At 51.2% G+C, this 112,448-nt stretch overlaps 2 protein-coding genes across 4 annotated transcripts; one reads left to right on the top strand and one right to left on the bottom strand.

The window, feature by feature from the left end:
• Positions 1–782: 782 nt before the first annotated feature.
• NDE1 (nudE neurodevelopment protein 1) lies at positions 783–24,933 on the top strand. Of its 3 annotated transcripts, none has more exons than XM_037507554.2 (9): positions 783–814; positions 7,218–7,343; positions 8,395–8,548; positions 13,175–13,323; positions 18,204–18,340; positions 19,601–19,780; positions 20,781–20,872; positions 22,097–22,248; positions 23,047–24,933. In XM_037507554.2, exons 2-9 carry the CDS (start codon positions 7,261–7,263, stop codon positions 23,138–23,140), a joined length of 1,041 nt encoding a protein of 346 aa, XP_037363451.1. In that variant the 5' UTR covers positions 783–814; positions 7,218–7,260; the 3' UTR covers positions 23,141–24,933. The 3 variants fall into 3 exon arrangements, with proteins under 3 accessions (XP_037363451.1, XP_037363453.1, XP_037363452.1); XM_037507556.2 differs by having other exon boundaries at positions 22,922–23,089; XM_037507555.2 differs by lacking the exon at positions 23,047–24,933 and adding an exon at positions 22,659–22,915.
• Positions 24,934–25,548: 615 nt separating this feature from the next.
• MYH11 (myosin heavy chain 11) lies at positions 25,549–111,974 on the bottom strand. Its single transcript, XM_037507553.2, has 41 exons — positions 111,828–111,974; positions 100,361–100,713; positions 92,879–93,035; positions 82,204–82,231; positions 72,608–72,710; positions 69,110–69,202; positions 66,806–66,869; positions 65,625–65,723; positions 62,590–62,733; positions 59,185–59,280; positions 57,912–58,030; positions 56,965–57,117; positions 55,898–56,071; positions 54,854–55,027; positions 54,307–54,421; positions 53,324–53,517; positions 51,871–51,992; positions 51,689–51,758; positions 51,362–51,522; positions 49,391–49,499; positions 47,547–47,678; positions 47,248–47,454; positions 46,227–46,364; positions 45,044–45,167; positions 44,617–44,788; positions 43,399–43,611; positions 42,257–42,401; positions 39,773–39,979; positions 38,410–38,514; positions 38,172–38,324; positions 37,727–37,975; positions 36,043–36,255; positions 35,577–35,789; positions 35,247–35,408; positions 34,740–34,868; positions 34,438–34,526; positions 33,915–34,038; positions 33,158–33,366; positions 32,306–32,414; positions 32,026–32,198; positions 25,549–26,275 (listed from the first exon to the last, which is right to left on the bottom strand). Exons 2-41 carry the CDS (start codon positions 100,694–100,696, stop codon positions 26,143–26,145), a joined length of 5,910 nt encoding a protein of 1,969 aa, XP_037363450.1. The 5' UTR covers positions 100,697–100,713; positions 111,828–111,974; the 3' UTR covers positions 25,549–26,142.
• Between the last annotated feature and the right edge of the window lie 474 nt (positions 111,975–112,448).

Genomic DNA, 112,448 nt, shown 5'->3' with positions numbered 1-112,448 from the left:
CATTGCCTTTGCACAATGCAATGAGGTAGAATCCAATCGTGAACACGATTTATAGATGAGGCAACTATGTCACAGAGGATGGAATTAACTTGCCCACGATCACATAGCTGGGATTTACTGCCAGATCCGGCCCAAATTCCTGTACACTAAATTATGCTGCCTTTGAAGAAGAAAATAATGCCGTTAAGATTTTATTGTTGGAGGAAGTGGACTGTAAAAGGGCACGGGGAATTACTTAGCCTGGATAGGCCTAGATCTTTCACCTTTCCGCAGTTTTAATGTCCTCCTTTTAAAGATGAAAAACACTGAGCCTCCCTGGTGGCGCAAGAGGTTAAACACAGCACTCAGAAGCAATCCGCAGCCTCTGCAGCACGAGTTCGAGCCCTGGCCAGCCAGGGAGCTACCCACATGGCGCGGCAGACCTCTCCTAACTCGCCCGCTGCTCCCCTCAGCAATGGGAAAAGCTCAACAACGGAAAAATGCAATTGGTGTCAAGGAAAGCCCGTCCCCTGGGTGACCGAGGAGCAGCCTGCAGCCGCCCGGAGCCTGACGGGTCCTCCCCAGCGAGGGAGCCGCCCGGCCGCCCTCCCGCCCACAGCCGCCGCGTGGCCGCCGCGCCCGGGCCTGGGAAAAAGTTTCCAAACCGCGCCGCTGGGCGCTGATTGGCCGAGGCGGACGCGGACCCTTCGCGCGGCGGCCAATGGGCAGCGCCGGCCGGCGCGCGGGGCGGGGCGGGGGCGGGGCCGAGCCGGGTCGCACCGCCCCGCCGCCGCCGCCGCCGCCCGTCCTCGCCGCGCGCCCGGCCGCCCGCCCGGTAAGTGAGGAGCCGCCGCCGGCCGGGGCGCGTCCCTGTCCCGGGCCGGCGCCCGCCGCGCTCCCCGCACCCGCGTCTCGCCCTCGCCGGCGCGCGCCTCCCGCCGCCCGGGCTCTCCGCGGGGCTCGAAAGTCCCGCCTGCCTGGAGCCGGGGCCGGCTGCGCCGCCCGCGCCCGCGCCAACTTCGCTTCCCTCGCGCGCCGGCGCCCCGCGCCCGCCTCAGCCTCAGCTCCCGGCCGCTCGGCCCCGCCACCCCCGCCGCCCCCGGCTCCCTCGGGCCCCCTCCCCCTGCTGCCCCCCAGCTCTCGGGCCCCCTCCCTCCGGCTGCCCCTGAGCTCTCCCTCGGGCCCCTCCCCCGGGTGCCCCCCAGCTCTCGGGCCCCTCCCTCAGGCTGCCCCCGGCTGCCCCCCAGCTCTCGGGACCCCTCCCTCAGGCTGCCCCCGGCTGCCCCCCAGCTCTCGGGCCCCCTCCCTCTGGCTGCCCCCCAGCTCTCGGGCCCCTCCCTCAGGCTGCCCCCGGCTGCCCCCCAGCTCTCGGGCCCCCTCCCTCTGGCTGCCCCCCAGCTCTCGGGCCCCCTCCCTCAGGCTGCCCCCGGCTGCCCCCAGCTCTCGGGCCCCCTCCCTCTGGCTGCCCCCCAGCTCTCGGGCCCCTCCCTCAGGCTGCCCCCCAGCTCTCGGGCCCCTCCCTCAGGCTGCCCCCGGCTGCCCCCCAGCTCTCGGGCCCCCCCCCTCAGGCTGCCCCCGGCTGCCCCCCAGCTCTCGGGCCCCTCCCTCTGGCTGCCCCCCAGCTCTCGGGCCCCCTCCCTCAGGCTGCCCCCAGCTCTCGGGTCCCCTCCCTCAGGCTGCCCCCCAGCTCTCGGGCCCCCCCTCAGGCTGCCCCCGCCTGCCCCCCAGCTCTCGGGCCCCCTCCCTCTGGCTGCCCCCCCAGCTCTCGGGCCCCTCCCTCAGGCTGCCCCCCAGCTCTCGGGCCCCCTCCCTCAGGCTGCCCCCAGCTCTCGGGCCCCCTCCCTCAGGCTGCCCCCCAGCTCTCGGGCCCCCCACTCAGGCTGCCCCCGCCTGCCCCCCAGCTCTCGGGCCCCCTCCCTCTGGCTGCCCCCCAGCTCTCGGGCCCCCTCCCTCAGGCTGCCCCCGGCTGCCCCCAGCTCTCGGGCCCCCTCCCTCAGGCTGCCCCGGCTGCCCCCCAGCTCTCGGGCCCCCTCCCTCCAGCTGCCCCCCAGCTCTCGGGCCCCTCCCTCAGGCTGCCCCCGGCTGCCCCCCCAGCTCTCGGGTCCCCTCCCTCAGCCTGCCCCCGAACTCTCTCTCGGGCCCCCTCCCCCGGGTGCCCCCCAGCTCTCCCTCGGGCCCCCTCCCTCCGGCTGCCCCCCAGCTCTCTCGGGCCCCCTTCCTCAGGCTGCCCCCCAGCTCTCCCTCACCTTCTCGCCGGCTTCCCGGCCTCGTCTCCACCCCCGGTGCAGGCCCCCTTCAGAACCCCCTCCCTCCTCTCGGGAATGGGTTTGCCTCCTTCCCCCTCCGGAATGGGTTTGCCTCCTTCCCCCTCCGCTTCCCTGGGCGCTCTGCTGCAGGAGGGCTCGGGTTTCCCCTGACAGCACTTGGGGGAGGCAGGGGATCCAGGAGGAAAACGCTTATTCTGCAGTTTGAATGCGGTAGCTGGGCTCCCCTGCCTCTGGGGGTCATGGGAAACCCCGCCACCACCTGGGCACCACTTTTGGGGGAGCTGCATTGTCTTCTCCAGGCATCTCAGGTGCCCCCCTGAGGACCTGAGCTTCCCGAGTTCTTTGTCCCGGGTTGGTGAGGTCGGGCCTCCCCACTTCCAGCCAGGGCCTCCTTTTAAGTTCCTTTAGAAAGAAGTGGTCTTTGCAGTACGCGCTTGGTAGAGATTGGTCATTCCTATACTAATTTCGCCAGTGTATTCTAGGATCGGATGGCATTTTAGGACATGGGTAGGGTGCTTTGAAGAGTAATTGGCCGCCACCCACATGGTATTTAACCAGTTGGGATCTTCAGCCTATTCCTCTTAGTGTGTCTTTGCGTAGGGTTAGCTGAGCTGTGCCCCTTGAAGTCTCAAGAGCCTCTAATTGGTCTACTTTATCCCACGTTGTGTAATAAGCCAAGTATAACTCTTGGCTATTCTGTCGGAATGTTATTTTTGTTTCCAAAGTCTGTTCTTTTGCCTTAGAACACAGGAGCACAGAGAGATTACCGTCCTCCCGCACAAGATAACTTCTTAAGTGAATTTGCCTGATTGTAGAGTTTGTGTCTGCAGCTGGAACTATGCACCGACTGCTGTGTAGGTGCTTTTTGTCTGCTCCCAGAGGTGCTTGGCACGCAGCACCTACTTAGAGAAATGCTTGAAAAGGGAGTCAGCAGGGGAAACCACAGTTGGAAATATTCTTTCCTTGGTGATGTCTCAGTTCACTCGAATAAAATTATCCTGGGATAATAACTATTCTGTCTGTCCGAGTTTAAGCTTCTAAAATATCAAAAACAACATATGCTTACTGGTGAAAAGTAATTTTACAGTAGTGAGTTCTCATTTCACTGCTGCTTTTCATCATCCTGGTACATCCTTTCAGAGCCTTTCCTGTTCTTGTATGCAGAAGAGATCCATTTTCAACGCCATCCTTTCGTAACCTATCACGAACTTTCTTCCTTATTAGTACATGTAATTCTTCTAAACTGCTGCCCAGTTTTCCCATCAGTTCTTTGTTGACAGTTCAGTTTTTCAGGTTTTCCGCGTCGGTAAATGAGTCTACACCTTGAGCATGTGTCTTTGTATATCTAAGTGTTTGTATTGGTAGGTCATGCCAGACTTTGAAAGCATAGACTGAAGCCAGACTTGCTGAGTCTTGACTGATTTTGCCCCACTGATGTCACTTCTGCAAAATGCAAAGCCTGCGTCATAACACAGGCGCTGCCAGGGCACGTGCTGGCACTTGACCTCTTTCCCTTTCCCTTCAGCTTTTCCCTGGGTTTGGTTGCCAGGATTGGGGGTGGGTAGAAAAGGGCAGAGAGTTGATTCCTGATGGCTTGTTAGGGTGCCTTGCCCAGGACCACCTGTGCCTCTCTGCATTCAGAGGAAAGCATTGAGAGATTGCTTTTTTTTTTCTCCTAGAGTTTTGAAATCAGGTGGGTGGGTATCTCAAGTCTCTTTGTAGACTTCCTGGTAAGTTTAATTATGGGAAACACACATTTTGGTGGAAGGACTAGATCTTGCCAAGCCACTGGATCCCAGCCTGTCCTTGCTTACAGCACATACATTTGAAATGCCCATTAGCTTTGGCAGCACAGCAGCTGGGCACCATGTGTGGAGGCTGCAGGTTAGGAGACCAAATGCCTGTAGCACAGATGAAGCACATGTATGCAGTATCCGTTTTCAAGATAGTGGGTATATGGCTGTGTGACCCATGATCAGGCCTTCCCACTTACCCTTGACAGTGCCTTTGAAAAGACACTGGGTCCAGTAACAGTCCATCTGCCTGCCCGCAGTCTGTTTGCAACCCCAGGGAGTCTTTCAGTTTGAAGTCAGAGACCTTGCACTTGGGCTTGGGCTCTGCTGCTCACTTGCGCTGTGAGATGGCCAAGGCACCCCATGTTTCTGCTCCAAAGAAAGGGGGCCATTGCCTTGCCTGTCTCCCCTTCACAATTGAATGACTTAAAGAGGATACCACTGTTTGAAAAGAGGGTTTCCCTTTACCTGCAGGGGATGCATTGTTCCAAGAGCCCTGCGCCTCTCCTACCCCTTTATGACTGAAACTGTTGGTATCACCCAACTCTGATAGACTGATACATACCTATGATAATTTACAAGTTATGTACAGCAAGAGATTAACAACAGTAACTAATAATAAAATGGCGGTATAATATAATGAAAATAGTGTAGATGATAATTTAAAAGTTAGGTACAGAAGAGATTAACAACAATGATAATGCAATGGAAGAAACAATGATACACTGTAACGAGAGTTGTGACTGTCAGAATATCTTACTGTATGTAATATTTTTGTCCGCAGTCAACCAGGGGTAACTGGAACCAAGGGACAGTCAACCAGGGGTAACTGGAACCAAGGGTCGGGGGAACTAGGGAACGATTCTTAAATGCCCAGCACATAACAGACAGAAGGTGGTGACAAAATCCAGTAAGTAATGCTGGAAGAAGGGGCCCTTCACAAGTCATCTGCTTTCTGTGGCAGAAAATAATGCAGATTAGAACTTTCTGGGACATTTCCAAATGGCAAAGGAAAAAAAAAATTACATTTATTATTGCTGTTTCATGACAAATCAAGGTTTAGTTGTTCCTCTTCCCTCTTAGCCTCTAGTATGTTTTCTCTCTTTCCTAACCGTTGTTTTTAAAATGCTGGGGTTTGGGCTGAAATACCAAGCCTGTGGTTTTTGCCCTTTAGTTGAAATTCAGAAGTCAAAGGCAGTGCAGACCCTGACATCCAAACTAGGTCCTTTTGATCCACACAGTTGTAATTAGAGCCTCTCCTGCGATACATGTGCCTCCTAAAACATCTCAAATTCATTTCTTTCCTGAGGATTTTTAAGCTTTAGTGGCTGCAATAACAATGTTTGAAGAAGCCTTTCCTCTAAAACCTATCTGTCCTGAGAGTGCTGGATGAAGGTGATTAAACTCCAGAAACTGTGTCAGGTGCTGCTTACTGTGTAAGCTTGTTGGTGTGGGTGTGGGTGTTGTTAGTTTCCAGCCTGATCTCCTCTCATGCAATCCTGCCCTTGATGAGGTGCCACTTGGGTGCTGGGGGAGAAAGGTTTTCCCCATCCTGATAAGCGTCTTAGGGATTTACAGGTGTAAACTATAAACGGGTCTTCAGAGGATCTCTTCTATCTCTTCTTTTTTTTTTTTTTTTTTTAATAATCTGGTCTTTTGCCACTATCTTCTATCTCTTCTTAACCTCACGACCCTGTCCTGCTGGTGATCAGTCTCACGCTTCCCCATCTTCATCCCACAGCATTTATTGAGAGTGTTCTATGCCACACACTGATCTAGGCAATGGAGCTTAAAAAAAAAAAAAAGAAAGACATGGAAGGTCTCTAACGCTTAACAGCTGACATTCCAGTGGAAGGAGATAAAAACAAAACTCATGTAGTGTTGAAATGCGACAAAGCAGTGGTTTATATGATAGCAATGGGCTGCAGGGGTAGTAGGTGAGGTGTCCAGTAAGGTGTCTGCGGAGGCCATTTCAGCTGAGAGATGAATTGTGAGAAGGATGCCTCCTGGGCAGAGAGCTGAGGAAAAAGCATTCCCGGTAAAGGACACAGCAAGCACAAAGACCCTGAGGCAGGGCGCGTGCTTTGTGTGTTCGGGAAACTGAAAAGGCAGTGTGGTGGAGCATTAGCTAGTGGAGTGAGGAGTAGGGAGGGACCAATGACCCTGAACCTTGTACTTGACCTTTTTCTAACCAGCAGGAGTTAGTCTACATTCATCATTTCAGTTCTTGCTTTTTCACCCTGTTGTGTGCAGACTTCCTCCCATGCTCTGCGATCGAGACTGCCCTCAATAAGATCACCAGTGCCTCCATGGCCTTATGTACTCGTTACAGTTTGCATGGACTCTGGGCTCTTACGCTATAGGCAATGGTTTGGTGATCTAGCCCCTCCATGTTCATCTGTCCAGCTTCCCTCCCCTTCAACTTGCAACCCAGGCCTACCTGACTCCCTCTCGCTCCTCCCGCAAGCCTGACTGTGTCCCTTCTGTTCAGTACCTTCTTTCTCCGCCATTCATCTTCCTATCCTTTTGTATCTTCTCCTGCAGCTCATGCACCACCTCTTCCAGGAAGCCTTCCTTGACTCTTCGGTTGAGTTTGCAAGTCCTTACATCCCTTATGCACTAGTTGAAATGGTTATTATCTTGACTGTGATAGTGGCTTTTCAGCCAAATCCAGACACAATACAGCTCAGCCACATGTTCCATTCCATGGGTCAATGTCCACGCTTAGTATATTGGGCCACAGATATTTATGTTTTTGATGTATACATATGTCAAAAAAAACATCAAATTGTATAAATAAATGTGATTTATTGTGTGTCAGTATCCTGAGCACATTTCATAGCTGCGTGCCCCATATAGTTTGATGATAATTTACAGGTAAATCTCTCCCTTACCATACTGTCAAGCCCTTGAAGGGAAACAGGGATCTTGGAGACACTTGGCTTGGATTCCTAGGTCCTATAGTAGTTGCTCAGTAATCTTTTGTGGCCCAATATACTAAGCCTTGACACTGACCCATGGAATGGAACATGCGGTGAGCTGTATTGTATCTGAATTTAGCTTCAGTTTTTTGGCAATGCTTTGTCATTTAATCCAAAGTAAAGTTTGGCCGTTTTTCTCCCAGTAAAGATCAGCTATTTTGACAGATGTGGGTAATGATTTAACACCTTCTCTCTAGACACCATGCCACAACAAGAGTGATCTCTTGCCCCGTCTTCACAATGGAGGACTCAGGAAAGACTTTCAGCTCTGAGGAGGAAGAAGCTAACTACTGGAAAGATCTGGCTATGACCTACAAGCAGAGGTCAGTTCCCCCAAGTTCACCTGTTGTTTCTCCTGAACTGATGGCTCAGGTGTCCAGTGAGGGCCCATGATGTGACCAGCACCGGGAAGGGCTTGTCATAAACTTTCAGGTCAGACCAGAGCTGCACACTATTAGCACCCCACTTTACAAGTGGGGAAGTGGAGCCTCCAAAAAGGCAGATAACTTGCCCAAGGTCACACAGCTAGAATTTGAACTCCAAAGTGCTGAGCAACCTGCTGTGTTACTTCCCATTTTACTTTTTGGCTGGGTCTTATCAGTTCCCAGATGCCATATGGAAGAACTTCTCCCTATGCCTTGCAAAATATGTTGGTGTGGATTTTTTTAAATTTGAAGCCAGTGAGTATGAGTATGGTGTGTATGTGTATGTGTGTGCACATATGTGCTCAGCATTGTTTATTTCTCATGGACCCTTCATGCGGAGGCCTGATTCCAGTCCCTCCAATGTTGATGTTCTTAAAGATCAATTCAGACTTGTGTTCGAGTCCCTTGAATTTTGCAGATTGAGAAACCAGATTTGGATATTTGGGATGGGCTGGATTGTAGTGGTGTGATAAGTATTTACCGCCTGTCTAATTCCTTGTTATAAATAAGTCTGCAGCAGATACTATAAATCCACAGTATTTACTATGTACTGGTATCAAAAGATACGTGTTGAATGAATGAGTCAAGAGTGACTTGGTGAGGAAACGGCTTCGGAGATCAGGGCCAAGTTCTGTTTCTCACTCGTGTGACCTTTAGAGACAAATCACTCATCTTGTCTAAACCTTATCTTATCTGCAAGATGAGGATAATGATTGTTTCTGCCATAAAAGACAGTTGACGGGCCTCCCCTGGTGCCTCAGCGGTTGAGCGCTGGGCTGCCCGCAGCCTCTGCAGCGCCGGTTCATTCCCCAGCTGCCGGCAAGGGTCCCACCAAAAAAAAAAAAAAAAAAAAAAAGGGCAGTTGACTAGAGAGCCAGCCAAGTGTAACACTCTGTGACACGTAAGCGCTTAATAGGCCACGATCTGACATCTGGGACTTCTGCTGTAGGGCGGAGAATACACAAGAGGAACTCCGAGAATTCCAGGAGGGGAGTCGAGAATATGAAGCAGAATTGGAGACGCAGCTGCAACAAATTGAAACCAGGAATAGGGACCTCCTGTCCGAAAATAACCGCCTTCGCATGGAGCTGGAAACCATCAAGGTGAGGGGGCCGGGAAACGCACTTGGGTAAAGACAGGTTTCCAGCATGGTGTGTGTGACTGAATAGGGTCCCTGAACCCCGTTGCAACGTGGGTGGGTATGGAGGCCTCCTGACACCAACAGTTTCAGGCACCAGCCCGGTGTCGACAGCATCAGATTCTACCCAAGACCACCCTCCTTTTTAGACGAGCCCAGGTTGTGAGAGGCTCCCAATACTTCCACAGACTCAGGTGCCCGTCACAAGCCTGGATTGTTACCTGTGCTTCTGACGCCTGGCTGTAGGTCAGCGGATTGACTTGCTAGAGCGGCTCACAGGACTCAGGAAAACCTGAGTCTCCTCATGACAACACCAGCTGTATGTAACTTGGGACCAGTCAGGTAGAAGAGATGCCTGGGGTGAGGAGTGGACCAGGCATGGGGCCTCCATGCCCCCAGACGTGCCATTCTCCCCAAATCTCCACAGGCTCAGCAATCTGGAAGCTCCTGCCCTCTTGGGTTTTCGCAGAGGCTTCATTACTCTGGCATGATTGAATAAATCATTGGCTACTGGTGATGGGGCTTGCACTCCAGCCCCTCCTGTCTCCTCAGAGATCAGGGGTTGGGACTGGAAGTTCAAATCTCTCGCCACATGGTTGGTTCCCCTGGCAGCCGCCCCAGGTGCTTCCCAAAATGCCACCTCATTTATGTCACCTTTACTACTCAACCTTGGGAAATTCTAAGGGCGGGGGACTTGTGGGTGGATACCAGATAGACTTGAGAAATACATTTTGGTGCTACAAATGACCAAACGCGTATTTCTTATAAACCACAGAGTCGCAGTGACTGGGAAAGGAGCCTGCAGAGTGAGGGGCTGTTGCCCTGGCCACTCCCCCCACCCCAGGCTGTGGGGTCGATGTGGGAGTTGAGCCCTTGGTGCCCCAGGTGGGGGAAGCTCTGGGAGAAGCAAGTTTCATAGGTGTCTCCTAGCTGCTCTTGGCCTTCTAGAATAATCCCACCAGGGGTCTTCAGAGCATGGAGTATGACTACGATTGTGGTCAGTACAGGGTTGGATCCGGAGCTGCACAGTGGGACTGGTGTGTGGCTTCCAGGCCACAGGTGACTGCTGACATTTAAATATATTAAAAAATTTTCAAATGTTGTTTCTCAGTCATAATGGCCACCTTTCAAGGGCCCAGGGGCCTCTTGGGTGTGGTTATGGACCTGTTTCCATAGTTTGTGGATTGATTCCATAATTACAGAAAGTTCTTTTGGATGTTGCTGATCTAAGGCAGGCCTGGGCACTGTTGACCTTGGAGATCAGATGCTCTTTTGGGGGCTGGCCTGGGCACTGGAGGACATTGGACAGTGTCCCTGGTCCCTACGCACTAGACGCCAGTAGTGGCCCCTCCTTCAAGTTGTGACAGGGCCAATCTCTGGGGAAGCTCTGCTTTCCAGGGCAGACACGGCTTCTGTACATTGTATAGGGCTCATCAGAGGTGACCAAGTAAACCAGTGGCCTCACTGCCAGGCAGGTCGCCTGGCCAGCTTCATACACCTCAGACAGGCCGCACCCACCCCACCCTGATATTCTGCTCTCAGTCAGGGCCAGGCCCCGTCACGTCTGTGTGCCTGTGTGTATTTGTTTTTCTTTTAAATCTCCCATGTACGTTTGATGACCTGCTGGGAGAAAGAGCTGAGGCCCAGCAGTGTGTGCTCGGGGCTGGGGGAGACGGGTGGTAGAAGGAGACATGCTGGGAAGCTTCGAGGATGAGACCAGCTGAATGCTGTAGAGCTGTTAGGGGAGGGTGCCTGGCTCCTGAAGCACTGACCTGAGAAAGAAAGATGTGGGGTGAGACAGGCTCATCAGGAGTGGGACTGTACCTGAGCTCGTGTGCCAAGGTGAAGCATATCTTGTTTGTGTGTGTACAGGGGTTGATGAGAAGGACACAGACACAGGCAAGAGTGAGCATTAAGTGGACTTTGGGAATCCTGTCTTTGCTTATACGTGGAGAAAAGCGAGGCCCAAGTAGATGGAGGGAAGGGAGTGGCAGAGGGCTGGTGCCAACGGCCTTGGAAGCTGAGGGGTGGCGCCAAAGCTTTTATGTTGCAGGCCAGCACGCCCAGGCTCGCTGCCTTCTGAGTGTGGTCTTGAGTGTTTTAGCAGAAAGTTTTCAAGTGCATAGCAAGGTTGAAAGAATCTTCTGGTGAAGTCCTGTCTATCCACCAGGAGGCTCTACCCATCTGCTGTGCTTGCTTTTTGTTAGATATTTGTCCGTCTGTCAGTCTGCCTTTCTGCTGCATTCAAAGTCAATCACAGACACCTGTACACTTGCCTGTGCATGCTCAGTGTGCTCAGCGCTCACCAGAGTCGGGGCTTTTGCTGTGCCTTTTGAAGGAAAATACAGCTCTTCAGTGTTTTTCAAATGTTCAACATCAACCTTCAAAGTCGTGAATCGGTAAAAATCTGCATTTCTGCCTTCTCTGGAGAAGTAGGAGAGGTGGCCACACAGGCCGTCGTCCACACCAGCAAAAGCCGAGTAGTGGCTGCTGACCTAGAACCAGCTTTTTGCGGGTCATCCCGGTCCCCAAGGTGTCCCCTCCCCGGTATCTCTGACACTGGGGGACATGTCACTGGCTGCTTTTCCCCACCCCTGCCCCACCCCACTCAGCTGCCAACAGGTGCCTCAGCACCACTGCAGTCCTTAAGTCAAGGGGAACTCAGGATGGAAAGGGGGTGCAGGAGGATGAGTGTGGGGGAGAGGAGGCGGCCTCGGGGGTGCTGAATGGACATGGTGCAACTGCCAAGTAGCTCAGGGACGGCACCCCTGAGCCCACGGAAGACCCCTTGGTTACAGCCGCTTGACGGAGGTACAGGGCTTAGAGCGCCACGCAGGGGCAGAAGAGACTTGGGGTAAGGAAAACCCTCATGTTTGTCGGCCTCCTGGAGAAATGCCTTAGTTGGGCCCTTCTTGACAACAGGCGCATTCATCACAAGTTGAACAGAAAGGCCTGTGGGCCCCACACAGAGCGCCTATTGTGGCTTCCCCCGGCTGACAGCTCATTATAACGAGCCCCGCACGCAACGTCACGTCCCAGCAGCAGCTTTCAAGTCTGCGTGTGTGGAGGTGATCGTTTGAACCTTCACACCCGGGAAGAACCTGTTGCCACATCCTCTGGGAACCCATGTTTGAATGTCAGTTAATGACCCAGGACCTGTGCCCTCCTGTTTCATGTGGAGACGCACCCTAGTGAGGGGGGTGGGACAGGAGAGCCCTGCCCGCCCCACGGCCTGGGGGCGCAAGGGCTGCCCCTGCTCACCCCTGGAAGCAGGGCCTCCGGGACCCAGCAGCCCCGCCCCAACCCACCCCTACCGTGCTCACCCCGACGGCCTGTGGCTTCCGGGGTGGCTGTCCTTTTCGGCGCCCGCCAACGCACATGATGTCATCTCCCTGGTGCAACCAGACTGTTTCTAGCAACGCTTTTGTTTACTCCACTGAGTAAAGGAGGGGAATGTGCCTTTTTTTTTTTTTTTTTAAACTTTCTAGTTACATTCAGACCTTTCCTGTGGGAAGTGTTTTTTTTTTTTCACAAGTGTAGGATCCAGGAAGGGTGTTTGCTGGAGGAACAGAATTTGAAAGAGGAACTAGAGCAACATTGTGTGCACACGTGTGTGTGTGAGTGTGTATGTGCGCGTGTGGCCTCTGAGCAAGTGATGAGGACTGCGGGTGTGTGGAGTGTGAGTGCAGTTGGGCTGGACGGCTTCTCGGTCTGGCGTTGCGTTAGGAGCATCGGCCCGGTTGGCCTGGATTCATCTTGACTCAGTGGACTCTGCTGAGCTCTGGGAGTGGCCACCGGGGCGGCTGCTGCAGTTGGGCCACAGCGGGTGTCAGGAGCCTGCTTTGCCTTTGGTCTTTGCCTTTGGGAAGCAGAGCCAGATCACGCCAAGCTTTCTTTTTGCAATTAATAACAGGCTTCTTTTTTTCTCCGTTTCTTTGTTCCCTCCTTCCTTCCTTTCCCCAGAGGTCCAGAAGTCCCCCCTAAGTGCCCCCCACTGCAGGGTTGCTTCCTGGGCCACAGACTCAGAACTGTTGTCATCTTGGTACATGAGGCCCTGCTCCTGGGAGTCAGATGCCACTAGCGTCTGATTCCCTATGTTCTCGTCCTCCAGGGACGGCACCTGACCTGGGCCCAGGTTGCTCTGTTGGATGAGGCTTGGGGAGGTTTCCATAGCTTTCTGGGGCTGTGCATACCTTGAGTGAAATGACTTCTTTGCAGGTGGTTGGGGGCTTCTTGAACATCCAGAGGCTGCTGGTTGGGGAGAGGACAGGATGCAGGAGGCGCTCAGCTCAGACCAATTTGAGGCACATCTGTGAGAGCTGGTCCTGTGGACTGAGCTCAGGCCTGGTCGTGGCTGTGGGGAGGAGCCCTGCAGCCTCCCCAGTGGGTGAGATGGGAGACCCTCTAGTTAGGGAGAGAGAACTTCTCTGATGATGAGGGTGCAGGCGGGGCGTGGGGCGGCAAGAATGGTCACGGCAACAGGAGGCCTTGGAGCCAGGAAGGACCTGAGTGTTTAAGGAGCTGGAGTGGAGGCAAGACTCAGTGCTGACCACGAGTCGTCAGTCCTTCACTCATGGATTTTGTCTTCCAGGAGAAGTTTGAGACGCAGCATTCGGAAGGCTACCGACAGATCTCCGCCCTGGAGGACGACCTTGCCCAGACAAAAGCCATTAAAGACCAGCTGCAGAAGTACATCCGAGAGCTGGAGCAAGCCAATGATGACCTGGAACGAGCCAAGCGGTAAGCTGGGAAGGAGGAGGTGGGTCTTGGAGCCTCTGGTCTCCGCTCTTTGCCCCCAGCAGCTGGGGACCAGCCCTCTGTTGAGTGTGGAGAACTCAGCAGCGAGCACCCAGGCCAGGGTCCTGGTGGAGACTGCTGGTTCAGAGGAAGGAAGTGCCACTTGTTCGCAGCTGTGAGCAAAAGTCAGGATGCTGGGGGCGGGTGATAGAGGTGTTCATCCCGTCCTTGGTGGGGTATGTCATGGCAAGACTGCCCAGAGGAAATGCCTTGGGCTAAGATGGAGGGATGTGTCGACACGATCCAGAAGAGTGAGAGCGTCTGGGCAGAGGACAGGAAGTCCTGTGTCCAGCCAGCGGTATTTCCTGACCAGGTGTTCCGTGCTTATTGTATAGTTTCCCTGAGCCAGACCTGTGCTTTAAAGAAAACCCTTACAAATTTTTTTGGATATAAATTACACACAGTGACCTGCTTAGGGCTTACGTGTGCGGCTCCTTGCCTTGCCTCCTCCCCACCCCTCTTCTTTGCATTACCAGATAGTCACAGTTTAGTTAATGTTGTCCATTTAGAGCAAACGCAACCCACCTCGCAACCTCACAGTTTCCTTTATCCTTGAACTTGATGTTACCCTTGTCATAGCCCTTACGTCTTCGGCGGCTGCGGATTGTCACAATACATTGTTTGAGTTTTTGCTTTAAAAGGCCAAGTATATTTAGAGAAATCAAGAGGGTGAAAAGATAGCCTTTGGTATTTTCCATTCCTGATGCTCTTCTTTCCTTCCTGAAGATCCGACTTTGCCTCCACTATCATTTCCCTTCAGCTTGAAGAACGTCCGTTAAGATTTCTTGGCGTTGCACGTCTGCTGCTGTTGAATTCTTCTAGTTTTGGTTTATTTGAAAATGTTTTTATTTTGCCTTCATTCCTTTTTAAGTGAATTTTGATTTAGTAAGCACTGGTGTATAAGTTGCAGGAGTACAATATTGTAATTCAACCTCCGTCTACACTGCAGCACCATCACTACCAAACAAAAGTCTCCTTTTCCCTCCATTGCCACACACCGGACTCCCTTTGCCCATTTCACCAGCTCCCTTCCCCTCCGTAACCACCAGATGATTTCTCTAGTTTTTGTTTTGTTTGTTCATTCGTTTAGTTTTTTTACATTACAGTATGGAGGAAATCCTGCAGTCAGTCTCTTGCTCTCTCTCTCTCTCTCTCTCTCTCTCTCTCTCTCTCTCTCTCTCTCTCTCTCTCTTTCTCTCTCTTTTCTTTCTTTCTCTCCCTCCTTCTCCCCCCAACTTAGGTCAGCACCCTCAAGGTCATTCACATTGCCCCAGATGACAAGCGTTCATCTTTCTTTATGACTGAGTACATGCCATTGTACTCATGCACCACGTCTTTGCCTGCCTTCTTGGCATCCTCCCTGGATGGCGAGTTCTGTCTTGACAGGTCTTCCATTTGCCTTCAGCTCTGAAGCGGTTGCCCCTTGTCTCCTCGGGTCAGGCGGTAGTGCTCTGTGGACTAGTCACTCTCCGGTATGGTCTGTTGTCTTTCTTCATGTTGCTCCTTGGCCGTTGATTTGCACACCTGGATTTTGTATTTATGCACCTGGATAGGGGTTTGCTGGGCTTCGTTCATCTGTATATTTGTCTTTTGCCAAATTTAACTTTGGTCATTATTTGCTCAAACATCTTTCCTCTCCTGTTCTCTCCCAGGTTACCAGTGACATACATTAGTCCTTGTGATAGGTCATGCAGGTCCCTGAGGCACTGTTTTTTTTTTTTTTTCCCTGTTGTTGCCTCAAATTGGATAATTTCTATTGATAGTTTCAAGCTCAGTGACCCCCGCCACCCCCCTTTCTCCAGTCTGCTAAGTCAGTTCCAATGTTTTATTCTAGATGTCATATTTTGCTGTATTAAAAAAAAAAAAAAAAACAATTTCTCCTTTGGAGATTTTTTTTTTTCCCCACATCCTGACCATAGGTAAAGTAGTTATTTTAAAAAGCCCTTTTCTGCTGATTCCATTTTCTGGGCTGTCTCAGGTTGATTTTGCCTTTTCTCTTGAGTTTGGGTCACTTCTTCCTTGCTCTGCAAGTGTCTAATAATTTTGGATTGTATTCTGGAAAGTGTGAATGATGTCACATTGTTGCTTTTGTTTGTTTACTAAGCTGAACTCACTCTAAACTGTCTCTTGATGGGCAGTAGCTGAAGATGACTCCATTCATTTCGTCTTCATTGGGCTGCATCAAGTCTCTCACGCACACACATGGTTTAGGGGTCAGCTAGAGAGGTGGGGAGGGGTTATATCAGAATCTGGGACTCTCCTGTGGTAGTGAATTTCTATCACTGGAGCTGTAATAAAAAGCTTATAGAGATGCAAAATTCACTCCATACTGCTCCCTTCATCCAAGTGTTGGCTCCCTTCTAGTTTTTGCCAGACCTTCAGGTAATTGTCTTTTATGTTTTACCCAGAGCTTATAGGAGTTTTGGTCTGATGCAAGCTGCTTTAAGCATGGCCAGAAGTGGACTCTCCTTTCTTGTCATTTTGTAAGAGCTCTTTGTAATATTTTTGCTACAGTCTTTGTCTTTTGTCCTGTGTTGAAAATAGCTTTTAAAGAATGCCTGTTGTCTATTGACTTTGTGGTATTATTTTTCTTACAAACATTTTTCATTTTTAGGTCATCAGCTATGTCTCCTTCCGTACCTTCTAGGGCTCCATACTTCTTTAGGGAAATGACCATCCTTTGATGGCAGAGATTTTCATACATTTTTTTTGCAAGTTTGAAGATTTATTTATTTATGCATACAAGAACTGGGATACAGGCCAGAGGTGTGGCAGGGGTAGGAGGATTCACCAGAGACAGAGTGGGGAACAGAACAGGCAGACTGACTGAAATACACTGCTGAAGGGAGCAGTGGGCAAGTCAGGAGAGGTCTGCCACGCCATGTGGGTAGCTCCCTGGCCTGGGGATCAAACACATGCTGCAGTGGCTGCAAATATCTTCATAGGTTGTGTCTTAACCCCTTGTGCTACCAGCGAGGTCCTGCAAGTTATTTTTTTATTGCTTCATTGTCTTACACATAATGCATTTAATCTACCTGGAATTAATTTTTGTATCTAGTATGAAGTATGGCTTCCAATTTGACTTTCATTGGGTCAGTATAACCCATTGATGTCAGCACTATTTATTAAGCACTCCATCTTTTCTAATAGTGAAATGAGCTAAACTCTGTCATATGTTAACCATTCTTATGTCATGGGATATAATTCTAGATTCTTTGTTTGGTGCAGCGAAATACTATACCAGTACCATAATAACTTGATTACTGTGGCTTTATAGTATGTTCTGATTTCTGGCTGGCCACTGACTTGTCAATATATCATTGATCTGTGCAAGTCACATGGCCCAGCCCTGTTAAGGGTGGGAGATGGAGTCTGCAGCAAGGCTGTGGATGCCGGGAGGGAGAAGACTTGTACTGCAAAGAAGTAGTACATTCATGTAGTTCAAAAATAATATACAAAGGGGTAGGGCTTCTTATGTAAATCAAGCAAGTAGAAATTTATGTAAAGCCCTTCTTTCCCCCCCCCCCACAAAAGTGCATTCTGTACACACCATTGTACTTTCACTTTTTCACGTAACAATAGATCTTGGATATCTCCCTGTGTGAATACACAGAGCATCCTTTGTTCTTTTTCCCCCAATGCAAATATGGTGTGGTTAGTATTGTATGAAGCTGTAATTATTTATCTAATCTCCTCTGGATGTATTTGTTGCATCTCCATTCTTTTGCAGTGCTAAGCATGGCTGTGATGGATGTGAGAGCATTGCTCACATAGATGTATATTTACAGAACAAATTCCCAGAAGCCAGGTCAAAGGATCTATGCATATGTGATGTTGATAGTTCTTGCTCCATTGTTCTTTGCGTAGAAACATTTCCAACAAATATGTAAGTCACTGTTTTCCAGATGACTTCAAAGTTCCCAAACTTTGGATTTCTGCCTGTGAGTAGGTGCATTTCTGAGTTATGAGTAACTTTGAGTTTTTTAATATAATGGATTTAATAAACGAGTGCATTGGTCCTCGTTTGCTGGGGAAAGACTGGAGTTGCCCAAGGGCACTTAGCTGGTCTCTCAGGGAGAGCCAGGTGCTGACTCTTGGGTTGCACCCCAAACCTGCTAACCACTGAGAAATGCAGTTAGCAGCTGCTCAAGGTCTTCTTGAGACATATGCACAGTCAGGAATGAAAACTGCTGACACTTACCTGTTGTGTGTTTGGGTATTACTCCCTCCTCCTCCCCGCACCCGCTTCTGCCTTTTGAAGGTCCTTTTACTGCTACCTTGCTCTACACATGAGTAAACTTGGCAAGCTCCCTTCTCTGTGCCTGAGTTAAACAGATTTCTTTATTACAGCACTTCTCAGTGCCTTCCAGGGAGATGTCTCCACTGTTCCCAAGAAGTAGTGGCTTAACAGGGCACTGGGGCTGAGACTTAGCATGCTGAACTTTGAAAAGTGCTTATGATAACTGAGCGATTAAAGGTGTGGTCTCTTCTACCTGCTTAAAATGCATGCTACTGCACTATGTGTGCATTTAGTTGGATAGCCTAGGAGTCTCCTGGAGAACAAGGTGCGTGCAGCTCTTGGCAGTAGACATGGTCTAATAAGACTCACTGCCAAGTGCCCTGTGGGCACCATCTCCTTTAATCCTTAGGATGGCCTCATGTTCCTCCTGAGCTGAGAAAGTCCCAGTCTACAGGTGGAGCACTGGGTCTTGGCAGGTTAAGGGGCTGCTCAGGCCCATGTGGGGCTCATGCCCTGTGTTCCCCCACTTCCTCTCCCAGGTCTTTGGGCACCAGGCTGACAGCTCTGCTTGCCTCTTACCCAGGGCCACAATCATGTCTTTGGAAGACTTCGAGCAGCGCTTGAATCAAGCCATTGAGAGAAACGCCTTCTTGGAGAGTGAGCTGGACGAGAAGGAGAACCTCCTAGAATCGGTTCAGCGGCTGAAGGATGAAGCCAGAGGTCAGGAGGCCTTGCTGTGTTCTGTGTGTCCCACCAGCACCGTCCTCTCTCCCACTGGGAACGTCCTGTCCCGCAGCTGGCCCAGCACTTCCTCTGCTGGAGATCTGCACAGGGACTGTGTGTTAAGAGGGCGGGGTCCACACCCAGCAGGCCCCGGCCCTCGTCCCTGCCCTGGGTGGAAAATGATCACATCGAGCCTGTCAAACCCCTTGTGCCTGTTTTAACCCCAAGCCAGCTTTTTGCTCAGAAAGAACACAAGCATTTCGTAGAGAGGAAATCGCTGTTGATGGAATTGCTAGTGAGCCCGTGATAGTGGTGAATTAGTGCTCTGAGAAATACCTTTTTAACTTGTGTTTTTACACTCCAGCTACACCCCAGAATTATCAGACTTCACAGATAAAACACTTTCTAAAATGGTGACATACTATTGTATGTTTCAGGTATACAGTGTAATGATTCGATAACTGTTATAGCAAAGGGATCACCCCAGTCTCTAGTTAACATCCATCCCCCACTTAGCTGCACCTTTTTTTTCTTCTGATGAGAACTTTTAGGATCTTTCTTAGCAACAGGAGATTGATTTTTTTTTTTTAGGTCCCAATTAATTGTGTATAAAATGAATTGGTTTCTGAGGTGTAGCCAGCAGAAATGGGATTAAAAAGAAAGAAACTTTTGTTTCTGATTGTGCATCAGTATTGGAGTGGTTACATGAATCTCATGGACTCATGGAATTTGAAACTTTCCTTAAGGTGAACAAGTATAGATGTGCGTTGTGTCAGTCACAGGAAAGTGGTTAAACCCACCATTGAAGCAGGAGATCAGTCCCAGTAGACGTGTTTCCACTTGTGCTTAATGACAATTAGGTACGTGCTTGGTGAAGCGAGACAGACACAAACTGCACACATGAGAGTGGGTACATGTGAGGAAGGGCATTTGGGGTGTCAGGAGAGTCTGTTTTCACTCAGGATTCTGCCCATCTGCTGTGTGGGCATATTTTTTTAAACAAAAGTGTGACTGTGTCACTTATGATAGTTTAAACATTTCCTGGAACTTTTTGCTTATTACTGAAAAGAGGAATAGGGTCCTTTTTCTGGCCTTCCAGACAGTCCAGTGGGCAGGTCCCACGGGTTCCCCTTCCTTCAGGGTTTATGTGGAACTTTCAGCTGGTAGTGCTTCCCCCACCCACGTCTGTGTTAGCCCCCACTGCACCCCCACCCCATTACTCAAAGCAGGCCTTCACGTGAACCCTTGCCTGGCCAGACTTGCGGCAGGAGCTGGCTGTGCAGCAGAAGCAGGACAAGCCCAGGACCCCCAAGCCCGGCCCAGCGGAGGCTGAAAGGATAGACACGGCTGTGCAGGCCACGGGCTCCGTGCCGTCCACTCCCACGGCTCATCGAGGCCCCGGCTCCAGCGTCAGCACACCGGCCACCTTCAGGCGAGGTGAGGGGAGCGGGGATCGGGGAGATTTGCTTCGCGTCACAGCAGGACGCAAAACAGGGTGCTGATGGGGCAGGGCAGCTCTTCCTCCCTGGATATGGGCTAAGGGACCAGGCGTGGGTGGCAGTGCTGTGAGGATATCCTGACGTTCGGCAAGCGCCGGTCTCGTCCATCAGCGGGGCAGGTACCTGCCTGCCTTGTGTCTTGGGCCTGTGGTCAGAATAGAGTTTTCGTTTCTACACGGCTTGGTTAGACACCTGGTAGCACACACCTCGGATTCAGCAGGTCTGGGCAGGACCAAGGTCCCTCGTCTAACAAGGGCCCAGGCGATCCTGGAGTCACCGGGAGGAACGAGGCTCGGCGAGAGCCGCTCAGCTTCGCCCGCTCAGACACTGCTCTTGTAGACTAATCTGCGATTCCTAGCATCTCCAGAAATTATTTTGATTTTTTTTTAAAGATTTATTTATTTATGCATACAAGAGCTGGGGTACAAGCCAGAGATGTGGGGGGGGGGGTGTTGAGAGGACTCACCAGACACAGAGCAGGGAACAGAACAGGCAGACTGACTGAAACACAGTGCTGAGGGGAGCAGCGGGCGACACAGGAGAGGTCTGCGGTGCCATGTGGGTTGCTCCCAGGCTGGCTGGGGAACAAACTCATGCTGCAGAGGTTGCAGATTGCTTCATAGTGCGGTGCTTAACCCCTTGCGCCAACAGGGAGGCCCTGTTTTGATTTTTAAACAAAATGTTTAAACCAAATTGTTTTGCTTTTTTTTAAAAAGAACAACCTGTCAAGAAAAATAATGCAGTAGTAAGCCCGCAAAAAGTGGGTCATCAGATGGACTCTTGTGTTGTACAGCAACTGTTGAATGACATAGGGCAGCTTCTAGAAGCAAAGGGAAGCTGTCAGGTGCTCCCACCCACCCCTGTCCTGCCTTCAGTGATGTTAGTGCACTCCTTTGGCTGTGGGCCAGTGTCACATGTGCTTCCCTTTGCACACTCAGGTCTGGAGGACTCTGCGGGCGGGACCCCCCTCACCCCTGCAGCACGGATATCGGCCCTCAACATCGTGGGAGACCTCCTGCGAAAAGTCGGGGTAAGGCGGCGCCTCCCTGGGGCTTCCTGCCATCCTTCAGAGGCTGAGGGTGTGGACCGCACCAGTACCTTCCCCCAAGCTGGGACTTGTGGGGTTCTCGGTGTGGCTTTGAAGGGTCCTCAGGATTGTCAGGAGGCCCAGTGATTAATAGACACCCCAATCTCTGAGCCCAAGTCATTCCAGTGATCCCTGGGCATATCCTTTCCTGGTCGATTTTCCTTTGCTTTTTGGGGATTTCGATGTTGTCTTTGGTCTTGAGAGACATTTGAAAATTGCCTTCTCTTTTAATCCTCAGGGAGTTCAAGAGCGAAATCTTGAACTCCTAGGGCAAAGAACTTGACCATACAGGCTTTACATTAATTACAGGGAAGCGTTCTTGCCTGCTTAAGAAATAACATAGGTATTCTTTGTAACTCGTTGCTTTCATTTTTTAAATTGATGCTGGGAACACATAATTTAAATCCTGCCAGCCTGCCACTGCCTGGATCCAGACATTCAGAGCTGCGACGTCACAGAAACTCACTTCTGATTTTTTTTTTAAAAGATTTATTTATTTATGCGTACAAGAGCTGGGGTGCAGGCCAGTGATGCAGGGGTAAAGGGGGTGAGAGGATTCACCAGAGACAGTGGGGAGCAGAACAGGCAGATCTACTGAAATACAGTGCTGAGGGGAGCAGCAGGCAAGACAGGAGAGGTCTGCTGTGCCCTGTGGGTAGCTCCCTGGTCAGGATCGAACTAGTGCTGCAGTGGCTGCATCTTAACCCCTTGTGCCACCAGGGAGGCCCCACCTCCCATTTCTTATGTTTTGGCTTTAGGCTTTGGGTTGTCTGGTTTTCTGTGAAGTGAACAGAGTCTGTTTTAAAGGTCAGCACGGTCAGAGGAGAGAGAAGCCTGGGGTTCTGCAGTGCCCTTGGGCTTCTGCAGGGACGGGTGACCTCAAGGCAAAGTCACTGTCCCAGCCCCACAGCCCGCACCCTTGCTTGAGCATGAGCGAAAGATTCCAAAAGTGCATGTGACATCCAGACCTGGGTAATACTCAGGGGGGCTCTAAATTCCTCAGGCCCACAGCTCTCAGACTTGGACATGCACCGGACTCCTCTGGGCCCCCTTAGAATTCTGACGCCTGGCAGTCTGGGAACCACTGCTTCTGATCGCTGAGTAGCGGCGCCTGTGAGCGCAGACATCTTGTCTTCACTTGAGAGATGAAAGCCTCTTTCTCTCCAGGCGCTGGAGTCCAAACTCGCATCTTGCCGCAACTTCGTCTACGATCAGTCCCCAAACCGAACGAGTGGCCCGGCCTCCGGGCGAGGGGGCAAGAGCAGAGATGGTGGCGACCGGCGGTCAGGCAGCACCAGTGTGCCTCTGGGCGACAAAGGGTCAGTATCTTTTGCTCTTCCACCTGGGCCTCGAGAAAACCCATCGTTACCTGCTGGATAGGTGGGAGCCTCGAGCCCCCACCAGCAGCTGTTGCTTAAAAGTTGGGGGATTGTCCGCAAACCTCCTCCACCCCCCACCCGTGGTCCCGAGTCAGGCAGGTGGCGGCTTCTGTTGTGAGCACGTGGCCAAGGAGACGGTCATTTTTATTTGATTGTCCAGCCCGGCTCCTGGTCGTGCTGTGAGGATATCCTGTCTGAACACTGCTCTGCTTCCCTTGGAAGAGGGGGAAAAAAATTGGCCACCTTCAGGAAACTGGCTCTAAATTCCAGCCAGACTAGATTCCTCCAACCCACCACCGAATGAAAAACACAGACCTGGCCTCTCACAGCCCCGATTATTTTCTTGCCAGAGGAACCTCAGGGCGGCTCCCAGATGCAGGAATTTTCTGAGAAGTGCCGCCATCTCGCTGGTCCCCAAGCTGCATAAACTCAGTGGGTCTGTGGATCAGGCAGACAGAGGATGGGAAGCGAAGAATCATTTTCTGTGGCCTGCACATAACTTCTGGACCTTTGGAAGTGGATATTTCTCGAGGGTCTTCTGAGGCTGGGCTGTGTGTGTGGCCTGGGCGGGTGGGGGTGCTAGAAAGCCAGTGTCATTTTCTTCGTTTCACAGGAGAGAAAATTGAGACCCAGCTCCCGACCCCTGATTCCACTCCTGTGACTTTGTGGGCCCCGAGGCGAGGCTAGCCGTGTGTCCCAGCTGTAATGTCCGCTTAACTTGGTTTGCTCTGTCTGAAGGTTGGGGAGACGCCTGGAATTTGGGAAGCCGCCTTCAAATCCTTCTTCGCCTTCGCTGCCGTCAGCTCAGGGTGTAGTCAGGATGTTGCTTTAGGAAATCGCCGAAGCCTCGGCGTCTGTGTGGGACTCGCTGCCTTTCTTCCTTTCTTGAAGCTAGGGTTTGGCGGTTGGGATTTTTTTTTTCTTTTTTTTTAAGTTAGTTTGAGAATTATGAGCAAGCAGACACCCTTGCCGGTGACCGAGGCCCCTTCCTGTCCCCGCCATGGTTGTCCCTGTGAAATGTCTCCCTATCCCAGGCTTCCTTATTGGTGTGTTGCAAATAAATTGGGACAAGCTGGCCCCCTGGCAGGGCTGTAAGGTGGATGCCGAGGCCGCGCCATTATTTTGAACTCACCCATGGGACTTGAATGTTGTTCTGAATTCGGGAGATGCCTCAGAAGTGGCTTGTGAGCCTAACCCCACCCCCATTCAGCTGGAGGTGCCTTCCAGAACAAAACCTTCCGGTGCCCTGTTGCCCAGCTGTGATGGAGCAAAGAATAGGATGGGCAAGTGCCTTCTTTTTCTACTATGGTGTAGTCAGCCTGTGAGATTTTATCTGCCTCACTCAGGCCTTTAAAGCTGCTTCAGGGTAAATGTCATGTGGACCAAGGTGTGGGAAAATCTGTGTCCTTAGATCAATCCCACTTTAAGCTGTCCTGACACCCCCCCTCCTCACCTGGACGACCTCTAGTTCATGACTCGAGGTAATGGGGGTGGCATGGCCTTGGTGTTGCCACCCCCAAGAACAGGACTTCACTTAAAGCCATAGTGAAATCATTGGGGTGCCCTTCAAATCAGATAAAAGCACCGGGTTGGAAGCTTCCTTGTCAAAGAAGAGACGGATCCAGGACCCAGGGCTCCCAGTGCCCCCAGCTGTGGCTCACTTCTGGAGTAGAGCACCTGCTGAGTCAGGAGCAGGCCTGCCGCCCCCCTCGGGCCACTGAGCTACTTTTCTGAAAAAACAGCAAAAATACCCTTGAGATGAAAACAGAACTTCTCAGAGGCAACTGAGAGATTCGGCAAAGTCAAACTTCAGGATCCAGGTCTTTGCCTAGAAACATCCTAACCTGTATCCATAAAAGATGTACTTTTATTTTTTTAAAAGAATAATAAAATCAGGAGAAACGAACGTCTAGCTTGTCTGTCGATGGTCAATAACTGCTTTAACGTGGGTTGATGTTTCTGTATTTGCTCCTGTGAGAACCTTTTTTGTTTCCTAACTAAGTAACTGAATTTGAAGAAAACCTGCGTCCAAAAAATTCGCATCCAAGTCAGCTTCCTAGGGCTGTGTCTGGGAGGCCTGTGTTGTCACTCAGGTGAGTCTGCAAAGTTTCCCTGTTTCCTCTCCAACCTCTTTTTTTTTTTTAAAGATTTATTTATTTTTATACAAGAATTGGGGTACAGACCAGAGATGCGGGGGGTGAGAGGATTCACCAGAGACAGAGCAGGTAACAGAACAGGCAAATGGACTGAAGTACACTGCTGAGGGGAGCAGCGGGTGAGACAGGAGAGGTCTAGGTCTGTCCCGCCATATGGGTTTCTCCCTGGCCGGCCGGGTGTCGAACTCATGCTGCAGTGGCTACGGATTGCTTCATAGGTTGCGTCTTAACCCCTGCGCCACCAGGGAGGCCCCCTCTCAAACCTCTTTTGCCCCGTGGGGTCACTGTGGTCAGTTTGTGTTGACTAAACCTCTGCGTGGAATTGCTGTCCACTCACGCAGGAGAGGAAAGGGCCTCTCTGGGCAGCCCTCATGCTAAGGATGGGCTTTACGCACACGTGACAGAGACCCGGGAGCCCACAGCGCTGGAAATACTTGCTCTCTGGTCTTTACAGGAAATGATTGGTGCCCCCCGCCGGGCAGAGTCTTGTGTTTTTTTATTATTATTATTTATTTTTTAATTTTTTTAGACTTTTTTTTTTTTTTTCCCCAAAAGATTTATTTATTTATTTATACAAGCACTGGGTACAGTCAGAAGCGCAGGAGGGTGAGAGAATTCACCAGAGCGGGGAAGCAGAGCAGGCAGAAGGACCGAAGTACACTGCTGAGGGGAGCAGCGGGCGGCAGGAGAGGTCTGCGCGCCATGCGGGACCCTCCTCCAGTGGCCGGGGAGCAGCCGGGGATCGAACCGGCGCCACAGAGGCTGCGGGCAGCTTCGCAACCCAGCGCTCAACAGCTGTGCCACCGGGGAGGCCCCAGAGTCTTGTGTTTTAACCTAGATGGTCATGGGGGATTTGTTGCTGCGTTAGATCCACTTTGATCTTGACTGGTGAGGGTGTGTGTACCCCTGGAGCCTGTGGCTGCCCAGGCACACACACTGAGCACCTCTGCGCTCTCCCAGCTGTGGGGTCCCCCCTCCTTTGGCTTCGGTCTCTCTGCTGGTGATAGAGAGGCCCTGACGGTGTGGGTCACTGTGGGGATTATAGAACGCCCCGTCCTTTCGCTCTGGGAAAACCACTCAACAGAGACTCCGACCACGTTCTAGTGATTTATAGCCTTTTATTGTGACGGTGTCCTCAGGTCCGTGGGGTCGGGGTGTATATAAGAGTGTAATGTTCCTGCTCTGTCCACCGGAGCAGCGTCTCCTTTGAATTCATGTGACTACAGAAGGCACTCGGTCGGTGAACTGTGTGTCGGAGGTGTGGGAACCAGGAGGGAGAATACCCACACCGGGGCCTGCTCGGGGAGCTGGGAGGGCTTGCAGGTCAAGCAATGGCTTGGGAGTGGGGGGCAGAGGCACCCGCTTGGGTGGCTTTCTCCCCATTTCATGTAAACTAAGTTGCCAGTGATTGGTTACCATGGATATAGTTTCTTAATGACTCAATCTCAGCACAACTCACTGGGGGCGAGGGGGGGCCTCCTGGTGGGTTTTCTCACTTGGGTACAGCCTTCACAACGCCAATGGACGCCCCGAACACAGGGCGGGATTCTCTGTGCTCATTGTGAGGGGTTTCTGTGATGCCTAGAATTTGAACATGGATTCAGACAGGGCTGAGGAGAGTCCATTGGCCTGGTTTGGTTCCACGTTTTCCTGCCACGGTCATGCCGTGGCAAGTGGTTTATTCACTGGCTTTGGTGCCATTGAAGTCTGCGTCGCGAGCATCCATCTCCTCCTCAGACCCATCCGCGTTTTCAATCACTCTGCGTCCCCCAGACCTTCTAGAGGGAACAAGAGAGCTCTCGTTTCCGCGCCTGTGGGTTTGAAGAAAGCTCGGGTTACTTGAGAAAAGGGAGCGTTGTCGAGGTTGGAAGAGCGGTTAGAAGGGGCAAAAACCAGACAGACAAGATGCAGGTATTAGGCTGAAGTCCACCCATCCTGCCGACTTCAGGTAAGTGCGTTCAGTCAGCACATGGCGCAAGGGGGGTTTCAAGCAAGATTATCTGCTTTAAGGAAGGTCCAGCTTGGTCGTGTCCGAGCCCCACCAGGTTCTGACTGGTCAGCTGTGGTCTTTTGTGTAGAAAAGACGGCAAATAGCGGTGGGGGACAGGGGACAGGCGCCCTGGCTTTCTTAGCGTCCTGCGGGCAGGTTTGAAGGAAAATACGCTGCACCGCCTTAGGAGGAACAAAGAGGGGGGCTTTAAGTTTCCAATTAGAGAAAACAGAGCAGTGAAGACGGAACTGCTGAGGGGAAGAGGTGGCTGAGGAGGCCAGAGGGGCGACCACAGCAGGGATTTGGCTTTTGCTCACAGGGGCCGTTGTCGTGGGAACATTTAAGTGCTCAATGGCTATCAGGAAAGCTAAGTGAGGAGTAGCCCTCTGTGTGTCTTTGCTGTAGGACACCCCTTTCTTGTCCGTATGGCCCCTAGCACCTCTCTGTCATGCCAGGTGCCCTGAGTTACCTCTGAGGCCTGCCCTGATTGCCTAAGTGAGCTTGGAACAGGAGGGTGGGAGGGGCAGGAGCAGGAAAAGGCAGACCCGCCGCACGTAACCCCCACTGTTTGGAAGGAAAGTCTGTGACCCCAACACAGAATCATGTTGGCTTCAGCCTTAGGACCTTGTGTGACCTGAATCAGAGGACAGTTCTCCACTCATTTAAAATGTCAAAGAAGACAGCAGACTTGGTACCAGAAACCACCTGCTCACCACACACAGGCCAGGCGCTCTTCCTCTAGGCACTGAGTCTTCAGTCAAAAGGAACAATCAGACAGGTAAGACCACAGGCGTAAGCAAGGCCCAGAGGTTCCTGATCACTGACAAGGGGAATCCCAGCTTGAGCCTTTGGGATCTCGGAGGGGGACAGGCCTGGGCTAGATGGCATTTCCCAAGGTGCAGTGATCGGGAATAAATACTTAAAGTTGCAGCCACTCCCAGCTAAGGCCCAAGGCCAGCTTCAGAGGGAAGGTCTAGGCCCCCAGCTCCCTTAGGAGAACTCCATCACTGTCTCTCTAGAAGTGACCTGGGCAAGTCTTTTTCTTTACTAGTGCAAGAAATTGGGTCAGAGGAGTGTGCCGCACTGCCCACCCTCTCTGCAGCAATCCTGGGGGTCTGGCCTGGGCTGGAACAGCCCCTACACCCCAGTGCTCCAGTCTGCTTTCCGCACAAGGGTGTGTTTGCTAACTGGAACAAGGTAGCTGAGAAATGTGCACCCTTGATCTAAGAAGCAAATTGTGCTTAGAAGGAAAATGAAGAATTACTGCTTAAATACCCACCCCAAGAGCCTGTCTGATCAGCTTAGGTGGCAAAGGTTGACACCGGCTGTATCTGTTACAGGAAGTAAGCAACCCCTCCAAGCCCGTCTTAAGGGTGTGACCCTGGAGAATTTGGACTGTTCTGGACTCAGCTTAGCCCAGGCACTTCTGACCCAACAGGAGTCTGCACGGGAGAATAGCACCTGCTGCCTCAAGAGGAGGCCCAGGAACTCGGGCCCCACGCTCCAGCCATCCCTTGTGTTCCACTTGTCCTAAGGTGCCAGCGAGCTGGCAGGAGTGCTGCTTGAATGCTGTGTCCTAGAGGCCTAAAGCTCCTGCCAAGACCTCATCCAGCTTTAAGTATTTGGGTAGCGACAGCAAAGCCGAGATCCCCCAAAAGAGAAGATGGCCCCAAGCCAGGGTTTCCTCGGCCCTCTCTGGAAGGACAAGTGTTAGACCAGCCCCAGCTGCCTAACTTCACGGAAGGAAAAGGTTAGTGTCCCAGGGAAGTCAGGGCCTTGTAACTGTCTGTGAAGGGCCTGTGCACTTCGATCTTGGGTGTCCAGTCCCCGGTCATGGGTATGTGCCCAGGAGGCCTCTGGACGAGGCTCTACAGTGGCCAGCGTCCAGCCTTGTGCATGAGAGTGCAGGCAGCAGCTGGGTCTGGCTAAGTGTCACAGCCCCAATACTCGTAAGGCGTGGGGTGAGAGCTCCTGTGTTCTGCAGGCACGCTTGTGAAAGCTGCTCAGCGGGGCACAGGGCTGGAAGGCAGTTACCGTGACCCTGTACTGTGTCAATTCCAACCTGTGACCCCAAGCAGACGGAAAGAAGCTGTTCTCCAGAACACACCCAGCCGGGTGGGGGAGGACAGCACAGCCAGGCTTCCAAATGGTGACGGACGCCCTCTCTGTCGGGTAAGAATGACCCAAGCACCATACACAGCCTCCAGCCTCGTCCGCACGCAGGGGCGAGGGTGCGCTCACTGCCATGTCCCGTGCCCAAGCGGCAGTGGGGGGTTAAAAAGTATCGGGAGAGGAGGGGCCTTGTGTCAGCTTTCCCTCAGGTGAAGGGCAGTTTGGACCTAAGCTCCCCCAGCCTTCTGGTTTTGCAGGAATCTCAAGGAAATTGGCAAGGGCCAAGAAGGGGCAAAGGAGGGCAGGGAGAGCGCGCTGGGCAGAAAGGAAATGGAAGCCAAGTGCCACACACGTGCGCGGAGGTGAGGGCAGGATACCTGGCAAGTCATTGCGGAGCTTCCTGGGGGAGGGGGCCTCTGAAACAGAGAGAGAGGCCCTGGCGGTTACCTTCGGCTCCCAGACCACCCTCGGGTGCCTTCCCAGCCGCGAAGGCACTTGCTTTGGCTCACTTAAAGGCACTTTGAAGTCACACTTGGCTTCTGAAGCGGAGAGCTCTGGGAGAGACTGGCACACTAACGTCGTGTTTTGCAGTTGGAAAGCAAAAGTTCTGCCCTTGGAACTACCTTTTTTTTTTTTTTTTTTTTAAATGACTGCAGTCTGTGCCTCCCTCCATACAGACCTGTTCTGGATGGTGCTCAGGACAGAACCTGAGACATGCCTGGCAGAGGCTGCAACAGCATCTCCTGTGGCCAGTGCCCCTTGGCTTTCACCACCTCTCCTGCCTCTAGCAGGTTGGTCAGTGGGCACCTTTGGCAGCCCAGGTTGGAGATGACTGGCCCGTGGTGGGCGCTGGCCAGGCTCGGGGGTGTCGGGAAGTATCTAGTTGATAAAACTGTGAAACCTGCTTTGCGATTCCTTACTCAAGGGGCCTCCCTCAGAGCCCCAGAGCTCTGTGTTAGTGGCATGTGCCCCTGTCCCACATTGTGCTTATGCTCTTGGGAGGCTTATGTTCATCCTGGCTTGAAAACCTTGGAACGTCAGTGGTGGGGGGGTAGAACCCACAGGGATATTCAACGCTCCCTATAAAGATCCTTGGGTGCTTAGCAAGGGGTGAGAGATGCAGAGTGGTGGACAGCTCCCGCCACCCATCTGGAGGCCCAGCCCCGGAGGAGTAGCCACGCCCAGACACCTGCAGAGCATATTCTGAGGACCAAATGGTGAGAGCAGAGCTCGTCCAGGACAGCCCCCCCCCCCACCAGAAGCTGCTCCTGCTGTACCTGAGAGGTGAGGGCTGGTTTCCATTCCACCAGCCACTCACAGCCCTTCCCCTTGTACCATCTGGGGGCTCCTTCCTGAGGCCCAGACCCTGAGCCAGCTTCCCTCTTCTCATCGGGGTTCAGCCTTTGCCCTTATCTCATGTAGGGGTTCTCAGAAGTCTGGAGTTCATATGGCAGGTGATTCTAGATGGCTCCTGGGCACACCCCGCCTTGCACCGAGAAAGGTATTCCCTTTAACTCTAACAATGTTGTTTCATGTCAGAGTCTACTTGCTGCCAGCATCTTTTTCACTCCCGACGCAGACCTTTGGGTCATGTGGCCACAAAAGCCAGACTCATTGCCCCCTTCACTGTATGTTTAATTATGTTGTGACCAGTCAATGCAGGCGGTGCTAGTTTAACAGTATAGGGGTCACGTCTTTTATTTGCAAGTGTGTGTGTGGTTAACACAGGCAGTTTCGGAGAAAATACCAAGTCAGAAGCACAGGTGGTTAGAGGCTGGAGGCGGTGGAGAACCATCATCTCCGACCTGACCACTGACGGTTCAGCTCGTGCCCGGCACTATCCCAGACACTGGGGATAGTGCGACTTGCTGACCAAGGGTGAAAAACAAGTGAAATATGCAGCAGGTTGTGTGATGGCATTAGGGCAAAGAAAGCAGAACTGTAGGGGTGAGGTAGAAAATATTAGCGAGGACAACAGAGATGAGGAAACTTCTGCAGGAGAGGAAGGAGGGGTCAGCTGTGCTGAGGTCAGCCAGTGCAAAGGCCCTGAGGCAGCGTGAAAAGTGGAGGTAATTTAGAATTCAGTCGACAGAGATCACGTAGGTCTTGTGGACCCATCTGTTTTACTGTAAAGGCATCATGTAGGTTCCCCGTGGAAGCATTGGAGGGTTACGAGCAAAGGAGGAATGTGATTCGACCTCATTTAAGCAGGATCCCTGGTCCTTGGTGTTGAGAACAGACTGTCAGAGGGCTAGTGTGAAGCAGGCCCGGGAAGAGTCTGCGAAAAAGTTACTGGATAGGAGGAGAGAGTGGCCCAGGGTGGCAGGCGGTGGCTGGGTTCTGATATGTGGTGTTTTTAAGGGGACACTGACCAGATTTCCTGCCAGATGGGACACAGGGAGAGAGGAAAATAAAGTAAGACCACAAGTTTGTGGCCTGTGTTAACAGCGACTTGATCATTTCCGTGGCTGTGCGGGGAAGTAATGAGAAGAGCTGGCGTGGAGGAGAGGGGGCTCGGGCAGGGCACAAGGTGGGCACGTTAGGCCTGGAGCAGGGATGTCAGCTGACAGGAGTCACAAATGAGGGAGCTGCTGGCCTCAGTGGGAACTTTGAAGCCCCGAGCTTTTGAGATCACCCAGCACTGAACAGAGATGGAAGGAGAGCCAAGATGGAGCTGGGGCAGGCCAGGGGCTCTGAGGTGAGCTGCCAGCAGAGGAGGTGGAGAAAGGACCCCAGGGGAGGGTGGTGTCCAGGAAGGCCCTCGAAGGACATTGAGGAGGAGACCCCGCTGTTGCAGGCAGGTCACGTGCGGGCTGACTGCTGGGTTGGTGTCTGGGGGGCTGCAAGGACAGCGCAGCTGCTGGGAAAACCCCGCCGAGGAGGGGGGTGGGGGCGCTCTGTCAGAGGACTGGCTGCTGTTGGCCCCAGACAGCGTGGAAGTTGGCAGCGGGGCGGGGGGGCTTGTTCACATTTCACGGTCATCTCCATTTCTTGGTTAAGTCAGAAGGGCGGGAGGCAGGAAATGGGAGGCTACTTGACCTCCCGTGCAGACCGGCCCATGATGGAGGGGCCAAACGGCCGTGCTGGCGAGGAGCCCCGAGTTGAGACGGGAGATGGAGAGAGGCCAGAAAGGAGGGGGCGGGACTTTGCAGCTGTCCCTCACGTGGGCCTGTGGGGTCTCGGGAGCTGGGGTCAGCCTCTTCCTGCTGGCCCTCCCTGCAGGAGGCCGGGATGGGGGTAGCGAGGCCTAGAAGGCTGGGCCTTTGCTGGGGGTGCCTGTCTGAGCCGAGCCCTGCTGAAGGCCTCTGGGCTGTGCTGGATGCACAAGGAGATACGGGGGTGCCCCAGGAATGCACCAGGACTGGGGGGCAGTGCGTCCTCCTCACGACTCCCGGTGGCAGGCCTGAGTCTCCTCTCCCCGCCTGCGGGCTGCACCCCTGGGCAGGGGCCGGCTCCTACCTGAGCTTGCTCTTGAGGGCGTTCACCTCCCGGCCCATGGCCTCGTTGCTCTCCGTGGCCTCATCCAGCTCCCGCTGCAGCTTCCGACGGTTGGCATTGATGCGCTGGGACTCCTCCTCTGCCTCCTCCAGCTGCCTCTTGAGCTGCTTGACTCGCACGTTCCCCTTCTCTGCCTGTGGGGGGGCCCCGGTCAGAGGCGGTGGAGCCGGGTGCGTCCCCGGAGCCCCTCTCCCCGTCCACTGCGGCTGGGGGGCCCGGGGCCAGGCGCCCGGGGCCGTACCTGCTCCTTGTACTGCTCGGCCATCTTGCGCTCGTCCTCCACCTGCAGCAGCACCTCCTTCAGCTTCTTGTCCTTCTGCTTCAGCGCCTTGGCGGCCGCCTGCTTCTCCCTGCGTGCAGTGGGGGCGCGGGGACGGCGTCAGGTGGTGTATGAGCCAGACCAGCATCTCGCCCACCCATGGGGGGCCCCACTTCCTGAGCCCCCAATTCGGCCTCACCCCAAGAACTGGTCAAAGGCCCCAATGTTATGTGGTTACTAAAAGGAACGAAGCGCCAGCACGCGGGATGGCGGGTGAGCCCTGGAGCCTTCGTGGTGGAGGAGCCCAGCAGGCCGCGTGCTGTCTGGCTCCACACATGGGAAATGCCCAGGGCAGGCAGGAGACAGGCAGTAGGTAATGGGGGGGCTAGAGCGATGGCTGAAGGGGACGGTACCCAGGTGGGGAATGTCCCGAGGCTGACTGAGGGTGAACCTGTCTGAATATACTAAACACCATGGACCCGGCCTTCAGTGGTGGGCGTGTGGAATGTGAATTGTCAACAGAGCTGCTCCCAGAAAGGGTCAGACCCTGCAGTTTCATGGGGCAGATGTGCTGGGGGGGGCCCTCAGCCCAGGCGCACCTCTGTGAGCGGCCCCCACGCACGCCCGTGCTGAGGGTGCTGACAGTCTGGGCATCTGCAGACTGAGGAAAGCAGCCCGTGCTCCGGGTGGGAGGAGCCACGCTACGTGTGCACTGACAGCAGGGGGCTGGCTCTCCCGCGTCTCCACCCAGCGGGTTTCGCATCCAGGACGGACCCCCCTCGTGCCCCCTCCCACCGCAGCAGACGAGCAGCAATGGGCCCGGCCCCGCTGTACCTGGCCTCCTGCTCCACCTGTTCCTCCAGCTGTGCGATCTTGGCCTCCAGCGAGGCGATGGTGGACTTGAACTTGGACTTGACCGCACCCTCCATCTCCTGCAGCTTGCTCCGCAGCTCCTTGTTCTGGCGCTCCAGCTGCTGCCGGGCGCTCTCGTTCTTCTGGGCCGCGCTGCGCTCCGTGGCCAGCTCGTTGTTGAGCTGTTCGGCCTGGGGACGGTGAAGGTGGCAAGGTGGGTGGGGCTCCTCCCCCTCCGGTCTCCAGCCTCTGCATCCCTGGAGCCCTTCTCCCTGGTCCACCAGCTCTTTCCTGCTCATCCCTTAAGGCTCAGCTGCAGAGGCAGCGGCCCCATACCACCGGGCTCCCTGCCCTGGCTCCTGTCTGGCCACACTAGATGGTGAGCGGCTTTCAGCCACGCACCTGTCATGGGCTGGTGCTCAGTGACCTCACCGAGGACCCACTATGGTTAGGCCAGGGCTTGGGCTGCGCAGGTGGGGAGAAAGGCCCCCGCTCCAGGCCTGGAGGCAGCCAGACCACCAGGTGAGGTGCTGCAGGCTGGCATGACACCGGCAGGGCGCTGGCGTGTCCAGAAGGGGAGTAGAAGTGTGGAGTGAACGCCCTAGGTCCCCAAAGCTGGGGTTTCCCTGCTCTCCACCCCCAGCCCAGGCCTGGTACACAGGAGCCTGCAGTGTGGGGCTCTGACCCTGTTATAGGGGGACCCCGGGCTCAAGCTGCTCTGGTGCAACCCCTGCCCCACCTGCTGTGTGGCTTTCCGGACACGGTCGCTCATGGCCTCCATGTTGCCTTGTTCCTCCTCTAGTTCCTCCTCCAGCTGTGCAATCCGGGCCTCCAGGCGCCGCTTCTCGTCCTGAAGCGTATTCCTGAGGGAAACACAGCCATGTCCCCCTCCACAGAGAGGCAGTGCCCCGCGACAGCCCTCATTTTATCACTGAGGCAAGGTAGGCCCAGAGAGGCTTGGAGACTTGTCAACAAGTCACACGACTAGGACCTGCGGAGCCAGGGCTCACATCCAGTGGACGCTGGCAAAGCCAGGTCTGGGATGGGGCCAGCTCTCCTCCCTGCTGTTCCAGGCTGCCCCTGCCCCCACCAGATGGGGAGGTGAAAACCCTGAGGCCCCTGTGGCCCCCGTCATGGGCTCCCTCCCGTCACGGGCTCTCTGCAGGTCTATTGTGTTCAGCATTGAAAGGGTGCAGGAGACTCTGAGGAGCTGCCTCCCCAGTTCTGAGTCAGGACCCCTTGCTCCCCACGCGGAGTCATACCTTCCTGACACACTGCTGGCCAGCTCCTCGGCCAGCTCCTCCTTCTCCAGATCTGCCTGTTTGCGAGCCCTCTCAGCCGCAGCCAGGTCCTGCAGGGTGGGAAGGAGAGAGCTGTGGTCTGTCCTGCCGGGGAACCACCTGCTCCTGTCACCCTGCATTCCTGGTCTCGACAGCTACCCTTGAAAGTGGCCGCACCTCCCCGAGCTCCGGGCAGGCTCTGCAGATACGGAAGGGGAAAAGCCTGTGCCTTTCATCCTCTCGGGGAGCGGGGTCCCCACCGTGTGGCAGCGAGAAGACTTTACCTCCTGTAGCTGCATGAGTTCAGCTTCCAGGCTCTTGGCTTTCTTCTCGTTCTCTTTGGCTGTGGCAAAGATGTCGTCTCTGGAGGCACGGGCGTCTTCCAGCTCCCTCTGGAAGTCCTTCATCTGAGCCTGCAGGGGGAGGGGTCGACAGGTGAGACTAAGAGGTCCTTCCTTACTCACCCAGGCTGGCGGCCCGAACTCCCCGTCCACGCCAACCCCTAGAATCTTCCACGTTTAACCACAGAGAAGTCCCCCTGGCCGTGGCACTGCCCTCAGCCACAGGGGGCTGCTTGGGGACCTTGTTCTGGATGTGCCCTGGATAACCCTGTAAGAAACGGCTCCTGGTATGACCTGAGGCTGTGCCCAGTACAGTGCCCTTCCCAGGGTAGGCTAAATGGTGATAGAACAGCAGCTGGGCAGCGAGCCAAGGCAGATGAGCTGCCTCGACTTCCCAGAAGGGAGATGCCACCTCCCTTCTCTTCCTGTGCCTGCACGCGGGTCACCCACCTGCAGTTTGCGAAGCTGCTTGATGGCCTCCTCCCTGCCCTTGATGGCCGAGTCGGCCTGCAGCTCCAGGTCCTTCAGGTCCCCTTCCAGCTTCTTCTTGGCCGCGGCTGCCAGGGCACGTTGCTTCCGCTCATCTTCCAGTTCCGTCTCATACTCATGAAGCTGAGCCAGGAAGAAAGCAGTGCTGCAAGTGGGCCAGCCCTAGGAGGTCCAGCCCTGGGAGGCGCCCAGCAGAGCCCCAGCTCCCGGGCGAGACCGTCTCCAGGCAGCCGGGGTGGGGCGGCGGGAGAGAGAAGCGGCCACCCACCTCCCGGGCCCCTGTGCGATTACCTGCCTCTGCAGCTGCCGCCGCTTCTCCTCATTCTGCTCATCCCGGGCCTGCAGCTCCCTCTCGAACTGGCCCTTGAGGGCCTGCATGTTGACCTCCAGCCGCAGCTTGGCATCCTCCGTGGCCTGCAGCTCGTCCTCCAACTCCTCCAGCTGCGTCTTCATCTCCTCCATCTGGGTCTCCAGGGCCCGTTTGGACTTCTCCAGCTCATGGACCTTTCACGTGAGGGTGGACTTCATGAGTACGGTGGGGCAGCCCGTGATGGCAGCAGCTGCGAGGACTCTTCCCCACCCGCATGTGCACCGGGGGGCCTCCCTTGGAACCGTGGACTCAGACTCCAGCCCCAGCCAGGCCCCATCTCTGCACCAGTCTCTGACTCCTGGTCGTTGCTGAGCAGGACAGAGGCACAGCCAGCCCCACACGCTGACACACAAGCGGGGGAGCAGCAGGACCCCAAGAGTGACTCACATTCTTGCCCACGTCATCCTTGGAGCTGACCAAGTCCTCCATCTCGGCTTTGAGCATTTTGTTGGTCCTCTCGAGTTCCTCTTTGGCTTCCAAGGCCTCCTCCAGGGCCCGCGCCAGGGACAAGGCCTTGGTTTCCTTCTCCCTGGCTTCTGCCTCGGCCCTGTCCCGCTCATCCGCGTATTTGGCAGAGATGTTCTTCTCCTCGGCTAACAGCTACAGCGCAGCAGAAAGAGCCAGGAGTCACTTCCAGGCACACTCAAGGGGCAACGAGATTTAACTGCAGATCATGGGGTCGGAGCCTTGTCTCCCACTGAATTTATCCAGGTGCGGGCGAGGTACGGTCCTGCTAACGACAGGCTGGGCCGTCTAGCTGCGTGGTCACACTGACGTTCGCACGACAAGCTCGCCTCATGACAGGTCTCAACATACCCCCGCCATTAAGTGATTTGGATCCTATGGGAATAATTGAGATGGTCTTGGGGGCCCCTATTTCTAGATCAGCCTTGGGCAGCACCAGCCTCTGCTGAATCTCGGTGCTTTGAAACCACGAGCGCCGTCGGTGTTGGTTAGAACTTGCTGCCACCAAGGGCAAGGCGACGTTCAGCCCTTCAGGGCCAGTGATCCCTCTTTTCTTGGCCACAAGTAGGGCACAACTTGTACCCATAGCAGGGGAGATGAGTGTGCGGACTGGCGTGGAAAGATCGGGGTCTGTCCTCACACTTCCCACTCTGCTGGGAGGAGCAGCTCAGAGAGCTCTGTGCTCGTCAGCCTCGTCCTGGGGGAGGTGAGCGGTGCGGGACAGCGTGCATTTTAACATCCAAAAATCAAACTTTCAGTACTCAGCAAAGACAGGGGAACACCAAAGTGACCCTCCGAGGCCTTCCCCCAGATCATGAAACAGCACATTAGACAGGCTGGTGGGGTGGGGGTGGGGGGTCAGTGCAGGGAGCCCCCACTGTTTTTTGTAAAACCTGAGTCACTTGCAAACCAAATCATCCTTTCTAACTCTGATTAACATATTAAAATTAGGTATTTATGGGCTTGGGTCATACAGATAGGGGTGTTTGTCAGATCTCGCCTTGTGCACACTTAAGATCTGTGCATTTCACTGTACGTGAAAGAAGCAAAGTTATTTATTAAGGGAATCTAGTTAATATGCAACACGGAGGCATTGAGGGGGAAATGTACAGATATCTGCTTTGAAATGCATCCAAAAGATTAGATACAGATGCCACACACCCATATAAGAAAATCTGAGCTGAAGTGGGAAATATTCACACTCAAATCCAGGGGACAGGTTTACAGGTGTCCACTGCACAGAGTTTTCAACTTTGTGGGGTCTGTACAGTTCTTAGTGAAACATTTGGGGAAACACTATGTACAGAGTAGAAACCTGGAGACTTCGGCAGGCTCTCAGATACCCACTGAGTGACGAGAAGATGCACATAAATCTCGTGCCTCTGGGGAGCTAGACCCTAAGCCGCTGCTGTGCCTGCTGGTGGCCCTCGTGGTGGGGATGCCCAGAGCAGTTCCGAGGTGAAGGCTCTGCCACCCTCCCCACGCTGACCTCGGAGCCCCGTATGTCCTGGTCAGGCGGAGCCAGCTGGCCCTCCGCTGCGTCCAGCCCCACCCAGCAGCACCGGCACCCATGTCCCGGACAGAGTGGCCGGCCTGCCCCCTGTACCTGATCAAACTTCTTCTGCTTCTTTTCCAGGTTGGACACCAGCTGCCGCTGGTTGTCCAAATCAACGACCAGGTCGTCCAGCTCCTGCTGAAGCCTGTTCTTGGTCTTTTCCAGTTTGTCGTAAGCAGCCGCCTTCTCTTCGTACTGCTGGGTGAGGCCTTCAATTTCCTTCTGGAACCTCTTCTTGCCCTCTTCCAGGGATTCCACGGTTATGGCAAAGTCCTGCAGCTTCTTCTTAGCATCAGAGAGCTGAAATGGCAGCATCCGGGGTGGGGTGAGAGGGGGGCCGAGACGGACCCCTGTCCCTGTGCCCGCACACTGAGAGGTGACGACCACCTTCTCCTGACTCAGAGGCCAGGCGGGCAGGGGCAGCTGAGCACAGTGGTGCCCACGCTCTGCCGCAGGCGAGCCTCCGAGCCTGACCTGGGCTGTGACGGGCACACACCTGGATGTTCAGCGTTGAGATGTGCCGCTCCAGGTTCTGCTTGGCCTCCGTCTCCTCATCCAGCTGCTCCTGCAGGCTGTTCCGCTCATCCTCCAGCTGCCGCAGCTTGGTGGACACATTGAGCTTCTGCCGGGTTTCCTCTTGAAGCAGCTCCTACGGAAAGGGCACACGGAGGTCCAGGGACCCACCCTGGAAGGACGCAGCCCAGGTCCCCTGGCTGATGGGGCATGATTCCCACCTGAGTGTCCTGGAGCTGGGACCCGAGGGATGCCACATCCTTGGCCAGCTTGATGGCCTTCCCCTCCGCCTCGTTCAGCATCCCTGTGACGCTCTCCACTTCATTCTGAGGGTGCCGAGAGCCCGTGGTTAGTCAGAACCTCTAGAACAGGCTCCTCAAAGGAAGGTGAGCCCTCGGGACTCATGTGGTTGCCCTTGGGGTGTGCACAGGCCGGGGTTCCCACCACTAGGATTCCGGGGCCCTGCCAAGGTTGGCAGAGCTGGAACAGTAGGCCTGAGAGCCCAGACCCTGCGATGCTCTGGCCGCAAATGCTCCTAAAGGAGGGAGAAGCAGCCGCAGATGGCGCCGCCACTCCCAAGGGGCTCTGTCCTCACCCCCACTCTGTGCCCTTTCACCAACCCTCATGGCCCAAACCAAAGACACTGAAGGGGAGCAGCCCTCTGCTGCTTCCCGTGCCTTTTCCTCCAGCCCTGGTATCTGAGCAGGCCCTGTCGTTCCATCCTCTCCCCATTTACAGTGAGGCTGCAGATGACCATGATCTGGTCCTCCAGAACATTGCTTGTGTCAGGATACCAAATCCCTGCTCTCGACTGCATGTGGGAAAATCCTATTTAATGCTCCCCCCACCCCTTACCCCAGACTGGACCCGTATCTCAGATGCCAGGCCAAATGTCTAATTCAAGCTAAGACCAAAGATAAACAGACATGATGTATCAGCCAAAAATCCATCACTCGCTCCCACCACTCAGAGTAAAGACATACATGTGACAGGGGCTCCAAGGCCCGGTGACACCTGGCTACAACCACCTCTTCTATGTTCTAGGTCGCCTGCCAACTCAGCATTCTAGTCTCCCTGGCCTGACGTGAGCTCTTAGAATTTCCATCTACCACTGGGCCTTTGCACATGCTTTTCTCTGCCTGGTAGACTTACTATCTGATGGTACATGCGTTTTAGGGAGCCTTTCCTGACTCCCCCTGCCAGGCCAAGCCCCTCTTGTGATTTGCACTTGTTGCATCATGTGCCACCCCTCCTTAGACTTGTTTCACGTCCGCCTATGTGAGTCTTCATGCCTCTCCCTCCACTAGTCTGGAGTCAGTTGGGGCAGGGGCGTGTGTCTCCTTCCTGGCTGTGGTGTCCCAGGCTTAAGCACAGTGCCTGGCAGGCAACGAGTACTCCATAAATGCTTGAACGAGTGGATGAAGATTTTTAAAGATGCGTTTCAATGGGGCAACCATCTGCTCTCCAGGAAAGTAACTGGAGGAAACCAATGGGCTTTGCAGCAGAGAGACGTCGCTTAGCTGGAAAGTGCTTCTTCCTGTGCAGAGGGGGTCCCCAGGGGGAGTGGGTCTTCCCGTGCCTCACCTGCAGCTTGTGCACCTTGTCATTGAGCTCAGCCCGGACCCGCTCCCCGTCGCTGCACTTGGACTGCAGCTCCTGTAGCTGCACCTCCAACTTCTTCTTCTTGTGCTCCACCTCCTGCTTGGCCTGGTTCAGCGCCCGCAGCTCGCCCGCCAGGTCTGCATTCTCCTTCTCCAGTGTCTGCTTGTTCTTGTCTAGGTTTGCCTTGGCCTGGCCAAAGAAGCACAGGGGAGGGGAGCACGCTCTAAGGTGGGTACGTGGACCCTGTCCTTGCCTCTCCCCCCCTCAGGTCCAGTGACCTGCACTTGACGCCTCAGGGGAGGGACCCCCAGGATGGGAAGTACCATCATGCTAAGACTTTTCTTGTTGTAGAAAGGCACCCAGGAGCTGCATGCAACCTGCCATCATGTCCCCCAGACACTATTTTGTACTTTTAAAAACAATGAGCTGCCAACATTTTAATAAAGAAATCTCTCCATCTGGACTCCCAGCTTCTCTTTTTTAAAATCTAGTGTTCTGTACAACGACTGTGGGGTAGTTTAAGGATGCAGATGTCATCAGAGTGGTGACTTGCACTGTGTATACCTCAACAGTTAGGGCTTTCCATTAAAAAAAAAAAACAAACTAAAAACCTGGAAGCGGGATTCTTGCCCTCCTCCATGGCAATGTTCAGCCGACTCTCTTGGAGCAGCTGGCCTGTGGATGGGGCAGCACACTCCCCTTGGCGCCACCCCTACCGCTCCCTGTTGCCTGCACGTTTATCATCAGGCATCCACTGCTATTACTGTGATAGTGAAAGTTATTTTATGTAATCAGCACCGATAGGCATGTGCATTTCCCTAGGGAAAAAATAAAGCAGAAGCAGGAGAGAGGACAGGCCTTCTCCCAGGGCTGCAGGGAGGAGGGGAGAGAAATGCTTGGATCCCAAGAGCAAACAACTCAGCTTCCACAGCCCCTGGGCAGCCGCAGCCACCTTCCCTCTGCTCCAGGCAGGATGGGGAGCTGTCTGGACCTTGGACAGAGACAAGGTGCCTTGAGTGGTGATGGGGGCGGGTTGATAAGCAAGGCGGGGTGGGTGGCTGAGGGAACCTGAGGTCCACTAAAATATTATCCCAGACAAAGGCCCCAGGACTGTGGCAAGACTACAGTTGTGTGAGGGCAGCCCAGGTAGGAATACTGTCCCAAGTTCCAAACAAGCTCACAGAACCCAAAACAAAATGCAGACAATTCTCTTTCAATGCACTTGGGTGAGTGGGCAGAAGTGCATGAAACAGATGTGTCCGCCTGGGTCTTGAACAGCCGAATCCTTCCAAAAGGTGGATAGAGAATAAGGAGCTACTCTTTCTGGGCCCCCACTTCCAGCCAGAAAGTTAAAAGAAACACACACCATTGCTCGGAGGGCCAGTTACTTCAGGTGGGAAGAGCCCATCTGGGTTCGAATTACATAAAATTAAAAAATAACTTCTGGGCACAGAAAAGGAAAGATAACAGAAAGGGGAAATTTATGACAAAGGGCTGTGATGACAGGCGCAATCTTATTTGCCCCAAATAGGAAAGAATGGACAAAATGTTGAACGTTAGTGTTTAGATCCCTCTTGACAAGGGACGGTCGTGAACAGGTGCCGTATTACTCAGAGGATGGGTCTCAGGGTGGCACGGTGCTGCAAGGAGTGGTCCTAGCCCCACTGGATCCAGGGTGGGGTGGGGGCTGGAGATGTGCTTTGAGCAAGGGCCACAGGTGAATGAAAGGAGTTAGTGTTTGCAAATCGCTGGGACAGCATCTGGTCCTGGCCAGTGCTGTGTGTGAGGGACCACTGGCGTTCCTCCTAGTACAGGAAATTGTGAGATGCTTGGTCCAAATGGCAGTGAAGCAGCTCACAGAAAAATGCTCGGGCAACCACTTCATGGAAGGATATTCACCTCGACCCGTGATGGAAACACACGCCAACTCTTAACAAGTCAGGTAGGCAATGCCACGCCCACTCCCTCCAGCTTGGGGGACGCCTAGCAAGGGTGGGGCAGTGGGGTTGCTGAGGAAAATCATCCAACAGAAGAATTAGATGGCATCATTCTCAAACTCTGCTAGAGAAATAAAACCTTCACAGTCTTCCTCCAGTCTGCAGAGAAATTTAGATGGATAGACTGACCCGGACTTAAGTTACTGCTGAGCTGTTGCTCACCTGCTGGGGGCAGCTCCTGTCACCCCCACCCTGTGGGGCCCAAAGCCACACAGCTGAGGTCCATAGTGTGGTTCTGGCCCTGACCAGCCATGGGGCTGGGTGAGGTCTTAATGGCTGGGCCCGCTCTCCCTTCACGTGTGAGATGGGCCCACCGGGTGATCGCAAGGATTGAGTGACGTAATGCGCCCGAAGCACTTATTACTAGAAATTCCGTTACCTTGCTATTTGTCCCAGCACAGACCCTGAGGAGTCACATGGGCCTGCTGGCGGAAGGCTCTTATGTCATCACCACCATGTCACCACTCACCCTCTTGAACTGCTCAAGCTGCTCCGTGAGCTCCTCCACCGCCTGCGTGTGCTTCTGCCGCATCTCCTGGACCTGGGCCTCGTGGGACCGCGTCTCCTCGTCCAGGGCCTTCTTTAGCACCGTCACCTCCTGCTCCCGCTTGGCCCTGCACAGGAGGAAGACGGCGGAGGTGAGCCAGGCTTTCCCCTCGCACAGCGCTGTCCAAGGAGTGAGAGGTCTCTGAGCTGAGGTCTCCATTGCCACCCTCCCTGGCTGCGTGACCGGGTGTGTCACCTCCCCTCTCTGAACCTGACATTTCCTCCACTGCAGAACGAGGAGGTTTCCTGCCCAGATCATCTCAGAGCTGGCAGAGAGATGCAAAATTATATTGTTCCCCAGATAGTCATATTAGCTCTTATTTATTATTTATGCCAGGCCCTGGCCTGAGTTCTTCATAAACATCCTCTCAGATAAGAGTGACCCCAAGTGGCAGGAACATTATCATTTCCATCTTCCAGCTGGAGAAAATACGGCAAAGGGAGGGTAAGCAGCTTGCCCGGGCCGACAGAGCCAGGATCTGAACCCAGTCTGATTTCCAGTCCAGGCTTTTAAAGACCTTGCTGGCCTTTCCTGTCCTTTTGGCCAGATGGGAAGACACAATGTTTTGCTGGCTTCCAGATAAGAGATGAAACGCAAAAGCCAAGGCGTGAGAAATCGCTCTCAATGTCTGACACAGAATACACTCAAAATTTGTTTGTTGAATGACTAAACAACCTAGTTTTACTAAAGTCAGCATTCATTATCTAGCACTATCAAATGCGTGTTTTTGTTGTGAGTTTTTGTTGTTTATAATAATAAAATATTATTTTATCTTCCACAAAACTTATACACGCCCTTGGAAATTAAAGCTTAGAGATTTACTCAATTTACTTCCACACATATGAAAAGACAGGAAGGAAATAAATACATTCACCATGGGGGCAAAGGGGGATGGTTTTGGTGTCTACTTTCGTTTAGTTTTCAAGTTATCCTCTGACCGAGTGTGTCCTGCTTTGGGATCCAAAACAAGATGGTTAAAAAGGTCCACATTTAGGTCAAAACAAACTGTCGGAATCCTGAGTCAGGATCCCGTGGGGTTCCCCGGTGACCCTCCCTCTCCCTACCTGAGCTCCTGCTGGGCGGCCGTGCTGTCCAGCGTGTCCTCCAGCTCTGTCTTCAGTGCCTCCAGCTCCTCCCCCAGGTCCCGCTTCTGCTTCTCCGCCTTGTTTCTTGCTGCCCGTTCTGAGTCCAGGTCCTCTTGGAGGTCTGAGATGTGACCCTCCAGCTCCCGGATCTTCTTCAGGGCATTGTTCTTCTGGGCAATCTCATCATCCAGCCTGTCAGGCACAGATCACCAGAATCAGGGCCCTGGGGTCCCTGGCCCCCTGCTGGCTCGTACCGTGGCCAAAAATGCTTTTCTGGAACCAGCCACTCATTGCAGAGAACAAAATGTGTCCTGCCTGGTCCTAAGACACAGCCAACCTCTCCCTGCTGTGGGAGCTGCTGGGAGATTTACAAGCAGGGGCAGTGCAAGGCAAATGCCGGGTTAGTGAGCAGGCAGAGGTGGGGTCTCGAGCAGGCTCACACCCTAGAGCTAGGTTTTCAGTTGGTCACTGAGCGCCATCAGGCAGCATGGACTGGAAGAGAAGGAACTGGCAGGGGACCCATCAGGAAGCCACAGGGCTTGGGTCCCAGCTTAGCTGGGTGACAGTCCCGGGCTCCACCACTACCCCAGGCTCAGCCTCGTCCTCGGGACATGGAGGCAGCACAGCACTCCAGCCAGGAATCCGCAGAGACCGGAAAGAGCTTGGCACGCAGCGAGCAGGTGAGTGGGCATTGGTTGCTCTGCTGCAATAGCCCCAGGAGGCAGTTAGTGCGAGCCCAGCTACGAGCCGAGCTGGGACAGGCCAGGAAGGGGAAAGGGCATGTTTTCAAGGATGGCAGGACGTGAGGGCTGCAGCCTGCTGAGAGTGGGCAAAGCTAAGGAGGAGACTGGCATTCACAGAAAGAGGGAGCAGAGGAGAGGCTGGGGGCGGGGAGCCGACAGCCGTGGTGTGGGCTGTGCGAGGTACGGTGGAATGGACCACATTGGCATGGGCGACTAGACACCTAGAACAGAAGTGTGGATGTGCAAGCACTGGGCACCCTAAAGGCAGACATGTAGGGAGAAGGGTGACACAAAGTGGGTGAGCTGGGAGGGAAGGGGAGAAAATCAAATACATGGTTCTGGGGTGCCAGCGGGTGCTACCAGCCTAGGGCCACCCGGACCAAGGTTGCCACTGCAGGTGGGCAGAGGCCCACAGGGCACGTGGACACACAGGCCATGCCGCCAGCCGCGCTACCTGGCCAGGGCCGCCTGCAGCTCCTCCTCCTTCTTGGCCAGCTGCATCTTGAGCTCGGCGATCTGCGCCTGCAGGTCAGCAATCTGCTCGTGGTAGTCACTGGCCTCTCCCTCCAGCTTCCGCTTCAGCTTTTCCAGCTCCTGCCGGCTCTTCTCCTCTTTCTTCAGCCGCACTGCAACAGAGCCAGGCCCTCAGGAGGGCATCCTCCAGAGACGCCCGCCTGGCACTTCCCGCAGGAAATTCACACCCACGCACATGTCCCCCGTAATCATCACAGTCACGCCACTGTCCGTCCAGTGTGTCTTGACGAGGGTGACTCGGGGAGCCTACCTCTCTTGAAATAATCTGCCATCTTCAAGTTCCCTTTCTGATTTTCCTGCTTTGAAAACATCCACCCGCAACCTCTCTGCAAGGATGGCCAATTTACCTTCCAGTTCTGAGATCATGGACTCGTGCTTGTTCTTCAGCTTGGTAAGATTCTTGGCCTTTTCTTCTTCTTCTGCAAGATTCGTCGTTAAGTCACTAATCCTCTCTTCAAGGAGTTTTCGTTCCTTTGGGGGAAAGAGAAATACTGTGTTTCTGTTCTCCAGGATCTGTGTTTTACTTTTAGTAATGTTCAGATAAATAGGTAAAAGAAAAACCCACATTTTAACCAAATACAAGCTGGAGTTTTAAATGATAAAGTGAAATTCCCTAACAGTAATTTCCAATAATCAAAAAAACCCCAATAATATCCTCTTCTCATGTCATGTCACTCTGCCCCTCATGCTTCCATGTCCCAGTCAATGAGGTCTCCTCCTGCTTCCTACCACATTCTGGCTCATCCCTGCCCCAGGGACTTTGCACAAACCAGGCCATCTGCCTGGGATGTTTACTCCCTTCTTCCTTTAGCTGCTCATCACACTTTAGATGTTCACCTAAATGTCACCTCCTCCAGGAAGCCTTCCTGGAATACCCTACCTTCACCCCGAGTGCTCTGCTCTTATTATATGGTAAGAACCTCCTTCAGAACTCTGATCATGATGGGAATTAATGGTTGCCTATAAGACTGTCTATTTGCTGTCTCACTTGCGTATAAGCTCTCCAAGGACAAGGTCCTCCTTTTCCAGGCATGCCCTGTACCCACCAGAGGGCCTGCTGATCTTTAGCTCAAAGAACTAAAGGGAGCCCATCTTCAGTGGGGCTGGTTAGTGGTTACTAAGTAGGGTATCCTATTTGTCCAAGGGGATATGGGGACTGTTCTAGTTTGGGTGCTACAAGTCCCACACCCCTGAGAGCCCTCAGTCTCAGGCAAGCCAGGACTCCTCTGAGTAACTAGAAATGGCCCATGGGAATATGGGAGAGGACCCCAAATCTGGGCACATGAGCTGCCTTTACCAACTTGGCCCCACTGGTCGTGGTGTTTCTGAGACTTGCTCTGTGGCTGCCTGGGGCTGGGGGGACCACTCGGGACCCAGTCCACAGCATCCCACATCCAGACCACGGTCACGGGTGACCTTGTCACTGCTCGAGGCAACCTTGGCTTGGCTTTCAATACCTTGTTCTTCGCTTTCAAAAGTCAAGCATCTGGTGAGCTTGTCATTTTGACACAGATGCTCAGACCCACTCACTTTTGACAGCTTATTGTTCTGATCATCCATAACCAGCATCTCATCCTCCAGTTTCTTGATCTTGGCCTCTGCTGTGACCTTCTCAAGTTGTAGCTTCTGCCTTGCAGCCTCCTCCTCCTCCAGCTGTTCTTCCAGGTCCTTTGTGGGAGAGGGAAGAGAATCACCATCTTGTTTAAAACAAAGTCACTTTCACAGAGCTCTGGGGACTAGCTGCAGTGAAGACACCCCATGCTCTGTGGTGTCCTCTTAATGGAAATGAAGCCTCAGTCTCCTCATCTGTAAAATAGGGACAGTTGATATCTTGGTGGGTTTTGAATGTGTTCACAAATTATTTGGTACTCTTCCTCACAAGAGGTGGAGCTTAATTCCTCCCCTGGGGGAGGGGTCTGGACTTAGTGACTTGATGTAACAAATAAAAATAAGAGGAAGTGATGGGTGTAACATCAGCGATTGGACTATAAAAGGCCTGTGGCTTCCTCCCCCATTCTCTCCCTTGACTCACTTCCTCTGGAGTAGTCAGCACCACATGGAAATGAGCTGAGTGAGGTTTCCTGCCTGCAGCCAGGTGAGCAGGCCCTGTGGGTCCTCCACCCCCAGTCGAGCCTTTAGACGACCACAATCCCCTCACCCCTGCCTGACATCCTGATGTCAACCTTCTGAGACCTTGAGCCAGACCACCCCCCAACCAAGCCACTCAAAGTTCCTCATGGTGTGACATAAATGGTTATTATTTCCAGCTTCTAAGCTGGGGGCTGTTTTGTTCTGCAGCAATAGCTGACTCATACAGGTACCTACAGAGGGGTTGCTCTTAGGAGGAGAGGTGAGAGCTCACAACAGGCAGGGCAGAGCAGGCTCTGGAATCCCAGCTGTAGTGATGGGACCTTGGGCAGAAAGCTGTCCTCTCTAGGTCTTAGTCTATTTATTCAGTGAGGATCATATCATCAAAGGCATCTCCCAGGCCTGAAGGGAGGTGAAGTGCCCTGGTAGCCACCAAGTGCGGTCTCAGTGCTACAGGCCTTACCAACATCTGCTGGGCCATCTTCTTCCTTTCAGCCTGCAGTTGCTGGCCCCGATCTTCTTCCTCCTCCAGGCGGGCCTCCATCTCATGCAGGATCTCCTCCAGCTCCTGCTTCTTGGCTGCCAGCCGGACCCTCATCTCCTCAGCCTCTGCGTACAGCTCTGTCTCCGCCTGCAGCTGCTCCTGCAGCTGGTTCTTCTCCTCAGACAGCTACATGCAGGGGTGGGGAGGTGGCCAGTGAGGCTCACAGGGCCATAGAGCCCACCCTCCCTTGCTGCCCGGTCACGCTCCTGGCCGGGTACCTGCGTGTGCTTCTGTTCTAGCTCCTTGAGCTCCGTTTCTGCCTTCTGCTGCCTCTCCTTGATCTTCTGCAGCTCGTCCTCCTTGGCTTGCATCTCCTCCTCCTGCCGTGTCACCTGCAGCAGGGGCTTCACCTGCAAACACATCATCAGCCTGTCACTTGTTTTCATAGCACAAGGGATCCACTCAAGATAAATGAAATCAGTGGTTCTCAGTTGGAGACAATTGGACCCAAAGCCACACCCTCCAAGGGGACATTTGGTGATTCTGGAGACCGTCTCTGCTGTCACACTGGGGTGAGGGATGCCACCAGCATCTAGTGACCAGGGATGCCATTGAACATTCTAGAATGCACTGGAAAGCCCCCACAACATGGAATTATCCATCCCAAATACCAATAGCGCAAAGGTTGAGAAACCCTAAACTAGGGCAACTGAAAAAGCTGCAAAGTGTCTCCCCACCCCTTCCTACAGATTGTGCTGGAAAATGGATGTTTCCTTCCAAGGAGCAAATGTGGGGCATCCTCTACATCCAGGGTCATTATTAGGAGAGGTGAGTGGTTGCAGGGGCTGTGGAGGGCGGGCGTGGCTATGAAAGGGTCACACGGGTGATGCTGGTGGTAAATGGAATGTTCCAGAGCTGTGTTAAGGTCACAGCTGGAATCCACGGGCTAAGGACGGGGGAGCTTGACCTCCAGGCCTCTTGTCCAGTCTTTTTTTTTTTTTTGCTGATCAACTCATTTTTTATTTTTTCTTCCAGTCTTTTTCCCTAAACATTTAAAATATACACTCAAGCTCACGCTGCCCAGTTTGACATGTGACTTCTAGTATTTAAAACTGGAAAATAATGATGCTCTTACATCATTTCTACAACTTTATTTTTCCTTTTTATGTGTGTGTGTTTCTTCTTTTTATATTACAACTTTATTTTTAGGTTGCCACCATTCTCAGTAGTTGGAAAATACTCTGTAGATGAATGAGCCCTCACTGATGAATGACCTGCCAGCAGTGGGCAGTGGAATTTTGCCATTGTAAATAAGGCCCCAATTTTTTTTTAATGTCAGAGGGCTTTGTAGACAGTTTTTCAGGGGTGTGGTCGGTGGGGATGCCCATTGCCAAAAGCACCGGCCTTCTCCCCCTTCCCAGGCTGGCTCGTGACTCTTGTGTCTGATGCCCGTTGTGCAGACCCTGTCTTTTCCTCTCGTGCGCCTCACGCATTCGCTCCTATGACTCTTGCCTGCACCCCCACTCAACATCCACAAGACCAGAGCCTGCAGCCCGCTCATGGCTGGTCCCCCATGCTCACACCTGCTCAGTAGTTGGGTCCTGTCCCTTTACACACTCAGGGCGCCTAAGGGAAGCGTGTCGTCGACCGGCCCGTCACAGCTGGCAATGCTGCCTCATTTTCCTTGTTTCTGACGACTTTCTTAGGGCAGGTTTTATGTATAGCCAGAGAAACAAACCCTCTATCTACACAACCACCTGGCAGGATCTCCAAAAAATGGTGCTGGGTGAAAAAAACCAAGGCCGGAGGTGTCGTATGGCCTAACTCCACGGATACATCACTCCCAAAATGACACGGTTCTAGAAAAGGAGAGGTGAGTGGTTGCAGGGGCTGTGGAGGGCGGGCGTGGCTATGAAAGGGTCACACGGGTGATGCTGGTGGTAAATGGAATGTTCCAGAGCTGTGTTAAGGTCACAGCTGGAATCCACGGGCTAAGGACGGGGGAGCTTGACCTCCAGGCCTCTCGTATGCCTGCCAACAAGCATCTCCAGTCCCATCTCCGGGGCTGCTGGAGTGGGGAGGCGGGACAGGCCTGGGCCACGGACAAGCCCAGGGTGCTCACCTTGGTGAACAGCCGCCACCACTGCCAGTTGCGCAGCTTCAGGTAAGCGGCGCAGTTTCTCTGGATCACCTTCATGGCTGTCAGCTGCTGCTGCCTCTTGGCAAAGGCCCTGGAGAAAGGGAAGGGGGTTACTGCACAAGCCTCCCCATCAGCCTCATCACAGCCTCCTGCCCTGTAGGATCCTGAAAGCCAGACTTCTGCCTGTTCTTTCCAGCTCAACCCCTCAGGAGGCTCCAAGCATCAGCCTCGCATCTCACCTGGGCACAGACCACTGAGGTCACCTGCAACCCATAGCCTTTCCTGGGGGACACCAAAGACCCTGGGCTCACAAAATGCCCTGGGCTTGGGGCTGCGGGTTGAACGATATCTAGGAGCTCAATCTGTAGGACACCGATCCTAGGTGGGCCCTGCACACACCCAGCTGTGCCACATCTGCACCAAAGCAGAGAGTCTGACAAACCCGTTCTTCCCTGGGGGCAGATGAAGAAACTCAAGCTGTCACTAAACGAGCACACCTCCTCCCTAAAGGCTAGTGAGTGTGCTCAGCTGCCATCTTGGGCATGGTGAACAGCATAGCCTCAGCCAGTCTAGAGGTGGGAGGGTGGCATCAGAGAAGTTAGGAAACTTAAGTTAGGCCAGTTGCTGGACCTAGAGCCTCCCACCTGGCAGTGACTCAGTGTGGTGCAATCAGGCCTTGCAGACAAGAGAGCGGTCCTATCTCATGATAAACACATTCACCAGACAGAGAGCTAGTGTTGGCCCTTAAAAATGTGCCTTCCGGGCCTCCCTGGTGGCGCAGCGGTTAAGCGCTGGGTTGTGAAGCTGCCCGCAGCCTTTGCAGCACCGGTTCGATCCCCGGCCGCCGGGAGAGGGTCCCACATGGCGCGCAGACCTCTCCTGCCGCCCACTGCTCCCCTCAGCAGTGTACTTCGTCACTCTGCCTGCTCTGCTCTCTGCTCTGGTGAATTCTCTCACCCTCCCATGCCTCTGACTGTACCCAGTGCTTGTATAAATAAATAATCTTTTAAAAAAAAAAAAAAGCGCCACTCCCCCTGTCCCCGAATGGTTGAGAATCCATATATAATCTTTGATTCCCCCAACGCTTAACAACAGTCTTCCCTTGGTATCTGGGGGTTGGTTTTAGGACCAACCACCACCATCCCTCCACCCTGCTGCAGATAACAAAATCCATAGATGTCCAAGCCCTTCTAGCCAGCCCTGCAGTCTGTGGGTTCTGCATCCACAGATTCAACCAAGGTTGGTTTTATACATGAATGCAGAACCCAAGAATAGTCAACAGTCTGCATAAAGGTGAGTGCGAACAGGTCAAGGTCAACCGGTGGTGTTCACAGATGAACTGTATCCACACAAGTCCCCACTGTCCTCTTTCGGGATGTGGTTTTCATGGAGAAACCTGACCCCCTGCCCAGCCCGAAGTTTCCCAGGGCATCAGATCCTCCAACACCCTAGCTTTTGAATCCTATTTGAACATGAGGATATAGTCACAGTCAAATACTCTTTCCTCGGATGCTTTCTTTTAGTCTAACTTCCGAAATGATAACCAGACCCTGCTCTCATCCCCTTCCGTGCAGCGCTGTGCTGGCTCCTCATGAGCAAGCCTCACAGCCAGGTATGGTCATGCTCATCTTCCAGCGGAGAGGCTGGAGGCTCAGAGAAGTACAGTGACTTGCCCAAGGCTCATCAGCAAGTAAGTGGGAGAGCCAGGAGGAGAACCCAGGTCTAAAGCTTTAGGGCCTGCAGTCTTCACCTCTTTCCTGGCCCTAGGTAACCGCAGTTATCTAAAGTAGTAGCATTTCTGCCCCTGCAAGAAAAGCTGCCATCTAGTCAGCATCGCATCTCAGAGTAGCTGGCCTCTTAGCCTCGGGGAGTCAGGACACATGGCCAGAAAGCCCCCCAAGAGTTTGCATTTCTAGTCTGTGCTTGTGGGGAAGCAAGAATGTGGGTCTTTACTTTCTGGCCAGGTAGCCACGACACATGGCCTGGAAAGCCATGATGACATCAGTGATTTTCAAGTCTCGCTCCTCTTCCAGGTGGGCCAGGACCCCGGTTCGGAAGAAGATTTTGCTCTGCCCAATCCTGTACAAGTTGGGGTCAAGCTCGAGGGCTTTGATCTGCAGAAGGAAGGAAGATGAGAGTCCCCGTTTTCCGCTGTGCCACTTGGCTGGGGAGGGTCGAGGGGTGGTGTGTTTCAGTTGGGCCCCAGCTGCAGCAGCTCCTGGCAGAAGGCCCAGAGGCTGGGGGGGCTGCAGCTTGATGTCTCGGGAGGGGCTGGCTCACCATGAGAATGCAGGCTTGCTTCCCATCCATGAAGCCTTTGGGGATGGCATTCGCGGCCAGGATCTCATAGCTGGAGACACAGGCAAGGAAGGAGTAATCCACTGAGCGCCTCTCCAGCTTCTGTCCTCCACCCAGCCTTGCTCACCCACTGCCCCACCTGTAACTGCCCCCACCAGGCTCACCGTTGGCGGAACTCCTGGAAGACGATCCTGTTGGGGAAGCCCTGACGGCAGATGCGGATGCCTTCTAACACCCCGTTGCACCGCAGCTGCTCCAGCACCAGGAAGGCATCGAGCTTGCCGGACTGCAAAGGTAGAATGGGCAGCAGACCATGGGGACCGGGACATGGAAGCAGTGGGTCCTGACTCTCAGGCCTGGGTGACCCACCTCGCCAGGCCACTGGGGATTTACAGAGGCACCAAGTAAGGTTTCAGGTGCCATCTCTCTTCTACTTGGTGGCACTAGCATCACCTGGCTTGAAACTGGGGCTTCTGCCTTATCACCTCCCTCTCTCTCATTTTCTGTCCATCACCAGCCTCTATTTCTGAGGCTCCCAACCCACGACTTCTCTCCTCTGCCATCACCACTGCCATGCACTCACCATTGCCTTCTGCCCAGGGAGCTACCAGCCTCCCACTGGGTCATCCCACCCCTGTCCTGGCACTCCCCCAATTGGTTTCTAAAATAATAAATCTGATTGTGACCTACCCCTGCCTTTTAAAGCAGTGGATCCTCTAGAAAAACAGACAAGTTCTGGCCCACCCACAAGGAGCACCATGATCTAACCCCTAGCTCACACCATCACATGTCAACATGAAGCAAACAGCCTCTTTTTTTCTTACCTGGATCCAACATTTCCCATTGCCACACTCTGGTCGGTCCTTCTGCCTTGAATGCCCTCCCCACCCTACCTTCTGCTTCACCAAACTGATGTCTACTTATTCCTTTTTCTTTGTCTTGTTTTGATGCCTACTTAATGTTTCTAACAAGACTTCTCTGAGTCCTCAGGCTGGAGTGGAAGGTCGAGCTCTTCAGCGTTCCCATAATTTACCATATTACAACCTGGTTACTAGCTTGAGTGTCTACAGGAGCCTTTCCACTGGCCCTCTCACAAGTCCAGCGCTGCTGACATCTCAGGCTGGGTGATTCCCTGCTGTCCTGGCCACTGTGGGGTGGTTAGCACCTCCCTGCTCTCCATGCACTGGGTGCCAGCAGCAGACCCTCCAAAAACATCTCAAGATGTAGCCAAAGCTCCCTTGGAGGTCACAATGGCTGAGCACCTCTGCACTAGTTTGTGAGAAACCTGCAGGCAAGGACTACAATTTATTCAGATTTGTAGCCCCAGCATCTGGCCCAGCAGAGCTCCGTAAATACTGACTGGTCTTAGGAACAGAGTAACTTGATACCTTGGGCAGCAACTCCCTCCCTCCCTTGCCTTCTTGTGCCTCCAGGGTGGGGAACGGGCACCACGTTCAGATAACCCTCCTTCCAGGTCAGACTGAGTCCTCGGGGTGGGTGGGGGATCAAGCTTTCCTCCTGCCCCGCTGCCCTGGTCTGCCTTCCCCTCCCCAGCAGCCCCCTTAAGCTCTACCCAGAGGGGACACTGATGACCCAAGCTGCCGGGCAGGCCCTCACCCTCTTCTCGTGGTTGGGGATGATGCAGCGCACGAAGTTGGGCGTGGTGTTGCGCAGCGTGGTCATCAGCTTCCCCAGCTGCTCCTTGTACAGCTGGCCCACCGTGCGGAACATGCCCTTCTTGGTCTTGGAGGCGCTGGGCAGCGAGCTCTCTGTCATCTTGGCCATCTGGTCCAGCCCCACGATGCGGTCCACTAGGGGCACATGCAAAGCAGGCTCAGCCTCTGCCCACACCCCCACAATAGGCAAGAGGGCCAGGGTGGTGTCATGGGTCCCCAGTATCACTTGGGTAGGCACTGTCCCCCCTTCTTTTTCTTGGCCAGGCAATGACGTCCCTCCAGGTAAGGATCAGCGGTGGGGCCACTTTCCAGTGTTATCTATTTGGGACATGCCCAAGCTCCTGAGTGACAAAAAGGACCAACTGTCTCTGGGGGGTCGCAGAGACTGGGCAGTACATTCTGTTCTTGCCACTCCCTTGGCCCAGCACCATTTTGTGCCTCAATTTCTCCTTCTACAAAATGGGTATAATAATAGCTTCTGCCTCCAAGGGCAAGAATAAGCAAATAAGTCTTGTTAAGTGAAGTGCTTACCTCCCTGCCTGTCTTCAGCCCTTCACTGGCCAACAAATATTGTTGAGAAGCTAGCAGAGGTAAGACAGAGGTAAGGCTTCGGACTCTAGATGTAGAGGGTGGGTAAGAGGGGGAGCTCTAATTCACCATGCCTTGCTGCTACTCCCTGTCAATACCTGAGCCCTGACTCAGGAGCATCTCCCTGGGGACCAGATGGAGGTGGAGGGACCCGGAGGTCACCCCTCCAGAAGTGGCTGAATGTGTCACTAAGATATCGCCAGCACCTGCGAGCACTGTCCTCTGGGTAACACCCACAGCCAGCACCCCCACCCCAGAGTAGACGTGGGAATCAGCAGCAGCTGGAAGGAGGTGGAAGACTCTGGGTGCTCAGTCCTGTGGCTGGGGGGTGCTTACCGTCCTTCCACAGGTCAGCCACAAACTTATCCGAGGAGGCGTTGAGGAGGGACGTCACGTTGTCGTTCAGCGGGTCCATGTTCTTGGTCAGCCAGGCACTGGCGTTGTAGTCCACCTGCCAAGGGCCACCCCATCAGTCAGACGCTTCTGCTCCACTCACTGACCAAGGGCAGGGCCCGAGTCCTCCCGTTTCCCTCCAGATCTTCTGAGGTCGCAGAGGAAATGACGTAGTGGTCGCCATGATGGGGACCCACAGACACCACCAGAGAGGAAGGATCGGGTTGTGAAGGGCGCTGCACACAGTATGGCATCAGCAGCCATTGCTGGGGAGCCCTGACTCTGTTCCCTGCCTGGTCACCACAGTCAGGATAAGTTAGAGAGGCTGATGCAGGCAAGGCTTTGCCCTACACAGATGCTTCTGCACATCACAGACAGGACAAGCTGGGGGTACAGCAGGTGGGTTCTGCCATTCCCGAGTTGCTCCTACTCTGAGCATCCCGCCCACGTCCCCCAAGACAGAGGGGGCCCTGGGGATGGCGGCTGGTACCTTCCCGGCATAGTGGATAATAGAGAACTCGGTTTTGTCCTTGAGCTGCTTGGGCTTCTGAAATTTGGGGTGGTTGCCTTGCTCCGAGCACAGCTTCTCCACGAAAGACTTGTCCGTGGCTTTGGGGAACCAGCACTCCTCGTCCAGCAGGGCCAGCACACCTGGGGGGTTGTTCTGTGGGAGACAAGTGGGGCCTGGTCACAGCCGGGGGCACCCGAGTCTGAAGCTGGCCGGGAGAAGCTGGCCACACAAACACATGCAGAGGCAGCCCTCGCCCTAGTACTGTGCCTGCCTACATAGAAAGATGGGTTCATGCCCTCCGCTCTCCCTGCAGAACTAGCCTTCAGTTACCCGAAGTCCAGGGGCCCGGCCTTGGGAATGCAGGGCGGCCATCCACAGACCGTATCTTGGCTGCTGCCCCCTAGTGGGCAACACACAACATCACAAAGATGTCACGTTAGGAAAGGAATTCCTCGTTTTACATTTAAATTCAACTCAGGGTTCCTCTTAGGAAAGTGCTTCCCTGTGGCTGAGACAGTGTAAACCAAGCTGTCAGGAGCACTGCCAAATGTGCGCTCGCTCTGCGGGAATGGTCTTCCCTTTTTTGGCTTGAATGAGAGAAGTGTTTCTTGATTGCTCCGTCCACAACAGGCCTCCCGAAATCATTCTCCACAGGGGCCTTTTCCAGAATTTTAGTTGCTTTGTCTGTCTAGTTTCATTACCTGCTCCTCCAGGCAGGGACTATGTCCGTCTTGCTCACGGTTGCAACCCTAGCCCCTAAGAGGGCCCAGCACGCAGTAGGTACTCACTCAAAAGTGATTGCTTGTGCACCTACTATGTGTGTGGTTCTAGGAGTTTGGGATCCGTCAGTGAGCATAACAAGGATTCCCACCTTTGGGAATGAGTGGCTGAGAGAGAAGGAAAGGGAAGGAATGAAGAAGAAAGGAGAAGGAGGAGGGAGGGAACAGAGAAAGGAGGGCGTGCCGGGTCCACGTGGCGGCTGCGGAGGCCACGCACGCACACGAGTGAGACGTGGACTCTCACCGGCCGCTCGATCAGCTCGATGCAGGGCTGCAGGTCCAGCCCGAAGTCAATGAAGTTCCACTCAATGCCCTCGCGCTGGTACTCCTCCTGCTCCAGGATGAACATGGTGTGGTTGAAGAGCTGCTGCAGCTTCTCGTTGGTGTAGTTGATGCACAGCTGCTCGAAGGAGTTCACCTGCGCACAGGAAGGGCGGCCAGTAAGAGCGCGGTCGGGGCCCAGAGAAGGAGCTCTTTGGCCTGATGCCTTTTTTTCCAGCCTGTTCTTCCATCTCAGCACCCACAGAGGACAGAGGCTCCAACAAGGCCCCCCCCCCAGAGTCCACAGGGTCAGCCATTCTCATGCCGCATGACCAAAAATACATTTTTAAAGGTTACTAATCTCCTTCACCTGCACAATGGTTTAGAGAGAGAATTGTCACGTAAGGTAATTGAGCATCTCCATTTGACAGATGTGGAAACTGAGGCTCAGAATGGGAGTAATTCCACAGGAGATGTTTTGGAACGCCTGCCCATCGCAACACCTGCCCTGCCACTGAGAACTGCCCTCTGACTCTTGGGGCAGGAGCCAGGGGCCATGTCTATGCTTCATGAAGTACTGAAGGCCCTGAGAGCAGGGCTGGGTTTGAGGCGAGCACACAGCCCAGCTCAGGTGAGTGAAGGCCCATGGGATGCAACTCCAGGAGTTTGGTTGGAACTGATGAAAACAGCTAGACCTAGTTGGAACTTCCAGGGTTGCTGAGAAGCAATCTAGGGCTGCGGCCATCTTGCCACCATGAGGGGGTGAGCCCACTTGAGAGAGAAGCCATTGTGGAGGAAGGTTGAGGACAGAGAGGGCAGATCAGATCCCGCCTGTTGGATCCACCTGTACCCCTGGTGTCTCAGTTCCACAAGCCAAGACATTCGCTATTGGATTTCTGTCTCTTACACCCTTTAGGATCTAACCTTAACTAGATGGCCCCTACCCCTAGTAGCCATCTGCTTGCCTTTCTCCCAAATAAAGATTTCTCCGAAGGGAGGCTTGACTCCAGAGAACCAAAACCAGGGCTGTTGTGATCTGCCAGGCTGTACCTCAAAGATCTCAAATCCAGCAATGTCCAGGATCCCCAGGAATGAAGCTCCTTGCCGGTGGGTCTTATCCAGGGCTTTGTTCACACGGCCAAGAATCCATCGGAAAAGGCGCTCGTAAGTGGCCTTGGCCAGAGCCTCTATGGCGAAGTCGGCCTGCAGTGGGCGCAAGGGGGCGAGGTTATTTCCAAGGGCTATGTTTTCGCAGGAGACTGGCCGTTGGTTCAGATTTTTATTTTCTCCCTTACCTACAGTCAGTCTTTTAAAAAAAACCAAAAAGGGAAGTTGTATCATATCTACAACCAGTAGAAAAGTAGCAGTAGGGATAAGTGGTCAGACCTAAGGGAATGCCCATTTGTGATAAATGAACACTTTCTGGAGGGTCTTGGAACAGAATGGAGCCCGTTCCATCCCAGGGATCATCTGGAGGTGGTCAGTCCTGCTTCTAGAAAGCACATACTATCACTTGCAAAGAAAAATCTCTTTGTTCCCCTTTATCTACAACTGAGAGAGCAGGCTAAGGTGATGGATGAGGGGCTTTGGTGTTCTCATCCAGTGTTTCATCTTCAAAACCTCACCTGGGACTTGGAATATTCTAGTATTGGGTAGATGATGGATAAAGATATGGCTGGCTGGCTGGCTGGCTGGCTGGCTGGAGGAATGGATGGATGGATAAAAGATGGATGAGTAGATGGATAAATAGGTGAATGGATGAATATAAGAATGGGCGGGTGGATGCATAGATGCATGGGTGAATGGATGGATGGAGAGATGAAGGTGCACAGATGAATTGATGGATGGGTGGACAGATGGATGATCTGATGGATGGACAGAAGAATACAGCAAGAAGGATGTATGCTTGAATGGACAGATGGATGAATGGGTGGATAGATGAAGATGAACAGAAGATTCTGCAGGAAAAGGCAGAGTAATGGGAAGCACATCGTTACCTGTTCCTTTGTCTGAGCTTTCTGTACCACATCCCGCCCGACTTTGATACGTGGGGTTAGAATGGCTCTGGTGAAATCCGTCACATTAATTCCCGCAAGGTGGCAGACTTTCTGAGCGGCTGGATGGAGAAAAAGGCATATTAATTAAGTGTATCACGAAAGAGAAGTCTTGGGGAGGAAGCCCCCTGACATGAGAAATTTGTAGTCTGCAGATTGGTTTTGCTTGAGGAGACAGAGCACAATGGCTGTGGACACAGCGGGATAGAGTCCTGAGAACTGGGGCATTAGTGACCTCACCCCTAAAGTTTTGCTAAGAGGTGCTGGCAGGAGTGGGATGGAAGGATGAGCCAACTGGGGCTTTAGGGTCAGAGAGTTTTCTGTTCAAATCCTTGCCCCCTAGCTGATGCCTTCAATGTGCTTTTGGAAAACCTATTCAACTTCCTGGATTCTTGCTTTTCTCAGCTTGTAAGACAAGTTCAGCTACTTAGAACCTATGCGGTTGTCGATGGGGTTAAATAAGGTCAGGAACATAGAGTCTGCCGGGTATTAACCATTCCATAATCATTTGTTTCACTCTGCCAAGAGGTTTTTGCAGCACCATTTGTAGTGGCAAAATAATGGGAAAAAATGTCCACTATTATGGGAGCAAATCAATATAGAATAGTATTTTTGTCAAGTGAAATCCCAAATAGCAGTTAAAGGAATGAGCTCGCAAGTTAAACTTGAATTTCAGATAAAGAAAGAACAACTTTTTAGTATAAGGATGTCCCGTATATTGCATAGGACATACTTACCCTAAAAAGTGTTCGCTGTTGATCTGAAATGCTAATTTACTGGGCACCGTGTAGTTGACCTAGTGTCTCCATCTACCGGGGAACTTGAGATCTGTTTCCCAGCAAGCCACGAGGTGCCATAAGAAATGGAGATTTTTCTGTCCTGCCCCCACTGTATCCCAGCCCAGGCACTCAGTATGTGCTCAAAAAATATTAAACAAGAAGGGGGGGGCGGGATTTAGGAAAGATGCCCCCAAAGGATCCTGTCTGGTCAAAAATAATTCATTCTCCTCCCTCCACCCCACCTGATTCAAGTACTTCCCAGCACAGGATCCACAGCAGTGAAAAGTTTGTAAGAGGAGGGGAGTCTGATAACAACCCAGCTTAGCGCTTGCTAATTATTGCCAGACACGCTCATCCAGAAAAATAACCCAATACCTATAGTGACCCTCCCTCCCATCACCCCAAGTCATCACTGCCAGGGGGAAGGGGGTGGGTACCTGTGTTATCTGGCATGGACGCCTGGTCTGTGTTTCTTTCCTTCTTGAAGACAATGTTTCCAAGCTGCAGGACGGACGACACCACCTTCAGTATAGCTGAGGTGAGGAGAAGGGCAGATTGAGTCAAAGCCAAGGTCTCTGGAGGTCTGGAGTGTGGGAGTCATGGGGGTTCCCAGCCAGCCTTTCCCTTAAAGAGACTCAGTCCTGAGCTTTACAGAGAAAGTCATGCTACCCTAATTCTCTGCTAATGGGAGAAAGCCCGACCTGGCAGTGGGGGAAACAGAATATTTTCAGATGGTTGCTAACACTCTTGGACTACCAGGGGATGCTGTGGCAGACCACAGCCTGCGGTCCATACCCGGCCTGCTGCTTGCAGTTGTAAATAAAGTTTTATCAGAAATCACAGTCCTCAGCCCCTCACAGGTTGCCTGCAGCTGCTTGCATCCTACACTTGCATCCTGCAGGTGAATGGGCTCAAGGAGCTGCACAGCTTGCAGTGGCTCAAGTGCTTACTATCCAGCCCTATGCAGAAAACCCTGCCAACCTCTTCATATGAATGATTTACAATGAATGATTTACAACTGCAAACAACACAATGGCTGTATCGCATCAACAAAAATGCTGGGCAAAAGATGCCAGAGTGCAAACAAGAACACGCCATGTAAGCCCATTTTTAGAAAGCTCAAGAACGGGAGAAACTATGTTGTGAGAAGTACAGATAATGGTTATCTTTGATTTGGGGGAACTTTAGTGGGGCTGGGGGGGTGTGTGTGGGAGGGGTTGCTGCTGGTTTTCTCTAGATTAAAATGGGTGATAGTTGCAGAGGTGTGTCTTGTCTGTAAAACACCATCTAACTACACTTACAATTTTTTAAATGTAAATTATGTCAACAGAAGGTATTTTTTGAAAATCCAAACCTGTACTTCTTACCATATTCTGGCTGAGCAAGACCCCTGTATTAGAGTAAAGGAGAAGGAAATTTTTCTCACTTGTCCAGTTGTCTCCGGACAAAGTAATTTGTTTCCAGACCCCTGGATCCTTTCTCACCTTCAGCCCCTTTGGGAAGGGTTGGCACTGCCATACCATGCCCACAGGCACTGGGCACCTTAAAGCTGATTCTACCTGGTGCCATCTGCTCTGTTACTCCCCTAACCTTTTTTTTTTTTTTTTAAGATTTATTTATTTATTTATACAAGCACTGGGTTCAGTCAGATGCATGGGAGGATGAGAGAATTCACCAGAGCCAGAGCGGGGAACAGAACAGGCAGACTGACGAAATACACTGCTGAGGGGAGCAGTGGGCGTGGCAGAAGAGGTCTGCGCGCCAAGTGTGACCCTTGCCTGGCAGCTGGGGATCGAACCCGCACTGCAGAGGCTGAGGGCAGCTTCGCAACCCAGCACTCAACTGCTGCACCACCGGGGAGGCCCCCCTAACCTTTCTTTAAAATCACATCTCTTTCCTTCAATTCACTTTCAGAGGAAACTTTATCTTAAGAGAAAAGTCAGTTTCCCTTGCCATAAATAGAGGGCGACAGTAAAAACAAATACAAGGAGAACAGTAATATCACATCCTAGCAATGTGGTCTCAGCTCCACCAGCAACCGTTGTTCTGGGACAATTCCCTTCACACCTCTATGCCTCAGTTTCCTCACCTGCCAATTGGGGACAACAACAGTCACTTCACAGGGTTGTTGTGATATTAATACATACAAAGCACTTAGCTTCTTGCTTTGTCAGCTGATACCTTTAAGCAAATCAGAAGCATTTCTGGGGAAGTCAAGGTTATTCTAAAGCAATTTAAATGACTCCCTCGTTTTCTTTCCTAAGGTCAAAGAGTAATAAATTCTTTACCAATACATATTTTTAGTTTGTTGCAGTTTTCTGTTCTTTAAATAAAACTGAACACCGTGTTATGGTTAAATGGAGGAGGATTTTGGAAACGCCTGGCTCATAGCAAGTGCTTAATCATTCATTGTTGTTGTTGTTTTATTCCTGAAGCAAAATGGATGTGTGTTCCAAATACAATGCACCGCTCTTGAAGAGCCCAAATCATTTGGAAAGGGGTCCTGTTAGCCTGCTGTGGGGCCCCAGCCAAAACCCACAAACACTGTCCATTTGTCAACTGATCCATGGAAGGTTCTCTTTCTGGGCCCCAGGTCATCTTGGGAGGCACTGTCCCTCCCTGCCCACTGCATTTAAGCCTTTGTGCTATTCTGGGGCTCTGAGGGGGGGGGGGTGTGCGTGTGAAGGGAGGGAAATTTTCCATGATCTTGTTCTGGTTTCTCAAAAGAAATTAACCTTGAACACTGGGGCACATCTAATGTGGAAAAGTATTTCATGGAGCACAGTGTAGAAACCAAGAATATCTCCTTGAGTCTATCCTGTTCTCAGGACTGAACGTGTGTCTTGGTCATGGTTGATGACATAGTCCTCACTGGTCTACGCCAGGACTTCTCCAAGAAGAGCCAGCTAACCCACTGCCTCAGTCAATGCCCCTCACCTCTCCTCTGCCCTCCTATTCTTGAGAAGGCCGGCCAGCTCTATCTCCAGCTCCAAGAATGGAACAGAGGCTATGACACACACTACCCAGAGTTTTCCTCAGCCTTGGCAACAGTGAACAGCAAGCATATCAATGTGGACCGAGCACCAAGAGTCCATTTAGAGACTCCAGCAGGGAATCCACTCTGCTTTTTTTCTGCTGGATGTAAACCCAAAGATGTAAGGGCTAGAGCTGCAGCAGCCATTTTGCTGCCAAGAAACTTCCTAAAGACAATCCTGTTTAGGGTCTCCCTGGTGATGCGGGGGTTAAAGTCTCAGCACCATCAAGCAATTGCCAGCCACTGCAGCATGAGTTTGACCCCCCGGCCAGGGAGCTGACCCACATGGCGCAGCAGACCTCTCCTGTCTCACCTGCTGCTCCCCTCAGCAGTGTATTTCAGTGGATCTGCCTGTTCTGCTCCCCACTCTGCCTATGGTGAATCCTCTCACCCCCTGTTCCTCTGGCCTATACCCCAGTTCTTGTATGCATACATAAGTAAAATACATTTAAAAAAAAAAAAAAAGACAATCCTGTTGAGAAGCCACATTCCAGAGATGTCTTTGAGCCTGAAACCAGTCTCCCTGAACCTTCAGCTCTATGAGTGAATCATTTTCCTTTTCACATAAGCTAATTTGGGTCACTTTCCACTGCAAGAACCCCAAGTGATGCAGCAACTTTTCAAAAACACCAGTAAACCCTTAAAGGAATGTTCCTTTCCTTCTTCTCTCTCTCTCTGTTTCTGAGGAGGTAGGAATTCAAAGAACAGAAATCTGTCCTGACCAGAGATGAGTCCCTAACTGGTTCCAGTGCACCAAGAACACGCATCCAGTCCTCTTTCCTGGCCCTGGACTCACGGTGACACTCACCCAGCTGTTCCTCTTCATTGAAGCCCATGATCCCCATGGCCTCCAGGGTCTCCTGGAACATCTCGTCGTCCTGGGCAGCCGGGATGGGCACGTAGCCATTGGAGAGGAAGGTGTAGTTGCTGAAGCCCTCCAAAAGCAAGTCGTCTAGAAAGAGAGGAAGAGGGTGGTCAGAAAGACACAATTCTGCTTTGAGCAGGAGACAGCAACGTGGTTGAGGGTCTGGCGCCATCACAACTTCTCCCCCTTCCCTAAGACTCAGTTAAAAACCTTCCTTCTGCTTCATTGCATAGAAGCCATCACCAGCCATCACTGGCCTCATCCAGTGGCCCGAGTTGTGCACCGCTCCAGGGTGCCAGGCAGCTGAAAACCAGCCTGTGCCTCATTTCCTAAGTCATGACCTCAGATGTGGGTTTGTATTTACCTGGAGGAAAGGACACCTTTATCTCAATTGCCCAAAGGCACCTGATTTCAGGAACAAACCCATTTGAAAAGTTGGATCCATCTTCATGCATCCATTTATCAAAATCTATATGATACGCACATGAATCTTAAAAATCAGTTACTAATAAAGGGTTTATAATAAAAACACCATTCTCTGTCACATCCCTTCTCCAAGTCTTACCTGCCCTACAATCACTGCTTTTATCTCTCATATCTGTTTCTCCTGGTAGTTACCACTATCTCTAAATATAATAGGCTTATAGTATATAATATTATGTTCATATATCACTTATAAATAGGCTTCTTTTGGTATGTCAAAATTAGATGTTGTCAATTACCTTCCTGCTGTGGTGAATAAAGATTTAGCTCATTTCACCACCCTCCCTGTCCTCCAACTAGTTCTAGTTCAATCAATAGATAAAGCTTATGTCAGGGGCCAACACATCTGCTGGTGTAAATAAAGATTTATTGGAACATGGTCCCTCATGTTTCCGTCGGTTGTCTATGGCTGATCTCACATTACAGAGGCAGATTTGAGCAGTTGCAACAGAAACCATATGGTCCTCCAAGCCTAAAATACGTACCATCTGGCACTTTAGCAAAAATACTTGCCAATTTCTTGTTTATATTATTGTATCTATTAACTATTGTGTTCTGTCAGGATGTATTCAGGGGTGCCTTATGGCTACACAGTCCCCCTATTTCCCTGAAATTTATACTTCCCTTTTTCGTGTACTATTTGCTTTTATGACACTCTCCAACACATCACAAATCCTGTTCCAGAACAAGTTTTAATTAGACTGGATTTGATGATAGCTGTAGGGAAAAGTCAGTAAAATAGTTTTCTTTTTAAACAAAGTTCTTGGATGGGTCAGGTCATTTGGAAGTTACTTGAAAGACTTGAGGCTAAATGGACTCCAAAGCATCAGTTACTTCAAACCTTTGGATTAATCGAGAGATCTAGTTAAAGTCACAAGGCTGTGATTCTTGGCCAAAACGTCATTATCCAGCTGGTGGATAAGTTACGGACATTGCACTCGCTCTGAAAGCCTAACCTCTTCCAAGATCCATCATCGAGAATGCAACTGGTCCCTAGGAATTTTGGCTGTTAGCCTTCTCCTTGCCCAGTTTATGGAAGATTCAAGGCAAACATGAAGCCAAAACCCAAGTCACCAAAATACTGACTTTGCTGACAAAGAGAAGAAGGGATGGAAACATTTCTCCCTGGGCCACCCAGAGTGTTCCTCACTGTAGCTGATGATTTGCCTGCTTGCTGGTAAGTCAGCATTGTCCTCTTTATCCAAAATTGCACTACCTCTTACCAGTAGGGCATAATAAATGAGGACATAATAAATCTCTCCCCCTAGTGGGGGGAGTGACCCCCCCATCAACTCAAAGATACCTGCACATTCCTATTTTCTTAGCCAAAATAAATAATCCTGAGCCACAAAACTGATGGGAAGCAAAGTTTATATTGATCTCATAACATTTTGGACTGAAACATATTGTGAGAATATAGACCATATCTGGTGTCTATATTCCCTGCCATATATCCTTTTTCAGTTACAGGATTTGTATATTCTTTTAAGAACTGGATTACTTCATGTCTAGACTGTAAAATTTCTGAAATCTGTATACAGTAGAAGGCATTTCTGTGAAATCTTGTTTCCCTACAACAGAGGTCAGCAAATGACAGCAGGCTGCCTATTCTTATAAATGAAGTGTTGCTGTAACACAGCTGCCCCTTGGCTGTTTCTGCAGGACAGAGGCAGAGCTGGGTGGTTGAGGCAGAAACAGCACAACCTGGAGATTCACTCTCTGGACCTTTACATGCATGCGTGTCGACCTCTGCCCTACAAATGCCACTCCAGAGTCAATTTCAAATGTGTAATGTGTAATGAACTTGCTTAGTTGCGCTGTCCCTCAAATTCCCTGCACACCTGGAATACATCTTACTTGCCTATACTTGCAAGTTTTACAAACTGGCAAACATGGCAGTTGTCTTCCTCCCTTTCTTGAAGGTGCCACTTGTGTCTAATTGGACTTGGTATCTTCTGACCTGGTTGGACTTGATGAATTAGCTGATGCCCAAGGGCGGAAGCCTACTATGCACACAGTAGGTACCCAGTACACAAGAATGATAGCAGAAGGGCCTCTCTGGTGGCTTAAAGGGTTAAGTCTCAGAGCCACCACACCTCATGGCCTCAGTTTGACCCCCGACAGGAAGCTGACCCACATGGCTCAGCAGACCTCTCCCCTCAGCGGTGTATTTCAGTCAATCTGCCTGTTCTGCTCCCCACTCTGTCTCTGGTGAATCCTCTCACCACCCCCCCCCCAACACCTCTGGCCTATACCTCAGTTCTTCTACACAAAAATAAATAAAATATCTCATAATCAAAGAAAAAATGACAACAGCAGCCACAAGCACTCACTGGAAGGAGACGAGGAATTATGCATTTGGTGGCCAAATTCTGGATTCTTGCCCTGAAATCTTGGGCAAAGTCAGTATCTATCTAATAGCGAATCAGGAAAGCTTATATCATAATAAAGGCAGGGCTGAAGGCTCCCAACACACATCCTTGCTGGTCACTTACTTTTCATCTTCTCCTTGGCCCCAGCAATCATGTAGTAAAAGATGTGGAAGGTCCGCTCATCTCTGGCTTGGCGAATGGCTCTGGACTTTTCTAACAAATCTGGTTTGGGAGGAGTTCAGAATTCCAGGTACTCCACAGGTAACCCCCTTGCAGGGAACTAGCCTCCCTCCCCCATCCCTGTCACATCAGCAGTTGGGGGTGAAACTCTGGGGCCAGGAAAGGCTGCGTGGAGACAGCTGAGAGCCTTGGAGCTGGAGCCAAGTGTCCACGATTGATTCCCACATTTGACCTTCCAGTCCTGGCTCAGGGGCCCCACTGGCCGTGGGTGGCAGGAGCCAGGCCCACAGAGAAGGAGGGGAACAGAGGGGAAAGGAAAGGCACAGAAAGACAGGAGTCAAAGGACCTCAGGATCAAAGACTGAGGCTGGCGGCTTGGTGCTGAGTGTTTCCCCTACCACCACCACCTCTCGTCTTCCGTAGCGTGAGCTGCTTAGACATTAGAGTGAAAACCATTACTCCCACTACAACTTCTTGATCCCCGTGCTGAGTGTTTGACATGTGTTATTTCATTTCAGCCTCATGACATCGAGGAAGAACATGCAAATTTTATTTGCATTCTCAAAAATGGAAACTGATGCTCAGGAAGGGAAGTCACCCCAAGAGCACAGTTAGGAAGTGGCAAAGCCAAGTGTCTGTTGGTTAAAACACCGAGGTAAGGGGCTGGGCTTCACAGTGCTGGGAACCCATGCTGGCCCAAGGAGTGATCTTGACCCAGCCAATTCACCTGGGGAAACCGTCAACAGGTCCCCCTAGTTAAAGAGGGTTATTCTCCCGTGGGGGGCATAGAAGCTGGGGGTGTCGGGGATGGCAGAGAGAGCACGTAGGCAGTTGGGCTGCTGCACCAGGTGGATTTCCTCCACCTGTGGGTCCCGGTCAATAAGCAGATGTCACAGGACCGGGCATTCACGTGCCCAGCTACTTAGCAGCCCTGTGCTCCAGGCGCCCTGGAAGCTGCTAGCAGCTGCCTGAGCCACAGGAGCCCATGTCCAGCCTGGACAGCAGTGTCCTCAGCATCTGTCCCATCACCTGGAAACCCAGCTTGCTGCCCCACCCCCAGGGCTCGACATGCAGCATCTCATTTCAGCCAGCATCTCCCAGGAAGATGTTACACGCTAAGGATACATGTGTCGATGTTGGCTCCCACGATATAGCCGGTGACGTCGAAGTTGATGCGGATGAACTTGCCCTGCCAACAGGAAAACACTGCTCACGCCGTGGTCCATCCCAGCACCCCCAGTCCCACCACAGGCAGGCGGGGCCTTCAGGGGAAACCCAGAGATTCAGCATCTCACGGGTCGGCTTGTCAGAGGAAGAACCATCTTTGGAGCTGGGTCTCTCTCGGGTCTTCCAGCAACAGAGGAACTTAGCACTTGTACATCTCGACTCCATAGCAGTGACCCTCCCCATCCCAAAGGCAGGAAACTGAGGCCGAGAGAGGCAGTGTGACCTGCACCATGTGACAGCGGTAAGTAGCAGGACTTTTTACTACATCCGGTGGCCAGAGAATTCCCCGCAACTTGGGGGGCTCTCCTGCTCTACCCCATCAATCAGGTCCAAGTTCATCCAATCAGGTCCAAATTAAGCCTCTTCTTTGGGACAGGTGAACAGGCCTCCAGGCAGCCACAAAATCCTCCAAGCAGGCAAAGGGGGTTCTGTAGAAGGTTTGGGCTATGCCCCCCACCCTCCTAGGATCATCGATCTCTCTACTCAGAGACAAGGCCCAACTTATCTGCCTCACTCAGGCAGAAAACCCAGGACAGCCAGGTCCTGTATCTGGTGGCATCCATCTGTCCTGCTTTCTCACTAGCTGACAAAGGATCGCATCTTCCCCACCCCAACGTGATGCCCGCAACAGGGCCTGACCCAAGGACAGAAGCCCCTAGGCTGGTTCGGCCAAGTCACACAGTCTCCACGAGGAGCCCGCCACGGAATGGCTGGGGTGGCCAAAGTCACTGCAACAGCAGAGGGCGCCCTCTCGAGTCACTCCCTCTGGCCACCCCTCTCCCAGGATATTTCCAGAGTTGAATTTGCTCTTATTTAAGACACGAGCGGGGGATGGGGACGTCTGGGGGGCTGTGACATGACAGTGGGCATTTCTGCTGTCAGTGGACAGGGCCAAGGATGCTGGGCAGTGACCGGGAGAGTCCCAGACACCAAGCACTGTCTCCTTCCCCTGGACTTTCTAGGTCCCACCTGTACCAGAGGTGACAGGGCTGACAGCTGAGCCTAGGCCCTAACCGTTTTAGACAGAAAGACATGGCAGGGCGTGGTGGTGTATCTGTGGAGCAAACGGATCTTTGCTTCTATCTGAACTTCCCTAAGAGTCAGCATCATTTTGGAAAGTGTCGCCCTCGTGTTGTCCCCCACCCCCGCCCCAGACCAGCCAGCACTGGCAGCTGCCACAGCCACAGAATGAGGGGACACGTGTCTTCGGGGGTCTAGCCCGAGCACCCATAGGGTGTGACGCAGGCTGAGTTAACAGACGGCAGCAAGCCGTGTGGTCTGCAACTCCGATGTCAAATAAGAGGACATGACACAATTACTTGTTATAATTAGTTGGTCATGGGGAGCAAAAGAGGTTTCCATGGGGTCCCACCCCACGAGTGACAGTTCCAGGGACCCCCGTAATCAGCACAGTCCCCCCATTATTGGCATGCAGATACAGCCTGTCCTCATTAAAATATCTTTTGAATTCTCCTACAGAGGCCACTGCATCTTCTGCACAATAAAACACTTCTTGTCTGAGCACCATAAACCTGCCCCCTTTCAGGGTGCTCCTACATCCAGTGAGAAAAGGGAGCCCCTGGGAGCTTGGAGGAGTGTGTGTGTGGGAAGGGGGAGCCTCCTGCCTCCTTGAAATACGCCATGGCTTTGGGAAGACTGCAGCCAGCCTGAATTGTTCACCCAGAAACTACTTCGGTGCTGAGTATGCAGTAGGTGCTTAATAAGAATGAACCCAGCAAATGGAAAAATGAGAATAGTGTGTGTCAAACTGCCTATCAGAATGATTGGACACAGTAGGTGCTTAATAGGCAGTTGCTGCAGGATGTATGTGCCTGGTGCATAGTAGGTGCTCAATTCATGTTTTGCTGAATAAATGACTCTTGGATATGAGTGACTAACATATACTAGATGCTCAGTAAACATTCACCAAGTCAATTAGCTATATGCCTGACAAGGGTCTAGGACACCACAGGTGCTCAATAAATATCTATTGAATGAACAGTAGGTGAATGAATGAGAGAAGGAGGCCTAGCAGGGCTAGAGGGTTGAGACAGAACTAAAGACACAGAGTAATGCACTCTTGTGCCTACAGGCCCACCCCCTGCATCTCAGACTCCCCCTGCGCACACATCCTGCATTCCTAGGCGGGAGGACAGAAGGCTCAGACCCCTTCCAGAAAACCCACATGACTTTGCGACTTACGAATCGTGAAGAGTTGTCGTTCTTGACTGTTTTGGCGTTGCCAAAAGCCTCCAGAATTGGGTTTGCTTGTAGAAGTTGCTTTTCCAGCTCACCCTAAAATTCATTCACATCCAGTTATTGGGGAACGTGGCCCAGCCACTGACGGTGCCGTCCTCGACGGATGTTGCCACAAAACTACCCTTAACCCACAGGTTCTTTCTAGCCTATCTCCTACCGCTTTGGAGACCCCAATGCTAAAGGCCAGCTTTCCTTGAGGATTTCAGATGAGAAGCAACTGACTGAGCTCTTTGACAGCACCTCTGTTCTCTGGGAAGGTCACTTTCCCCAAGCCCAGGCTGCTCATCCATGCAGTATCGCTGCCACTCACGACACCAACGATATGATTTATATCATAGTAAAATGCCCCAGGGAATTGTGCAATGTGCAGCCTGCCCTGCTGTCCATGACCTTCCTCCTGTGTAACAAGCAATTGTTGCCTACTTAAACCACGCCAGTCTTTCTAATGGATAAAGTTGCAATTTGTCCTTTCTCTGGACTAATTTTCTGAAGTCTGTGGAAAACAAGTAAGGAATGTACAAAACCCACCAGGAACGCTTTCAACTGACTGCAGAACAAAGCTTCAAAGCAGGTTGCCTGAGCTCCATTCGCCAGGTTAAATGCAGCTGAGACTGGCCACAGCCCACGAGCGCCCTCCGAGGGGGCTCCTGTGCACCAATGCAGCCGCGTGCTCCATCATGGCAGGAAAGGCCAATGGGGTAAGTCATGCCAGGGAAGTGACAAGCTGCTCTTTGCCCCAAACGCGGCTTCAGCAGACTGGCCCAGAGGCCTCCCCAGTCTGGATCTGGAGGGTTTTCTCTGCTCAACCCCTTTCCTTTTTCCCCGGGTGGAAGGCTGGGTTAAACCGCAGCTGGGAAAGGGACTGGAGGGGGACGGGAAGCCTTTTCCCTGCTCCTCTGACAGCAGGAGGGCATCACGGTGGCCGTCCCAAAGGGACAAAATAGGAAGCTCCTCTTTATCTATGTTTGTACTGATCCACATGCCCTCCTCCTCTGCAGCTCCCAAAGAAAGGGCTGTCTTCATGAAAATCCCAGCCCCAAGCGGAATCCTCCATAACTGGGACTTTAAGACTTACAATGAGTGCAACTCATTTCCCGTGGCTGGTGGGGAAAGAGTAAAGGGATTGCTTCTGTGAGCACAAACTTGGGGTTTCCATATCCCCCGAAAAACTTTCCCTTTGCTAGAATGGGAGTTCTTGCTGGTAGAGCAAAAAGGTCCTTCTCAGCAGAACCTTAAACCAGGAAATCTGGGCCAAGTCACTTATTTGATAAATAAGACTGTGGTCCAGAGAAGTGAATCAACCTGGCTGAGGTTGCACAGGAACGGACACTGAATAAGAATCCTGCTTTTGCTCACCCATGATGCTATCCCCCCATGTATAACTAAGGTGGATTGAGTATGAGCCTCCCGGAAGCCATGGAGACCTCCAAGGGTCCCCTCCGGGCTGGGACACATGCCAGCTCCTCAAGCTCTGTGTTGGTTACACAGGCAAAGGTCTCTGGAGGTTACACAGGCATAGGTCCAAGCAGGATCCTGCTGTGTGTCGCATAGTTGGGGCCTTACCTCGCCACCAAAGCTAGTGCATGGTGAACCCCAGGACTCCCCTTTCTGGAGCCTTGGGCCAAGCAACCGGCATGCAAAGACAGACACGCACTGCACTGCACACGCATGCATGAGGACACACCAAGGTGCAGGGTCAGGGCTCAGGGGAGAAGTTAATGGGTGACGGCAAGGAGGAGGGCAGAGGCAGGCCAGAGCAACACCAGGGACACTCTAGGCCCCGACTGTCCTAAGACTCAACCAGACTGGACAGATGTTCCCTGGTCCGTCCAGCTCGAGGTGCTGCTGGTGGACACGGTGGTGGGAAGGTGAAGGGATTTGCTCTGAGCTGTGGGAGTCCACTCCAGGTTGGGGGACCTGCAGGTGGCGGCGCCCCCACACTCTGCGCTGGCAGCAGACACCCGCAGGGTAGTATCGGGGGGCATTTGTTGGTCAGGGCCCATTCAAACCTCAGCTAGGGGACCCGTGGGTGTGGCTGGAGCATGCAGATCTAAATACACTCAGTGCCTCCCGCACACACCAGGAAAACACTCTCAGTTACTCACGTAGGCAAAAGATGGGCCTTGCTGTGGTTGGACGACACAGTATGAAACAAACGTCAGGTTATCTCAAGCTCGTGCATACGGGGTCCGGAGATTATACGATTTCCACTGCCCCCCAGACACTGATTCCCCCCCTAATCAGAACGGCGACACCTTTCCTTTGCTTGTTTCCTTCTCTCTGATGAGTGCTGTTCTTTCTAACGTGTCCTAGAGACCAGACTTCAAGGGCTTTGCAGTGTTCCAAGGCCTTGCTGGGCTCTGCACAGCCCTAGCAAATGCAAACCTGACTGGGATTGGTGGGCACATGGTAAGGACAGACGGGGATTGGCCATCATTATTCAGTCTTATTCTTATTTTTGCTCTCGAGGGGACAGGAAGCAATGGCAGGTGGAGTTGAACGGCTGAGCGGGCTTCAGGGCCACGTGCCCCTACAGGCCACGCCGCAGACAGTTCATAAATGCTGGGTTCTGGGTTTCCTGCATTGATTTGAGGAAGGAAGGTTCCCAAAGTTACAACTGGCACTTTCCCCAGCTCTCCCAGGGCCTCCCGACAAGCTGGTCTCTGTGGCAGCTCCAGGCCAGAAGAGTTGGAATGGCAAGAGTTGGTGACCCAAACCAGCTTGGGCCTCCAGGCAGCTCCCCAGCGCCCAGCCCTTTGGACAGAGATGCTGGCAAGTCCTCCAAGCAGCCCTGTTGCTCATCCTCCCCCCTCTGGGACAGACGAGGCAGGGCTAAGATGGAGGATGGACCCTCTTTTCCTTCTGGGTCCTGTGACACCACAGCGGTATCTGTTTGGCTACTTGATGGCATCTTCCTTTTCCTGGTGTCTAGAAGCTCAGAGACCAGGATGACAGTGTCTCCCACTAGCCGCCATCCTGCAGTGCCCACATCTGAGTGTCCCTGTCTTCCCATCCCTCTGTGATCCCCAAGGCAGAGGATAGTTATGCCACAAATTCTAGGAGTTTACTGGTTCACTGGAAGCACAGGCTCGCGAGCAGAGGAGACTGTGCCCCCACAGGACACGTGTCCAGGCCCACCGGTGGCCAGTGGGGAGGGGCCAGGGATGCAGCTCCTCACCCCACAGTGCCCCAGGCAGCCCGCCACAGGGAACCACCAGCCCCACACGACAAAGGCGCCTCTGAAGCAGCCCTGCTGTCCTTGCTGTGGCAGGAACGGGGTCTCCCTGTCCCTGAAACAGGACCCTCATGGCCAGCTGAGGAGTCACCCAGGCCCAGGTGGGAACGCGCCCCTCTGGTGAGTGGTCAGGAGGGCCGAGCTCGCAGCTGAGTCCTCCGCGGGTGGTGTAAGTGGCCGGAACCCCAACCGGGCGCCCCACTCACCGTGATGCTTGTGTCCTTCTTGCCCTTGTGGGAGGAGGCCACCACGGCCAGGTACTGGATGACTTTCTTGGTGTTCTCAGTTTTCCCGGCTCCAGATTCGCCTCTGAAAGACACCAGAAGGGGGACCCTCAGGAAATACCTGCACGGCATATCTGCCTCATATGCGGGTTCCTGTGGGCGCCTCTCCACCCACACGGGTGACTGTGGCTCCTCTCCCAGGCCTGCGAGTCCATGGGACAATAGTCACCATCAGTGCCATTTGCCAGATGGAGAAACTAAGGCTGTCACCAGGGAACAGACGCTGGTAAAGGGTGGGGCTGGACCTCCGGCCCTGGTCCAGCTCTCCATCTCCCCCCCAGGAAGATGAGGAGAGGGATCCAGGCAAAGAGAGGGTAATAGGAAACCTTTCCGACCAAGAGCCAGACTTGGGCTTATTTGGAACTGTCTACCTTCTTTTTAATACCCTATTTTTTAGAGCAGTTTGGGTTCACAGCGAGATTAGGCAGAAAGTATACGGAGTCCCTATGTCCTTCTTCCAACTGGCAGCCTCTCCCATTCTTAACATTCCCCCCTCCCAGAGTGGCGCGTTTGTTAATCAACGAACCCACACTGACACGTCATTATCACCCAAAGTCCGTCAGTTACATCAGGGTTTGATCTTAATGTTGTATATTCTATGGATTTGAATAAATACGTAATAACATGTGTGCAGCTTTATAGCACCATGCACAGTAGCTGTTCTGCAAATTATCTACTTTAAAGACATTATTAGCGGGGCCTCCCTAATAATGTGCAAGGGGTTAAGACGCAACCTATGAAGCTATCCGCAGCCTCTGCAGCATGAGTTCAATTCCCGGCTGGCCAGGGAGCAACCCACATGGCGCAGCAGACCTCTCCTGTCTCGCCCGCTGCTCCCCTCAGCAGTGTGCTTCAGTAGATCTGCCTGTTCTGCTCCCCACTCTGTCTCTGGTGAATTCTCTCACCCCCCCACACCTCTTGCCTGTACCCCAGTTCTTGTATGCATAAATAAATCTTTAAAAATAAAATAAAATAAAATAAAATGAAGACATTATTAGCTTTGTAAGAGATGGAGCAACCAAGCAAGAGGCTGCCTCCAGAAAGAACATAGCTACTTCTCAGGTATATAGAATCTATAAACTTTATATATATATATATATATATATATATAAATGTATAAGCTTTAGAAGCTCCCCTTATGGGGGAAAAAGAACTGGTTATCACATCAGCCACAGGAAAGATGAAAGCCCCTTCATCTTCTGGAGAACCCCACTCATTGCCAGCTGCCCAGTTAGTGATTTCAGTCAAGTATCAAAGGATCAACCTCATTGAAGTAATTCATACTAGTGTGTAAGTGACTGATAAGATAAACGATGCCTGGGTGCAAAAGACTACTCCTAAAATAGGAGGGGGGTAGATCTTTTTTTAACCAGGATGACTGGTTAAAAACCAACAGCGCCAGCTGCCTCTGTTGGCCACCAGAGATCCTCACAGAGGAACTGCTCCATCCAAGGTTGCTCTGATGCCCCCCGTTCCAGGGTCTCAGCTAAGACTTTCTTCCCTTCTCATCCTCTGCTCTGGTTTCTTTTGTTTTTTGTTTTTCCTTTCTCTGCCTAGATGCTCTCATTTTCTGAGCTCACTAAATATTCTGAAATGTAAGAGATTTTTTTTTTTAAGTCTGGAAAAGAATTTGTCTACTCTGGGGTCAGCTCAAGGTTGTCCATGCTGAATCAGTGCCACCAGAGCGAGTGCAGTCCCTGCTCTTCTTCCAAAATAGGAAATAAAGAAATTAATTTGCTCTGCCAAGGCCCATTAATAACTTTGCTCACAGGGAGGGGGCGGGGCAGGGAGAAAGATACATACATGCACATGCCCTAAATTGCTTAGACCCAATCCTCTGGGCCCAGCACCCAGAAATCAAGTGTCCAATCATCTGGAACAATGAAACAGCTCACCCCAGGGTTAGCATTGTCCCGTCCTTTACTACCAATGCCCACATAATTTTCAAAACCTCAGAGGCACTTTGTGAAATGGGAAGCAAGGGGGCATTCTCCACATTTTCTTGAAAGTAGAAAGCAATTTTTTTTTTTAATTTTAGGAAAGAATGGCTTTGGCAGAGGGTGCAGTGGGGGGAGTAGAGGCCCTGTGCTAATTGTGACACATGGATTATCTCTACCTTACCTCCCCAATCCTGAATGTAGGACATATCACGTCCACGTTATTACAGCAGAACTACTCTGGCTCAGAGAGGGCAAGCCACTTGCCTGAGGTCACACAGCAAGGCACACAGCAAAGCACAGTCAGAATTGAAGGTCTGGCCTCTGATGCCAATGCAATCAGGACTCCTACTGCATTTTGCTGAGTCATTCCATGACACAGGCCCAACTTCTAGGAACTTGCTATCTCAGGCCAGAGAAGGGGAATGATATTTATTGAAGGCCAGCTCTGGGCTAGGCATTGGGCTCACAAATCTTTTCATTTAATCCTAATGAAAGTTATTGATTATGCCCATTACCCACCTGGGGAGGCTGAGGCTCAGAGAGGATGAAATAGTGTTCTAGGTCACAACTGCTCCTGCTATCACACAGATAGGAAATGGAAAAGAAATGAGATATGAACATGGGTCTACTTGATTCTAGAACCCAAGTTATGCCCACTACACTTTTATTTTGATAAGCGAGAAAAGGAGATGGGATTCAGGAAAGAAAGAGTGAAGCCTGACTCCATCAAAGGCCTCTTACACATACTTGGGAGTCTTCACTTGCCTTAATAGACTCTCTGAAAAATGTAACCAATGAATGATACCCATCAGTCATTTACACCTTAGTATAAATTACTTCAGAACACCTGATAGACGTAACCCCAACCTGAAGGGGTTGTTCAGATTAAACAAGAGGAAAGAGAAAAAATCTGAGGATAGATGTCACCTGTGTAGGTGATCCTGAGTCCATTCAGATTCAAGACAACAGGCAAGAGAGCAGTACATGCAGTGTCACTGCTTACCACTACCCACCCTCTCCTTTCCCACGATTTCTTCATTTTCCACTATTGCCGTCAGCATCTTCCCTGTACAAGGCCATAGGCATGACCATGACTGGCCCTGGCCTCCTACCTTGGGGGAGGGGATGTGGGGCATATGCTCTGGGAATCTGCTTCTCCCCATGTGGATTACTTGGCTCAAGAGTTTCCGACTTTTATTGATAAAAATAAATTGTCCTGGGGAGTTCTGCCAAAGAAAACACCCCAAGCTCCAAACTCATTGGTGTCTGAAGATTGATGTGCTCAGGGATGCTTCAGAAACATTAATATCTTTGCTTTTCTGACTCTTGAACTCTGGGGGTGAGGATGCAGTCCCAGTCTGGGCACCCTAAACCTCCGTGCTGATTCTTTGGGAACATGGTGCCCAGCTCTATTCTCCTTGGAGGAGGCCCTGACTCACGACCATATACGGCCTCTATGCACTGCACAGCCTTTTGATTGACCCAGGCCCAGTGGCTGAAAAGAGCCACTCAAAGGCTGCTTAACTCCCCACTCTCCAGCCTTGATGGGTGGGTGACCTGTTCTATTCCCCCAAGGAAAGCCCTGAAGATTTAATCCTCTGCCCTGGTCATCTTGAAATTCATAATAATTTGTGCATAAAAGACTCAACATTTTCATTTTGCAGTTTTACAAATCATGTCACTGATGCTGGCTCCTAGGGTAGAACACCATTTCCAAGTCCATTTCAGCTTCGGGTCTGCCCTCAGTAGCCAAGCCAAACTGGCTCTGAACCTCAGAGCTGCTCAGTCCCTAGTCCTCACGTGACTCCCTCCCCTGCAGCTGACAGGTCCTCCCGCGTGGGTACTGGCAAGTGCCCACACGCCCTGCAAAGCCCTCCTCAGCACAGCCTCTGCTCTGAGCACTACCTCCAGCTCTCCCCGGCAGAAGCAAGGCCTCCTTGCACACTGGCATCAGTCAGCAGAACAGCACAAAGGGCTCCAAAGTCAGACCACCCATGTTCAAATCCCTCCTCTGCCAGTTACCCGTGGCACCTTGTGCAAGTAATTTAACTACGCCCAGGCCTCAGTTTTCTTACCTGTGAAATGGATTTAAAGAAAGCATGCATAGGATGGCTTGGGGATGGGGTGAATATATATATAAAGCATTTAGAACAATATCAGATACACAAAAAGGCTAGCTGTTCTTACTTTTCCAACCATTTCTTCCCCAATGCTTATAGATTCTGTTTTTAATCATTATCTTTACAGTCTCATTAAAATATTAATTACATCCTGTTCTTCCACTGTCTAAACCAAGTTCACAACTTCAAATACAGAGAAGCTGCAGTAGCAAAAGCCTAGAAACAAAGCCTGTTACTGTTAATATCTATTAACATGGTTAATAATGTGGTTTGTGAGTTGCTTCTCAGAAGTTAAAAATGTATATGTGTGGGTGTGCATGTATAAAGGTAGCTGCATGTGGACACACATGCACACATACACACATGGCTGTTCTGTTTATTCATGGTGGTTATGCTCTATCATTTCACCACAGACACTGAGCCCCCAGGGGAAATAAATGGTTTGGTTCCTGATCATATTTTAACAGCCAATCAGTACATCACCTTGTCTGATGTGTGCTTCTGCCTAAAGACCTTATTTGCTATGCACTGTTGATTCAGGAACACTGATCTTGGTCAATGGTGCTGTAACTCATGCTGAGCGAAGCTCAAACAACACGTGTGTTTTCTCCCTAAGGCACATCCGGTCCTTCTATGTTAGGAAAACTAGCAGCTGGCAGCACCCTGCTTTAAATAGTGAAATCACTAACCAAGAGGCACAATATACAAAAAGGTGGCATTACATATGCCACAAAGAGGGTCCCTATTTGCAGTCTGGGAGCTGAAAAAGGCAACAGGGACCTTCTTGGTGCAGCACAGCTGGGGACGTGTGTCGGGTCACTCAAGTTGTTCCTACCTCTTTGTCCTAAATGACCTTGAAAGCAACATGAATTGATCTGGGGTTACAAATACATTTTAGCAAGTAAGTGAATTTGTGACTAAGGAAACAGTGAATAATGAAGATCAACTGTGTGTGTCTATTTAAACATAGAAACCACCAAAGTCACACTGGACAGGGGTTGGTTAAAATACAGCATTTCCAAGCAGCCACTACAAGGAGCTTAGCCACTGAAGCCACATTTGGGGACAGAGGTCCAGCAGAAGCACACAAGGGCGTACTGAGATGGTTTTAGGCAGCCGTACACTTAGAAATGTATAATCCAACAGCAAAGTGACAATTTTCACAGCTACCATCACTGAGGATAAGACCACAGATGGAAATTGATGCTGAACATGCAGCCACACAAGCATAACCAGATGATGAAGTGAGATGGTCAACACGATCGGCCTGAGGGCAAGTCAATACCACCTGGGTGTCAGGAGCCTGGACAAGTTGTGGTAAAGAAGGAACCTCCCCCAGACCTAATGAGGAGACACCATCAGACAGATCCAGATAAAAGAAATCCATCTAAATCCCTCACCAGTCCTCTACCCTAACACAGTCATGAAAAATGAAATTCTGGGCTTCCCTGGGGTATAGGGAAGTCTCAGTGCTATCACCACTACAGCCTGAGCTTGATGCACAGACAAGGAGCTGACCCACATGGCGCAGCAGACCTCTCCTGTCTTGCCCGCTGCTCCCCTCAGCAGTGTATTTCAGTCAGTCTGCCTGTTCTGCTCCCCGCTCTGTCTCTGGTGGATCCTCTCAAACCCCACACCTCTGGCCTGCACCCCAGTTCTTGTATGCATAAATAAATAAAATAAATCTTAAAAAGAAATGAGGAAATTCTGATAAACTGTGACAGCCAAGGAGCCCAAGGAGACACCATGACTTATGTGGGATTCTGGCTGGGATCCTAGCACAGAAAGAGGACATCAGTAGAAAAACTAGTGAAATCTAAGAAAGTCTATATTTCAGCCAATAGTGACGCTCCGATGTTGGTGACTTCGTGAGGCAAATGTCACATGTGGACATCAGGGAAATGGAAACCTGGTGGGTGGGATGTGTGAACTCTCCGTACTGTCATCGCAACTTTTAGTAAATGCAGCAGCATTTCATAATAAAGATTTTAATTTTACAAAGGGATGCCATTTAAAGAACACCATTGATTAAACACCCATGTGCACATACCACTAAGACTGTAACCACGGAGCCAGGCAGATGTGGTCAGGAGACACCACCCATGGCTGGCTCCCTCCCCGCCCCCGCTCCCCACCTGTCCATGCCCATGTCAGCGACAGAAATTCTTTAAAACCAAACTCCTGAATCAGGAACCTGAAACACCCTTTTGTTTTCATGACCCGACTTCTGGGGCCCAATGCCAAGAAACCAGCCCGGAAACTGCAGAGGTTTCTGCTGATGACACAGCTCACCATTACATTACACATTTGAGGGTAAAATTTGAAACGAGCTGGTGGTCTAGTTAAGTGGCTCAGTACCTTCAGGAAGGGCCAGTTGTCATTCTAAAGGGATGTTTGTAAGTAACATGCCAATACGATTTTGTTGGAATGCCCAGTGGGTGGGTATGGAGGGGCAGGAGGAGAAAAGGAGGCATGCTTTGGAGTCACAACCATGTTTAAACTGTCTAGAAAAAATTCTGGAAGGAATCACACTGGGTCACTGCAGCTGGACTTGGCAGTGGACCGTGGGGAAGTCTCCCTACTCCTCATTTCTGTGTATTTACCTGCATTATTCTTACAGAGGAAAAAAATTAAATGTGGTATATATGCTCACATGTCTTTGAAATTGTAACTTCTTTTAAATTTACAGTTTTTATTTGTTTTGATGGTGAAATGAAAGAAATGGGGGAGGGGAGCTAAGGGAAGTAAACCAACTTGCCTAACACTGGGGATGCCCAACTCTTACTGCAAAGGGATAGAGAAAATCTGAGCCTTTGTGGGCACCTGTGGTCTTTATCACCGCCCTCAACCCCTGCGGCACAGGAGCAGCCACAGATAACACAGTCGTGATGGGATGCGGCTGGATTCCAGTAAAACTTAGGGACAAAACTGGGTGTCGGGCCAGATTCAGCTGAGGGTCAGAGTTTGTCAACATGCAGCCTCAACTCGCCGGGTTTGACTCCGGGCCTGGGCTGTGTGGGCAGGGGTGCTGTGGGAGCAGAATGCTGACCCCTTAGACCACGGCACCTCCAGCAAGTGAGACTCAGAGAAACTCCGGCCCATCCAGACCACCCCACTGGGCCAGATACTCGTGGACAACCCTGGGCACCTGTATGTGCCAGGTGCTCTGCTAAGTTCCTCTCTCTGTTGCTCCTTCGATGCCCTGAGGATACTGGGAGTGGCCACTGCTGATGCCCCCATTCCACAGGGGAGGAGACCGAGGCTTGCAGACGCACCCAGCTCCTCCAAGAACTGCTGGCACGTGGCAGAGGGGAGAGCAGATGTGGATCTGAGAGCGCAGGCCCCACTTCAACCATAGCAGCTCCTCTCCTGAGAATGATCCAGGTCCCTTCACTATCACACCATGTTATTAAAAGCACCTTTAAAACACCTGCAGGCTTTGACTAGGAAGTATTTCTTCTTCAAAACCAGAGTGGAAGGGGTAAGATGGGGCAGGGGACACACATATTTGTTTATGCCTCAAAATGTCCCTGTGATTTGAGGCCATTATTATCACATATAATCATTTACTCTTCAGAATAAGTCTCTGAATTAAACACCAATATTATCATCCTCATTTCGCCACTTTATAGTTGACCTCTGTGGGGAGATTAAATTTTGTGCCTAAAGTCACAGGGCACAGCCAGGATGGAGGCCCAGCATTCTGGCTTTTAACCCCTACCCTGAAATCTTTCAGTGACAAGACTATGACCCCAAGATCCCGCTTCCATAGATGAACCTAGAGAGAAAATGTCTATGGAGAAGTAGAATCAATTTGACATGGAGGCTGGACGGCAGCAACACCTAAGTCAACTAAATCACAGAAAATCGAAACTCCCTTTGAACATTCTCAAAGTAGTGCAGCTGGTGTTATAAATCACCATCAGCTCAGTGGCTTCAAACCACACACATTTACTATCACGTAGCTGAGGGTCAGATAATTGTATGGGGCTAAAAACCAAGGTGTCCACAGGGTTGTGTTTCTTTCTGGGAGCATGAGAAGAGAGTCCATTTCCTTGGCTCTTCCACCTGCTAGAGGTGGTTCTCCCCCTCAGTGTGCTCCAGGTTCAAGCCAGAAATGCCGGGTCCAGTTCTCATATGGCGTCTCCCTCTGATTCTCCTCTTCTGCCTCCTCCTTCTGCTTTTAAGGTCCATGCGGTCACATTGGGCTCATCTGGACAATCTCAGCTACTCCCCTGATTTTAAAGTCAGTTGAGGAGCAAGCTTCATTTCACCTGCACCCTTCCTGGCGCTTTGCCACGGCACCTGCCGTGTCCCAGTGATGAGGAGGTGATCTTGGAGGGCCTTATTCTGCCTGTACAGGAGGGATTTTCCTGACTAGTGAAGAATCTCCGAATGACCCTGAGCTGAGTTATTATCTTCCAAACACACACCCAGGTCTTCCAAGAAACAAAGCCATCAATCATCAAAAATGCCACCAAGGGCCTCCTGGTGGCGCAAGGGGTTGAGACGCAACCTATGAAGCTATCTGCAGCCACTGCAGCACGAGTTCGAGCCCCAGCTAGGGAACTACCCACATGGCGCAGCAGACCTCTCCTGACTTGCCCGCTGCTCCCCTCAGTAGTGTATTTCAGTCAGTCTGTCTGTTCTGCTCCCCCCTCTGTCTCTGGCGAATCCTCTCACCACCCCCCCACCCATACCTCTGGCCTGGACCCCAGTTCTTGTATGCATATAAATAAATCTTTAAAAAAAAAAAGCCACCAAGTGAAATTTTAAAGCAATCATTTCACACGAGCCAAGACTTCCTCACCAACCAAGATGACATCAGTCTACCTCCACTGAGCCATTATGCTGTCAGGTTCAATTCTGAAGGTAAAATGCTTATGTCAGGGCCTGGCACACAGTAAGGACTCAATAAGTGCTGGTTTTAAAAGGAGGGTGCAGGGTCTCCCTGTTGGCCTAGGGTTAAGTCTCAGCATTATCATGCTATCAGCGCTACTGCCTGAGTTTGATTCCCGGCCAGGGAGTTACCCATATGGTGCAGCAGACCTCTCCTGTCTCACTTGCTGCTCCCCTCAGAAGTGTATTTCAGTAGATCCACCTGTTCTGCTCCCCACTGTGTCTCTGGTGAATCCTCATCACCCTCCCCACAACTCTGGCCTACACCCCAGATCTTGTATGCAAAATAAATAAATAAATCTTTAAGAAAATAATAAAAAATAAAAATAAAAGGAGGGTACAGAAGAAGGGGTGCCGCACCAGGTATCATGATGGTTTGCTTGCTTGACTCAGCAGGACAGCATCGAGGCAACAGTGTTTAGTGAGCATCTACTCTGTGCCAGGCACCAGGAAAAGCAGGGAGTGCTGACCAGCTCAGAGCCCTGCCTCCTGGACTCTCCCTTTAACAGGTTGGATCCCCACTCCAGAAACACAGAAGAAACAAAGCAGCTCCACTTACGTGCACAGAATGGACTGGTCCTCCCGATCTGAGAACAGAAAGAAAAAAGAGCCATGAATTATAACCAGTTCTGTGCTGAGGATCTGGATTCAGCAGCGCCTGGATGTCTATCCTAGGTTCCTGTACCTGGTCCCATGAGGGGTGACAAGGGACCAGCTGGGCTCGTTGCCCAGAGGATAGGGGACAGGGATAGCAGGGTTCTCTTAGATACACCTTCTTACCCCAAAGCCTTGGAGGCAGCCCCCAAAAGATGCTGGAACATGACTGGTTGGGGAGTCATTAAGTATCCTTTGCCCTACCAGCTCTCAGGGGGCCAGGGAGACCCACTTTGCCCAGGTTAGGTCCCTGCAGAACACACTTTAGATCCAGACAGATTGGGGTCCCACTTGGTCACTTCCCAGCTCTGTGGCCTTGGGCAAATATTCTTTTTTTGGGGGGACAAATATTCTTAACCGCTCCATGCTTACGTTCCTTCACGTGGAATATGGGATGGGGTAGAAGACAGTTTTGATTTTGAAAACCCAGCATTCCCTCTCTCTTCTTCCAGGAGAAGCATCCTGTGTCCCATTCAGAGACAGGTCCCCTGTCCTGACCCCACCGTCGTGTACAGTCAAACCTCCCCATCCCCTGCCCTGAGGCTCTGCACCAGCGGTCCTTTTGCCCTGAGTGTCCTCTCCACCACACCTGCTCCTGCCCATCTATTCTCATTTTTCCACTGAGGTGCAATTCACAGCATAACATGAACCATGTAAAAGTGAGCAACTCAGTGGATGTGGCACATTCACACTCCTATGCAGCCAACACCCCTCTCTGGCTCTAGAGCTTTCTTATCAGCCCAAAATAAAACCCCAAGCCCATTAAGCAGCCATTTCCAGTCCCCTCTCCCCTGAACCTCCAGTCTGCTGTGTCTGGACAGTCCACATAAGGACATTTACACACAATTATAAACAACGTGTCTGGCTTCTTAACCAATGTAAAACCAATGACTCACATGCTTGAACTAGATTAATTTATGGTATAAAGTTATATCACAGCAAAGTGTTTCGAAAAACTGAATTTTACCCCATTTCTGAATCAAGTGATCTGACCCCTTAAACTCACACAGGTCCGCCAAGTTTCCAATAGTTATAAAACCGCTTTGACTGCTTCTGCCATTAGCCTCTGAGCTCCTGAAGGTCAATGTCAAGGGCTGAGCCTATCCCAGGAGTCAGGGATAATGCTTGGCACATAATAGGTGCTTGGGAAATGCTTGCTGATTTGAGTCAATCTCTCTCTCACATTTGAGATAGAAGCATTGGAAACAATCGTGTGCTCACACATTCACTCAAAAATGAGTCCTGAACCCCTCCTAGGCACCAGGCACCGGAAACACTAAATTCACTTAGACCCACGTAGCCGCTGCTTCTCAGAGGCTTATAACCTGGCTTGGAGTCAGAGGAGCAAAGAACTGACAACTGCAAGTTGTAAGCAAATGCTACACTGGGCATTGCCAGGAGCGCTGCGGGCAGGGGGAGGCTGTTCCCCAAGAGACAGAAGCTTCACAGCCCAGGGACCACTAAGCAGCCTGGAGAAGGATGTGAAGCATTCTCAGGGGGACACAACAATCCAAGGAAGCCCAGCAGAGCACACAGTAGGTCACAGTTGTCAAAGACCATGAGAGTACATGTTCAGGTTAGCAGAGCTGCACCCCTGGGGGGCAACTCCAGCCTTGCCCCAATCAGGCTGAGCTTCCCAGCCCAGAGTCCTGGGGTCAGCATTGCTTCACACCCCATCCCCAGACACGCCTCTCTCCCTGACTCCCCATTCTCAAGCCCTGGCCCTGGATGTGCACGTTTGCAGACCGGGCCATCCCGCCCCCAGCCAGCCTGAAGATCTCAGGAGACTCCCAGCTCCCAGAAGACCAGCTATTTCGGCCCATCCCAAACACACCCATGGTTTAGGGCTGGGGAACCAGAGGCCTGCAGGCTGACCATAAAAGGAGAAAATCAAGCTGGGGCTGAGAACAGACCCCGCCTTGCAGTTTCTTTGCCTTCCTTCTCATGCCAGATGGCAGTGGGACCGGCCAGAGGGAGGTGGCCAAGCCCGGGCCCCTGCAGGGTCACCTCTCCCCGCCGCCCTTTCCAGTGAGGAATGGAGGACACATCCTCGGCTGTGTGCAGAAAAGCCGCTTCCTACCTAGTGCCACACACGAAGGCAGACACCAGACAGTCCCAGAACCAAGGAGAATGTGAATACGTCAACGCTGGGCCTTGACCAAGGGCCCTCAGCAAGACTGACCTCAGCCTGTTGCACTTGCGCTGGCTGGGAACGGTGCTCCCCATGCACCTTCCAAGTTAAGTCTAGTGACAAGTGGGGAAGGCACCAATATCATCTTCATGGGACAAATGAGGAAACTGAGGCACAGAGCTGTGGGCTCCTTGGCAGAACTGGGATTTGAAGCCAGAGCAAGAATCCACGCTCAAATCCCCTACTCTGGGGTTAGGGTCCTTCTCTGTCTCCAGTCTTCCTGCCCCTTGTCCTCCTTGCCCCCCAGCAGAGACGGGTAGGTTGAGATTCTGGGTGAAATTCTGGGCCCCCAAGGGAATTGCCCAGACCCACACGGTGCTCTGGCATCTTTAGCAGCAGAGCTGGCGGGCCAAGGAGGTGTGGGGCTCAGCAACATTGCCCTGCTGGCTTCCTGGGCCTCAGCTCCCCTTCCCGTGCGTCCCTCCTCTCCCTCCAGCCCCTTGGTCTCAGGGATGCCATTTCCAGTTCCCTGGTGGAGCCCACAAGTCATGTCCCATGGGGGCTCGCCTGCCCTCCCAGCCGGGAGGTCTCCCTCACAGGCCCTTGGATGGCCCCTGCACAGAGCATGTATTTGTGGGACGGTTTGATAATCTCTGCATCTCCATCAGACTGTGTCCTCCGCCCACTGGGCCTCCCACCGTGGGGCCTGTATATGGTAAAGGGAAGGGGGTGCAGATCCCTCCAGGACTCAGGGGACACAGCAGGCAGAGGCTGAGCGTGCGAGATCCACAATCCACGAGGGACTCATCTCCTGGTGTCGGGGCTTCCCAAGTCCTGTCCTGTCTGCCTTTTAACTGGGTACTGCCTCCTCGTTCACAAACTCCCCCTCTCTGTTCGACCCCGTGCCTGACCGACACTGCAGTCCAGAGAGGGCTCTTCAGAGTCAGCTCATCCTCACCCCTCAGAACTGGGATTTCCTGCTAAAGAACGTGACTTCTCATGATAAATCAAAGCCTACCAACTTCTCCTGGCACCGCCGCCCAGGGCTGCACCGGTCAGACTGTTGTAGAGCAACCCCGATGGACATCCTTTCCCCCTAACAAGACGAGCCCTCAGCCCTCACCCCCGGGGCCAGACAGACGCAGGGCTGGGAGCTGCGATGAGACGGCGGCCCTCTCTGGGCACAGTGTGAACTCGGCCTCCGGGGAAACTGCATGGACCGCTGGCCCCTCAGCACCCCTGTCCTTACCAGGAAAACTCACACCCTTTAAGGATGTGAAAGGAGACCAGACCCCAAGGAATGTCACAGCGGCGCCTGCAGGAGCCATGCCTGCTTTACCATCACGGCCACTTCTCTGACTGCCCTCACTTCAAGTGAAGGCCGGTGTCGCGGTTCTGACCAGGACAGGGCAGCAGGCCAAGCTCAGCCCTTTCTGATTAAAAGGCTGAAGTCAGTCCCTTTGCCTTTGGGAACCTGTTTCCTCACCTGCCAGTGGGGCCAAGGGCACCTCACTGCCACGGCCTGGTCTCCAGGTCCCCCATACCTGTCTTCGAGGACAAGTCACTTAGTGCTCTGGGCCTTGGTCTCTTCAGTCTGTCAAATGGGATGGCTGTCCCGCCCAGGGCCTGCGAGGGCCGAGCGGTGAGGGGTTTACAGGGCAGAGCAGCGCAGGGACATTACTGCTCTTCCTCTCTGTCGAGTTTACAGAGCTGCCTCTGGGAACAGGATGAGCAACCTGGACAGACTGTGCAGCTGAATGTGGGAACTGATAAGGCGGGAGTCTGTCTCAGCCAAGAGCCCCAGGCTGAACCTTTGTTTCCTTTCATCCCGAGAGGCCACTTGGTGCTAATTAGGTGAGGACAGAACCCTCCCCGTCCTATCATGCACAGGGTGACACCCTGAGAGCCCCTCTCAGCACATCAGAATGAAATCTTATCTGCCTGACACACCCAGCCCCGCTCCAGCAAGACCCAAACTGGGTTTTTGTCAAGAAGGCTTCAGTGTATTTCCCCCACTTCCGTCTTGTTGATTCACTAACGTCAGCTAACTCCAACCTCCTGCTCCCAGCCTTCAACACCCTGGGGTGCAGGAAGACAGACCCGCAGGGGCCGGTAGCCTTCTGGGGATGGTAAGGGGCTGTGCTTCCGATCAGCACCCCACCCACAGGCAAGCCTGAGGCTCTCAGTTAGGTAAGCCAGGTTCAAATCTGGCTCTGACCCAGGTGAACTTCAGCCCTTCACCTGTCTGGGCCTTAGTTTCCCCTGCTATACTATGGACATAACAATAGCACCTGCCTCCAGCATTGGATTATCTGAGGAGTCACCTAAACACAGCGTCCAGCGTAAGCACAAACACGTGCTGATGCCACAAATGGCAAGGTAAATGTTACAGGAAAAAGTGGGGCCTCCCTGGTGGCTCAAGGGGGGGGGGATAAAAGGAAGCTAAAGGCTTCTAGGAAAGAGAAAAGAAACTAGTCACACACAAAGGACTAAGAATCAGCTTGACTTTTTATCTTCTCAAAAATTAAACTGAAGCTAGAACACAATGAAGTAATGTCTGAAGTTTTCTGAAAGGAAATATTTCTTGCTTAAATTGTAAACAGCTAAACTATTCCTTAAATATTTGGGAAACATCAAGTCTTTCAGATATGCAAATTCTCAATTTGCCTCACATACATCCGTTCTGCAGAAGCTATTCCATTTAAACAGGAGAGAAGATCAAGAGGGTGACATGGAAACTTGCAATCAAGGAATCCACCATGTGGGAATCTGAAATATAAGGAAGATCTCAGATGTCAACTACTAGTCACAGAGGGTAGCCAGGGCAGGTCAGAAGGCTCCAGCAGCAATTACCCTTAAGAAAAGGCTATAAATTACATATCTGGATATATTAAGAAGATATAACAAATTCAAAAGGAAAATTGGAGTAGAATCCATGATTAAGTGTATAGAAAATCAAGTTACACACAAAAAAAATAAAGGCAAATACTAACTCCAGGGGAAAAATTGAGTTGTACAGAAAATGGCAGGTGATTACAAGGTAGTACAAAGTTCAGCTATGAATAGCACCTACACATTCATAGTAAAGCAGTTAATATAAACTATCTTGGGAGTCTATGAGATGGGATATGTGTGTGTGCATGTATGTGTGTGTATGTTTTGGGAAGAGCCAAAGTAAAAGGACGAATGAGTTAAATCCTCATCTTCTACAATAAAAAGCAGGAAGTATTGTCTTAAAATAAGAAAAATAATTAAGATAGCAGCATTAGAATTGCTTGAGATTTTGGAGGCAAATTCCAAAAAGGCATACAATTATTGATAATGGTTACCCCTGGAGAAAGGGAAATTAGAGAAGCAACAAAAGAGGGTTATTTTTCTTCAAAAGCCTGGAGGAATGACATAACTCTATACCATCTTCACTACACCTTTAATAAAAATAACTAAACCTTTAAAAAGGGAACAGGGAATCCCTTTAGGTACTGACATGTAACACTATAGCAAATGCAGAGCTTGGGTATGGAATTCTAAGTTGGGTATAAAAGAGGTAAGTATTACCTCAGAACTCCCACAGACATCTCTAGAAGAACACTTAATAAACTAGAAGTCCTGTTGTCTCTGGAGAGGTGTTGGGGAGACTAATGGGGTGTGGGATGTGGGGTAGTGAAGTAGGGGTCTGACCCACAAGCTGAAGGGAGACTTTTAACTTATTGAGTTTGAATGTATCATCTCTCTAAAAGCAAACCTCAAACCATGGGTCAATTTTTTTCAAAGGTCTTTTTTTTAAGATTTATTTATTTATACAAGAGCTGGGGTATAGGCCAGAAGCACAGGAGGGTGAGAGAATTCACCAGAGACAGAGCGGGGAGCAGAACAGGCAGAGGACCAAAAGTGCTATTGAGGGGAACAGCGGGCAAGACAGGGGAGGTATGCTGCGCCATGTGGGTATCTCCCTGGCCAGCTGGGAATTGAACTTGCACTGCAGAGGCTGCGGACAGCTTCACAGCACTGCGCTCAACCCGCTGCGCCACCAGGGAGGCCCCATGGGTCAATTTTTTAAATAAATATGACATCACTTAGACACACATACATGAGATTTTTTTAAATGTTTTCTTCTCTTGCCCATTTCTCTCCCAAGAGATCTGGTTTCTTTCTACTGTTGGTAAACTATGTCTTAGAAAGCCCCTCCCTCAACAACACACACACACACACACACACACACTTATTCTCAACTCCCCAGAAACAGCCCACACAGTTCACAAGTCAACTCCTGACTGGCTCGTACCATTCTCATCCTCCATTCCATGTCATCTCAGCCCCCCTTCTACTTTCAGCGTTGTAAACACCCCCCATCCTGATTCTGGCCATCTCTTTAAATAACTCTAATAGCTCTTCATTTATCAATAAATACTAACTGAGTAGCTACTATATGCCAGCACCAGTGTAATGATAGACAAGTAGCAAAGAATGGAGCTTGTGGGTCCCATGGAGTTTATGGGGTCTGGGGTACTTAAAAATCCATTTAACTAGTTTAAAGGCTTTGTTCAATATTCAGGGTACATGGGGTCCAACCATCCCTGACCCTAACACTTCACCCCCATTTTGTGCCACAGAGGATTGAGGAAGGGCACTTCAACTAGACACACAGCTTAGTGGATACCAGACTGCTACAGCCTGGGTTAAAAACATCACCAAGAGTCACACTAGGGCCAATGTTCCTTCACAGAAACTGAACTCCTGCTTTATAAAGAAAAAAGTATCTTCCCGCACTTACAGTTTTCCTCCATGATTTTTTAGAGAGTTTTTCATTGGTATCCACCATTGCTGGTTTGCTAGCAAGCACCAGCTGATGCCAGATGAATGGGAACACAGCAGCTGGTTAACATTTAAGGTAAATAAAGAACTTATCACTTATGGATGTGTATGCTCACGGCTGTCATTTTCTCTTGGGGCTTAGAATGTGTTGAAAAGACATTTCTAGTTACTTGAGAGAGCTTGCTATATAATTTTGTTGAAATGCAGAGCCCAGGAGGTGTGAAATGGATCAACACAGGCATCCTTGTCATCACGGATAACACAGCCCCACACTTGGGAGGCCCTCTAGGCCAGCAGAAGTCATCACAACACAAAAATATTCTCCATGAGTTGACTACCTAGGAGATGGGACCTCTATAAAGCACCTTTCTCTGGTCTGCACCACTCACTCACCCAGGCTTCACCTTGCCAGTCATTAGGTGGCAACACCCACCATCGTGATACAAACGCAAAATGAAGTGACACCCTGCAAAATCACCTGTTTCCCTGAAGGTACTGTGTGTCGCAAAACCAATGACCTTGGAAAGACCATCTCAAAAAAGTCAGGTCAAGTCACAAGTGAATATCAGGTGTCATCACATAGACAACACCATGGAGGCTTCAAGAGACCATGCGCAGCACCAATATGGCAAGGACGCCCATGGGGAAACTGCTGATCCCAACAAGAAGTCTGCAAAGATTAACCTCTTCTAGCCAGGCTGCAGTCATCAAGCATGGCATGAGGGATGTTACAGGATGCTCTTTGGATCTTGTCCCAAAAAGTTATAGCACCCCAAAAACCTTAATTTTAGTCTGAATCTAAGAATTATTATCTAGTTGCAATTATAACCAAATCCTGATAACCTGTAAGATATATAAACCTATGTGCATAATTTGCAATGTCAATTTTCAAGTCCAGTCAAAACCTTCTTTTTCCACTTACTTTCTACTGTGAAACTCTGGTTCCTATTCTTTGTGGGTCTTTTGCTGGTACTGATTATTTTCAGATAGTAAAAACCTCCTTCATTTCATGCCATTCAGTTTAGTGAGTGTATGAGAGGATGCATCCCAAAATGTTAATGGGGTGATCTCTGGGCTGTAGTTATGGGTACTGGTTGCTCTCTGCTTAAAAATATGTTTTCATTAATCTAGAATGAATATGTAAGACTAGAGATTTTTTAAGTTACACATGTGTATTTTAAGATGCTGTTAGTTTATAACCTTTGGACATTCACAATGAATAATCATATAACAATTGTACACACCTTTAAAGTTGCCTTTCCTAAGCATGAGGACAGGAGAATGCCTGTATCCCAGAACCATTTATAGGAAAGAAAATCCTCTTACCCATCCCCAAAGATCAATGATACTGGGATGGGTGCTCCCCTTTTTATTGTATACTCAAAACATTTGATAAGCAAAGCAAGGGCTGAGTGAGGACAAAGGCTGTCAAATCAGAAAAGCTCACAACTGAGAGATGCCTAGTTGTTTTTTTTTTTTCTTGCCTTATTGCACAAGCTAGCACTTCCAGTACCATAGAAATAGAGTTAGCGAGAGGGGACATCCTGACCTTTTTACTCATTTTAAGGGGAAGTAATTCAGACTTTCACTATTAGAATGATATTAGATATAGATTTCTCTGTGACTATCTTATCAGAGTAATAAAGAACTCTTCTGGGCCTCCCACGTGGCGTAGCGGTTGAGCGCTGGGTTGCAAAGCTGCCTGCAGCCTCTGTAGCGCCGGTTCCATCCCGGCCACTGGAGGAGGGTCCCACATGGGGCGCAGACCTCTCCTGCCACCCGCTGCTCCCCTCAGCAGTGTACTTCAGTCCTTCTGCCTGCTCTGCTCCCCCGCTCTGGTGAATTCTCTCACCCTCCCGCGTTTCTGACTGTACCCAGTGCTTGTATAAATAAATAAATAAATAAATAAATAAATAAATAAATAAATAAATCTTTAAAAAAAAAAAAAAGAACTCTTCTGCTCCTTGTCTTCAGTGAATTTTTCTTATTAACAACAAAATTCAATCTATGTTGCTTTTTCTTCATCAATTGATAAGATCATGCAGTGTTTCTTTTCTAGACTATTTTATGGAGAGATTTTGAATATTGAACCAGCCTTGCATGCCTGGGGTAAGCACCACCGAGTCAGTGACAATGTTTCCAGTTACTTTTTGGAGACTCAGTTTCCTCTGTTACAAGCTGCAAGTTGGACAGTGTCACCCCCCTGCAATGACACTGACCCTACCTCACAGAACTGTGTCAAATATTTAAAAAGAGAGAAAGTTGGGGTTTGTGTTGGAAGGTGTGTGCCTTGACCCAAAGTGCTATTCATAGAGAGACAGCAATGAGGTTCCACAATAGCAAATCACTACTTTTCAGGCTTTTGCACACACGACACTGCTTGAAGCAAATTCCATGTACACTAGAAGTGTGATAAATGAGGTGATTTTAGGTGCCAGCCAGATGAATAATTTTTATAATACTTTTCAATACTCTTTAGAAAAATATGTAACTGGCATGTCCAACATCCAGTTTTATACCTGAAGGTGACTGAGAATAGCTTATACTCCATGAGTTTCTACCAAATACCAGGCATTGTTCCAAGTACTTTATATGCAATCATTTATTTAATCTTCACATCAGCCCTATGAGATAGGCCACAGTTGCTATGAACCTATTTTACAAATAAGGAAACAGAGTTAAAGCAGCCTGCTGAAGGACACATAGCTATGAATGGCAAAGATGGGATTTGAACACAGGCAAGCCTATTCTAGAATTCATGCTCTTAACTCTGAGTATGGTGTCACTTTTGCTTAGTCTGAAACAGGTTCTGGGGGTGGGATAAACTTACAAGAAAAATACTAAATATTAGAACGATGTATATGAAACTTAATAACAGACAAAACAAAATGGTGCAGACAGAAGTCAGAATAGCAGTTCTGGCTAAGAAGGTATTGACTGGGAAAGTATTGACTGGAAATAGTTCACACCTTGGTCTGGGTGGTGATTATATGACTGTATATGTAAAAACAATTTTAGGCTGGATTCTTAAACGTAATTTATGTGCTCTGCTGCATGCATGCTTGACCTTCATTGAAAGCGTATTTGTATAACTAACCATAACACACACACAGAGGCCAGGGCAAAGACATTCAGTTTGGAGAAGGCTGAATCAGCTACATTCACAGCAAGCTGCAAGCTGGACAGTGTCACCCACTGGTTACAGATGAGGAAGCTGAGGCCAGGGCAGGAAAGATAATTGTCAAGGACCCCACAGGAATGAGTGACAGTTGACTGTACCCCCAGAATGGTCTGGCCCAGCCAAGGGCTGTTCCCCACCTTCCTCCCTTCCCAGGTGACAAGCACCTCACCATCTTCTCGACAGCCGGCTGGTAGCCCCGGGCAGCAGGAAGGGCTGGGGTTGTGCAAGCCCATGCCCGTATTTGCCCAGGCACTCTGCATTCCCTTGCCCTCCAGCTGCACGCAGATGTGGGGCTCACTTTTTCCCTTTTTCAGTCACAGTGCTTCTGCTGCCCAGCACCGCCTGCCAAGCTCACATTCTTGGCGAGGACAGCCAGCAGCAGGACAGGAGGGGCCTGGACAGGGCCAGAGCTCTCGGGGGGCTCCCACAGCAGGACCTGGTGGTCCGACCCCTCACCTTGCAGCATGCTCCGGTAGGCCGTGTCGGCGATGGCGTAGATGTGGGGTGGCATCTCATGCCTCTTCTTGCCCTTGTACATGTCCACAATCTTCTCTGAGTAGATGGGCAGCTGCTTGTAGGGGTTGACCACCACGCAGAAGAGGCCCGAGTATGTCTGCCAGACAGAGAAGCCATGTTTACTTCCAGGACCAGCAAGAGGGAGTGTGGACACGAGTTGATAAGGCCCTGCATGGTCTGAGCACCACTATGTATCCTTTTTTAAAGATTTATTTTTATTTATTTATGCATACAAGAACTGGGGTGTAGGCCAGAGGTATGGGGAAGGAGAGGATTCACCAGAGACAGAGTGAAGAGCACAACAGGTGGATCTACTGAAATACACTGCTGAGGGGAGCAGCGGGCGAGACAGGAGAGGTCTTCTGTTCCATGTGGGTCAGCTCCCTGGCCAGGAATTAAACTCAAGCCACAGTGGCTGGCGATAGCTTGATAGCACTGAGACTTTAAGCCCTGTGCCACCAGGGAGGCTCCTGTGTACACCTTCTTGCTGCATCCTCACCACAAACAGAGGCACTCAGAGTCTCGCTTTAGAGATGGACAGTGTCCCTGTGGGGACATCCGCCAGATTCCGGGAATGGAGGAAGACGAGGAACAAGGGGTAAGCCGAGCTTTCTAAGCCACCTAGGTTATGCTTTACAGTGCTAAAAAACAATGTACAGCTTTAAATAATTCTGGGTTCAAATCCCAGCCTCACCCCTGCCTGCTGTCACGTTCCCTCCTCTAGCATCACGGGCTTCAAGCCCTGCTCCTGTTTATTGAGCACTTACTATGTGCCCACCACTGAGCTAAGCACTTGGCAGACATCTTATCTAATCCTCACATCCTCCCCGTGACAGTGATAGTGCAGCCCCCGTGCCCACTGACAGCCAGTGGAGCGGGGGCTTGGTGAGGCTGCCTCCAGGCCACACAGCTGGTAGGAAATCCCAAACTAGAAATCCCAACTGCTTACCCCAGAGCACCTGCTTTTGACAGTGAACAAGTGCTCCCCTATCTGCAAAACGGATAAACAAGCAATCCTTAAAAAGGAATGGCACAGCACCTGCTGCGGCCTGGAGGAACTTCTAAAGCCTAACAGTGCATGGAAGCAGCAGCTACACGTGGTCACAGAGTCCCTGATCCCACTTCTGTGAAATATGCAGGACAGCCCAGCCTGTGATGACAGCAGACCCCTGGTTTTCAGGACCTGGAGAGAGGGGGACTAGGGAGTGACTTCTCCTAGGTCAGGGTTTCCTCTTGGGGTTATGAAGATGTTCTGGAACTAGGCAGGGGTGACGGCTTACACCACAGTGAATGCTCTACCTGCCACTGAATTGTTTCCCCAAAGAGAGTTAAAATCATGAATTTTATATTGATTTTGCCATAATTTTAAAAATACTGCCCCGCCCTACGAAGTGCCTAAGAGTTTCTGAAAATAACCAGAACGAGGTGGGGAGGGTTGGGCAGCTCCCCAGCAGAGCCCTCCACACTGGGCACACATGCGGTGATGTCATTACCATTGCTTGTTAGGCACCAGACTTTCCCAGGGGTCAAGGGCAGAGGTCAGGAGACAGACTCCAGCCTGTCCCGCAAGAAGCTTTTCCCAAACGATAACATCAGTGCTGCCCAAGAAGGAGGGCCACCCGCCTTCGCGCCAGCTCCCCCGGGAAGTGACCATAGAGATGCAAGTCTCTGGGTTACATCAGGACAAAGCAAACAAGGCGGAAAGCAAGCGGCTGGACCCACGTGGCCAGGCAGGACCCTGGCAACACCAAGTCCAGCGCCGCCGTCAGTGCCCGGTGTGAGCTCTGCATTAGGCACTCAAGCTGCAGCATCCTGCAGAAACAATCATTTGTTCATTCACTCACTCACTCACTCATCATTCATTCAGTTACTCAGTTACACACTCAGAGTATATGTCTTAGATAGAGTGCAAGGCACTGGGGTTATAACACCAGGCTAAGATCTTGCCCCCAAAGGCTTTCAGTTGGGGCTGCAGCTATCGGGCGTGTGAGGTCCCTGGAGCCCCCTCTGCTAGGGGACAACAGTGTGTGACAGGCCAGCGAGGTGGGGAGGCAAATGCTGTTCTTCAAAAGGTGAGCAGGGTGGGGAAGGGAGAGTAATCTCCCAGGTGTTCACCATTCCCTTGACAACATCAAACTTGTCTAAGCCTCCAGGGCTGTTTATTGAGCCTCAAAGAGCCACAAATCTACAGAAAGGGGATCAGGATGGTGAAAAATAATCTAAGAACAGGAGGGCACCCTGGTAAAGGAAGAGAGGGGTACTCAGAGGGACGCCCAGGAGAGGTGCTCCCTGCACTGAGTCTCAGCAGACAAGGTGCTCAGGCAGCTCAGGGGGAGAGGCGCAGAGGCAGTGGGTAAAGACAGCCAGGGTGCCAGGATGCCGGGCTCCCTCTGTGAGCTGCCAGCAGTCTGCTGTAGGGAAGGTGATGATGAGGGCGTGAGCTGCCTGCAGAGGGCCCATGTCTGCCTGATGCCCCCCTCCAGTCATCCTGCAAACACCTGGGGGCAGGGAACCCCCCTCCCTCCTCTGCAGTCCCAGCACAGGCCTTGGCATACAGAAAGTACTCCTTAAGTGCTTTCTTGGAGCAAGGACAACGTTGCCTTTATTCCTGTGACCTGGACCCTTGCACACAGGCCTGCACACAGCAGGTGCTCATTGATGCTTGCTGGGCAGTGGAACCACAGGCCCTGTTCATGTGCGTCCTGCCCCCAGCACAGCCTCCCAGAGAAGAAGGGTCCCCTCATGAAGGACTGACTGCATGAATGTCTACGCAGCCCCACCATTTTGTGGGGTCTCAGCTCCACCGCCTACTCCTCCCGGGGCCACACCCACAGCTGTGTCCTGTTTAGAACAAGGATGTCATTTATAGCCCCCGCCACACTCTCAAGTCCTTAACCTGGAGGCAGTAAAGGACAGCGGTTGAGAGTATAAAATTGAGTTCTAGACACTTACATTTAAACCCTAATTCTACCACTTCATAGCTGTGTGACCCCGGAGATATTTCTTAACCTCTCTGAACCAGTTATCCTCATATGCAAAACAGGAGCCACAATAGTAGCTCCTACAGGTCTGCTGTGACAGACTACTTGTGAAGCCGCTAGCATTTGCCTGATGTGTAGTAGGTGCTCAATAAACATTAGTTAACTATACTGTGCTCCCTCTGCTTCAGGACTATGGAGATGATGCTAACTCACATGCGGTTCCCGCTACCTGGAACTCTTGCTGCAACCTCATCAGAGCCACCTGCATCTCCTCTCTCAGGAATCAGCCTGTCACCTCCTGGACTCTGAGCTGCACACCAATGAGTCTCCAGGATCCAGCTCAGGGCCAGGCACTCAGTCTTTGCTGAATAATTGAAGAAAAGAAAGGAGAAAGGCCCTCCCTTCTCCAGCACCAGCTTCTGCAGAAATATCACTTTCCTCCTGTTTGCCCAGGACTCCTCCTGGTGCAGTGCACACAGCTAGCACTTAATCCGTGCTTCAGGGCAGACTGGAAACTGTTTCTTTCCAGGACATAAGGAGCCTAGAGGAACATGGGGGCAGGCAGCAGGGCATCCCACAGAGCGCTGGGACCTGGAATCTGGAGACTCCATCTCCACGGTTCAGCTTCTGTGAAGCTCACCGACCCCAGCCCACCTGCACTTGGCTTTTTCTCTGCCCTCCTGGCCCCATAAGCATCCCCCACCCCTCAGCTCGTCAAGGTCAGGGTTTCAACATCCAGGCCTCGCTGGGTCCCCGCCGGGATCTCGGGACTGCTGCCACCGCAGGTCCAGCCGCAGACCCAGGGCTTCCCTCTTGTGACCGTATTAGGAAGTGACTCCAGATTTTCTCTGGCACTTTATATGGTCAGCCATGGAGCCCTGAGCCGGGGGCTGCTGCCACAGCCTGGCAGAGGAGAACAGTGGGGGGAGGTGGAAGGAACTCAGGCTTGAAGTCACACGGGCCGGGGGTTGGGGGAGACTTCGGCTCTGCCCTCACTACCTGCGTGACCTGCATAAGTGGGCAAGCCCTGAACCCCCAACCCCTCTATAGGATGGGCACTCCCTCCACCAGGCTGTAGTGCAATGAACATCCATCCCAGAGATACTGTCCACCAAGCATGAGCCGCTGCAGGCTTGATTTTAACAGCAGCAAAGATTCAAAACAACCTAAACAGCCATCCATGGGGACCAGCTCAGTAGCCCAGGCACGTCTCATTAAAGAGAGTTCGCGTGCGATGTATCCCTGCACAAATACAACTGGACTAGCCTGGATGTGAAATATAGCTCAAACACCACATAAGAAACAGGTGGCCATGGTTTTTCTATGGGAGGGAACAGGAAGTTGAAGAAAGAGAATCAAAGAGAAGGTTCTAAGTGCAGTAGCTACTATTTTATTTAGTCATTGCGTGTATTACCTACTCCAAACAAGTCTCTCTAGATGTGCTCAGGCACAGCAAAAGGCAGAAAGCATGGCTCAGGGAGCAGAGCAAGCAGCAAGCCATGCAGAGTGCCTCGGGGCATGTTTGCTGAGTGTGACATCGACATCCATGACCCTGTTAATCATGTGTAACTCCAGGGGACAGGGCAGGACTCATGCATCTGCTAACATTTAAGTATTCTCTATGGTCTTTGCATGGGTTACCGTATTTCACTGAGAAGTTTCTTTAAAGCAATAAGAGCTCGATGGCTAGTTCACAGGGCTCAACAACCGGGCAGCCTCTGGTTTTCCTTCCATGGTCCAGGAGGCTTCTGTCCACAGGCAGTTCCCAGCATCGTGGGCCAGGTGTCTAAGACCAAAGTATGTCGCCTGTTGGAATTTGGACCTAAGGCCTCTCCTGATCCCCTGGTCTTCCCTGAACAGTGGAATCTGAACAAGGAAAATGTCCTTTTGGGTTCATGGGTGGGGAATTTGGGCTTTGGGACTCAGTGAACAGGAAGGTACTCCTATCTTCACTCTGGATATTGTTCCCAACCCCCAGGACTTGGCATCAGGGGGTGGGAGTGGGGAACAGTCCATCTGTCTAAGGGACCAAGGAGGTAAGATGTGAGTGAAGGGGGGCAGGTATGAGAAAGCATCTAATTGGAAGGATTAAATGAGACAGCAATTAAAAGCACTGGTTGGGTCTCCCTGGTGGTGCAAGGGGTTAAGCAACTCACTATGAAGCAATTCACAACCTCTGCAGCACAAGTTCGATCCCTGGCCAGCCAGGGAGCAACCCACACGGCACAGCAGACCTCTCCTGTCTCACCCGCTGCTCCCCTCAGCAATGTATTTCAGTCAATCTGCCTGTTCTGTTCCCCACTCTCTCTCTGGTGAATCCTCTCACCTCCCATATCTCTGACCTGTACCCCAGCTCTTGTATGCATAAATAAATAAATCTTTAAAAAAAAAAAAAAAGCACCAGTCCTCGAGCTAATGTTGCTGGCTTGAGACCCATCCATTTCTCATTCTGTTATTTAACATTTCTACACCCCCATATCTTCATCTGCACAAATAAGGCAGTATAGGTTTCCACACTATCCAAAAGTAGAACATTCCTATTTGGTATGAACTGGTAGGTTATTGTTTTGCTTCTAGGTGGTATGAAACACCCCAGGCTGTGAGAACCCAGCCAAAGACAGCATCTGGGGAAGCCAGGAACGCTGGGCTGGGAATCAGCCATATTCGTGGGCTGTGGCAGCTCAGGCTGACCGTCAGAGATAAGCAGACGGGACCCTCTGGTTTCTATAGATCCTTTTAGACCCAAGAGGACAAGACGTCTGCCAGGACCTTCTCCAAGGCCCATCGTTTGAAATGAAACTGGCATAACAGAGGAGCATTCTCTTCATTACCAAGGGCAAAGTTTGCATGTCTAGCTGCTTCGGGCTCAGCATCTCCCACCACCCACCTGTTAGCAAGGGGTGCAGTTGGCTCTCAAGCGCTGGGAGATCAGCTGTGCACCCCCACCTCCCGGACCCTCCTATTGTAGCTCCTCGCCATGGACAGTGCTTTCTATTTAAGTGAGTAAATTGACCAGAAAGGAGCAAGACAGGAATAGCCACGTGGTTGTGATTCTGAGAGGCTCTTTATCTAATCTGCCCGGAGAAGCACACCAGGAATTTGGAATTTGGGTTCATTTTCTAATCTTCCAAAGACCCTCTGTCAGAAGATATTTTGAGTCTCAGGACCTTCATAAGCCCCTCATTTTTTTCTGATTTCTATTTTGGGCTCAAATACCAAGTCATAAGAGAGCAGGTGAGATTCAGACACGGGCTCGACCTTGACCTGCCCGGATGGGCAGATCACATTTTGGATGGGAGAACCGGAGGAATCCAATTTTCTCTCTACCTCCCTGCAAACCGGTGTCCATAGAAACATGTATTCTGCGCCCACAGCCAGGGTTGGGAATATTTCCATACAAGGCATGCCACAGGTGAAAGGGACTTTCCCTCTTGTTTAGGGAAATAAGGATGGGCTGAGCCTAAGTTTGCCCACCTGTAAAATGGGGCAAGCATACCTAATCTATGGATGTTGTGTTGATTAAATGAGATCAAGTGTGTGAAGGTATAGAGGCTGGAATAGAGGAGGTTATCTAGCAATCATGCAGGGTCCTTAGTCCAGCCTGTCCAGCAGAACTTCCTGCCACCAAGACAATGTTCCATACCTGTGGCAGCCAGTACCACAGGGGGCTCTTGGACACTGGACATGTGGCCAGCACAACTGAAGGAATGAATTTTCAAGTACTGATTTTTAATTAATTCACATCAAAATTTCATTAGCACATGTGGCCACTGGCCACCATCTAGGGCAGTGCAGCTCTAACCCACCCTGATCTGCACAGTCAACATAGAGGAGCCGGGATCCTCAAAGCCTTCAAGACTCTCATGCCCCCTAACTACGCAGCTGCCAGGATGGAGCCAAGGAGGTTATGGGCTCCCTTTATTTTCAAGATGGACAGAGAGTAACTATTGCAAGGAATCAGCTGGGGACAGTAAGCCCTCAATGTCATTGATAGGTTCTTAGAAATTGCCCCTTTAAGTGAAGTGACTTAGAACTAAACCAGGTGCTCAAACAATGGCATTATGTTCCACTCCAGCCAGAACTTATTTTCTCATTCACATTATAATGAAACATTATTCAAGGACCTGCTGCATTTACCATTTCTCGGTGCTGTGCCTATGTGACCACATTAAGTCATTGACCTCCTTTATGCGCTTATTCCCATTTTACAGATAGGAAAACTGAGTCTTCGAGAAGTGAACGAGCCTGATCAGTGTCACAGAACTAGGTAGGGTAGGGATGAGATCCAAACTCAGGTCTGAATGATTCCCTCTCACTGACCACTCCCTCCCTTGGGGAACTCTTCGGCACCCAACCTGGACCCGGGACACATCCCTAACCCATCCCCCTTCTAGAGGTGCAGAGACCGGCAAGAAGTGACCGGCTGGTGGGAGATACTCACGTAGATAAGTCCTGAGAAGTATCTCTCCCGCAGGTTGTGCAGCACTGAGGCTTCGTTGAGACACGTCAGCTCGGCCATGTCCTCCACCTTGGAGAACTTGGGCGGGTTCATCTTCTGGATGTCATCTTTGCTGACCGTGACCTTCTTGCCATTCTCCACCAGCTCCACGACCACCTCATCACCCTTCTCCTCCTTGACGCTGGCTGCCTCAAAGCCCTGCTTCTCCGAAGGGATCCAGACCAGCTTCTTGGCAACCCAGTCAGCCTGGGCCACTGGACTATTGATGAAGTTTTTGTCCACAAAGAGGAACTTCTCATCGTCACTCATCTGTGCCATGGTGCCTGGTTGGTCCCCTGTGGAATAAGGTGACAGAGTCAGAATCCAGCTGGGTCCAGGCCCAAAAGATAGATAAAGCCCTCACTTTGTCAGGTCTAGGAAGGCAGTCTACTGGAACATTCCACAGACTGCAAAACTGTTCCTGCAGTATTGTTTATGTTGGATGGAAACAATCCAAAAACCCTTCATGATTTGCATCATTTCTATGGCTCATCATCATGGCATTGGATAAATAAGCCATGATATATTCACACAGTAAGACATCATTCAGTGTTAAGAAGCAAGAAGTACATCTGTGTGTGTGACATACTGTTCATTTTACATATTGTTGTTCACTATAAAAAAAGAAAAGGGAAAGGATCCTCACACAGTTAAACCTAGAGTTACCATATGATCCAACAATTCCATTCCTAGTATACACTCAAGAGAAATGTCAACACAAAAACATGTCCACACAAAAACATATATGTGAATATTCATAGAGGCATTATTCACAGCAGTCAAAAAGACAAAAAATCCAAATGACCATCAAAAGATGAATGAATAAAAGATGATCCATCCATACAGTGGAATATTATTGTGCCATTAAAAGGAACAAAGTACTGATATATGCCACAACATGAATGAAACTTGAAAACATCTGAAGTGAAAAAATCCAAACACAAAGAACCATATATCACTACAATTTTATAAAATGCCCAAAAGAGACAAATCCATAAGGACATTAAGTAGACTAGCAGTTACCAGGAGTTGGGAGAGAACTAGAGGTTGGCAGCTAAGGTGTACAGGGCTTCTTTGGGGAAAATGAAAATGTTCTAGAATGTACTATAGCAATGGATGGGCAACACTGCATAGGCTATAAATCACTGAATTATAAAATTTAAATGGATGAATTGCATATTATGTGAGCTATATTTCAATAAGGTTTTTTGAAAAATAAATAAAAATGAAGACAGATAGTAGGTATAAAATTCTATTTGTAATTTAAAATATTTAGACTATAGAGAAAATACACACTGGAGATATATATACTTTTAAAATGCATTTATGAAAGGATTTTTACTTTCTATGTTCTCCAATTTTTATTGTGACAAAACACCTATAACATAAAATTTACTTTGTTTTAGCATGTGTCAGTATTTTCTTCCTTTTTTAAGGCTGAGTAATATTTCATTGCTTATCCTTTCATTTGTCAATAAACTCACGTACTTCCTATTATGTTTTTTCTTTATTTTGTAACTTTTATTTAAACTTAAATTTAAAAAATGATAATTTTACAATGACCTTCAAATGGTCAACACACATAAGAAAAGGATGCTCGAGGTCACTAGTAGGTGAAGATGCAAGTTAAAGCAAAGAGATGCGGGCCTCCCCGGTGGCGCAGCGGTTCAGCGCTGGGTTGCGAAGCTGCCCGCGGCCTCTGCGGAAGCTGCCTGCAGCCTCTGCAGCGGCCAGTTCGATCCCCAGCTGCTCCCCAGCCACCGGAGGAGGGTCCCACATGGCGCGCAGACCTCTCCTGCTGCCCACTGCTCCCCTCAGCAGTGTACTTCAGTCCTTCTGCCTGCTCTGCTCCCCGCTCTGGCTCTGGTGAATTCTCTCACCCTTCCTCGCTTCTGACTGTACCCAGTGCATGTATAAACAAAAACAAACAAACAAATAAATAAATAAATAAAGCATGCCTCTATTAAAAAAATAATAAATAAATAAAGCGAAGAGATGCTGCTTTCCAGCTTTTGGCTTGAACAAGGTGAGACCCATGGGTAATAGCAGTGCTGTCAATGTCTTGGCCAGATCCCCTGCACACACCACCCTTATGAATGAAAAAGCCTTAAAGTCTATGCACACCCCTTGACCTATAATTCCTTTGCAGGAACTTAGCCCAAGAAAGCAGGAGAGTGCCATCAGGTGTGCGAGAACATGTGTTGTAGAGCTGTTTGAAACAGCAAAACCTGCAAGCATCTAAATGGCTTTCAGAGAGAGCCTTCTTAAATTGCAGAGTATCCATTCACTAGAATGTGATCATTCTATTGCAAATTCAAGATGTACACTCTAGTCCATTTACAGAGTTGTCATCCACTGCTATGACAAATTTTACAACATTCCTACTCTTTCAGAAAGGTTTCTCTCGTGCCGGTCTGCACCTACTCCCCCATGTAGCCCTATTCTCCTGGCAACCACTGTTGGCAAATCTGTCTCTATAGATTTGCTTTTCTGGACATTTCTATAAATGGAATCACACAACAGGTGACAATTCTTCCCATGCAGGATCAGGAAGGAAACATGGCCACAGCCTAGGAGCTGAGTTCTACGGTCAGTCCCACCTACAGATAGGGAAATGGAGGCTCAGCAAGGTAAAGGAATCTGCCTGAGGTCACACAGCTACAATGGCACAGAGCTATGACCTGAACCTGCTCGGATTCGGAGCCTGTACTCCTCTGCCTCCCACAGACTTGATGGGCTGGTCAGTAGCTCAGGGGAATATTTGCAATAAATGAACCCACCCTGTGCAGCACCTGGCAGAGTCTGCAGGACCAGAGTCAGAGGAAGTGGACTCTACGCCTTGCTGAGTGGTTGTTTATAGGAGGGTCAAAACCAGGCAAAACTAACTTTCACAGATGTCAAGGTCAGGACAGGATGGGCAGGGCTGGTGTTTCTTTCTTTCTTTTTATTTTTAAAGATTTATTTATTTATTCATACAAGCACTGGGCACAGTCAAAAGTGCAGGAGGGTGAGAGAACCCACCAGAGCCAGAGCAGGGAACAGAACAGGCAGATGGATGAAACACACTGCTGAGGGGAGCAGCGGGAGGCAGGAGGGGTCTGCGCACCATGTGGGACCCTGGCCTGGTGGCCGGGGATCAAACCGGCACTGCAGAGACCACGGGCAGCTTCGCAACCCAGTGCTCAACCGCTGCGCCACCAGAAACACCAGGGCTGGTGTTTCTTATTGGAGCTCCAGATGGGTGTGTAGACTCCTCTGGCTGCACCCTGCAGGTGTGTGCACCTTTCTCCATGTGAGGGCTGAAGTTTGCCTTTGTTTCCTTTTTGTCTTTAATTATGATGCAAGAGACATAAAATTTACCACCTTAACCATGGAAGCGTGCTGGTTCAGTTCAGTTGGGTTGGCATTTTTGCACATTTATGTGATTGCACAATGGATAAAAAGATGGGATTTTCACCTTTCCTTTTCATAAGTTTTTATTGAAGTAGCATTGCATAACATGTTCAGGTGTGTGTTGCTATAAATCAACATCCATCTATACTACATTAAGTTTACCGCCAAGAGTCTGTTCTATCCTTCCTGGCACAAGTCACCCCTTGTTCCCAACTTACCCATCTTCCTAAAGTTTCTAAAAAGGTCACCCATTATGGGTCTCCCTGGTGGTGCAGGGGTTAAAGTCTCAGTGCTATCAAGCTATGGCCAGCCACTGTGGCATGAGTTCCATCCCAGGCAGGGAGCTAATCCACCTGGCGCAGCAGACCTCTCCTGTCTCTCCTGCTGCTCCCCTCAGCAGTGTATTTCAGTAGATCCGCCTGTTCAGCTACCCTCTGTCTCTGGTGGAGGAGCACCTCCCTAGAACCTCCAGCTGACACCCCAGTTCTTGTATGCATAAATAAATAAAAAATAAATCTTAAAGAAAAGTAACCCATTATACTCAAGAGGCTGGGAGGCATGTTTTACTTGTTCTAAGCAGCAGGAAAACTAGGTGGCTCTTTCTAATTGCATGCTGATGAGTCAGAAAAAAAACAGCAAAAAATACAACAGAAAAATAAAAGGCCACAAGAACCCCCCTTGCCAGGAACCCTGTTTAATCTGGAGCTGCAGAACAAACAAGATCAAGTGCAGAGATTCGGTCTCTATCCAAAAAAGGAGAGCAAGGCCTTGGCTTGCTTCCCGGGACTTTGAAACCTGACAGTTACGACGTGTGCGATCTGCTTTGGTCAAAGCAAAGGAGGAAAAGGGGAGCTTGGTGTCACCCTAGAATGGGGTTTCCCAGAATCTGCTCCTCCTAGAGCCCAGAGGCCTTTAAATATGTGGGATGGGGCAGGATTCAGGGAGGCGGCGATGCTCTTCAAGAACAAGTCTGTGGTCAGATCCACTTGCAAAGTGTTCTATGTCCCCCTCCCCCTCCTTCATCGAGAGGCTGAATTCACCCATCAGAACATCCAGGGTGCTGGCAGGGCCTGCAATCCAGAGATACTTCATCCTTTGAACCCAGGGCTCCCCAAACAACTTGGACCACAAACCTCTTCCCATTAAAAGCCAATGAAATCCCACATATTTGCCCTGGAGAAAATTCAGCGAGCTTAGCAAATTAATATCACTAATATTAGTAATCACAGCTGCTCCGTCTTGCTGAGCACCAGCTCTCATCTCTTTTAACCCCCTCAGAAGCCCTATGAGAGGTGCCATTGCCTCTGGCTTACAGATGAGGACACTGAGGCACAGAGAGGCTTAGAATCTTGCCCTTGGTGCACAGCCAGTCATGGTAGAGTCTGATCAGATTTAACTTCAAAGTGGTCTTTTCTGCTTTGCCCTTTGAACCTTCTTTGAAACAGGCAGAAAACTTGCGAATCAGAGGAAATATACACATCCTGTATCAGTTTTGGCAACTGGAAGGCTGCATATAACTAACTTGGCTTTAGGGTGATAAGGACTTGCCTCTGCAAGTACCCAGAGCCTTGAGTTTTCAAAACATGGGGTGTTGGACAGTCAGGCAAGAAAGTTCAGGTAAGGCGTTAGGGCAGCACCAGGAGTAGGGAGAGAAGGCTGCAAAATTGCAGCAGGATCAGGGGCACAATTCTGGCAACAGAATTCTCCATAGGCTGAAATGAAGCAAAACATGGGTTCCAGCTTCCTGCCGGGGCCCATAATTCAGAGCAGGGCTTCTCAGCCTCAGCACTATGGACACTGAGGCAGGATCCTTCCTTTCTGGGGATGGCGGCTGACCTGTGCACCATAGGATGATCACCAGCTGGGCTCTACTGAATGCTAGTGGCACCCTCCCTGGTTATGACAACCCAAAACATCCCTAGACTGTGCAGATGCACAGGGTTGTCCCTAGTGAGAACCATGACTTTCGAGGGAACAGTGTTCTCTTGGGAAGGACAATGAGCTGAGGCAACAACTGCAGGGGTCCCCCAGGTTTTCTGTGAGCACACAGGACCAGCAAGAGACTGACACCCAGAGGGCCAAACCTCAAGGAGACTCCAATAACCTTGTCTCTTCCGCGCCAAGCCTCCCTCCTCCACCATCCCCCACATCCAAGTCCTGCATCAGCTCCGAGGGCTGAAAATCATCCTCGGATCAGGACCTAAGCCTGGCGCCCACAGTGCGTTCTGAGAAATGCATTGCTAGTGGTTTCATCATAGTGCAAACATCATGGGATGAATCACACAACCCAATGGCATGGCCGCTAACTCCAAGGCCCTGTGGCACAGCCTCCTGGAACACTGTCCTCGCCGTGGTCTGTCTGACCACAAGCTGGAGTACTAAACACTTCTCAACGATCAAGGGCTGCCCTTGAATCTTTGGGGGAAAACAAAGGGCTCGTGGCTCCTGGCAGTCACCATGTTTGGCACAGCTGAGTGGTCAGCAGGGACAGAGTCCTGGCTTCCTCACCAACAGCCACGACTTCATGGGGTCCAAATAAGCTGTTCATTAGCCCCTAGAAGATCCCAGGGCTACAAGAAGCAGCTCTGCTCCCCCAGCTGCCGGGTGACTCTGGGCAAGTCACTCTCTCTGGACCTTGCTTCTCATGTGGTCCATCAAAAAAAAAAAAAAAAAAAAGTCAGGCTGGTCTAGCTCTGACATTGTAGAGTGTCTGTGATTCTCAATCAAAGTGAGCTGGATTACATCAACGGATCAACGGACATGGCTCAGCTGCTTTGTTTCATTTGTTCCACCATTAGTTTATTTTACCATTATTTTTATTTTCCCCAGAAGAACTCAGGGGTAAAAGATCTTGCCACTTATGTGTCAATGGAAAATGAATCAAATACTCCAAAGGCCAGGCAGCTCAAGGTGGATGCATCATCAGGCCTGGTGGACAACATCCCTGGGAGTTTCACACCAACTCCAGATTGTGGGCCAGAGATATAAAACCCATGGTCTCCAGGTTCACATGGGCTATGCAGAAAGGCCCAGGCCAGAGGTGGTAGGGCAGAGTCCTCCTGCCCAGAGAGTGGCCACTCTAGTCCAGCAGTCACTGCCAGTTAGGAAGCAGGCCCTGCATGGCCAGAATTAATCAGTGCACCAATCTGAATTTAGGTACAAAATACCCGTACCCCACAGTTAAATTATAGCCTGATATGTGAGCAAATTGAAAGCCCCCTGGGCCTGATCTAGACCATCTCCTGGCAGCTGGAAAGTGAGGTCTGTTCACGTTCAAGTCCTGACCCAAGTGTGGGGAGGAGCTAAATGTGCAGAGGGAAGCAAGGAGAGACACACCAGGTCTCCAGGCCCCAAACAGTCCCCACAAAGCAATTTGGACTCTAAATGAATAATTAATAGTCATGAAGGTAGGTCTGCAGTCCTATGGAAAACAGTAGGGAGGGTCTGCAAAAAAAAATTTTTTTTTTTAATAGAGGCATGCTTTATTTATTTATTTGTTTGTTTGTTTTGTTTATACATGCACTGGGTACAGTCAGAAGCGTGGGAGGGTGAGAGAATTCACCAGAGCCAGAGTGGGGAGCAGAGCAGGCAGAAGGACCGAAGTACACTGCTGAGGGGAGCAGCGGGCGGCAGGAGGGGTCTGCGCGCCATGTGGGACCCTCCTCCGGTGGCCGGGGAGCAGCAGGGGATTGAACCGGCGCCACAGAGGCTGCGGGCAGCTTCGCAACCCAGCGCTCAACCGCTGCGCCACCGGGGAGGCCCTGCAAAAAAAATTTTAAAGAGAACTACCATATGATCCTGCAATTCCACTTCTGGGTTTATATCAGAAGGAAATGAAAACACTAACTCAAAAAATATCTGCACCCCTGTCTCCACTGCAGCATTATTTATAATAGCCGAGGCATGGGAACAACCTAAGTGCCCAGCAAGGGATGAATGGATAGGGAAGATGTGCTATATAACTGCAGTGGAATATTATTCAGCCATAAAAAGAAGCAAATCCTGCCATTTGCAACAACATTAATTGACCTTGAGGGCATTATGCTGGGGGGGGGCGGGGGGGGGACAGAGAAAACAAGTAGCCTATGGCCTCACTTATATGTGGTATCTGGGGGGGGGGAAATGCCAACAAAAAAGCAAACTCACAAATACAGAAAACAGACTGTGATTATAAGAGGTGGGGCGGAAGGGTGGGTAAAAACGAACGTGTCAAGAGGTACCAACTTCCAGTGATAAATAAGTCACAGGGATGTGATACATAGCAAGGTGGCTTTGGTTCATAATGCTGCATGAAAGTTGCCAAGAAAGCAGATCTTAAAAGTTCTCATCACAAGAAAAAAAAACTGTAGCTTTAGTGATGAAAGTTCACTAGACTTATTGTGGTGATCATTTGGCAATGCATGCAAATATGAAAGTTACTATGCTGTGTACTTGAAACTAACAATGTTACTATCAAATGTATCTCGATTTAAAAAATAGCCGCTATCATTACTGAACCCTTCCTATTCCTTGGGTATCAGGCCAGGCAGTTTATTGTATACACCATCTCTCTATGTCATGTTAAGTGTTCGGTGAGGCGAGCTTTATTTATTATTTCTATAAGACACTGAGGCTCTGAAAAGAAAGTTAAAGGCCTTCCCAAGACAAATCTGGAAGCAGGATTTGAACCGGATCTGTCTGACACCCAATCTAGTCTTAACGGAAAGTCCCTTTCTTGCTCCATGCTCCCCATTGGCTTCCTTGATGCCCCTCAGCCACTGTGCCCCCTGTACCCCAAGAGCAACGTCCCAAGGAAGGCTGGGACGTTGGGACCCTCACAGGACAAAGATAAATGGCAAACCTGTGGCTTCAATACCTATGACATCTGCCTCATTCACTTGAAAGCTTTTTAAACTCCAGAAGGACTTTAATGAATTAAGTTCATTTTTTTCTTCCCTGCCAGAAGAACGTGGTTAGGGAGAGGTAGTGCTGTCCTGGTGAAGGGTGCTTTTCAGAAGCTCCATTGTGTTTTGCTCCCTACAGCTCCCGCATAGCACAGCTTAAGTTAAATGCCGTCTGGTGTGTGACCACTGGAGTTTGCATTTACAGTATCTTTTTTTTTTTAAGACTTATTTTTATTTATGCATAAAAGAGCTGGGGTGCAGGCCAGAGGTACAGGGGTGAGGGTTCACCAGAGACAGAGTGGGGAGCAGAACAGGCGGATCTATTGAAATACACTGCTGAGGGGAATAGAGGGTGAGACAGGAAAGGTCTGCTGTGCCATGTGGGTAGCTCCCTGGCCAGGGATCAAACTCATGCTGCAGTGGCTGCAGATAGCTTGATAGCATTGAGACTTTAACCCCTGCACCACTAGGGAGGCCCACAGGTGAGTTCTTAAGGGACACCACTGTGACCCTAACTGAATCACAATTAACTGGGCCAATTCACTGGCATTGGAATGTTCCTGACACAGGTGGCTTACATTCTAATAGGAGGTTCTAATCACCACCTTTAGCCCACGTGGAAATTAGGGTCATGAAGAGATCACACAAAAGGAAAACCAGGGGCAAGTTTCTCCTTGACAGAAAGGCCATATAAAGGGTTTCCGCATTGCCAAACTCCAGCTGTGCTACACCAAGCTGGAGTGTCTGGTCATGGATGTTAAAATCACCATCCACTGAGTTACCAGGACCCCAGGGCTGTGCCCTTGTCTCATTTAATCCTCCCAAAGGGGTAATCCTGCAGGCTCTGGAGTTAGAATGAGCTGGTTTGCCCATCCTGTCTCTGATTGGCTTGCTGAGCCATATCAACAAGTTATTCAGACACCACATTTCTAAAACGTGGCCAGTCTTTCCCTGGGGGCTGTTGTGAAGTCTTTACAGGAAACACCTGGCCAAGTGCTCCACCAGCAATACCTGCTCTCATGAGTCCCATTTTACAGATGGGAAGACTGAATTTTGGAAAGACCAATGCAGATGACTTCTAAATTTGCTGGTGACGTTCTAGGATTCCAATGGACTTAACATTGGTTTTCCAGGGGAAAAACAGGTGCATATCTGACTTCAGAATTACATGTGCGTCTCTACAGTGTAAAATTCACCTGTTTGGAGCCAGGTACTGAGGAGGGGAGACAATCCCCACCCCCTCAAAAAATGTAACTTGCAAATAAAAAGGGGTTTGAAGAAGCAGGTAATCCCCCTTCCTCCTGAATGTCTTCTCCTGGGGTCCCTCCACTTGCTCCCAAGCAGGAAGGACGAAGGCAGAGAACTACCCGGTCAAGACCAATGAACGAAGCTGCAGTGCAAGTCTGTCTAATTGTGAGGGGGCCGGGACGGCCTCGTGGAAAATGCTTCCATAAATGGGCATGTCTGCCTCTATCGCAACCCTCGCATAGAAAAGTAATGATAACAAATCCATAACAAATACCTTGTACGGAATAACACGTCTCTCTCAGACATGATAATAAAAAACACGGTGTTTACCAGGCGAGCCCCAGAAGTTTCTCAGGGAAGGTCCAGCTAGTTTACGTCTCATGCTCTCGGGACAGAAGCCCACCTATGGTGGTGACTGGCTCCAACTAGATTGCCACACCACCAGGGGACAAACAGTGCTGCTATTTAAATCCACAAAAGGTCAGTTTATGTTTTCTTCAAAGAAAAGATGATAAACACTTGCGTTGCTGGACGCTTTTGGTCCCACCAGAAACCAGCCTGCCCCAGAGAGTTTCCCCTTGATGGTGGGGTCAAGGGGAGAGACAGAGCCTCAGCCAGACCCCTGCTGGCTGTGTAGCACTCGGCAAGTTACTTAACCTCTCTGAACCTCAGCTGCTTTCTATGCTAAACAGACATCACACTGTCTTGCTTAAAAGGCTGTTACAGTGATTAAAAGAGAAGCAACGGGAAAGCACCAAAGATTCCATGGATATTCAATACCCTATTTTACACACTGCCAGGTAATGGCTTCGAGTTGAGCATCTTCAAGCTCCTGCTCTGTAAATCATTCTAAAATGGTAGCTTTCAGGAGTCCAAACAAATCAAAACTGCACCAAACCAAACTATGTAAGCAGTTTACTGTCAGCCTGCCTTTTGCAGACCCTGGCCAGTTTTCAATTTAATCTGCTAGTTCTTAGTACTGTAACTAAACACTCTGTCTCGGGTGTCTAAATATTTTCTTTTACTTTATGTTCAGTAAGGCTTTGAATAGTGCCTCTCCTCAAACAGCAAGATCCCCACCGGCTCTCTGTGCCGGGAGAAACTTAACAACAGACAGTAGCCACGTTTGCAATGGGTTGCCATTCGGGCTGGCTCCGGAAGCCTGGTCAACCCAGTGCTGGTGAACGCACCTGCAGCTCGAGGTTGCAAAGGTGGGGTTGGCACCTGCCTGGCAGAGGGCCCTTGGAGGTTTTTTGTTTTGTTTTTTAATTTGGAGGGGGCATTAGGTTGTAATAAATAACCATTCTCCGGATTATAAACCATGGCTCTAGACTAACGGGAAACACTCCTGTCTGTGGCGCCCAGGTGTTTTAACTGATTGAACCAACATTATCAACAACTCAGCGATGCTGTCAAGTCCACTTTGCTGGCTTCAGCGATAGGAAAGGCCCCTTTAGTGAAGTTCTGCTGCACTATTTGTGCCTGGCATAAAAGGGAAAAACCCACGGAGCTGGTCCCCCCAGATGTCTAAGGGGGCGCGTCTCCCAGAGTCGCCTCTTAACAAGAATCAGCTGGGATTCCGAATGTTGAAGGTACAGCTTTTCTGGAGTCCACTGTTAAGTGGAGCTAGGCCCTGCGATTGCTCTTTAGCAACTACTCTCAAAGTAATACTTATCATTGGCAACCTTGGGAGATGCTGGTTTGGGGGGAAATCTAGAATGATGGGGAAGACAGCAAGGACTGCGAGCCCTGCGGCCCCCCTCACCCTGGTTCTCGAGAGGAAGACAATGGTAATACTTCCCAGCTCCCCGGGTGCTGTAGGCTGCCCTGGAGGATCCCTAAATCCTCCCTCCGAAAGACCCCTCCCGCGGGACCCGTCTACTTACAGATCTCCAACTGGGGGGCTAGCGGAGAAGCAAGTGGATGGAGAGCTCAGATCTGGCACACCTCCCAGGCAGGGGCGTCCAAATCTCCCCGCTGCCTCCGACGCCTCTCTTTATAGACCTGGGGCGGTCAGCGGGTGGGAGCCCGGAGGCGGCCCTGGGGGGCGGACGGGGGAGGGCCCGGCGCCGCGCCCCCCGCAGCGCCCCCTGCAGGGCCCGAGAGGCGGCTCTGGGCCCGGCGCCCGCGCGCACCTGCCGCGGAGCTGGCGCGAGGGGCGCGCCGGGCGGGGCGCAGCGTCCAGGGAGGGCCTGCGAGGGCCTTGGGACGGGTCCCAGCTCCGGCCACCGGCGGTCACCGAGACTCCGGGTTCCTGGAGAAGGGGGTCGAGCCCAGCGCTTACTGGGGATGCTTGAGAATGTCTGCCCCAGGCGGGTCCAGCCTCCCGGCTTTACCCTGCTCCTCCCCCGGCGGGTCGAGGTGGGCACCTCCCCGCCCCGTGCCCGCTGCATTCGCTGCCGTTGCCTGCGCCACGGGCGGGGAGAGGGGATTTTCCGAACTTTACAAAGTGCAAGGCAGGAGTCCGGGCTGTTGGGAATTGTGCCGGGAGGGGAAGTTTTTACTTT

This window comes from Talpa occidentalis, unplaced genomic scaffold (assembly GCF_014898055.3).
Source record: "Talpa occidentalis isolate TD23 unplaced genomic scaffold, MPIMG_talOcc4v2.1 talOcc4.12, whole genome shotgun sequence".
NCBI classification, from domain to species: domain Eukaryota; kingdom Metazoa; phylum Chordata; class Mammalia; order Eulipotyphla; family Talpidae; genus Talpa; species Talpa occidentalis.
The sequence above is the reverse complement of the archived record's forward strand: the minus strand, read 5'-3'. Positions and strand labels throughout refer to the sequence as shown.

What these genes read in the sequence shown, in the direction of transcription:
- NDE1 (XM_037507554.2), top strand. Translation starts at nt 7,261, where the DNA reads ATGGAGGACTCAGGAAAGACTTTCAGCTCTGAGGAGGAAGAAGCTAAC. An exon ending in GCTATGACCTACAAGCAGAG is followed by an intron (nt 7,344 to 8,394) that starts GTCAGTTCCCCC and finishes CTTCTGCTGTAG; the next exon opens with GGCGGAGAATACACAAGAGG. An exon ending in ACCGGCCACCTTCAGGCGAG is followed by an intron (nt 19,781 to 20,780) that starts GTGAGGGGAGCG and finishes TTGCACACTCAG; the next exon opens with GTCTGGAGGACTCTGCGGGC.
- MYH11 (XM_037507553.2), bottom strand. Translation starts at nt 100,696, where the DNA reads ATGGCACAGATGAGTGACGATGAGAAGTTCCTCTTTGTGGACAAAAAC. An exon ending in AGAAGGACACAAGCATCACG is followed by an intron (nt 69,203 to 72,607) that starts GTGAGTGGGGCG and finishes AATGAATTTTAG; the next exon opens with GGTGAGCTGGAAAAGCAACT. An exon ending in AGCAGAAGAAGTTTGATCAG is followed by an intron (nt 36,256 to 37,726) that starts GTACAGGGGGCA and finishes GCTGCGCTGTAG; the next exon opens with CTGTTAGCCGAGGAGAAGAA.